The 130414-nt window shown below is 50.5% G+C and overlaps 2 protein-coding genes across 2 annotated transcripts; one reads left to right on the forward strand and one right to left on the reverse strand.

Annotated features, from left to right (window-relative positions):
* The first annotated feature begins 5207 nt into the window (after nt 1-5207).
* On the forward strand, nt 5208-11894 carry EN2 (engrailed homeobox 2). Its single transcript, XM_010368153.2, has 2 exons — nt 5208-6144; nt 9451-11894. The coding sequence occupies exons 1-2, from the start codon at nt 5457-5459 to the stop codon at nt 9765-9767; spliced, it is 1005 nt and encodes a 334-aa protein (XP_010366455.2). The 5' UTR covers nt 5208-5456; the 3' UTR covers nt 9768-11894.
* A 40007-nt stretch (nt 11895-51901) lies between these two features.
* On the reverse strand, nt 51902-120231 carry CNPY1 (canopy FGF signaling regulator 1). Its single transcript, XM_010368154.2, has 5 exons — nt 120090-120231; nt 95499-95611; nt 57999-58202; nt 56097-56193; nt 51902-52198 (listed from the first exon to the last, which is right to left on the reverse strand). The coding sequence occupies exons 1-5, from the start codon at nt 120181-120183 to the stop codon at nt 52161-52163; spliced, it is 546 nt and encodes a 181-aa protein (XP_010366456.2). The 5' UTR covers nt 120184-120231; the 3' UTR covers nt 51902-52160.
* Between the last annotated feature and the right edge of the window lie 10183 nt (nt 120232-130414).

Below are 130414 nucleotides of genomic sequence, written 5' to 3' on the forward strand. Positions count from 1 at the left end.
GAATTTCCTCCATCTGTGAATGGTTGCAAGGCTGGAGAAAGTGGCTAATGTATTTCAAGGTTCATTATCCTTTTCTGTGTTTTCCTTCCTGTTTTGGTATGCTTAGGCAGCTCAAGCCATGAGTGCCATTCTTCAAATTCCTTTGCCAAACTAATTTTACTTATTTGACTGGATTATTTGAGAGGTGCCACTTTCTTCTGGGTTGCTGCGATTTTGAGGGGGCATTTTCATAAGAATCCAGGCATTAGGTGGTGAAACAGTCTGTGCTCCCAAACCTGCCCCTGTCAGGGTTCCCGGAAGACTCCAGAGTGCAGGTCTGTTTGGGGAGTCTCTGAGGTGTGCCTTGAGTGGAAGTGGGCCCACCTTCCACAGGAGTCCAAATTTTATGGGAATAAGAACAGCAGTCAAACAGGATAAGAGAGCAGGCAGGGAGCTGCCAAGAAAGGTGATTCCTGGGAAGACAGGTCACCCAGAGTAAGGCTCCCCTGGCCCTGGAGAGCCGAAAGGGGGAGCGGGCACAGAGGACCTGGTTTAGGTGTGGGGGTTGCTAGCACAAGTAGAGCCATTCTTCAGATTCTCCTTCAGAAGTGACTCTTTTCCAGAGAAACCAGGTGAGGGACAATTTCTGCATCTTTAGACGCCAGCCCTGGAGATCTGCCCACCGGCCCCCAGCTGCCCCCCTCCCCGGGCGAGCCTGGGCTAAGTATCAAGCAGGACAGAAGGGTGGTCCCCAGTGGGCGACTGGCCCACTCTGCTTTCCCAACGCCCAGGGAGCTTTGGCTCAGCACAGGCGCTTCTCCAGCGATCCGGGCAGAACCAGGACGTGCAATGCGCCTGCCCGCCCCCTCCCCGGCTGAGCTTCTGTCGGCGCCAACCCACCCACCAGGCTCTGCCGGCGCCATGCGCGCCCCTGGCGGGCCTGGAGTGGGGAAAGGCGAAGCGCTGGGCACGCGAGGGCCCGTGCACCCCAGTTCCTACGACGCTCCCGGCCCTTTCCAGGCCCGCCGCTGCCGCATTTAACCCTCCCTTCCGGGGGTTATTCGGAAGAAGTCCCAGACCCTAGACCCAGCCTCCCAGAACCCGTCCCTGAGCTCGCCCGGTGGGCCTGTAGGCGGGTCCTCCTTTGCTCAGAGGTGAGCGCAGACACGCAACGTCTGCGCCGGTTGGCCCCGCCTGCCCCACCCCTGCTCCCCGCGTCCCTTCGTTTCGGCCTTTGTCTGCAGGCAGGCCAGGTCGGAGCGTCAGCACCAGGAGCCGAGGGTGGCTCTCTGCTCGCCCGGGGGAAGGTGCTTCTCTCCTGTCGGCCCCAATTCCCCGCCCGGCGCCTGGGGCCTGGCCCTGCGGGGCTCGCTTCCTGGCCGGGGGCGCAGAGCTGGCCCGGCCTGCTTTGGCTGGGGTGGAGATCTCGCTCTCAGGGATTGTTGGGCGTCTCTGCCCCGCGAGTAACTAGACTGCCGCGAGCGAATGGCTCTCATTGAGTCCATTTTTCCAAGTGTCACCACGTCAACCTAGAGAAACGAGGCGAGTGAGGGGATGCAGAGGGTCCGGAAAAGTCACCCTTCTCTGGCCTCGTTTTCAGATAAAAACGGGAGCCTGGCTCGGCAGCCGGGCGCCCAGTGTCTCCGGGGCGCTTCACCGAGGTTTTGTTTGCAAAACTAGCGTCCCTGTCCTGAGGCGCACGGCGTCTGGAATCTGCTTTCCTGCTCGCCCTCTCTGAGGCCCCTCTTTGTGCAGCGAGCCTGGGAAATATGGAGGACCGTCCTCCGCAAGCGGGTGTTGCGGGCGCTCTCCGATTCCAGGGTGAGGCTAGAAGGAAAACGGGGTTCCTGGGCCACAGCCTCACTTTCCATCCCGGGAGAAACAATTGTCCGGGAAGGGCTAGTCTGATCTGCACAGAAAGGCCGACCTTGAGGGCGGCGGTCGTTCGGGGGAGAAAGCGGAGGCGCTGGGCTCGCGGGCGCGCTGCAGCCAGGGCTGGCATAGCGGAGGAGAGACACGCCACTGCCCCGCATCACCAGAAAACGCGAGGCGCCGTCCCAGCTGGAGCAGGGTCTCACGTGCGCTTCTCGAAGCTTCCTGAAACACCTTGCGGAGAGTTCCGTGTGTATGGAACTTAGCACCGCCCAGCCCCTGGGCAGCTCAACTTTCTGCAGCCCCATCCCAGCTTCCCCAGCCCTTTGAACGGTGACCCCTCTCAACGCTTTCCCAGAGTTGTTTCGTGTTTGGGTCCACTTTGGGGGGCCAGGTACCCTTTAGTTATCTCTCTCTTCGTTTATTTATCTTTCTCCTTTTCCTCCCTCCACCTCTCACCCTCCTCCTTTCCAGGACAGCGAATTCCTCTTCTTCCTCCAGCCAACCCCACGGCCCAGCCCGCAGACCCTGCGCGGGCAGGTCTCCGCCCACCGGCCCGCCAGGCGCCCTGGAGGTGACGCTCTGTTCCCAGAGTCTCTGTTGCAGCCAGGAATTAGGATCTGCTTCGCAGGAAAGCACAGGGCTGAAGCCCAGCGTCTTGGGGCCATTTATACTGAGGCAGTCAGAGGCAAAGAGTCCTATGAATTCAGAAAATACTTCTCAGGAAGCCGCCTAATTGGCTTTCATGGGACAGGAGGAGCCATTAATCTGGGATGGTTTTGCAGGAAGCAAAACAGCTCAGGGCCGCTCCTCCCCCCATACCATGTTCAGGAGACCCAAAGTCACTGGACCCTCCCTTTCCTGACTGGTGATCATCAGGGTTTCCAGAGTTGCGGAAAATTCTCCCCCTAAAAAACCAAGTAAGTGTCAATAAGACTTCCCACAAACTCTCACCAGCCCTATTTTCCCGGGGGCAGGTAGACTGTGGAGTTTGATTTTTTTGAGACTCGGGGAGGACCCCTGGCAGGGTGTGTGCCTAGTCAGAACATTTGGTAAGGACTCCTCCAATGAAGAAAAAGTGGAGGAATCCAGCCCCAGCGAGAAGGGGCTTCCCCACCCTGCCCTAGACACACAGGACAGAGGGCACAGTCTGACCAGAGTCACCTCCAGTGACCAGGAGGCCAGCCCAGCACCTCCTCCTCCACCACTCCCCTCCTGGCTGGGTGTCATTTTCCTGGGAGCAGGCTGTTGGAACTGCTGTTTCTCATCTCAGCCCAGCCAGCACTCTGAAGCCTGCAGAGTAAGGACAGCACCTGGGATGGACCCCGGGAAGGGAGCTTCGCAAGGCCAGGGCACAACCTTCAGGCCTCCAGGGAGCCTGGCAGGCCACACTGCCTCGGAGATGCTTGCCCTGACTCCCCAAGTTCACTCAGGGCCTGGCAGCTCCCTGCTGGCTGCTTCTGCGGGGGTCTGGGCTGCTGAGCACCCTGCAGCTGCCCAAGGCCAATCAGCCCTAAGGTGTCCATGCCAGGCTGCGGCCTCCCCACCTCCCCTGCCCTGAGGGTACTTATGGCATGCAAATGCTCCCACACCCCCAGAGCTGCCCTATCGGATGTTTCCAGGAATTCACACATTTCCATAAAAATGCATTTTAGATGATGGACAGACGAGCCTGGGGTAACAACGGTGTTTGGTGGGTAGAGAAGAGCAAATGGGAAGGAGCCCGGGAGAGGGGGAAGAGAAGAGGAAACAGAACTTCCAGTTGGACATTCTGACAACAGCTGGAAGGAAAGTCTAGAAAAGGTGAAGAGAGAGGAGGGGAGAAACCAACTGGGGCTCCCACGCTTGCCATTGGATTCCTAATGCTCCTTTCAAATGGGCCCTGCTCTCCTGCAAAATTAGTTTAAAGGATTTTAAAACAAAGAAAGTGAGATGACCGGTCTGGGAGCTCCTCAACCAGAGTAGAGAAGTTAGAGGGGGCGGGCGACTTGGTTTTGAAGTCTTAGCTGAACCGTCACCCCTCCCCTCCTTGGTAAAAAGGATTCCCTTAGAACCTCCGAGGCTCCTGGATTTCTCCCATCGCAAACGGAGCCGCACACTGCATTCCCCGCTCTTCCGGATCGCTATGCATGTTTCATGAGGGTCGCTGTCCCCGGGTGGAATGCGGCCGTATGCACGCGCCTCCCTGCACACGCACACGCACACACACGCACACTTACAATAAGTGTCTGCAGGAGGAGTGTCCTGCGCGCCAGCTCTGCGTTTAAGACAGGAAGCTGCCGGGTTACCGAGTCAAATGGGAGTGACACTATTCCTCTCCATCAGCAAGGAAAGCGGACCACAAAAGTCCCTTTGTATCTCGGCAGCTCATTTAATATTATTTATGCATTTTGTGCAAGGAATTGTGGGATTTCACCCCACGGTAAACAATATGGAAATGTTAAAAATAGCGATCTTCCTGTGCGTGTCCACCTACACGCCCCGGGGTGACCTGGCGGGGCTGTCGCGGGGTGGCTCAGATCCCTGAACCGCGAAGCGACAGGGAAAGCGCGGGCGAGTGCAGGAGACGCGGTCGGGGTCTCTCCGGGTTCCCGGGCGCCCGCACCCGGCGCGGGGGACGCGGCCGCTTTAAGGGGGGGAGGGCGGCGGGCGGCTCCTGTCACCCAGCGGCGGCCGGAGCGTCACGTGGGCGCGCGGCGCCGCGGCCATTGGCCCGAGGCACGTGTCCAGGAGACCGGCCTGCGACGTCACTCGAGGGGGCTCTGTTAAAAATAAGAACAAAAATCCAGAGTGAAAGTGTCTCAGGTTGCGCCGAGTGGCCTGGAAATTTCCGAGCCCGCGCGGAGGCCGAGGCGGCGAGGGCGGCGGACGGCCGGGGAGCGCGGGCGGCCCAGCCCGGCCCGGCCCGGCCCTGGCCTCGCGTCTCTCACCCATGCGACTCGGGCTGCGGAGCTCCGCGGGGCTCGGCGGGGGCGCGGCCGCACGCCGGTGGGGCGCCCGGGCCAGCAGCGGGGCGGCGGCCGCGCGGAGGGGGCCTCCATGTGCGTGCGGGAGGTGCCGGGCGCGCTGACCGCGGGCGCCCCGCACCCTCGAGGGCCGGCTGGGGCGCGCGGGCGGGGACGGCCAGGCGGCGGCGGCGGCCGGAGCCGGCCCGGGCGGGCGTGAGCGCCGGAGAGTGCGCTGCCTGCATGCGCGCAGCTCTCGCCCCGGGCGGCCCAGGCGGCGGCGCCGGAGCCCGAGGCGGCTGGACTCGGAGAGGAGCGCTGAGCCCGGGAGGCAGCCCGCGTCCCCGCCGGACCACTGCGACTGTCTAGAGCCTGGCCGCGCGGCGAAGTCGAGGACTTGGCTCTGTTGAATCTCCCGGCGTCTGGGCGAGCCGGGCGGCTCGTGGTGTTTCTAACCCAGTTCGTGGATTCAAACGTGGCTCCCCGCCGAGCGCGGCCGGCGACTTGTAGGACCCCAGCCCTGGCCGCGGCCGCCGCGCAAGCCCTCGGAAGACTCGGCGGGGTGGGGGCGCGGGGGTCTGCGTGTGCGCCGCGGGAGGGCCCAAGGCTGATTTGGAAGGGCGTCCCCGGAGAACCAGTCTGGGATTTACTGTGAACAGCATGGAGGAGAAGGACCCCACGCCCGGCGAAGCGGCGGCGGCGGTGGAGGGACAGCGGCAGCCGGAATCCAGCCCCGGCGGCGGCTCGGGCGGCAGCGGCGGCGGTAGCAGCCCGGGCGAAGCGGACACCGGGCGCCGGCGGGCTCTGATGCTGCCCGCGGTCCTGCAGGCGCCCGGCAACCACCAGCACCCGCACCGCATCACCAACTTCTTCATCGACAACATCCTGCGGCCCGAATTCGGCCGGCGAAAGGACGCGGGGGCCTGCTGTGCGGGTGCGGGAGGAGGAAGGGGCGGCGGAGCCGGCGGCGAAGGCGGCGCGAGCGGTGCAGAGGGAGGCGGCGGCGCCGGCGGCTCGGAGCAGCTCTTGGGGTCCGGCTCCCAAGAGCCCCGGCAGAACCCGCCGTGTGCGCCCGGCTCGGGCGGGCCGCTCCCAGCCGCCGGCAGCGACTCTCCGGGTGACGGGGAAGGCGGCTCCAAGACGCTCTCGCTGCACGGTGGCGCCAAGAAAGGCAGCGACCCCAGCGGCCCCCTGGACGGGGCGCTCAAGGCCCGCGGCTTGGGCGGCGGCGACCTGTCGGTGAGCTCGGACTCGGACAGCTCGCAAGCCGGCGCCAACCTGGGCGCGCAGCCCATGCTCTGGCCAGCGTGGGTCTACTGTACGCGCTACTCGGACCGGCCTTCTTCAGGTGAGCCCGCGGGGACCACGCGTCCCAGCTCGCCGCGGGGAGGTCCGCGGAGCTGGGGGGCGGTGCTGGCGCGGGAACTTACCGGGAGGAAACATCTCGAACCACCCCCGCACACACGCACAAAGACTCACGCGACATTGTGTGAAGCTGACGCCTGCTGGGGCAGCGGCCAGGCGTCCAGCGGCAGGACTGATTCGCTAGGGGGTACAGACTTCTTAGCACCGTAGAAGGGACCTCCTTTCTTTCTCTGTCTCTCTCTCCCCTTACCCACTCTCTGTCTTCCGTCTCTCTCTTCCACCCCGCCTTAGAGCATCTGTTCCCAGCCCGTAATCCATGTCTCCCCCACTGTAGTTTTTTTGGTGGGAACGGGGTGGCTGGAAGATGGGCCCGGAAATGCACACTCTCAACCCCTTCCCTGCGATCTTTCAACGCAGGCCAGGCCCGGGATGCATGCCCCAGCCCACCCCAGACTCGTCCTACCGTTCGGTTATCCCGGCTGTGCTCGGGGAAGAAAAGGCAAGGCCCTTTGCTGCTCTGCCTTCTGCCCCTCGGGCCTGCGCTGACCGGTGGGACGTAGAAGGACGCACACAGGGAAGGAGGAAAATAAAGGCGCCCTTTTCCCTTGGCTCCACTTTATTTGCCAACGCCAGCCCCCAGTGATGGGGCTCAGCCCCCTTCCTGCACACAGCGAGGACAAGGGAGGCAGCCGTCCTTCCCGGCACCTGCCATCCCCAAATAGGAAGGACCTTTTCTCCAGGTTTCCTGGGGGCTGCTGATAGGAAAGAGGCAGCATTCGCAGGGGCTGTGCAGAGATGCTGGGTGTGTTTTTTCATAAATCTGGGATTTTAAAAAACTAAGTCCATGTCCTTGTAGAAATCATCAACTGCATTCCATGCGGGTCTGCGGCTGGGAACCGCCATTAGGAGTGGGCTGTTTGACCCCAAGCTGGCAGCGGATCCCCGCTGCCCCCAAACCCTCAACTATTTTGCAGGGGTCATTGGTCCAGATCACCGCAGGAGTGAGCCAGCCCTTCGACCGCCATCCCGCAGAAATATGCGTGCATATTTCTGACGAAATTCAGATTTCTCCAGCTAGATCTGAAATTTGCTCCATTGTTCTCGTCTTCCTCCTTTGTTAATATTTAATTAACATACAGGCTCACAATGCCGAGCGAGGAGCCTCGGCCGGGCTTTGTGAGGCGCCGGAGTTCACCAAGCCAGCCCCCAACGGCCCAGGAGCTGGGCAGCACCGCCTGGCCCAGCCTGGCCCAGCCCAGTCCAAGTCGCCTATCTTCATGGGCTTTAAAATATCCCTGCAAGATAATGTTTCTGTTCTTTGGCTTCTCCGAAAGAAAGGCAGAGAGAGTTTTCTTGGGGAGGTTTGATTCTGTTTCTGAGACTCCTACGTATTTGTCTTTTGAAAGAAAATCGACAACAAAAAAGGGAACTAAAAATTTTTATTTTAGGGAAATTTCTTTCTATAAAATGGTGTCCTTTTGAGGGCTGATTCATGGGTGCATTAACAAGAGCCCCAGGACCGGAAGAGTTTGGGGGTAGGGCACACACTTCTCTGGGGAAGGCAGTGGTTGGAAACCCAGACAGAGGCGGGCTCTGGGAGCAGGAGGCTAAAGCCTCTCCTGGAGCCTTGTGCCCCATCCCCCAACACCATTCCGGAGAGCCGACTCCATCCCCAGATCAGCACCTACCCCCACCAAACCCAGGCCCACTGGTGTGGAGCCCTGGGCTTACAGCAAGACTCTCACTGAGTGTGTGTGTGCATTGGGGTGGGTGCCCAAGTATAGGGTATGTGCTCTCATGGGTGGTCAGCCTGCCTGTGGGTTGCTTTAAAAGCTGCCCTTGGTGCCCTCCTGGTGGTGCCCACAGATCCTCTTTCTCCAGGCCCGGCTCCTGGAGAGAGCACAAGGCTCAGTTAGCCGTGAGGGAGTGCTTGGTGTTCACCCTGAGCCTCCAGTTGGTCTCCCACCTCTTGCTGGGCACAGCCCCAGCACCCTAGTTGACTCTCCTGACCTGGGCAGGGTGCAGTCCCAGGGCCTCCAATGAGATGCACATTTCTCTTCTCTTTAGGATGCCCGGCAGCTCTCTGGCCCTGAAGGGTAGGGGGCCCTGGCCTCCTGCAGCTGCAGGGACCTGTGATGAAGCTGGGGCCAGATGCTCCCTAAAGCCCCTTCATACACCACACAAATTGAAACCCAGAGGCGAGGTCACCACTCCCTGCCAATGGCCTTGCTCCCTTCTTCCCCCACAGGGAACACCAGGGGGTGGAGCCTCTTAACACCAAAAAGAAACTGATTACACTTCCCTCCTTCTGCTCTCCTCCGTCTGCGCTTTCCCCAGGGATAGCAGGTCCTAGGAGCCTTAGAGCGACCCTTCCCAAAACCTGGGGTAGGTCCATAGGGAGGAGGCCAGGGCAGCTTCAGAAGTCTGAATTCCAGTGGGGAGGCACAGTGGGGAGGGACAGAAGTGTGGACCTGGCCAAGGTCAGCTGGGCCACCCTGTTGTCCCCAGTGAAGAAGTCCCATGTCTGGGGAAAGGGAGGTGCAGTCAACACCCTTGCAGAGCCAGGTCTCTCCTGGACAGGAAACCTGGGAGACTTCCAGTGGGTGATGAAGGACAGTAGCTCGGTGCCCCTCCCGACCCAGGAGGGAAGTGCATGCACCCACTCTTCCTTATAAGAATGAACTTGGGCCCACAGAGCCCTTGGCTGGGAGTCATAGAGGAGCTTGGGTGGAGGCAGACACTCTGGGCCCCTCCCGTCCTCAGGGCCCACCTGCCCCTGATGCCCACAGCCCCTGGCACCCTGTGGGGTATCCCCATGAGGGTCCCCATCACAACCCTCAGGGTGCCTCCTGCTTCTGTGACCACCCTGCAGCCTTTCCCAGTCTTCTCTCCTCCCCTCTCTCCCAGCACCTACCCCCATACCTGTTCTTGAACAGAGCCTCAGAAAGGGCTAGGAAAAACCAGGCCAGAAAGTTCAGGGAGTTTTGCTTACATCCAGGAGTTTTACTTTTATCTAGAGGTCCCTTGTTTGTCATTTGTGGTCAGCCTGTCGACTAGGCCTGCCCCATAGCCCCATTTACATCACACCCAGTCCTCCCTCACCAAGTGGTGGAGGTCCACGTTGAGCCCATGCCCAGTCCGAGGTCCAGCCCCACATCTGGGCATTCAGCCTCTAGTGGCCTTGGACAAGTCACTTCCTCTCTTGGGGTCCCAGAATCCTTACCCGGTGCCTACTGGGTGACACACCTCTGGGTAACCTGACTTCTCTCTGTCCACCACATCTACCCAGGTCCCAGGTCTCGAAAACCAAAGAAGAAGAACCCGAACAAAGAGGACAAGCGGCCGCGCACGGCCTTTACCGCGGAGCAGCTGCAGAGGCTCAAGGCCGAGTTCCAGACCAACAGGTACCTGACAGAGCAGCGGCGCCAGAGCCTGGCGCAGGAGCTCAGCCTCAACGAGTCACAGATCAAGATTTGGTTCCAGAACAAGCGCGCCAAGATCAAGAAGGCCACGGGCAACAAGAACACGCTGGCCGTGCACCTCATGGCACAGGGCTTGTACAACCACTCCACCACAGCCAAGGAGGGCAAGTCGGACAGCGAGTAGGCGGGGGGCATGGAGGCCAGGTCTCAGTCCGCGCTAAACAATGCAATAATTTAAAATCATAAAGGGCCAGTGTATAAAGATTATACCAGCATTAATAGTGAAAATATCGTGTATTAGCTAAGGTTCTGCAATATTCTATGTATATATAATTTACAAGTGGTATAAAATCCAAAATATCTGACTATAAAATATTTTTGTTTTTTGTGTTTATGAGATTATGCTAATTTTATGGGTTTTTTTTTCTTTTTTTGCGAAGGGGGCTGCTTAGGGTTTCATCTTTTTTTAATCCCCTAAGCTACATTATATGACATTGGACACTTTTTTATTATTTCAAAAGAAGAAAAAATTAAAACAACTTGCTGAAGTCCAAAGATTTTTTATTGCTGCATTTCACACAACTGTGAACCGAATAAATAGCTCCTATTTGGTCTATGACTTCTGCCACTTTGTTTGTGTTGGCTTGGTGAGGACACCAGGAGGGGCCCACACCTCAAGCCTGGGCCAGACACCTCAAGACCTTGGGGAGCTTAGGGGACCTGGTGGGGGAGAGGGGACTTCCAGGGTCCTTGGACCAGTTCTGGGATTTGGCCCTGGGAAGCAGCCGAGCGTATCCCAGGCCTGCCCTGGGAAGTCAGCTCCATGCTCACCAGCAGCCACCCAGGCCCGCAGCCTCACCCAGCTCCCTCTCCTCACCCTCCTGCCGTCTAACTCCCTCTCCTCCTTCTCCTTTCTCCTCCTCCTCCTCCTTCCTCCTCCTCCCTCCTCTTTCCTCCTGCTCCTCCTTTCTTCTTTTTCTTCTTCTTCTTCTCCTCCTCCTCCCTCCTCCTCATTCCTTCCTCCTCCTCTTTTCTCCTCCTCCTCCTCACCAAGGCCCAACCATGTGCGTACATCGTCTGCGTCTGTGGTCTGCGTCGCTGTCGCCAGTCCCGCTGCATCCCTGCCGCAGGCCGAACCCTCATGCCCTGGGCACTGCCTCCATGCAGAAGCCTTCGAGGTTCTGGGGCTAAAGGCCTGGGGCATGTGGCCTAAAGCCCGAGAGCGGTGGGGCGACCCTCCTTTTGGCTTGACCCCAGGAATTTCCTGTGGCTCCATCAGCCACCCTGGGCGCCAGCCAGGGTCCCAGAAATGAGGCCATGGCTCGCTGTTTCTGGGCACGCAGAAGGCTCTGTAGAGGGAGATGGTATCATCTTCGTTTCCTTTTTCTTCCCTTTTTTTTTTTTTTTTTTCATTTTTTCCTTTATTTTTTTCTTTTCTTGGAGTGGCTGCTTCTGCTATAGAGAACATTCTTCCAAGATAAATATGTGTGTTTACACATATGTCTGTACGCATGTGAACACACACACACCAGACGTGTTTGAGTCTACAGTTCTGGAACGTGTGGCTATCTTGTCTTTCAAAAGAACTCAGAATCCTCCAGGATCTAGAGGAAGGAAGAAAATGTGTAAATAATCATTTCTTATCACTTTTTGTCTTTTCTTGTTTTCTAAAATATACATTTTATTTTTGAAGGTGTGGTACAGTGTAAATTAAATATATTCCATATATTTCCCACCAAGTACCTATATATATATAAACAAACACATTATATATAACTCCACACTGTCTTCTGTTTAGTGTATGGGGAAAGACCAGTCCGACTGTCCATCTGTGGCTGGGACAGCACAGGGGGTGTGCCCATGGCTGAGCTGGGAGTCCCAGTGGTCTCCCTGAGGACTGAGGGTGAACTTCTCTCTTTGCCTTAAACCTCTTTATTTCATCGCAGTAATAGTTTTACTTTGTACATAATAGCGTAAACCTTTTTAAAAAGGAAAGTATAAAAACAAAAGTTGTAATTTAAAAGTCTGTGAATAACCATCTGCTGCTTAGGAAACTCAATGAAATGACATGCCTTTTTAGCAGGAAGCAAAGTTGGTTTCTGTTTTTGTTTTCTTTTGTTGTTCTAGTTTATAAAACATGTGCATTTTACAGTTCCAGTATCAAATATTTATAATCTTATGAGAAATGAATGAATGTTTCTATTTACAACTGTGGTTATCAAAATTGTGAACACCCCCCCCCCTGCATTTTTGTGTGTTTAAATTCTTGAAGGTTACATTAAATAAAACAAAACCTCTTTATTATAAAATACTGAAGGTCCCAGGTGGAATGATGAGTTTTCTAAGCATGTCTGAGTCCAGAGGAACTGCCTAGGCATCCTCCCCGCTTACTCAGGCACTCATGGCCTTCGCCCCACCTCGGAGCAGGTGCCAGTTGCCTACCTTTGTAGCAAGAGGTGATTATTATTTTTTTTAAAATGAGACAGTTTGGATATGTCACATATGAGCACAGAATAACCAAAATAATTTAAGTACACATTTTGTTACCAGGAGGAAGTGTTCAAAACTACGGTGCTATTCCAGTGACTACATTTTTAACAATTTTGCAAAGTTCAACAGGTCTCCCTCTGGCTGGGTGCTCACTGGCCCTGCCACCCCCGCCGGGCTGAGGTACTTCCCCCTGGGGACAGGAACTTTTTACTCCACTGAGACAAAGAGAGTTTCCTTTTCAAAGTGTCATTTTTGTTTACCTCTTGTTGTTTCCCCCCCAAAACAAAAGACTTTGTACAACTTCCTAAGCAGGCCTGGGGGAGGGAGCAGCTTGGCCTGTGCTGACTGCGCCTGTGGAGTCCCCCTCACCAGGAAGTGTTAGGGATCTTTGAGCCAGTGATCTACCCGTTGAATTGCTGTATTTCCAAACTTTCATGGTAAAAAAAAAAAAAAAAATTTTTTTTTTCTTCTCCCTGTGAAAGAAACTCAGAGACTGTCCAGGATCTTCTGTTATGGAAGGCGACTTTTTAGGCGTTTTCTGTTTCCCCAGGCAGCTGGGCCGTTGGCGTTCCCAGGCAGAAGCGGGCCTCTGGGCTGGGCCTCTGCCCTGCCAGGAAGCAGTCTGGGGGCGGCCCCTCGGGATTTTCAGACCCCTGGAAAGAGAGAGCTGGGATCTCACCGCGGAGACTCCCGAGTTCTCGTTGCCTGGGCCCGAGCTGCGCCCCAGGGCCATCTCTGATGGGGCAAGACCACGCATTCCCCACGACCCCCGACTTCTGAACAGTTCAGAAAGTTTGTAGATTAAAAACCAAACAAAAAATACTGGCACAACTTCTATTGCCGTATTGGCCTCTCTCTTATTTTAATAAAAATACGGTAACATGAAGCGATCATTTTTTAAAAATCTGTTTTCAAATTATAACACTGAAAAGGGGCAAGGCACAGCTTTGTAAGGTAATGAGTTCCCCGTCCTCAGAGGCGTTCAAGCAGACACTAGGCTTACAGTGGCATGGAGAGTCTTTCTCTTTGGAACTGGATGAGCCCTCAGACCCTTGAAACGCCAGGTTTTGGTTTTTTTTGTTTTTGTTTTTGTTTTTTACTCCTATGTTTATTACATTTTAATCCAACAGCATATAATCTAAACTGCTCCCTCATAGAGAGCCGCTGTGCCACCTGCCTGCTTTGGCCACGGAGACCTGAGTCAGGCCTGCCGGGAAGAAGGTCCGCCTTTCCCAAGTCCTTTGCCAGCTGGTTCCTCCCGGGCCTCCCGGACTCTGTGTGCAGTGGATCTGGACCCGGACGGCAGACACCGCCCCACGACTGGGCCTCCGGGCAGACTGTTGCCGCACAGGAGGAGGGTTCCCTAAGCGTGCAGAAGAGGAAAGTTCATTTATAAAGAAAGACCTTGCTCCTTCGAACTGAACGACCCCCACGCCCGAGGCCTAGCTGTGTCCCCGCCGGGCCCAGGCGGAGCTCACTCCACACTGCCCCATAGCAGGGCAGAGACTCCGAGAGGGCCTGGGAGTCCTGGCCTCAGAGGACCCGCCGCCCCGCAGGCCTGCCCAAGCAGGCGCCCCCGCGAGAGTGCGGGACAGAGAGGGCCTGGCGGGGCTCCTTGGCGCTCAGAGCCTTCCTTCTCCGCTGCACCCAGCTCTGCCAACGGGGCTGGATGAGTGGGGGCTGGAGTCAGAATCCCAGGGTCCACACCCGCCGACGGCCGCAATGCGGACCCGCCCTGCCTTTCTCCTAAGGAGCGAGGGAAAGAGCCCTGCGGGTGACCCCAGCCTGACCACCAAGAGGGCGCCAGCGTTTCTGTTTTCCTACCGTGAAAACGTCAAATCGATGGGGGCTCCCACGCCGCTGGTCACAGGTGTGCCTGGGCGTCCAGTGCGCGCAACACACGCCCAGACACTCTATATGCAAATACGCCCGCCGCCGCGGAGCGGGCCGGGAGGCAGCGTTTGTTCGCCGGGGCTCCGCTAGAAGTCATTCTGTCTCCCGCTGGTTTAATATCCGCCCTCTGCGGTCTCTGCTCGCCTCGGCGGCTACCCAAGCGCCCCCGGGAGGGTCCCGGCTCCGCCGAAAACTGCAGCCTGCCAGGCGGAGCCGCCGCGCGCTGGGAGGTTAATAGCAACTGACGACAAAGGGCCAAGGTGCAATTCCGAAAGCGGGGATTCGCCGGGCGAGGCAGAAATCGGCCTCCAGGGAGACGGGTCCCCCCTTCCCGACGCGCCACTACAGCCCGGCGCCGGGCCTCCGGGCGGGGATCCCTCTTCCAGGCATCGCGGCCCCATTCGGCGGAGAGCTAGGCCCTCTCCAGGCCTCCAAATAGGGAGCGGACGTGGGTGGTGGGGAAGGGAAGCCGCCGGCGGGACGGAGAGTGGGGTCCCCTGGACCCCGGGGCGGGCAGGCCCAGCGCGCGGGCAGCTCCGTTGCACTGACTTGTGAGCGATGCCGATGGGCTCACTGCAGCGCGGCGCGAACCCCGAGTAGACCATTCATGTTTTTATTAATAATCTCAAACACTTCATGATATTTATGCTGCCTGCCCAGAGAAAATAAAAGGCCGTTCTTGAAACCGCCTGAAATGTAATAATATTCATTAAAGCGGCTCCTAATTATGTGATTTAATCAAGCGTGGTGCGCCCGCGCTCTCGGCTCTCGCTGGAAAGGCTGGCGATGACGGTTATCATTACTGCTGTTGTTAGTGGCCTCGTGCTAGCAGCCGGCCAGCTCTTCAATCCGGGCCCAGTTTCCTCAGAGAGACTCGGGGAGTCCCACTTGGAGGGGTGGGGTTCCCCGGAACGACTCCGAAGTCCCGGAGACCAGGCGCGGCCCAGGCCCGCTGCCCTTCTCCAGCCCCAGCCCCAGGCCTGTGCAAAGCCTGGGCAACTCTTCCCGGCCGAGGGTAGGGCTTTCTCCAGACCCCTGCGGCCCGCTGTGTCCCCAGGGGACGCCCGACCCGGCTTTCTAGGAGGGGAACTCCGGGTCCTGAGCCCGGGCCCCGCCCCGTTGACTGTTCCGCCCCTCCAGGGCTGAGCGCGGCGCAGTGCCCGAAGCGGAAACAAAGAGTCGCCGAGATCCGCCTCCTGGGCCGCCTTTCACCCGCTCAGCCTGGAAGGCGTCCCGGAGAGGCCCCACCCCCAGCCTCCGCGGAGACCCAGGAGGGAAGCAGAGCGGGGCCCGGTAGCCCTGAGGGGCTGCCCGGCCTGAGGCGCTTTCTCCGCCGCAGAGGGGTTGGGTGGGAGACGCCGGCGGGAAGGACCCTGCCCCAGCCGAGGGTCCTCTGTGGGGACGAGGAATGGTGAAGATCACTGTTGGCACCAACCGTCTGGAAGACACGGGGCGGCCGGTCGCTCGACCCCATCTGTCGAGATGTGAAACTTGGCCTCGCGGTCCCGGCGAGCGCTGCCTCCGCGGAAGGAGCTGCCTCCCTCCTTTCAGCGAGCGCATTCGGGGTTCTCCCCTCCCGCCAACTCCTTTGTCTGGAAGGGGACTGGCAGGCTCTGTCGTCGTGGTGTGCCCCCCTCCTTTCCCTAGCCTCTACCCCCTCCACTAACTTTCCTTTCTTTCCTTCTCTTTTCTTCCCTCTCTGGATGGGTAATCACAGGCTCCGCTGCCAAGCGCGCTGCGAGGAGCTGCTGCCCGTTCCCGTCGGTGCCCCTCCCCGCGGCAGCCTGGCCGCGTCCGCCCAGCCTGCCCAGGACGTCCCTGGCCCCCGCGCTCGGTTTCATCCAGTGGCCATGGGATGTTGCATCTGAGTTTTTCCTTTAGGCCAAAACTTTGTCCCGAGGTTTTTCTGAGAGAGTTTTATTCTGCTACTCCAACAGCAACAACATGTGAATTCTGAAAACTAGTATTTCTTTAGATTCAGGCAGTCAGGGAAATGGCAGAATCACCAGCCATTTGCAGAATTCTACGCTCGCCAAGGCGAGTATTATTAGCATATTTTTTCCCATTTTTTTTATTGTTGTTGTAAAATACACATTACAAAATTTGATCTTAACCATTTTAAGTGTACACTTCAGTGGCATTAAATAAACCCACAGTTTATTTAATGCAACATCGCCACCATGCTTTTCCAGAACTCGTTTTATATTGTAAAACTGAAGCTCTGTACCCATGAACACAACCTCCCCACCCCCCACCCAGCCCCTGCCACCCACCACTCCACATTCCGTCTCTATAACTGTGACTGCTCTAAGTGCCTCATACAAAGCTCTTACTATGTGGCTGCAAGTAAGGCTCCTCACTAAGTCATGTCCATTATAACACAGAGGCTGCCTGGGTTAGCCTCACCATGCCTTCCAATGCTGGTGAAAGTTGAGAAACTCCCAGTCACCCAAATGAATGGTGGAAAGACTGTAGCCTGCCTGCAAAGAAAGCTTTAGGTTGAGCTCTTCAGATGTCCAGGAGTTTGCTGTTGCACACTGGCTTAGGACACTTTGGGTTCCATGTTTTTCATGCAAATACTTCTACAGCATCACTTTGCACTGAAAGAAGTGTGGTTCCGTGAAAAGCATAGAATTTTGAAACGAGACAGCCATGTGTTCAAATCACAGCTTGACTGTTCACTAACTCCTCCAGAGTCCAGCCATTCTCCTCTTACTCAGAAAGTTCATCTACCTAATGAGTTTCTGGTGACGTTGTTTTGGGAGGTGAGGAACACACAGCACCTGGCATAGAACAGAGAGGGGATAGGGAGGTGAAACTCTCCCAGGTGAGCCTCTGCACCCCCCAGCAGTGGCACCCTCCACAGCCCAGGTACGGTTTTCAGTAGAACCCTTATACCTCCTTGCTTCTCCCAACCCATGAGGCATCCATGCAGCTACTTAGGAGCAGGGGAAAGGATGTAATGCGCACAAGAGGCAGTGTCCACACAGTGAGAAAAAAGTGGGACGGAGGCAGTAGGTGCAGGAGAGTGGGACAGGATTCTGCCCATGAGGCCCAGGATGCCGGCCAGCCCTTCCAGGAACAGAACTTTGTTGCTCGTTGGAAACTGCTGTGTGAGTGCTTGTTTGTTGCAGGGCTCAGACATGCAAAATCTTCATTTCAAGATTTTTTTTCTCCACACTTGTCTTGACCTCCAAAAAAGCAAGGTGTTCTGCCGTGGGTTTCTATAGACACCCAGTACTTTACACACCACTCTCTTTTCCATTGCAAGTGATAATGGCCACACTAAGCAGGATCCCATCACAAGGAGGATTGGGCTCAAAGCACAGACAGGAGTGTTTCCTGTCACCACGCACCAAACCAGGCAAGAGGGCAACAGGCAAAGCCAGCCTTGCCTGTGTGTCGGTCAGTGCCTGCCCCACGCACCGTGCCACCCCATCCCAGCTCTTCTTCCAAGAACGAGTGGGCGTCCTAATGGTGGGATGATGTATTTTGTCTAAAAAGCAAAGAGTCTCAGTAACCCTTTTAAATTAATTGCTGTTCCTATAGCTAAAAGCATAACAGGCTTTGATTACATGCTAAATAGAATGAAACATAATCCTGAGTTAATTACATGGAGATAATTTTATAATTATATCATTCAATTTAAGAACCAATGTATTGCTAACCTCCAACTTTAACAGAAGTGATTATTCAAAATAAAAACAGTCACAAATCTGAACCTTTTGAAGGACCCAGCAGAGCCATCTTCTCCTTTCCCTCAAGTGGCAGAGAATGCGCATCACTCAGCCATCCATGGTCCGTCCCTCTACCTACAAGTCCTCCCTCTGAAAAAGTGAAAACACTGGAAACTCCCAGAAGAAAGGGGCTGTCTGCGGAGAGCATTTCCCAGCATCAACCTGCCGTCATCCGCTGGAGCAGCCAATCTGCATTTCTGTGCTGCCTGGTTTGTATGTGGAAGTGATGTCCTAGGGTCCCTGACTCCAGGAGCCCCAGGCAGGATGCTCTGGTCTCTCATCAGGTATGAATGGAGTCTGTGGCCAGGAGCTGGGGTGAAGGTCAAAGCCCCACCACCTCTACAGGTGGCTCACTTCCTGTCCCAAATATTAGTGCCCTTGGATGGCAGTGGCCACTACAGCTAGCAGGACCAGGACTGGTCATCAATTTGTACCTATAACTCCCTGTCATAGTGTCTCCCCTGCCCCACCCACTAAGCTATAAAGGAAGAGGCTTCTGGTGGCCTTCGAGGTGAGGTAGCTTTAGCAGGTGCAACTCCAGGGCCACTCTAGGCCTATTCCCATGATGGGCGTAGCTTTAGCAGGTGCAACTCCAGGGCCACTCTAGGCCTATGCCCATGATGGGCCTGCCTTTCTGAACGAAGGTCAGAACACCAGGTCTGGATGGAGAGTTAAATGTTCTGATTCTTTTAAAGGTGATCAAAGACCAGCCGGGCCCATCGCCCCTGGGAACTCAGTGAGCCTTAGAATTTATTTTAGTGACTGCATACTGCCTCAGAGTAGGCGATTCCACCAGTGACTCATCACTGGGAGAAAAACATCTTTTTATATGTAGAGACGGGAACGCGCCCTGCGGATTCAGAGCCCCAAGGAAACAAAAACAGCACGTCAGAGGAAGAATGTCATACAAACCCGCTGGAGTCACAAGGCAAAACAGCCCCCATACCTAACGCCCAGCGTGACAATGGCCTTTGTGCCTGGCGCCATCGGAGGGGAGGAGTTGGGCGCCTCGCGGGCGGGGCAGGCGGAAGTTGGACACATTTCCACGCAGGTGAGACCATCTATGGGGCGATGAGGGTGTTGGGGCTTGCTGCTTTCGCTCCATGAAGATTTGCAGCCCCCCCCCCCCCGCCCCCCGCCAACCCACCCCGTCCCTTCCCCCTACAGGGGTATTTCATCCACGCTGTTTTTTAAATGCTTCCTAGTCAAACTTGAATATGCAATGAGACGCGGGAGCTTTGTGGCGGAAATATAATTAAACTGGGGAAAGATGTAAAAGCTGAAGAATGGGATGACATCAGGCTGATTTCACACTCGGCAGTCGGATCGCTGGGCCCAAGCCGCGCTCTTGCCACGCAAGGCAGATCAAAGTGCCCTGCCACCGCTAAAAAGGCAAAAGGGGACTTAAGTATGCTAATCCCCAGGACAAATATATTTTAATCTTGTTAGAATACAAGTTAATGCTGCAGCTCAGTGGCTGAACTTGGTCAGACTGTAGAGATCCATTTTTATTTTAGCTATGAATGAGCTAGACCTCTTGGTTTATTCATCGGTAATAAAAGTAAATTTACAAAACGAACCCCTCTTTGGGCTGTGTCACCCCCACCTTGAGTTGTCCTTGCTGGGGGTTGGGGAATTCCAGAGGCTCCCAAGATGGGAATATCCCTAACACCATCCATCCCTCTCCAACCTGTCCCCTTCTGTAGAGCATCCTGATGGCTGAGGAAGGAACTCAGCTCACGCAGCAGAGAAGAAACAGGGAAACTCAGAAATTAATTAAAAGATTCTCCAAAGCAATCTGTTTCCCTTTAGGCTTGAGGTTTGACAACCAAACCAATTCCTTTCTATCAGCCCTCTCACTTTAATTTTTGCAATGTCAATTTTCATTACTATTAATTATTTGCCGAGCTCCAACTGTACATTTGGCATTGCTCTGATGAGCAAGAAGCTCTCAGGTTCCTGCCTCTTTAAGTGTCGATTCCTGGAAGATATGAATATGCAAGTTTGTGCATGTGTATATATGTAAAATATTGGGCACACGTAGAAGAAGAAATATCAGCCTGTAGAGCTCCCCTTGAAATAAAACCACTGTGGTAAAATATTAAGTGGAACCATGGATATATCTGCACAGAGGACTGTGTGTGTGTGGGTGGGTGTGAGAGGGAGAGAGAGAGAGAGAGAGAGAGAAAGAGAGAGAGAGAGCCAGCCAGCGAGCCAGCACTTAACTGTAAGGTTACAGAAGGTTAAACTGCCCTGCAGAGCCTGCCTGCTAAATATTGCTGATGGCAGCCGTCTAAAAGGCAATTTCTGTCTTTCTGCTCTAGTGTGTGTTAGAATTCCCTCTGCCTCAGGCAGAAAACCTGACTCCCACTAAAGTGTGCTGCACAGCCCTGCATTCCAAAGCCCGCCTGTGCCCTTCCGGCTCCCTGGCCTGGGGGGGAGGGGGCAGAGGGGTTGCAGGAGGCTACACGCTCACACAGTCCCCCAGGCAGGCCAGGCAACTGGCAGCCCGAGGGGAGGGGCAGCTGGCAGCAGCATCCCTTCCCCCACAGAGAGCTTGGAAGGTTGGGAGGAATCCACCCACCACCGACTGTCCCTGGTTTCCAGGACTTGGGAATGTCCATCCCTGCCATATTTCTGTCTGTGTGAGAAGCAGAGACACTCACTACTGTAAGCACACAAGTGATAAATGGTGGGTTTTCAAATTCCCAGGAAGAAAAGCTGGACAAAGAACCTAGAAGGGAAGTGTCTCCTGTGTTCCCGTTTCTCCTAATCCCTTCAGTGCTCTGCCCTTTAGCTGTAGCCAGCTTAGTACACACTCTAGCACTTCTGTTGTAGTTCTTGTTCTGGAAGTCACGTTTCCCAGGCATTGGTGTAATGTTTCTTCCTGTCTCAAATAATAATAACACCCAATATTGATTGAGTTCCTACTAAGTCCCAGTGTAGGAATTTCTGAGGGCTGCCGTAACAGCAGCACACACTAAGGGGTTCACACGACAGCAGTCTATTCTCTGAGTCCTGGAGGCTAGAAGGCCAAAATCGAGGTGTCAGCAGGGCTCTCTCTGAAGGCTGCAGGGGAGCCCCTTCTCGCCTCTTCCTGGAGGCTGGCAAACCTTGGCTGGCAGCCCCTCACTCCAGTCTCTGTCTCTACCATCACATGGCCTTCTGCCCTGTGTCTGTACCCAAATTTCCCTTTTCTTGTAAGGACACCGGTCATATTGGATTTGGGACCCTCTTCATTCGATGTGACCTCTGATCACATCCGAATGGCCCTATTTCCAAATAAGGTCCTGTTCACATATTCCCAGGACATGAATTTGGGGATACACTGTTCAACCCAGGACAGCCAGTACTCAGTATTGTATGTGGGTTATCTTCAGTCCCTCTCTTAATGCACCCCACCAGGTGGCTAGTGGTCTTAACATCATTTTACAGGGAAGAGGACTGAGATCAGGGAAGGAAAGCTTTCTGGGCTGGCCAAGGTGTGTGGGCCTGTGTGAGCTCTTATTTGCTGTGTGGCGTTGCTCTCCGTGACCTTGGCTGGTTTACATCATCAACAACATAATCCTGACTTGGTTTATGCCTGGCCAGATTGCACGTGTGTGTCCCCAAGGAGACACTGTCCCCCGGCACCAAAGAAATGCATGTGAACTTGCCTCGTAATCTTCAAGGGTGAAGCAAACACTGATGGCACTGGTGTCATGCCTGCTGCACCTTTTCCTCTCTGGGCCTTGGTTTCCTCATCTGAAACTTGCAGATAATAGAATTAACTTGAAAGCCTGCAGTGACAATCACATGAAAGAGTGACCATGGGCACTGGGATCCCACCTGGTGTACAGTGAGCACTCAGTAAGCGTCTGCCAGGGCTGGCCGTGATTTTCTAACTGCAGACACAGCAAATAATGAACTCGTGTGTGCTATCCTTCAGTTGTTTCAGTTCCATGTAAGTCCCGGCTCCCTCTTCCTCCCTCCTAGAGATCTGAGGCTCTGCAGCAGCCTGATGCCACCTTCAGGGCTCTGGAACCAGCAGGCCAGAGGGAGACGCCATACAGCCTGCCCTTGCTCCTTAACTGCTGTGCCTTGGTTTCCTCTATGCCAGATGGGGGAATTAATCTACCTCGGAGGACTGTTGAACTTAGACACGTAACAAGCCCAGCACAGAATAAGTGCCCGGTCAAAGGCAGTGACTGTTCTTACAGAGGCAGGAGCCAGCTGGGATCCTCCCTGCCCACTGCAGGTCGTACCATCTCAGGATCCCCTCGGGTGCTCTGCATTGCACGTGCCCAGTAAGGTGCTGAGCAAATGGAGAGCACTCACCCACCTATTAACATGGAGCTGTTACTGTTGCTGCTATTATTATTGCTTGGCGGACTTCCCATGCAAGGGAATCTGGTTCCCATAGAGCAGATCCATATGGTCTAGAGCTGAACTTCTCAAAGTGGAAGCTAAAGATTGTATGAGGCTGTGAAATACAGGTACATGAAACTGAAATGACTGGACATATAATTTTGCACCAAATCAAGCACCATGTTGTTTTCGGCAGAGAGCAAAGGAAGATGTTCAATTATAATATTTGGGGGAAAAGCTAAAGATGGAGCTCTCCCTTTCCCAGCTTCTTCAGTGGCCCCCGGAGCACATCTGCAGTGTAGAAAAGCTGCAGGAGCCTCCCTTGTCTGGGGCTTTGCCTGGCCTCTGTCTTTGGCTCTTTCTGGGCTCCACCAAGCCTTGGCCTCAGGGTGTTGAGAGACCAGGGATGCGATGCGCTTGCCTCCACCAAAGGGGCACCATTAACAACAATCATGAGCATCTGCCAGGTGGTCAGGAGCAGGATGCGCTGTGCCAGGCACTTCACAGGTCACCTCACTTTCCACTCACACATCCAATGAGGTGAGCCCTGGGACTAGTACAGGACAGTCCTAGGGAGGCATTGAGAGGGTGAGCAAGCCGCCCAAAGTCACAGAGCTGAGATCTATCCCTCCCAAAGTCACTGCATTTTAGAGAGAGTCACTGAGAGGGCAAGAGCGACACTAATCCCAAGGAATAGCTAGTCCACTATGGAAACGCGGGCATCGGCACTCAAGGACAAGTATTTGGTGAAGAGGACCGTGGCATGGAGTGTGCTCCCCAGACATTCCATCTGCACCTGCCTGTTTCCCAGCCTCCTTTGTCGTTAGGTTGAAGACATCAGCTTGGTACTGACCAATGGTCTGGGAGCAAAAGTGACCCAATAAGCACCCTTTGGTCCAAGACTTTTAAGAGTGGATGTAGTTCTCCATGTCCTTTTTTTTTTTCCTGCCTTTACTACTCTGGATGCCTCAAGTTAGACGATGTGGTCAGCACACTGAAGTGCACATCCCCTTGATCCCTGCATGACTGTGTGAAGCAGAGCGCCTCCAACTCACTTTGGACACATGGAGTTAGGTCAATTAGATGTCGCAGTTAACTTAGAGCAGCAAAGGCCAGCTCACTCTGGCCATACATGATCTACCTGTAACCCTGCACAACACGACAAGGTGACAACAGCCTGGCCCTCCTGACACTAGGGCCAGCCCCTGTCCTGAGAGAAAACTCCTTGTCCTGACTCTTTATATTTATATTCTCATTCTTTCCCACTTCTTGCTCTATGTGCCTAACCTAGACCAGACTAGAGGGGAAAGATGTTTTGGACATCACGCCCAAATTGTTCCCTTTATGATAATGACTGGTTCCCATTGTTATAACTACTCAGTGTTCAATTAGGAAATGGCAAGACAGCCCATCTGAAAATTTTTCTTGAGGACTGACAATGTAAAGCTGAGAATGAGTTAAATGACGTACCGTGTCTTGCCGGTATGTGTTACATCTGCTTCTGTGGTAAAGCTGTTTGAGTGATTCCATGCACCCTTCCCTCACCCAGGGTTCTGATGCGACACTGTTTGAACATGCTGACTTTAGTACCATTCTTGCGATCTCCTTGATATCGTAAAAAGCAAACGCTAACACAGTTCAGTGCTCTTCCAATGCCTCCCTCCGCTGCCCGTGGAAGGTCGTGATTCTGGGTGACACTTGCCTAACTCAAATACACTTACATTTTCATCTCTACTCACTTAGTAGGAGAAAGTCCTATATTTGTGCGGACTAGTATGATCCCCCTCCACTCAAAAATATAAAGTGTGCACACACTACGGAATACCATAAGCAGGGAGATGTTTTTTCTTTGTTTTTCACAGTGCTGATTAACCTACATTTGGATTTTCATATTTGCTAGTATAGAGATAGAAGGTCGTGGAGAAATAGGTTGCCCTGCACAGTTGAGCAGGTTGTTCACTGCACAGAGCAGCCTGCTGAGGTGATCAAGTTAAAGCCCAGCTTAGATTCTGTTTGCTAAGCTTTGTGTCCTGGCATGGGCAGCATCTACCTTGGGAAGCACAAAGGTACCACCCACTCACCGAGGTGTGACTGCCCAAAGAGGGAGAATTCCTCTAATTTGTACAAAGACATGGGTTCCAGTAGCCTGGTAGAGAGCGGTCTAGGAAGCACAGAAAAAGGAGGTGGAGAAGAGGCAGTGACTACACTATCAAGACAGGAGTGCCAGCACCTTATTTTTATTTAAAAACAAGACGAAACTCAAAAACAAAAAAAACTCAACAGCTGCAAAAGCAAACAGCCACTGCCAAGGTCTCTTGAGAATTAGGCTTGTTTTCACGTACAGCGCACAGAGGCAGTCAGACCTCGTTTTCTTGTACCCCCCTTTATCATGCTTCACAGAGACTGCGTTTTTGCAAATTGAAGGTTTGTGGCAACCCTGTGTCAAGCAAGTCTATCAGCGTCATTTTCCCAACAGCACATGCTCACTTCTTGTCCTGTGTCACGCTTTGGTAAGTTTCACAATATTTCAAACTTTGTCATTGTTATGATATCTCTCATGGTGATCTGTGATCTTTGATGTTATTCTTGAAATTGTTGTGGGGTGCCATGAACGACACCATATAAGATGATGAACTTAATAGATAAATGTTGTGTGTGTTCTGATTGCTCCACTGATTGGCCGTTTCTGGTCTCCCTCCCTCTCCTGGGGCCTCCCCGTTCCCTGAGACACAACAACACTGTTGGGTTTCAACAAGTTTGAAACCCAACCACAGCCTGTAAGTGTTCAAGTAAAAGAAGAGTCACATATCTTTCCGTTTCAATCAAAAGCTAGAAACAATTAAGCTTAGTGAGGAAGCCATGGTGAAAGCTGAGATAGGCTGAAACCTGGGCCTCTTGTGCCAGTTAGCCAAGTTGTGAATAAAAAGAAAAAGTTTTTGAAGGAAATTAAAAGTGCTATGCCAGTGAACACACGACTGCTAAGAAAGTGACACAAGCTCCTTGCTGATGTGGAGAGAGGTTAAGTGCTTTGGATAGAAGATCAAGCCAGCCACAACATTCCCTGCAACCACAGCCTAATCCAGAGCAAGGCCCTAACTCTCTTCAATTCCGTGAAGGCTGAGGGAGGTAAGGAAGCTGCAAAAGAAGAGTTTGAAGCTGGCAGAGGTTGGTTCATAAGGATTAGGGAAGGAAGCCGTCTCCATAACATAAAAGTGCGTGGTGAAATAACAAATGCTGATGGAGAAGCTACAGCAAATTCTTCAGAAGATCTAGCAATGAAGATGGCACCACTAAACAACAGACTTTCAATGTAAACCAAGCAGCCTTTTTTTTTTTTTTTTTGAGACGGAGTCTGGCTCTGTCGCCCAGGCTGGAGTGCAGTGGCCGGATCTCAGCTCACTGCAATCTCCGCCTCCCAGGTTTACGCCATTCTCCTGCCTCAGCCTCCCGAGTAGCTGGGACTACAGGCGCCTGCCACCTCGCCCAGCTAGATTTTTTTTGTATTTTTTAGTAGAGACGGGGTTTCACCGTGTTCGCCAGGATGGTCTCGATCTCCTGACCTTGTGATCCGCCCATCTCGGCCTCCCAAAGTGCTGGGATTACAGGCTTGAGCCACCGCGCCCGGCCCCAAGCAGCCTTCTATTGGAAGAAGATGCCTTCTAGGACTTTCATAGCTGGAGAGAAGTCAGTATCTGGCTTCAAAGCTTCAAAGGTCAGGCTCACTCTCTTGTGGGGAGATAATGCAGCTGGTGACTTTAAGTTGAAGTCAATTACACCAATCCAAACATCCTATGGCTCCTAAGGATTATGTTAAACCTACTCTGCCTGTGCTCTATAAATGGACTAACAAAGCCTGGATGACAGCACGTCCATCTACAGTATGGTTTGCTGAATACTTTAAGCCCACTGTTAAGACTTACTTCTTAGGAAAATGATTCCTTCCAAAATATTACTACTTACTGACAATGCACCTGGTCATCCAAGAGCTCTACTGGAGATGTACAAGCAGATGAATGTTGTTGTTTGTTTGTTTGTTTTTGGGACGGAGTCTCATTCTGTCCCCCAGGCTGGAGTGCAGTGGCGTGGCATGATCTTGGCTCACTGCAACCTCTGCCTCCCAGCTACAAGCAATTCTCCTGCCTCAGCCTCCTGAGTAGCTTGGATCACAGGTGTATGTCACCGCACCGGGCTAGTTTTTTGTATTTTTGGTAGAGACAGGGTTTCACCATGTTGGCCAGGCTGGTCTGGAACTCCTGACCTCAAGTGATCCACCCACCTCAGCCTTCCAAAGTACTGGGATTACAGGTGTGAGCCACCATGGCTGGCCTGAATGTTGTTTTCATGCCTGATGACACAACATCCATTCTACAGCCCATGGATCATGGAGTCATTTCTACTTTCAAGTCTTATTATTTGAGAAATACATTTCATAAGGTAATAGCTGCCATAGATAGTGAGTCCTCTGATGGAGCTGGGCAAGGTAAATTGAAAGCCTTTTGGAAAGGATTTACCATTTGAGATGCCATTAAGAACATTCATAATTCATAAGAGAAGATCAATTATCAATATTCACAGGAGTTTGGAAGAAGTTGATTTTAACCCTCATGGATGACTTTCAGAAGTTCAAGACTTGCATGGAGTAAGTATCTGTAGATGTGGTGGAAACAAGAGAAATGGGATTAGAAGTTAAGCCTGAAGATGGGACTGAATTGCTGCAATCTCATAATCAGACTTGAACAGATAAGGAGTTGCTTCTCGTGGATGAACAAAGAAAGTGGTTTCTTGGCCAGGCACAGATTACAGGCTCACCCCTGTAATCCCAGCACTTTGGGAGACTGAGGTGGGCAGATAACTTGAGCCTAGGAGTTTGAGACCAGCCTGGGCAACATGGCAAGACCCCATCTCTACAAAAAATAAAAGAAATTAGTCAGGCATGGTGGTGCACACCAGTAATCCCAGCTATTCGTGAGACTGAGGCAGGAGGATCACTTGAGTCTGGGAAGTCAGGATTTCTGTAAGCCAAGATCGTGCTGCTGCACTCCAGCCTGGGCAGTATAGTGAAACTCCATCTTTAAAAACAAAAAACAAAAAAAAGGCTGGGTGTGGTGGCTCATGCCTGTAATCCTAGCACTTTGAGAAGTCGAGACAGGTGGATCACTTGAGGTTAGGAGTTCAAGAGCAGTCTGACCAATGTGGTGAAACCCCATCTCTTCTAAAAATACAAAAATTAGCCATTCGTGGTGGCACACGCCTGTAGTCCCAGCTACTTGGGAGGCTGAAGTGGAAGAATTGCTTCAACCCAGGAGGTGGAGGTTGCAGTGAGCCGAGATCGCGCCACTGCACTCCAGCCTGGGCGACAGAGTGAGACTCCATCTCAAAAAAAAAAAAAAAAAAAAAAAAAGGTGGTTTATTGAGATGGAATCTACTATTCCTGGTGAAGAGGCTGTGAACATTGTTGGAATGACAACAAAGGACTCTGAATATCACATCAACTCAGTTGATAGCAGCAGGGTTTGAGAGAATTGTCTCTAATATTGGAAGAAGTTCTACTGTGGGTAAAATGCTATCAAACAGCATCACATGCTAGAGAAGTCTTTCACGAAAGGAAGAGTTCATTGATGTGGCAAAATTCATTGTCTTATTTTAAGAAATTGCCACCACCACCCCAACCTTCAGCACCCTGATCAGTCAACAAGACCCTCGACCAGCAAAAAGATTATGATTTGTTTAAGATTCATATGATTGTTAGCATTTTCTAGCAATAACATATTTCTAATTAAGTTTTTTTAGAGTTGTTTACACTATACTGTAGTCCATTAAGTATTCAATAACATTATTGTATTTTTTTAGAATAATGTTATTGCAGGCTGAACACAGTGGCTCATGCCTGCAATCCCAGCAATTTGGGAGGCCCAGGAAGGTGGATCACTTAAGGTCAGGAGTTTGAGACCAGCCTGGCCAACATGGTGAAACCCCATCTCTACCAAAAAAATACAAGTATCAGCCAGGCATTATGGTGCATACCTGTAGTCCCAGCTACTCGGGAGGCTGAGGCATGAGAATTGCTTGAACCAAGAGGTGGAGGTTGCAGTGAGCTGAGATCATACCACCGCACTCCAGCCTGGGCAACAGGGTAAGATCTTGTCTCAAAAAAAAAAAGAATAATGTTATTGCATACCTAATAGACTACAGTATAGTGTAAACATAGTATAAGAAACTAAAAAATTCAAGTGACTCGATTTACTGCAATATTCATTTTATTGTAGTGATCTGGAACTGAACCCACAATATCTCTGAGATATACCTATATATATTTATATACAGGGTATCTATTTCTCAGCCAGTAATCACTTCTCTCCTCCCCTTGACCCCTTCTGTGTGATGAAGTATGCTTTCCCATGCTCTTTGATATTGAGCTTGGCTGTGTGACTTGCTTTGGTCAATGAAATATTTGCAGATGTCTTTGGCTTTACTTTCACTCTCTGGTGATCGGCTATGAAGGGAGCATGCTCCAGGTATCCTGGACTCCAGGATGAACACACGTAATGCAGACCTGAACCCACTCTGCACCCCTGCAGCAAAACCACCCCACTGAGCCCATGCTTAAGTCTACTGCAGTGGACCCGCAGACCCATGAGCATAGGGGGAAATGCCTGCTCTTAGCGGCCACTGAATCCTGCCCTGATTTGCTGATGCAGGATGATGATGGTGATAGCTGACTCGAATGGTCTCTATCAAAATTGACTCCTTGTCCACATATGGAAGTTGGGGACTGATTTTTGGAGGGTTTAAAATAATCATCCTGACCCAGCTTTGATTTTAAATTCCATGTAAAGTTTAAGCTTGACATTTCAAAGTTTCTGATTTCTATTTAAATTCTTGGCTCTCAGTGGTGTCTACTCACTGCTCATTGAGAGTTACCTGTAAATCTCCCCAATTCACCACTACAAAATGATTACGTGCTGATTCCCATCGTTCTCTTCCAATGGTAAAGCTAACATGCAGTCTCAGAACAGTCATTAGATGTGAAATGAAGCTGAACACAACTTGGGACCTCATGGTGCTGGGTCTAAGCCCTCCCAAGTGGATTCCCTCTGTATAAAGTTCTTTCATGTTTTGGGGTGATTTTTTGACCCATATATTTATCCCAAGCCGTGTAATAAGCTTTGCTCATGGTATTCCCTAAGACAAGATCAAATAATTTCCCAAAGTTCCTCACCTACACTAGAGGACCTGTGTTTCTCTGCTCCCCATAGCCTGGCAGCAGAGACCTGGAGTGGACTAGGGCGAGGCTGTGACTGCATCACCTGCCCAATGCCACATCCTTCTTCCTCATGCACATGGCCCATGAAAGCCAGACTATGCTCAGAACATGCTCAGAGCACACTCAGAACATGCTCAGAACACGCTCGGAACACACTCAGAACACGCTCAGAACAGGCTCAGAACACACTCAGAACACACTCAGAACATGCTCAGAACACGTGCAGAACAGGTTTGGAACACACTCAGAACATGCTTAGAACATGCTCAGAACACACTCAGAACAGGAGAACAGGCTCAGAACACACTCGGAACATGCTCGGAACACACTCGGAACACGCTTAGAAAGTGCGCAGAACACGCTCAGAACAGGCTCAGAACACACTCAGAACATGCTCAGAACACACTCGGAACACGCTTAGAACATGTCAGAACACACTTAGAACATGCTCAGAACATGCTCAAAACATGCTCAGAACACACCCAGAAGAGGCTCAGAACACATTCGGAACACACTCACAACACTCTCAGAACACCCTCAGAACACACTCAGAACATGCTCAGAACACAGAACATGCTCAGAACAGGCTCAGAACACACCCAGAACATGCTCGGAACATGCTCAGAACATGCTCAGAACACGCTCAGAATGTGCTCAGAACAGGCTCAGAACATGCTCAGAACACACTTAGAACACGTTCAGAACATGCCCAGAACAGGCTCAGAACACAGAACATGCTCAGAACATGTTCAGAACACTCAGAACACGCTCGGAACACACTCAGAACACACTCAGAACATGCTCAGAACACGTGCAGAACAGGTTTGGAACACACTCAACATGCTCAGAACATGCTCAGAACAGGCTCAGAACACACTCAGAACATGCTCAGAATACACTCGGAACACACTTAGAACATGTCAGAACACACTTAGAACATGCTTGGAACATGCTCAGAACATGCTCAAAACATGCTCAGAACACACCCAGAAGAGGCTCAGAACACATTTGGAACACACAACACTCTCAGAACACCCTCAGAACACACTCAGAACATGCTCAGAACACACCCAGAACATGCTCAGAACATGCTCAAGCATGCTCAGAACAGGCTCAGAACATGCTCAGAACACACTCAGAACAGGCTCAGAACACAGAACATGTTCAGAACATGTTCAGAACACTTAGAACATGCTCAGAAAACGCTCAGAACACACTCAGAACACGTTCAGAACCTACTCAGAACAGGCTCAGAACACAGAACATGCTCGGAACGTGTTCAGAACACTTAGAACATGCTCAGAAAACGCTCAGAACACACTCAGAACACGCTCAAAACATGCTCAGAACACAGAATAGGCTCAGAACACAGAACATGCTTGGAACATGCTCAGAACATGTTCAGAACACTCTCCGAATACGCTCAGAACACACTCAGAGCATGCTCAGAACGTGCTCAGAAAATGCTTAGAACACAGAACAGGCTCAGAACATGCTCAGAACACGCTCAGCTCTGCTCTGTGTCAGCTTCCTGAGTAGCCCCACCCGTGACGCCTTCAGAGGCAAGTGGGGGCTTTCCAAGTCCTCATTCAAGCTGCTTTCCAGTGCAAGAACACTGCCTCATGGAAACATTAAAAATACCATAGAGAAGTAGAGAAAATACCAGGATTTTCAGGAGTAGACTTCACAGACTTGCCTCATGTGTGAAATGGGTGGCTCTAGGAGAAGGTGTCCGTCACACTTCAGACAGACGGAGAAGCTCGTTCGCTCATGCCATCAACCTTCACTGGGTATCCAGCAGGGGCCGGACGCAGGTCTCAGTCCTGGGAGTGCAGGGGGCACACGGTCAGGTAAGCCCCAGCTTTCAGCGAGCTTGTGTCTCAGTGAAATGCCAGGAGAGGGCGACTTGGGGAGCACTGGTCACTTACACGGTGTGATAGTGGTGTCCCCCAAGACAGGAAAGTAGGACTTTTTCCTACACACGTGCCACTCTGAATCTAAGCATTGCCTTTGTTTCTTTGATGTCCAGACCCAAAGTGTACAGCAACTTTTCCTTCTTGCTGCTTTTCCTCTCTGTTCTTATCACAAACGAAGTCCTTCCAACCGGGGCCTCAGTCTCTCCCTCCCTCCATGGCTTCCTGCTTTCTCTTCCACGCTGTATTGATTTTCTTTTCCCCCAACGTGGGCTTCTGTGCTAATGCCTTATTCCAGTGAGGGAGGCTAATAGCGGGATTTCGGGGACTGAGGCAAGGCCATGAGGATCTCGTGGGCGGGGAGGCCTTTGTTCTGCAAATCTTAGCGTGCAGCTTGCACTCTCCATTCAATTAGGATCAGACTTGAAGAGGAGACGGGGCAAAGGTGACTCATCCTGTCTTTTTCAGTTTCAGCATTCTGTGTAACACGATGTTCCAAATCAATGTAAAAACCGCAATAACAAAATTGTTACGTGCCATAACTGAAGCCCATCCTGTGGCCCACAAAGAGAGCTGGGGAGTCTCAGGTCTGTGTGTGAGAGAGGTTCAACTGTTCCTTCCACTGCCTCCTCGTAGAGGAAGGACTGGGGACTGGCATCCAACAATATACAGTGATAGAAGGAACTCCTGTGAAGAATCAAGTCAAGAGGTGTTCGACAAGGCTGCGTTTCGGAGATTTCCTTTTGGTACACCCCGCCTCTTAAAGCCTAGCACATAAGTGGAGCCTCTTCTGGAGGGAGACAAAAAGACCAGAATGCATTGCACGCAATATGCTGCCTCATACCGGATGTACAGGAGTCTCCGCAGTGGGAATCCTGCCCTGGGCACTCGCAAACCACATCTTTGACCACACAGTGAGCTTCAAGTTTGTTAAAAAAAAAAAAAAAAAAAAAGTCTAGCCCTGTCTAAGTGGCTATGCTGGAAGCTGCAGCTGAGGCCCAGGTCACTGTGGACAGCCCAGGCAGCTCTGGGTCTCCTGCAGCTGTGCCGCATTGCCACTGCCTGGGACCTGGTCATCTGCCAGCAGGATGACCGCCGGAGTAGGAAAGACAGCTCCCTGTCACGACAGACACATGGGCGAGCGGCAGTGTGCACGCATGTGGGTGTGCGCATGTCCGTGCATGCGTGTGAGTGAGGCGTTTGTGGGGGTGGGGCTCTATCTGTTTCCCTGTTTGATGCCAAATGGTAATTGCTTTGAGGACCAGAAATCAAACCGTGATGCGGTGAAAAAGAGGACAAAACAGCTTCCCACAGGCTTTTGGGGAACTAACTGGGCAGCCACTCAGAGCCTCTGAGTTTCCATCCCCTGCTGTTTAAAGGATGTTGGGGGGTGGTGACTCCCAGTCTCTAAGACCAGGAAGGGGGCTGGTGACCTTCAAGGCCAGCAGGGCTCTTAGGGAAGTTCAGGGCTGGTACACAAGGTCCAAGGTGTAGGGAACCCCCACTGCACTTTTGCCAGGCTGGTGCCACAGCACGATCCTCAGTCCCGCCAACTGCACCCGGCCAGCCTCCAGCTTTCAGGGTGGGAGAAGAAACCAAATTTGGGAACAATTCTGAACAAACAGGAATACCTCCCACTTTTTTCTCTGCACACACTATAGTCGTCTTCCTTGGTGTGGCTGGCTCCCTGCATTGAGTACGAGGCCTTAAGCGCCCAAATGTGAGGGCCACAGCCTGATGGAAGCTGTGCTTGGCCACCTGTTCACTGAGGAAGTCCATGATGAGCACACAGAAGGATGAATTCAGTGACGCTTTTGAATACAGTGATCACACCAGCACCTAAGGCCTTTGAGGGAGAGCGTGTTGTCTAGCCTTGTAGGCATTGCTTCATGTAAAATGGACTTACAGCTGTCAGGCCAGCTTCGTCACAGTTACAGAAAAGACCAATCCAAATGGGCTCAGACAACAAAGGAGAATTCTTGATCCACCAACCCCAAAGTCCAGCAGCCAGATGGGCTTCAGGTAGGGTTTGACCAAGGCTCAACAATGTCCCCAGAGGCTGGTTTCTTTTGGTCTCTTCCCTTTGCCTTCCACAGTTTAGGCTTAATCCTGAGGCTTTCTCCTTGCATGGATACAACTTGGCCTCCAGCGAAATCAGCCCGTGAGCTTCCTGGTTTGTATCTGGAGGAGAGGAACCCCCATCAGGTTCCATCAGCTCCCAGTGAACATTTGTGGATGCCTCATTGGCTCACATGGGGTCATATGCTTTTTCTGAGCCAATGACTTGAATGATGCATGGACTGCCCATCCCCAAGGAGCTGGGGGCGGGGCCACCCTTGCAGACCTCAGCCCTGGAACCTCAGCCCAGGACCCTGCTGAGAAGGAGGGATGTAGGGACTGGGTTGGCCTGACACATGGCTGGGGCAGCCCCCCATGACTGCCAGGGCCTCCTCTATCCTTCTGTTCAGTCACTGTCCCCTCCTCTGGCCTAACCCAAAGGACACTGTCCCTTTGCTAATTCCCTGGGGCCCTGTTTCTATCCCAGGAGGGATGATTTTACCACCTGCCCAACTCCTGCCTTTGGGCTCAGATTTAATAACAATTATCCACCTGCTGACATCCATCGGATCCGCACTCCACCCCCAGTGGCCGCCCACCCTCAGCGGCTGCACCTGGGCAACTTTGGCTTCAGGAAGCCAGCAAGTCCTCCACTATCCCCCAAGGCCGGCTTTTCCTTGCCAACAGCACATCCTGGGTTCTTCCAAACTCCTGCCCTGGCTCTGTCGCTTCTCTGTAGGCTGCACCTCCCCCCGCAAAGCCCCCTCCCCATCTCACCCACCCCTCCCCAACTGCTGCTGATTTCTCTGTCCTCCCTGAGGTCACAGTTACTTAGGAAGGTTTGCATGTCCAACTCGAACCCCGGCCCCTCTATGGGTCCCCATGCTGTGTCTACAGTCAGGTCCAGTGGAACCCCAAAGAGGGGGTCAGAAAAGGGTGTTCTTCATGGGGGAGGATTCTAGGACCAGAGGCTATTCACTCGGTCCTTTGGCCCTCATTGGCTACGGGGGTCCAGGGTTCCGGGAGGTGATACAGGGATACAGCAGCACTGAGCTCCCACTGGACAGACGTGGCTCTGTTCACCACGTCCCCGTCGTGGTGGCCCGGGAAGGACAGAGAATCATTCTTACTTAGCACAAGGTGCTTGTTGACCTATACAAAATTAATTTCTTGACTGTCGCTGAGAATTCCCAGCGGAGATGTTCACATCAGAGAGAACTAAGCACACGGTTGCCTGTTATCTGACAGCCTGAACAAAGGCTGGCAGGTGCCTGGCAGGCTGGGAAGACCCGGGGTAAAGGGAGATTTTTCCTAGTTCAGTGGTGAGGCCTCAAAGAAGCAAGACACGCCTCCATTGCTGCAGCTCCATGTGTCACTCCAGCCACCACCGAGGTGTCCAGAGTGGGGCTGGGGCCAGGCTCTGAAGCTTGACTGTGCCTCTCCTAGCTGTGTGCCCCTGGGAATGGGACTCAACCTCTCTGTGCCTCAGGTTTGGCATCTGTAAAACAGGGATGGGAAACTGAGTGCTTTCTTCAGCTGGGGACTCTTGTGTGCCTTGCCCACTTCAAATCATCTCCTTCACCTATTGCTTTGTACCCAGGCCAGTGGGCAAAATCCAGCAGTGCCCATGGCAGCTCCGGGCACAGCAGGGTGCAAGAAACCAACCCGGGAGGCCTCTGTCTCCTCCACAGACCCTGCTTGTCGCTATCATCTGGTTCCATGATTCCCAGACTTTGCAGGTACAAAGATCTCTTTTTGGCTGGGCGCAGTGGCTCAAGACTAATCCCAGCACTTTTGGAGGCTGAGGTGGGCGGATCACCTGAGGTCAGGAGTTCAAGTCCAGTGTGGCCAACATGGTGAAACCCTGTCTCTACTAAAAATACAAAAATTCACCGGGTGTGGTGGTGGTGGTTGCCTGTAACCCCAGTCACTCAGGAGGCTGAAGCAGGAGAATCGCTTGAACCCAGGAGGCAGAGGTTGCAGTGAGCTGAGATCACGCCACTGCACTCCAGCCTGGGGGACAGAGTGAGACTCCATTTCAAAAAATATATATATATTTTTAATATCCACAGACTTCGAGGTCTGTAACCAGATGGTAGTTTATTTTTAGTACTTTCTGAGAAAACATACAAAGTCAAAAAGCAACTCTGAGCTCCAAGGGGCCTTTAAGAGGCTCTGCATTTTCTCAGTCACAATAGCACCCACCTGCACATTTGAGGCCTGATTTATATACACATGAATAGGCCTACAACAAACACATATGCATTCAGAAATACATACATCCATGATACATATGTATAAATACATCCATCCACAAATACATATATGTAAAGTTTGGGTGCCTTAACAGAGTGTCCCAAAATACAGTGACCTAGGGAACACAGGAGTTTACTTCTGTCATGACATCCTCCTGCTGTTAACGGGCCCCAGACCATGGGGCAGCTGTGTTCCTAGGGGTCATTTAGAAACCCAGGCTCGGCCGGGCACAGTAGCTCAAGCCTGTAATCCTAGCACTTTGGGAGGCCGAGGCTGGCAGATCACAAGGTCAGGAGATCGAGATCATCCTGGCTAACACAGTGAAACCCTGTCTGTACTAAAAATACAAAAAAGTAGCTGGGAGAGGTGGTGGGCACCTGTAGTCCCAGCTACTCAGGAGGCTGAGGCAGGAGAATGGCGCAAACCCGGTAGACGGAGCTTGCAGTGAGCTGAGATTGCGCCACTGCACTCCAGTCTGGGTGACAGAACCAGGCTCCATCTCAAAAAAAGAAAAAAAAAAGAAACCCAGGCTCCTCCTGGGTGCTGCCTGATAGACTTTCTGTGACGACAGAAGTGACCTGAGCAGGTGCTATCCCATACCGTGGCCACCAGTCCCTGTGGCCACTGGGCATTTGAATTGAGCTAGTGCAACTGAGGAAATGAATTTTAAATTTTATTTAATTTGAATTGGTTTTAATAAAGTGGCACATGGGGCTCGTGGCTACTGTGTTGGAGAGCACGGCTCTCCTCGTCCCCAGGGCCTCGCTGCCATCTGCCCTGCTGAAGTCGTGAGTGGTCTCACTGTCCAGCCTCCGCTGCTGGAGGTGTGGCGAGGTGACAAGGCCGGCGTCTGGAGGCCAGGCCTGACCTTCTTTGAGAACACGTCACCACGTGGTCACACTCAAGCACGAGGAGGCTGGGAATGTGCTCCAACCAGGCAGCAAGTTGCTGGCTCCAAGTGCGGGACTCAGGGAGGAGGGAAGGAGTCCTGGCGCTCAATGATCTGAGCCGGGCATCGAAACCCAACACCCGCTATTTCTTCCAGATCTGAAGGATGTTCATCAGGAGCTGAGCCGGGCCATCTAAACCCAACACCCACTATTTCCTCCGGATCTAAAGGATGTTCATCAGGACTGTATGCCCCCAGGGGTCTGTGGTGAGAGGGTGGAGACCACTTATCGAGCTCAGCTGCCTACTCAAGTCCCCATTCACTCAACACCACAGGCGAGTGTCAGCTATTCTTGGGGTACAGGGAGCCCAGGAGATGGCGTGGCCCCTACTGCTGGCCCTCCTCTGACCCCCTTCAGCCTCTGGCACTAAGACATCGTCTGTGGTGTGGCCCTCTTTATAAAAATCGTGTTTCTGTTATTTGGGGTATATACACTCAGCCATGGAAATGTGCACCATATAGTAATTGTAGGTTTAGTTTTTTGGGAAGCCGTCATCTAGCATTCCACGGTGGCTGAGCCATTTTTCACTCCCACTCACAGGGTACAAGGGCCCCAGCTCCTCCCCATCTTCACCAGTGCTTGTTATTTGCTGGTTTTCATAGTCGTGGTCTGGGCCTCCCAGCAGGGCATGATGTCCTCCCGGCAGCGGGAGACCCCAGGTCTTCCCCCTCTCCTTCGGCACCCGGGCACCCACCATGCTATCTCCCGCAGGCGCCCATCGGAACCCAGGGACTATGGACAGCGAGGAGCTGCAAGAGGTCCTGCCCCTCCCTCCGATCACACCGGAACAGTGGCTTCTCTGAGGAGGAAGCGGGTGTGGGGCCCTCTACCCAGAACAGGGCGTGGAGGGACACAGGCTTACAGCCAGCCCCGGCTGGGTCCAGCCGTCAGCCTCCAGACCTCAGTTTCCTCCTCTGTAAAGGAGAGATGATGGTGCCTACTTTGCCTGGCTGTTATGAAGATTAAAGGAAATCATGTTCACGAAAAGCTTAGGACAGCCCTGGCGCGTGAAGCGCTGGGGAAACATGAGCCGTCGTTATTACTGTTGCACAAGTCTGCATCTCTGCTTATACAAAGCCATTGTCTGCTATTGTCCCCACACCTCTCCAAGTCCTCCAGCCAGCGTGGGAAACCCAAGGGCATCCTGGGTGCTGCTCAGCAGCAGGGTCTCCTCCTCCTGCTCCCTGATCTGGCCTGGGGGCTGCAGGACAACCCCCATCCCTTCTCCAGCCCTGCCCTCTCCCCAGCCCACTGCGTTGCCGTCTGGACTCGCGCTGGGCTTGCCTCCTAACTCTATCACCTGGGTGGGGTGGCCCAAGCCTCTGTACTCACAAGGGCGCTGACAGTCCGATAGTGCTCAGCGCCTGGTGGCAGGAAGAACTCTGGCAGCAGCTGGCTGTGGTCACTCGCACGTTAATGGGGCACTGGGCTGTCAGACTGCACTCTGCTTAAAGCTCTGTGCCCCTGGAGGCTCCCAGCTGAGGGGGAGGGCAGGTGTGCATTTGTGTAGTGTTTGGTCTTGGGCAGGGTAAACTGGTCACCAAGCTAAAATAGTCTCCTTTTGCCGGAAAATTAACTTTTTGCCCAAGACAGATACCCTGCTGGTCCTTGTCCAGGAGTCATCCCTCCAGGTGTGCAGGAAGGCGGCAGAGATCCCCTGGCCCACCCTCGACCATCGTCCTTCTGTCCAGCACCCCGGGCCCATCCTTCAGCCCAGTGTGGGCCAGTTCCTCGCCCTCTGAGCCCAGGCCCTCCCGCCCTTGGTGCTCAGCTGCTGTTGACACCCATCCCTGCAGCCAAAGGGACAACCCACCCCAGGCCTGGACTCAGTGGGGCAAGGCCGCATCCTCCCATTTTATTCTCTAAGCACTGTGAGGATGAGCCCTTCATCTCATTCCTCCTGCAACCGTGAGAGGGACAAAAGGGCTGTCACCACCTCCCTGTGGGGGACACTGGCAGGGTGAGGTGACTGCCCAAGCCACGCCAGCCACGCCCTTTGGAAATGTCCTGCACAGCGAGCTCTTCTCTCTGCATGGGTTCTGCCTTCGCTGCCTCCACAGCCATCTTCCAACCCTGGCCCAGTCTGGGACCCTCTCACCACCCACAGATCCTTGCATGTCACATTTGTTACTTGGCCGCTCCCTGCCACTTCCCATTTAGTCTGGTAAGAAACCCGGCTGCTTAAAATTTTACTCAGTCTATAAATACTATTTGCTGAGCGTTTTCTATAACAGTAGGAGCTGGAGACCCCCAAATCTGGCTGGCTCGTCTCATGTCTGCTGCCCCGCCCACTCCCCGCAACTTCTCAAGCAGCTCCCTTTGAATGATAAGCTCCACGTGTGTCTTAGCATGGACACGGCTGCGCCCCATGTGCCAGGTGGTGTGCTGTGTGCTTGAAGTTGCAGCAACCCCTCACCACAGCTCTGCGAGGCAGCTGCGACTTCCTTCCTTCTTATAGGAGGAGACGCTGAGGCTCCAGCCTCCACGGGGACTTCAGGGCTGAGTTTCCCTCCTGACAAGCAAGGCACTGTGCTGGGTGGGGCAGGTACGACCGGCCTCCCAGAGCTCAGGAGCATAGGGGTCTGGGAGCGAGATCCCCCCGCCGTACACACACTCCTGCAGGGACGCTCTCAGGGAACCTGGGTGCCCGCCTCCTGGCTTCAGCCAGGTCTCAGCCTCCTGGAGATGCTGTTGAGGCCAACCCTCGGGATGCTGCCCTGTCCTGCCCCTCCAGGGCAGGCCTCCATGAGCAGGGGCCTGGACTCTGTGGGTAGACAAGGCTTGTGTGGATTGAGACCAGGGCTGGTAAGTCGGGGAAGGGGAGACTCTAGGCACTGCCCAGGGAGGGGAAGAATCATGCCATTGCCCGGTGATGCCAGGTACACAAAGGCAAAGCTGGAGGGACAGCATGGAGGCCCAGACTCATTCGGGTGCATCGAGAGCTAGTGGAGGCATGCAGGGCAACGTGATCATAGGACTGCTTCTAGAGACTTCTCTGGCAGCGGGTGGGAGGGAGGCCGCCACTTTGAGGCTGGGACAGAAGGGTGAGGACCTGCACTGGGCATGAAGGCAATCGCAGCCACACGCAGAGCCATGGAAGCCAGAGCTGTGGAGCAGATCTGTGCCCAGAGCCGGTGGGGCAGGTTGGCTCCTCCCGGGGCTCTGTGTCTGTCCTCTTTGGGCCCAGGCTGTATCCAGCTTGCCAGGCAGTGGGAGAGAGGCAGCATCCAGGCTCCCCTTCCCATATACCAGGGGAGCAGCAACGGCTGGGACCACCGAGCTTCCCTGGCAGGACAGAAGAGTGTGGTCACTTTCACATTGCCGAGGGGAGGCTCCCTCCGTCACAGCCTCCCATCACAGGAGGGAACCCAGGACACAGAACCGTGGGGACAGGGGCCCAGCTCCCGGCCTTGCTCCGCCCAGGGAGGATTGTCCTGAGAGCCACTGCCCAGGCCTTCATGCTTCAGAAACCACCGGAAACAGAGGCTGAACGCGGCTACCCTGGCCACTGCAGAGCCCAGGAAGGGCAGGGCGCTGAATGGCCCGCCCAGCTGCACGCATGGCTGCGTCTTCTGTGTGCCCTGGGAAGAGAAAAGGAGGGACCACTCAGGAAGTGGCGGGGCATCTGCTCCCGCAGGAGAAACTCTTTTACATTTCTAATCAGGAGCCTGAGCTAGGGAGTGTCCTGCCCCTGTACCCGCAGGGATGGGGGACAATGAGGCTCCTCAACTGTTCCAGGGTAGCCCTTGCAGGCAAATCGGAGAAGGCTATGGCTTCAGAAGGAAAAGGATCAGGGAAGAAGTCCTCACAGGAATAGACCAGGCCTTGGGCGAGGCTGAAATTCTTCCTCTACACCAGGACTGCTACAAGGGGTTGTTTGGTTTCTCTGCTGGTACTGTCTTCACACACTTACAATTAATATTATTAGCAGCAAGTGTCACTAAGGAGCAAGGAGCGATTTCTCCAGGAATCGGAAACTCCCCTCTGCCCCCCTGCAGCACCCGGTAAACTGGAGCTGCCTAAAAGCCTGCCACAAGGGGCTGGGTTTCTGGAATGTTCTTTCATCCCCTGGGAGTCCTGGGCTGCTCCGTCCGGCCCTCCCTCCGTGAGAAGGGGAAGACGAGGCTTGGATGAGCTGCCCTGGCCAGCTCCGGGCTCCACCCCCTGCACCCCGGCTGTTGCCATGGTTGGCTTCAAGCATCCGGCTCGGCCTACAGGAAACACGCTTATGGGACTTGCTAGGGCAGGAGAGAATGGGGTAACGCGGAAGGTGAATTTTTTTTTGAAATGAGCAAACAGTTTAGAGAACCCCACAGAAACAAAAGGGAAAAAGAAGGAGACGATCGAACAAAAGCCATCAGAGCGAAGAGCATCAGTGACAAGACACAGCCACCAGGGCGACCAGGTGGAGGAAGAGTTGGCAGCAGTGGGTGTAGAGACCGCAGGGGGCCGGGGGGGCAGGGGCTGTGGCAGAGGGGTTCCTGGGACCAGGGTGCGGGAACCCAACAGGCAGGGAGACACCAGGTGGGAAACAGGTGGACAGACAGACCTCCAGGGCTGAGGCTGAGAAACATGACCCAGGCTGGAGAGGGGAGGGTGAGAGACGGCTACCACCACAGCACGTGGGAGTGGGCACTGGGAGTTCACGGAATCGTGGAGCAATCAAAGGAACTCAGAAACCATCCCGTCAACCCTAGATTTTACTGGGTTTTTACAGAAACTGAAGCCAAGGGGTCCAGCACACAGTCCAGGGCCATCGCTCCGGCCTGAAGCAGTGTCCTCACCACACCAGGTCTCTGTGGCCAGCTCCTTTCCTGGCCCCACCCGGCTTGCTTTGGAAATACCCAGATGTACTTGAATACCAGGATAAAAAAACTGGAAGGAGAAAGGAAAATGCTGAGAGAGGGGGAAGGGTTCATCCAAGAGGGAAGAAACAAGCAGGGCAGGAAGCAGGAAGGAGGAGGAAGCTGGGGGCAGAGAGGAGAGGGACCTGGCGACGTGGGGGGCTGAGGGCGCGGGGACCCCCCTAGGCATTCTGGGTGCCATCTCCGTGCGTGACAAATTTCCAGACTGAAGCTCACATCGGCCTCTCTCAACTGTCTCCGCGAAGCAGGAGAAGGGGCTGTAGGGTTATCCATGGCTGAGACTCAGAGGATGGGGGGAGGCAGAAAGAAATAGAGCCGAGATGAAAGTCAGGGGACAGACAGAGGAAACCAGTCTGGAAATGGCAGAGAGGGAGAGTTCGTTTCCTCCTGGGAAGGTTCACTGTGAATGGGTTAGGACGTCTTTATTATGGAAAGATGACTCTGTGGTATCGTGCAACAACCTTGGCGGTCGTGGAAAAGAAATCGCTATGGGAACTTATACTTTTGATTTACGATAGAGTGAAAGAGTCACGTTACCCACGCTTTCATTTAGATTATTAGTTAAACGAGGAAATAGCCGCAGACCATTCCATTCTATTTGGTATACATTTCTAGAAGTCTATGAAATCAATTTGTATTTGGGAAGACCACTGCCTCCAGAGCACTTTATTTTGTGAACTATTGTGGCCCCTGAGGACCCAATGGTCATGGTCCCCTCTGCCACAATAAATGGAGCTTACAGCTAACTTCTGTAGAAACGTCCATTTCCTTTAAGTGTGGATGTTGGTCGGAAGGATTTCTTCAGTCTTGTCACTAATTTTATCACGTGACCAAAACTGAGCACTGGACATTGGATTTTCAAGATTTTCTCTGATAAAAATGAATCTTCTAATCCTCCCTAATTGAACAATTCTGTGTGTGATTTGGGTTTGAATTGTAAATTATAACCCTTTTCCTATTTTCTAAAATGCTCCTTTAAAAGTCTTATAAATTCACCAGTAGTCTTCATCATTTGAGGAGTAAATATAGTCAATTAGTCTTTTTGGAAGCATTTTAGGATGAAACTTCCAGATTAGTATTCATTTTAAGACCGAGAGTTAATGAGGAAAAAGCGGCAGACAGCACCGGCCAGGCAATGTATTCAACAGAAGCTCTAATTTGCTATGCGTCTTGGACCAAACACTCAGCCTCTCTGTGTTTCAGGCTCCTCTAAACAGGACTACTTATTTCTGTTTACTTTAAAGCAGGTGTTTTAAATCTGGATCCTGTGAACTTGCATGGGAAAAGTTCATCCTTGTTTTTACTAGTCCATCTCTAACTGGAATCCACTGATTCTTTTCATTATGAAGTAGACATCAAACCTTTGCAGGGTTTAGCAGTGCCTGTGACATTGCGGCTGATTTAAACCACATATATTTTCATATCATGTTATACCTACAGATATCTCAGAATATCATTTCTGCTCCTCACTACTTCAAAATTGGCCAATAGACCTGCTGCTACATCTTGTTATTAAAGATATTAGTAAAGAAAGATGCATCACAATGAAAATACATTTTGTAACTATTTAAATCTGACTGGTTCCCTTGAAATCCTGTGTATCTTATTGCATGCATTTAAATATATTCATCTCAGAAGGGTATGTCAGTAGGCTTCCCACGGCTGCCCAAAAGATCCATGGCATTAAGAAAGGTGAAGAAGCTCTGGTTTACAAGAATATGGAAAGGCGAAATGGATATTTGCTAAAAGGATGCCAGCTCTCTAGAGCAAAAAAAAAGGAGGAAAAGTAAGGTCAATCAATCACTGCTACAACGCTGAGGAATCCATACAATCAATAACTGTGCCAGGTAAAGGGTTTGACCCTGTGGCCACACTATAAAATTATTTGTATTCAAAGGAGTCAGTCCCCACAAGGAGGATTTCTGACACACTTGGCCCTGCGTTCCTCTCTGGGTCAGCGGTAACATGTGGGTGCTGTTTCTGTTCCCCACCACCGGGCCATGTGGGGCCTCAGGGACCCCAAACGCCTTGTGCTGCCACGGAGGCCTGGGAGTGAGCGCTGGTTCCGTGGTCTGCTCTGCTGCAGCCATGACACTGGGCCCCCAGCACACCTTTGCGGTATGTGTTCTCAGGGTGCCCTCCTGCCTCTCATTGGCATACATGTTCACACCACGATCTTTAAGAGAGATGTCACCACGGACAAGCCCACGTCCAGCCTGTCCTAATGAGCAGCCGCCGGGCTGCCCAGAAAGTCATGGTCTTCTCAAAGGAAATGCTTCAGTGCTGATGTGTGACCCCACCACATCTGAGTGCAGAGCCCTGCAGCCTGGATCTCTTGACACCCTGCTCCTGCGTCAGAGCCGAGGGCCGCAGGCACTGTCTGGTCCAACCACTGCATTTAAATGATCTGGCCCATGACAGCAGGGAGGGCAGGAAGCCCAGGTCTGGGGTCTTTCTCCACCTGAGCAGCCCCTCAAGGGAGGCACGGGCGTGCTGCAGAGCCAGGAATCTGGCCTTTGACCCTGGGCCACTTGTAAGTCTCCAGACCCTGGTTTGTTCTTTCCAAGGTGGAGATGAAAATGGCACTTCTCTACAAAATTTGTACAAGGATGAAATAAAATAGTGCCCTCGGGAGGGACGTATAAACTGTAAAGGGCAGTGCTGAGCTCGCCACCATTGCTGCGTTAGCAGGAGCTGTGGCGCACTGGACTCACCTGGCCGAGGCTCAGCAAACAGTCCTGCTGCAGAGTGTGGGCGGGCGGGGTTAGGGTCCGTCCAGGTTCCCTGTCCTGGAACTGAAGATGGGAATTTCCCATGGGCAGGACTCTTCTGCCTCCTCACCTGTCTGGTGCCAGGTCTCCCTGGAGGGCTCAGAGTCGCTGGAAATGTGGGTCCAAGTCTCCCTAGACCTTCCTAGAGCAGCAAGAAACCTGGCACCGCGGGTGGAAGCCTGGCCTGGCCTAAGCCAGCCTCTCCCACCATCACCAGCTTCCCAGCACTGACTTCCCCTGGGAGCCTTTCACCTCTGCAATTTTAGCTGATGGAAATGTTCTTGAATTTGCTAAATATTCTCTTACAAAAATTAATATCTGCATTGTTCTCAATAACAAACACTTGAAAATAATCGAAACGGTCTAATACAGGAGATCTGTTAAATAAATGTGGCTTGCAATATGTGAAATAAACAGTTTGCAGCCATTAAATTTTATGCTGTAGAAGAATTTGAGTGACATGAAGACAGATTCACAATACATCAAGTGAAAAGGCCAGGTCATAATGCGGTTGATAATATATAATCTAATTTATAGATGTGTGTATATACACACACACGTATTAACAGATTTGCATGTGTATATATATGATGTAAACAATTATTTGGATGATGAAATTTTGAGAATTTTTATTTTCATGTTTTTAAAATATGTTTTCTAAATGTTTGTATTTCTCTTATAAGAAAAAAATGTATTTTTCCAATTTTCATTTTGTTTTATCTGGTTTTAAATAAGAAACCCAAGCTAAAGAGGTTGGCAGCCCTTTTCCTCCATAGTTTTCCTGCCTGAGCAGCCTGAGGTGGTAGAGACCGCCTGCCCCATCCAGGCTGGGCCTGCTCTGGTCGAAATATCCCTCCAGAGGAGCAGAGTCTCAAGGCTCCCCAGAGCAAGGCTCGCACAGGCCCACCCTGCTCCTCTGAAGGGTTGGGGAGGGCAGCTGGGACAGTCCAGCTGCATCTGCAGCAAGGGAGGAGGCTCACATGAGCATGAGTTGGTCTCTGAAGTGGATGCAGTAGAAAGAATCAGAAACATCCCCTCAATGGGCATGGCAGGAGGCTGAGCTCGCTGTCGAAGCAGGCCTCAGTGAGGAGCTCCACGAAGTGGCAGTGATATCTTGAAAGGAGAGAATCCCCCGACCCAGGACCCTCAGGTACCAGCCTGTGTTGGAGACACACTCCCTAGGCCTGGTTTTCAAAGGGAAGCTACCAGGATGCAAACTGGCTTCAGGCCCACCACCGAGTCCATGTGTGCCGAGACAGGTGCACCGACCTCACAGTCAGAGTCTGTGTTTAGCTTGAAATTTCACAGCACCCGTCCTCCAAGGTCTCCGGGCTACCCGAGCGCACTTCCTGTGGACATCCTGTCCCAGGCACGGCCCCTGGGGTCTACGCAGTGGTGTGCGCAGGGGGCGGTGCCTGGAGATTCCCAACACTCTTAGTCCTCCTGCAAAACCAAGTCCCTGCCTGAGATCAGGAAAAGTTCTCTGTCACACAGCCTGGGAACACTTGCCCTGGTTTTTGGGCTAAGACAAAGCCTGGCTGGGTGAGGCATTCTGGGCCACCATGGGGTGGGGGGCGGGGGGAAAGTCCCCTTCTGGATCTTCCCAGCTGGGTGAGGCATTCCAGGCCACTATCAGGGGTGGGGTGGGGGGAAGTCCCCTCCTGGGTCCTTCCAGCTGGATGAGGAGTTCAGGGCCACCATCGAGGGTGTGGAGGAAGTCCCCTTCTGGGTCCTCCCAGCAGGTACTGAGTCCTCCTGATCTTACTCCTTCACTCTCAGGTGAGAGACTCCAAGGGGCTCCCTTATTCCCTGACGTCACGGGAGCTCTTGGCCTGGCCTCCTTCCCTCATGGCTACCACAGCCCACCCAATCAAATAACACGTTTTTTGACTTAAAGTTCTCCAATTTTGGTGTTTTGTGTAAGTGCTTCCAGGCAGCCAGTGGCCTAGTCTTTCGTGGTCCCTGCTCTCCTCACAGTTCAGGAAGGAGGCCCTGTCCAACTGAGCAGAGCACCACCCTCCACACTAAATGTCCTCACCAGGCCACACCACAGGTCGCCCTCCTGCTATGCTGGTCTGACCTCGGGGGCTCCTCTCCCCATGAGGACCTCTGTGCCCCCCCTGCACCACTCCTGTATCCTTCTCGGCACCCAGCATGGGGCCTCAGGTGCACTAGGGCTTCCCGAGTATTTGCTTATTTAAGCACAAACCCAAAAAGGCCAAGGGCAAGGGTGTGTTCAGAACAGTGAGCACGGCAGGTTTTAGGGGGCCGGGCGCTCAGAAGCACCCACTGGGCATCTGAGTTCTGTGCGGAAGATTAAACCAAGAGGAATCTCAGAGAGGAGCGGTGGTTACTTGCAAACCATCATCGGCTCCCAAGCTCAGCTGCAAGACCCCACCCAACTGTTCCACAGTCCTGGAGGGGCTGAGGTGCACTGCCCCCAAGCCAGGGGTGCGGGATTGGATCACCGGGAGGCTCCCCCAGCCCTTTCTCAGGATTCTGCACCACAGGTTCCATTCGGATCACGCCCAGGGGAAGCGCTCCTCCAGTGGTGACAGTGGTAACTCACAACTAACCGGACTGCCAGCCGCGAGAAGGGCCCTGAGCTGTGCTGGGGCCTTTCCCAGGTACAAATCAATGTGAGAATGAATGGGAAGGAAGCAGTAGGCTCACCCTCCTCCCGGAGATAAAGCTTTGTTTGAACCTATGCTGTGGTGTCTGTTCCTTCGGGATCTACATTGGCGGGGTGAGGATAGCCTACGCTCAAGAGCATGGACTGCCCGGAGCAGGAATGCAGGACAGTCAGGGGATCCCGAGGCACAGATGCTGCAGCAGCCAGCCTGGGCTCTCTGCCCTCACTGCCTGTGCCCAGGGGCTCCGCCTGGGCCAGCCGGCCCTGGGCTGGCCTGTGCAGGGCCCAGGTTGGGGCCTCTGCGCCTGCTGCCACCTGGGCTGAGGCATAAGGCCAATGGTACCTTACTTAACACTGTCGGTGCACTGGAGAAAACGCCCCTGGTCTGTTAATAAATCACTAGTTACTAGAAGGGAAGCACAAGAACTAGAGATGCTATCGTTTTCTTGGACTTGAGACTCAGTTATCAGGTACAAAGGAAAGCATTTCTTAACAACAACAAAAAATCCAAACGTGTTTCTTTCCGAAGCCGCAGTGCATCACACCGGTTAGTAAGGCGGAGCAGCATCTTTTACCGGGCTTTGTTTCAGAAAGGGATTTGCTGCAATCAGCCCTCTCTTCCAACCTCGACACAGCCGTCTTTCTACAGCGGGATCTTGCCATAGGGCCAGTGCATGCTCACAAAAATGGCTGGGATTTTTGCATTTTGGAAAGAGAGAGCCACACCACACCCACGGGCACACACGAGCTCCACCAGGCACAGTTGATCCAGATCCCTGGAATCGAGTGAAGATTTCCAGTGGGGCTTCCACTCTCGAAATTGGTCAAGGTGTCAGCATCCACAGCATATGCAAAACTGCGCTAACCTGCAACATTTTCTGTTTATCATTTAGGGGCACTGCTTCAAAACATGCATGCACCCATGACCCTTTAACTTAGGGGCTTTATATTTCATCATGGCTTTGATTGCATGTAAAAGCAATTCAAGGGTATATTTTTACCTGAAGGTCTAATAATTTAATAACACTTGTTGAAGCCACATTTGTATTAGATTTCACTCTGTTTTAATACCACGTTGCTTTACATAGGGTCCATTTTTAATAAGGACCAAATAGTCTATTTTTTGGTTCTCTGCTTTCTTCTGTAAACCACAGGGCATGAAGGTGCTTCATCAGCGCCCTTTGATGAAGAACAACAGAGCCATGAAGATTACTTCTATCAGACAATGAAAATCACCTGATTGAAATCTTCTCTCTCTCTGTTGACAATGGTGTCGCCTCGTGGATTACAGTCACCTTTTATCGGCCAATATCAGAGAATTTGCTGTAGAGAAATTCCCACTTATTCAGAAAGCTGCTATGAGGCAAACCCTTAATATAAAATATCAGGAGTACAGTCTAACTTTTCAGGTGCCAACCTTCTTATTCCTAAAGTTCGAGACAGCTATTCTTGTTATTCCTAAAGTTTGAGATAGCTATTCACATTCTTACTTACAGTATACCGGATCTTTCTGAGCCCTGGCCATGCTTAATCAGCTGACACTGGGCATCCGATGCTTCAGTACATAACCTGCCTTCCCTAGACACTGGTGTGTTAACAATCCCAAAAGGAGAAGAAAGTTACTGGAACCCTTATCAGCTCCACGGGAAGGCCATGTCCCTCTGGGTCACATCTTGGATTCACTAAGCTCATGATTTGCGAACTTCCCCCTGCCCTGTGGTTTTGAGGGAGCAGGACTCTCTATCAAACTGCTCACCTTACTGTATTGGGATTTTACTCTCTGCTACTATGCTTTAGAGGGAAATTATTTAATCTGTGGTTTACTGAAATCCATGTTCCATATAGTGACACACACTATAAGAGTCTATGCTAGTTCCAGTGCAGCCTCATGGCATTTTTTTTTCCAGCAACTTCATAATAGATTAAATATGTTTTATGAATATCTTACTGTGGCAGAGGGTAGAATCTTTTTTATGTCCACTGTAATTTTTTTTTCTTTCATGAAAATCTGGAGATAATTCTCCAAGATAAGGAGCACAGGAATGTTTCTTTAATTAAGGAATTTTAAAAAATAAAGACCCTATTTTTTCCCTGAGATCTCCACACTAGAAATTCGAACCTCTAGCCGATCTCCCTGTGTCCTCTCTATTATGTATGTCCGTGTCTGTGTGTTTGTATGCATGTATCTACATTTCCATGTTTCTATCTATCTGTTTATCTCTTTATCCATCCATCTATTTTTGGACTATCCTGAAGAATCCAGAAGGGCAGAGAGCTGTATGTGACATCCAAGACTCTTCTTCCACAAACTGTCCTTCTGAAGCAAAGCCCCACGTTTCTGGTGATGACCCCACAAGTGAATGAGCCAATATTATATTAAATATCATCACCACCTCCTGCCCTTGGAGCAGATCGTGAAAAGTGGACTACAAAGAGCAGAGCCTCTCTCCTCAGCAAACACACGTTTAGGGGAAGGGGCAACAAGTTAAACTTCGCATGAGAGCAATATCATTTACTGTGTCTTTCCCTAGGTCATGTAAGGGCAGTACATTTTTACGACTTCCATAATTCCATTTCATTTATTGCATTTGATCTTTTTATCCACTTGGTTTCTTGGTCTAAAAGCAACTAATCTGAGGAATTTAAGAAACGTATAAAGGGGAATTAAATTATAGCTAGGGAATCATAATAAAAACACACTTGTATCTCACAGGTACATTCATAGTGTGATGGTTTCGTATCATTGTTAATTGCGTCTTGGTATCAAACTATACAATATCCTATTGCGTGAGCTTCAGCACATTTAAGATTACCTCACAAATTCGTACCAAGTTTTAAAACAGGCCACAAAATCACATCAAAGAATGACTTTTCTCATATTCCATGACAATCTGAATTTTAAGCTTGATATATAGTTTATCATTTTTTATTTAGATAAAATGATTATGTATGTGAATAAATATCAACCTAAGCCGAGAAACAGATAAAAAAGCACAGTCAGCTATTGACTCTATTTTTTTAGGGTTGTCTTAGTAAATAAAGTATTGATCTTTCCCGTTTGGGACTTCAGCACAATCCCACTCTCCACTCCTCAGTAAAACAGATTCATTGTCCTTGGCTTGTTCTTAGCAAATAGTAATCCCACATCACAAAAAATAAACTGGGCATCTCAGCCAATTTGGTCTTTTTTTTTTTTTTATGAGAACAGGTTCACATGTCTTCATGGAGACCCAAACCAACCATCTCATAAGAGAACAATTTGAAACCATCCAGCCTCAAACGGGTCTTCTCTCCTCATTATTTTAATAAGCATTACACACCCTACCCCGTGTTTCTCCAGGGATTTTTTTGGACATAGAACTAGGCCGCTTTCATCAGTTCTGAGAAACGTTTCTCTCACACCGTAATGTTGCCTTGTTTTATTTTGTTTTTGTTTCCTCCCCATGACTTGTTTTTATTTCGGTTTTGGTCAATAAATGTGACTTACAAGGCACCGAGGTGGCTAGAAGGATGCTAAAGTGAGTAGCTACTGTATCTCACTGCTCATGAGCAAAAGCAGCACCACCTAACAGTGACCCAGAGGGGAACCTAAGACTTCCTGCAGCCATGAGAAATCCAGTGGCTTGTGCGTTATCACTCAAATACAGGTTTAATCAGTAACTTCATAGGCTACACACATTTACATGAGTTTAGCAAGTTTGATCTGGAAAAAAATTCTGGAAAGAAAAAATACACAAGTCATGAGATATTAAACATTTACAAGACACAAGACTATTTTTAATGGGAAACCCAAGAAAGACACTGAAATGCCATATTCAGCAAAACTTTAGCTATTCGCTGTAAGTCAAGGTTCCCGGCCCTCTCCATTCAAAGCAAAGCATGACTGTCAATGAAAGGCACCCCTCAGTGACAGGAGGTGCACCTCCCCACGTCCGTTTAGTCACAAACAGGAGTCCACATTTTCTTAATTTCTATAATTAGTGTTAGTATTGTCTACATTTGAGAATGTTTAATGATGATCAATGAGAGTATGAAAACAAATTTGGCAACACTTCTACAATTACAACTGTGAACATTTTTCAGTGAAGCTGACTTAGAGTCACAGTTCCCACCATGTTCCTGTGAAGGTCACCAGGTTTTCGGGAATAAATTTCCTGTTTAGTGCATTTCCCAAGAAAACCCAAGTTAGGAGAATGTTCCTGATTTACTACTTTAAATGCCAAATTAACCTTAACTAGGTACATTTAAATAAAGCTATAGGGACTATGTTTTAAATAACAATTGTCCTACCCTACTGGAAAATAGTGTTAATTATTATTCAGTTCTATTTCCATCGTGTGTCAGCTAGAGTGCTAGTTCATTGTCTTATGTAAGGAGCCATCATACTTAAGCAGCTACAGACAAGACAAAAAAAAAGCACCCAAATAATTAAGTGATATTAACTTACTAACTTTTAATCAGAGTTGAGGTGGGGAGGGGACATGGAAAGCCCTTCCCCTTAGCTTTGGTAAATTTTCCTAAATACAAGGATTGTTTCCTGCTGAAGAGTCAGGAGAATGATTTAAACACACAATGTGCTTTTTAAGCAACTGAGTAACAATATGGCAAAGAGTTTTAGGTCTTCCGGGCAGAATGTGTAGCATCCTACCCACTTGATTGTCACCAAAGACAATGAGAATCTCTTTGTAGAAACTGGTGTAGACTATACCCTGACATTTTTCATCACTAAAGTCAGATTCCATTGAATGCAAATTTAACAGAGATAAAGAAATTTCCGGGAGTGATTATCACTAGACTTTGTATATAAGTGTGGTCAAAGGATAATTTCCCACCAGGTCCCAACTCTCTTTCCATTCCTGTAGAAGAATGGAAAATTATTTAGTAGTACACTCAACACGCTAAATGTGAGCCACCAATAGCCATATCTCACCCAGAAGACCACATTTTGAATTTGTTGCCATGTATTTCCTTAAATTTATAGGCAATCAAGTATTTGAGAATTCAAATCCAGTTCTTATCAGATAGCGACTGCACTTGTATATGTGCACACACAGTGTTATAAAATAAACAGCATACATTAAGAAATCCCTATTTTGTTTATGAAATGTCTTCACTTTTCCCCCAATACAGAATTAAATTCTTTATTGTCAAGCTTGATTCATCAAAATCTGCAAAGGTTAATTTAAGTTTCATGTACTCCTCAGCTTCACCTATTAAAAAAACTCAGGGTTTGTCATGATGTCAAACAACAGATTTTCAAAATAAATCATAAACGGAGACAAACACGGTATAAACAAGAGACAAAATTTCTTATCATGAAAGATAACACGCAAACATAAAATGCAGACATTGACCTTTGGGTGTGACTTTACTCCTCTCTACAACTAGCAGCACGGCACTCCTAGAGCTCAGTATGATTTGTGGAAGTTTCACACAGATCTGGAAAAAAAAATTAGATAGCATCATTATTACTTTAGACGCCAGCCCATTAAGTAATTTACGTTATGCAAAAACGACGTTCTGGTGGAAGCATATTTTAAAATCTTTTATTATGGAAATTTTCCCAAAATGTTATTATAGAAATTACCCCAAAGCAGAAAGAAGGATGTAATCTATTCCCCTGCACCCCAAACCCAACTTCAACAAAGATCAACACTGCTGTTCTTGCCTCATATTCCAGTCTTTTTTGGCTGGAGGATTTTAAAGCAAGGCCAAGATATTGTGTCATTTCACCCATGGCTCCACTCAGAGATATTCCACAGCTTGTAAGGGGCACAGGACATCTGGCGTTTAACCCAAGGACCACAGAAGCAACTAGATACTTTAGTAATACTGCTTTTCCAATTAGAAGCAATTAATGCAAACTCTATCGAAAAAGGCTATGGATTACTTTAGCTACATAACTTTTAAAAAATATGCTTGCCTTTGAAAGTAATTATTTTACGTATTAGAATTTAACATTCCCATTAGTGTTGAGAAGTCTACATAAAAAGGAAAAAATCTTTTACTTTAAATGTAGGCTCAACATTTCTAGATACGTGATCTCATCTTCATACGCTGCATTCAAAATTGTTATGTGGCAAATTCATCAGTGATGATGCTTTTAATTGTTAAGGTTTGATATGGAAGCAGAAGTGATACATACAGAATATATTTGTGTATTTATTTATGCCATCACATATTCTATTTAACAAATACTTCCATGAGTATTAGAAGACCCATTCATTTCTAAGCTACAGTACTCTGTTCCATACCTTGAGTGGCAAAGAGCTGCACTTTTCATCACGACCCTATAGCACACTAAGATTTTAATCATTTTGACTCCAAGACATCAAAATGACATTCTGGAGAAGTCTGGGCTATATGCCCCAAGATATTCCACCAAGAACATCTAATGAACTTGCCTTTATTTCTTGCCTAGGAAAAAAAGAGATTATCTGAGGAATAACCCCCTATTACTCTGTCTCACACTCCAAAAACAGAGTACATTTGATGACTTTTATTCTATCCAGTATATAAACTGCAGTGGCAGTCACAGATTCACTTGTAATCCTATAACCTTTCATTGAGTTTTTTTCACTCATCAAAAAAATGACACATAATGTTTATGAAAATCTCAGTGATGTGTTATATTTTCATCCAAACACAATCATCTTAAATTTGACATATATATTTTCTCCATTCTTCCCCACTTATTTTTGTGTATGGGTGAATGTTAGAACTTCAATATTTTGAAGAGTCTGTGAACGTGCCCTTACTGGCCAACATGTGATTATTATAAATAAAGTGAAATAATTTACATTAAGAAGAAAAAAAGTGAAACTCTTACATAAACAAGGTGTATGTAAAGTGTAGAAAGGAACTAAACTTTCAATAAAACCTCTAATTCTACCAATGTCTATTTTCTAAATATTTATCTTCCTAAAAGCAGCGTGTGAATATTTTAACAGCATAGTGTCTTTGCACTTAGTATACACTCAGTAAATAGTTATTGCTTAATGTGCAGTTCCATACCCTCCAAAACACACACATGCACACACACACACAGAGTCACATCTTTAAGACATTGTTTAAACTCTGGAGAATCCATCACAGCAAAGCTGTAGTGCAAGATGACAGGGCAAAGTATCGCCTTCACAAAGCAGAGTGTGACTGTCATATTCTGGTTGTAAAGTGGCTGTCCTTGTGTTTTCGATTAGGTACCAGTGCATCTGGAGTTTTCTACTATACGAACATCTCATCCTTCAGTTGTCTGAAACCATCCTCATGTGTTAAGACACATGAATTCTCTGTTGCTTTAGTCGCTTATCACAGTTTTTATCATTGATGTGTTGCTTGAGCTTTTTCTATCAAAAATTGTTCAGTTTGAAGAAACTCTCTTCCTTGTTATTGTGGTATTAACTCACTTCAACAGCAGGGCTTTTTGAGTGGGTGGGAGAAGACTAGTCCCTTTCTAGGAGTAATTTATTCTCGGTTTTTAACTTATGAGTGGTTCAGAACATCCATAAATATGTTTCAGGAAGAAACGTTACCTGAAAGGACTCACCCTGTTTCACTACGTTGTGGTTCAATGATGGCTTGCACCTTTGAGTATCTTTCACACCTTTTACTTCCAACACTGCTGTTCATAGTGGTAAGGACTTAATCAGTGTTTTAAAAATCAAATGCCAATTAAAAATTATCTAATCAGGTTTCATTTTATCCTTGCAAAATTGCACCTATCTTAGGTTTATTCTTTAGGCTTGCATTTTCCCAAGGTTAGTGTTAATTTTTATTCCAATTATAAATAGGCAGAAAGAATGAAGAAAGGTAGTTAAGATTATTGAAATTAAGTCAAATTGACAAACTTGGGAGCAGTCTTTCCCCAGGATCTTATTATTCGGGGTGACCACTGCTGGGACTAGTTACTGGAACCCTCTCTAGTCCTCCTGGAGCATCTGAGAGAGGGCCCATGTAGCAGTGGATCTGCGTTTGTCATAGACCACGTCCTTTATGAGGAAAAAATTGGAAAATCAACATTTCAAATATTGTTCATCACATTTTTGCTTATATCTGAATGCCTCCATACATCTCTGAATTGTTTGAAACACTTTAAAAACATTTTCTGTGGGAAGTTGTGGCTATGGACATCACACATTTCTATAGTATGTCTCCAACATCCAAGAAAAATACGCCAAATGCCTGAATAATCCTGACTGCATCGTCTCACTGTATTCTTTTGCAAGCTTCATTAAAACTGGATTTTAAACAGGAAACAACCCAATTATCTACTCAGAGTAAAAAAAAAAAAAAAAAAAAAAAAAAAAAAACCTTACTTGTTCTGTTAATGGGGGATTTGTGTACTTCTTGTTTAATGGCTTTTGATGACATGAATATTTATCTACAAATATGCAGTAGCGGTTATTTTAAGGACTTTGGCACTACATTTGATATAATGGATGTAGGTGTATTCTATCCTTTACTGTAAACAACTGCTGAATGCTAATTGTCTCAAACTTCCATATTGTTTAAAAGTACCCCACTGGCTTTAAATCATTGTCTTCATATCTACTCACTCATTTCTTCCCAAAAATATCCAAAAAGAATGCACAACTGTGTACTCCATTCTTATAAATGTCTTAAACAAGCATCCAAGTTAGAGGACTAGAAGGTCTATGTACAGCCAACAGAGTGGAGAGTCAGTGATTACCACTTTCAACTTTGTATATTATAAATACAATTCTGCTCATTTTTTCCAGCTTCTGAGTGTGTGTATATGCTTCAGAATTAACTTGTTTTCCATCCTCTGAGCCAGAAAAAAAATTTTTTTTAAGAAGTGGATACAGGAATGGAACCTGGAAAAAAAAAAAATCCAGCATCCCCCCCGCCCCGCCCAAACAAGCAAACAAAAAAAAAACTTTAGAAAGTTCTTACAAAACAAAAATCGCACCTTCTGCTGGTGTAGCAAATACTCAAGCCACGAAGTGAGGGTCTCCTTCCCTGGTCCAGGATGGAAAAATCCTCTCTCTCAAAGTTCTTAAAAAGAAAGTACTTGGGAGTCTTCTAATGCTGAACAAGAATTTTCTCCTTAACAACTGGAAATCAAGAATGTTTGATTTCACTTAACATGTAGAGGAAAGAAAGTACAAAGAGGAAGGCCACACAGCCCTGTGGTTTCTGTTTATCTGTTTTCTCTCACATGCTGTTGTTTCTGATTCAGCGGAGACGGGGGATCCTGTGTCAGAGCTGTGGGTCGCAGAGAGGCAGCGAGGCTCGGTTTGCAAACAAGACGCTGCAAGGCTGAGTGAGAGACAGAGGGTGTGCGAGCAGCGAGTACATGTTACATCAGACACAGTACCTGATTTTTCACTGCACAGCTTGTCAGCTAGATAGTGTGCTTCCTGGGCGATAAGTGAGAATATTTCATCTTCATACTCTTCTATTATAGTTTCACACTGTAGAAACATAATAATAACATATGTGGATAGACGCACACTGGCGGGGCACTTTGTTAGGAAGGACTTTGCAACAATTTATTAGCTACACATAGGAAATCATGTAACCAAGGTGGTCCATTTTTATTAGCCCTTTTGGTTTAATACATCATTGCATTGGATTAACCCTCTTCCCAGAATGTTAATTGCATCATTTTCCTGGGGCTTAAGTACATGATGAGTTGTGTTGGAAGATGTGGGAGGCTGAGGAAGGAACATCATTCTTTGCATGTGTCACTTCCTTAAATTGGAATGGAAGTCATAGGAAGAAATGGGCCTCCCATTTAAGGAGCTGAAAAGTCTAACGGTTTTTAAATTTTAAAAAAAATGAAAAGACCACAGCTCCTCGAAATGGTTAAACCAGTTTCCTTGAGATTTAACATAATAATCCATTTTGTGGTCTGAAAGTGTGAAAACAATTAAGGCTTCTCAGCAATCAAAACAAGCCCATCTTCAGTTTCCCTGTGGAGAGCACACCTGACGCACACCTGACACACACCTGACACACACCTGACAGTTACTTTGGGAAGTGTCTTTTCATACTATTTAGAGATCCATCCAGAATTTCACTTCACTGAAAAGGGGTGGGGGGGGGGGAAACCCTGACCTTTCAGAGAAGAGGGTGCTCAAATATGTCCCCGCATTTGATCATCTTAAATTCTAACTGAAGTATGTTTCTTTGTTAAAGAACTACCAGGTTATACTTTTAGAAGCTGTGAAGTTACCCAACGGTATTCACTAGAGACTTGTAAATCATTTTCTGAGTTCATTAAGCAAGACTCTAAAAATTTTTAATGGCATTTTAAAATATTTAAATTTCACAGGTTTTGCCTACTTAAAACCTGTGAAATACAAATGCACTCATTCATTGCCATTCTTATTCTGTGGTACTTTTAACTCTGATAATTGCCTTTACTTTCTAATTAAAATAAAATCTTTAAAAATTGGCTAAAGCCCTTATTTCAAGGTTTCAGCAGGCCTGACATTCTGGCCAATGTGTGAACTTAATAATACATTTTTAAAAACAGGACTGCCCATCACTTTGTCTGATTCAACAGCATTGACTAAAGTGAAATATATTGCAATGTATTTTGCCAAGCATATTCTAGCAAGCCAGAGACTAGCATTCATGAAAAATCAACATTATACTGGAAGGAAATTTGACATCAAGCCCACTATCATACCTAAGCCTTTGTTTAACTTAGCTTGGGCTAGAATACTTGAATTAACTCAGGATCCAATTCTCCCTCCTCTGTGAAGCCTTAGAAAAAAAGAGATGGTTGCATCACTCTCCCTCTAGCATTCGGCTGTAAATATTTGAAAGCGACATTCGTTTTAATTTGGCTTTTAACCTGGAAACCACAGCCCCTGATTCCTTACGTGGAAACCTGTGAGAGAACCTTCCTCGCACCAGCACGGAGACCACTCCGGAGTCCCCACACAAATGGTTTCAGCAAAGCATTGTGCAAAACTGTGTCTTCAAGTCCCCGGGATTTGTGAACAGCACCTTCCATAAAGTATCACTGAAATGTATCCATTGATCACCACAAATTGCCACAAACCCTTAGGTGTCTCAAAAGTCAAGTTACTACATGTATAGTGAGCACTTAAGCAGCAAGACAACAAAGTCAGCAGACGACATTTTAATGTGCATTTGATGTTTCATATCTTGAAACTCAACTACAACAAGAGTAGTAAACAACAAAAAAGAGTTCCAAAAACACGTTTCTGGATACTACGATTCATCTGCAAGGAAGAGAGCTTACCGCAAATTTCAAAGGTCTGTAAGCATCAGAATAAAAATACAATTTTTTAAATTCTTGGTATATTCTGTCTCCTTTCCTAGGAGCAAATCTCTTGAAAGTTCTCTCCTTCGTCACAGGGTCTTCCTCAAGCTTGTAGTCGTTCATTCGCTCACAGACTTTCTCCAAAAGGTCCGTTAGGAACGCCTCCGACTGGGCTAGGGGGATCTAAGAAGAAAGACAGGGCGAGGAAACTTGTCTTAATGTTAATGTTACTTCAAAGACCTTCCGGCGAGTCCACATGGAAACGCCACACTCTCCATGAATGCAAACGTGTGCCACTTCCCTAGCACAGACACAGTAGACGGTACCGTAGACTGTTATTACAATGTAACAACAACCTGCTTTATATCATTACGGGGTTGGCGTAAATTCTAGTTTTTTAAAAGTGCATATATTTCAAAGTGGACAGAAAAAAATACATTCAAACTAGAAACTATACCTCTACCTAGAATCATGTTTAGAAGTCACTGAGCATGTAGCAAAAAGCATGACGCATAGAAAATGGCAGTTATTATCCATCTACTTGTCAGACAGAGAGGAGAGAGAGAGGAGGGGGAGAGACACAGAGAGAGGGAGAGAGAGAAGGAGGGAGAGACAGAGAGAGGGAGGGAGAGAGAGGGAGAGAGAGCGCGCGCTCAGCTGGCTTCAGACCCCATTAGTCGGGGAGAAGTTGAGGAGGCCCAAAGTCTGTCTGGCCCACCCCGGGGCTGCCCTTGGCTGCGCGTCCCCCGCGCTGCAGCCGCGCGATGGCCCGGGCTGGGGTGGACGCGGAGCTGGGAGAGGAAGGGGCTCCCGGACGGGCGCCCCATCTCCCAGGCGGGCTCCTGGGCTGCTTTCTTTGGGAACAGCTGGTGCACGTCCCCGCTCGCCCCTCTCCCTCCGGAATTCGGCGAGGATTCAGCTGGACCCTTTGGCCACCACCTCCGCCCCGGGCGCGGGTCAAAGAGCACCCCTCGCCCTTGGTAACGGAGACAAAACGTTCGGGGCCGTCTAGACAGGTCAAGGTGCAGGATGCGGCGTCCCAGCGGCTCCTTCCGGAAGGGGGCGTGGAGCCGCCAAGGGCGCCGGACCGCGCCGCAGCCCGCGGCCTTTGCGGGCTTTTTCCCTCTCCACCCTCTGCTGATCAAAGTAGGAAGTTTGCATGACAACCGCAGTGAAAGGGGCTGAATCACAAATGAACTCGATTTCTGCAGTGTTGATCTATCCAGCCTCCATTGTCCCCTTTCAGGCGCAGTATGAACCCTTCCGGTGCCAGCGACCGCGCTACATTCACAGGCGCGCTCGGGGCGCACAAAGGGTCTCCGCGCTTCACCGCCATCTGGCCACAAATCTCATCAGCGGCGCGGCGGCGTCCCCTTGAAAGCGCGGGCGCAGGGTGCGCCTGTGTTCTTTAGACCCAGGTTCCATTACAAACCACCCCGCATCGCCACCGGCGCCCCCCGTTTCAATAAGGAAGCCAGTTTGTCAAAACATTCTAAAGGAAACTTGGGAAGAGGACGCGCCAGAGAAATACAGCCGCGATTAACTATCAGCTGCGCCTCCCCTGTGCACAGGTAACATCCCTCCTCCTCCCCCACGACTCCACTGGAGCTTGATTTTGAGCTGCTCTCAAGGCCCAGGCACTCGAATCGGAAGTCAAATAGCTTATGGACTATTTAATAGAATATACCACCACATGTATCTAATCACTCAAATACCACGTTTTTAAAACTCATGAATGTTTTAATCTCTAAAAATGTCTGCACTCAAAAACTGCAGCCTAAGCGGCTCAAAGTGCGCATTTCAAACACAAGTTGCGTTCTACTTACGCTTTAATTATGCCGTTCATTAATTTTCATTGATTAAGTTGTAAAACATGCACACAATACGTAGATTAACAAACAAAACTGAAAATCTGTTTTATTAATTTACATAAACAAATAATTAAATACATATTAATCATTGGAAAAACTATAAAATGCAGAGGCAGATTTTAAAATGTGATTTAATCAAGACAGATCACTAGCGGAAAGATTATGGAGGTTTTCTTTTTCTGTGATGCATGTATTTTAAGTATTATTTCCTTAGCTGATACATATACAATATATTCATAGTAGCTTCTGGATGTCAACAGAGTAGCATTTTACCTGAACGTGAAGAATAGACTCTTTCATTAAAAAATATCTAACTGTAATCAAGAAATTCATTCTCTCTCTCCTTCCCTTCCTCCCTCCCCCCGTCTGGTTTCCCATCTGAAAAGTAAACATACTTGAGGCTTGGGGGGATGGGGACCGAGCCAGGAGGAACCATGGTCTGATCGCCCGGGGCTTTCAGAAACTTAGGCCTTTCTTCCATTAGAACACCAGACTCCGTCCTAATACACCACCTAATTCATGTTGAGTAGAGGCCACGCTGAAAACTAATTTTTCAATTCACAGAACATTGTGAGCTATTTGCAAAAATTGCTGAGCATCTAAGTTTTGAGCAAAATAGTGATGTTTGTGTGGAAGGCCTTCCACAACTCACTTCTGCGGGCCATTTGATTCATTTCCTAGGTTGCACCTTTTGGAAACAGTTCCCCATGTTAAAAGTTTCCACCTACCAGTGGATTGTTTTTATTTTGAAAGTGTAATTTGACATGTTTGAATATACTGCCATTTTGCCTATTTTAACACAAGTATGTTATGGCAAGGTGCAAACGTGTGAATTTCTATAATTTTGTCAGTCTATGGAGGTTGACTGGCTTTTTGATGTGATTCTCTAGCCCTTTAAAGTAAACATCCTTTAAAAGTAGAAAATGTTTGCTGGCAGCTAGCTCGGAGACACTACCTTACGATGTTCGTTAAAAAAAGGAAAGGGAAAACAGCCAGCATGACACGAGTGGAGCTCATTTTTGCAGAAGGTTAAGAAACATTTTGATCCTAAAATGCCAAAGCATCAATTTTTGTGAGAAAATATTTAAGAAAAAGATGCTATGCATTACAGCTCTTTATACATTTATTCAAATGTACATGGTTAGAGTTTAAAATGATTCTAAGCAGTTGAACTACGATGAGTACATTTAAAGACTGTTCACAGAATAACTGGGCTTTTTTCTCCCCCCCTTCAAAATGTTTTGATTATAAGAGGCCAATAAGTATTGGGACAAGTGGAATAAATCGAAGTCTTTCTATACTGTGAAGATTTTGAATAGTACTTGTCAATAAAGCACCTCCTATTGTAATCTTAGGGAGCCTTGTCTCTGCCCTCCAAGGACTGTCTCAGAGATACTAACCTCATTAAAATATGAATGAGAAGGCCTGTGTATCCAGAGAAAACCCACGCACTGGCACAGTTTTCTTATCTGCCATTGCTTTTACATATGGACTTGTTTGGTACAAGTTATAAGTAGAAAAATGATCCATGATAATTTCATTGCTATCTTAGAGTACCCCAAGCACTCCAAGTAAATCCTAACTTTTCCTAAATTTTAAACCCACCTATAGCTCTTAATCATACTTCCTAAATGTAGTGCCTATTTCTCCCCCTTTACGTTTCTTCTGACCTTGTGCTTGTTATGTGAGCAATGGGATGGGGGTGGGGGGATACCCACATCCCTACTTTAGAATGGAAAAAAGTACTTGAAAGTTCTGACTTTGACTTCTCTAGAAAACCAGAGCTAGGGAGTTTATTACAGACCGCTATGATAACGCTTTAATAACGGCCAATTACAGCATGCCTCCATGTTTGTTCATTACTGTGTCTCTGTTAATCTTGTAGTAAATTTCTTGCTTGATAGCTGTCACAATCAGCAGGAACACAATTATGTTACAGTGGAAACTGTCGTTGTGGTATATCTGTCTCTGCCATTACAGTCTGACAACCTCCAATAAATTTCACTCATCTTTATCGTTATTTTGGAGTGTCCTTCAGATATGAAACCAGTACTTAACCTGCTTAGTGACTGATAATTAATTTCACATTGTAGCAAAGATTTTCTTTCTGGAGGTTTAGTTAATGTAAAATTTTAATTGCATTGTAGCAATATTGCATCTAGTTTAATCACTAACTTTTCATCCATAAAAATTGAAATCACTGCTGATATTAGTTAAAAGTCAATATTTAGAAGTGAAACTTCAAAGCTCCTTTGCTCTAGGCTACAACAGGGGAAGCATGAATTCAGAAACTCTTGTAAGCTGATGAGATATATAATTAGCTTTTATGTTAATTGACTGCTATGAGTTTGTTGTATGACACTTCTTCATATAATATGCAAATAGCATTGACTGTTTAGTTTTATTAGACAATATAATTAGAAATCTAAAGGCACTCATTTCAATGAGGAATAATAAAGGCTGATACATTTCCAGTGTTCTGTATATCAGAAAAAAATGAATTGCATCTGGACGTAATAAGAGAGGTTTTAGCTAGACATTATTTAGGGAGCCAAAACCACATATAACAGAATTAATAGGAGTGCTTCCAGCCACCGTAAATTCCGTTATTTAAACAGGTGAATGTGTGGTGTCCATAAGACTTTGGGGGGAAAACACAAATGTTTCAGTACAATTTGCCACAAATAATAGTGTACTTAATGAAAATAATACCTAAATGTTGCCTGCAATAATTAGAGTGAAATAAGTCATTCTTACTTAAAATCATTTGCAAGTAAGTGTTCCTGTTCTTGTTACTCACAGACACTTACCAATAACATATATGCTTAGGTTTTTCAAAAAAAAAAAAGAGTAATAAAATAAGAACAATGTGATTTTGGGGGGATATTTTTCCAGAATTCATTTTTTTTTTTTTAATTTCTAGAGCTTATTTTCAACTTCACAGTGACCAAACAGAAAAAAAAAGAAAAGGCATAATGCATCAACATTCATGATCTTTCCAAATGGGAATCATCTAACAATTTGATTCTTTATGAAGTTAAAAAACACACTTTCCTTTTATTATTAAATGCAAAATTGGTACTAGCATTTGCTTTCCTATTTTAAAATGCATTCTGCCAGTTTAAAAAATAAACCCTTTAATTTTGAACATTTTAGGTAGAATGAAAAGAAATACAGTCTGTCACACGAAAAATACCATGAGCTTAACCTCTGTTAAAAATCTTCTAAGCAAGCTCTTTGGGCACCCAATTCACACTGCGCCTCTCGGCTGTGCCCTCCGGTGGGCACCGCTCAGAGGGCTCCTACTGGTTTCAAAAAACTCCTAAGAGGAGAAAGTGAGAGTACCTAAAAGGGCAGAGGTAACAATATTGCAGCATAAATGGAGCATGATGCGAATTTGTTCATTCGTTCAACAAATATTTACTGAACTCCGTCTAATGTCAGACAAATACACTTCTGTAATTCCGACGTTTAAAAAGAGGACCCTTCCGTGATTCTGCATAAAAATTAAAATAAAATTTTTGAAAAAGAACATGTGCCCAGTGGAAGTCCAATAAACATGAATTAATGATAATATAACCCTTTGTCATCAATTGAGCTAAACACTGAAATTCAGTATCTGTTTCCTTATTTTACAGTTTTCTGCCCAACAAAGAGCTGCATGTTTCACCATCTCGTTACTGAGGACATAATGGTTGATGAGTGATGATCTGTTTGGAACCACCTCTGCAAAACATTTCCCCAACCTAGAAAAGGGGAAAAGTCCTATTTTTGGAATCTGTTGGGGCATTTCCCAACTTGGCCTTCTGAATGCTTGCAGGCATATGGCAAGACTTCCTTATAAAATGTTAGACGTCTGGCCGGGCGCGGTGGCTTACACATGTAATCCCAGCACTTAGGAAGGCCGAGATGGGTGGATCACCTGAGGTTGGGAGTTCGAGACCAGCCTGACCAACATGGAGAGACACCGTCTCTATTAAAAATACAAAATTAGCAAGGTGTGGTGGCACATACCTGTAATCCCAGCTACTCGGGAAGCTAAGGCGGGAGAATCGCTTGAACTTGCGAGGTGGATGTTGTGTTGAGCTGAGATCGCGCCATTGCACTCCAGCCTGGGCAACAAGAGCAAAACTCTATCTCAAGAAATAAAATAAAATAATAAAATGCTCGATATCTAAGAGGAAAAAGGACAAATGAACTGGATGATGAGTCAGGAAATTCTGCATGCTTCATCTCACAGATGTGAAAGCGCATACATACTGCACACACACACACACCACGCCATGCATACAGGCACACAGATGTGTGCACACACTTGGATTATGCAGAAGGGGCCAGCCAGCTAGCTTCTGGCAAGCAAACCAGAAAACATTGTATGGCTTCCGGGGAGGCAGAGACCGCTGCAAGCAGAGGGGCTTCAAGGTTTCCTGACCCTCTGCTCTTCCTGACCTGCGGTCTGTGCACAGGGCCACACCTCAGGGGAGTCCCTGCTCATCTGGTCTCCACACCCTCGTCCTGGTCTCAAGCCCCACCCCCCAGGAACTCTTTCACATCCTAAGAACAGGCCTTGGTGATTCGAACAAGAGGCTGTTCCACCTCCCAGACCACCAGGCCATGTCTGAAGCCACACCTGGAGAGCTGCTGCAGGGCACTGGGCCTCCCCCATGGGAGATGCTTCACCCACTGAAACAGACATAGTCCACCTCCCCCACCCGAGGGACCTGGGGACTGCAGGGTGTCTGTGCATCCCAGATGCCCGAAGTGAGTCCCTGATGTCCAGTCACAAACTGAGAGGGTGGAGGGAGGGACCAGGCTGCCTGAGGAGTCAACTAGAGGAAACGCGGGGATTCGGGGATTTCTTGGAGGTGTGTCTCTCGGCAGGTTTGTGCTGCTGACTAGGAATGCTGGGGAAAGGGAGAAGTCGTCCAGAACTGGGATGAAGTGGGGCCTTTCTGTAGTGGGGAGGGCAGAGCCTTTTTTCAATAAGCATTCATTTTCTGGTTCCCAGGGGCTAGAAAGACAGCTCTTTCTTTAAAAACATCTGTTAATGGAAAAAAGTAATACATCAATTTGATTTCTTTAAAGCAAAAACAAAAAGAACAGAAGGGTAGAGTAAAAACTAAGGCTCATCCCTCCGCCAGACACCTCAGGCCCCCAGCTCTCCTCCCCTGAGAAACATTGCAGGTGTGTGTCCACATGTGTGAGCAAATGAACATCCACGCGGGTCTGTGTCTGTCCTCCTCTTTGGCACAGATTGAAGCGCGACATGCACCCTGTTCAGCTGCTGCTGCGTCTTTGTCCCTTGATAGACCTCAGGGCCCAGAGGACTCACTCCGTGTCCAGGATTCAAAGGGACAAATGAACTGGATGATGAGTCATTCCCTGACCACTGACCATTCCCTGACCACTGACCATTCCCTGAAACAAGCGACTCACGAGTCAAATCCACCCCCGTGGGAGACAAGAGTTAAAGAACGCCGTCCACCCAGGAGGCAGTTTCAGGTGGGGTGCTCCCAAGAGTTCTGAACGATGGCAGAATATGGCTAGAACATTTGCGAAAAATCAGTTATGTTGTTTCACTAACAGTGTTCAAGAAGTTTTTGGATAAAATTTACCTTAATCTATGCCAAAACAACAGTCTCAGTGAGAGAGGATGAGAGTTTTTAACCCCACTTCCCAAGTGCAGACCCCAGGGTTTCAGGGTTGGCCAGTGAGGAGTGGGCTGGCACAGGATGACAGCCAGAGCAGAACCGCGGGGACCTCAATAGAAACTCTCAGATGAGGAGGCTGAAGTATGATGAGGAACATGGTGTCCCCAAGGAGTCACAGGCTAAGCTGAACGGAAACCCACACAGAAGACTCCAACCCCAGCCTGGGGCACAACCAGTGCCTCTAGAATGCTTGGTCACCCAATAGGAGCAACGCTTACCTCAGCTGACTGGGAAGCTGGCCCAGCAGGAGTCTACTTCTTGGGGTCACAATGCCTCAGACCCAGTGTGCTATATCCAGGAACGTTCTGGGCCCAGGGTGACACTCAGGCCATTCCCTTGGTCCTGCCTGGCCACCTTCTGTTCCCTCCTGGTGCCTCCTCGCCCTCCTAGATCCTCAGCAGCCCTCCTGGAAGCCCTTAGGTTGGGCTGAGCTGTCACGGGCATTGCCTCTGCTGGGCCAGCAGATGGGCTGAAACTGCTGTGATTGGCATCTCCACCACCCTGGCCTTTAGCTGAAACATGGCTGCGGGTCCTTGGGGCATTCTATTTCCTAATCAACTTCTGCAGCAGCTGCTGCATGTGCCATGCCTTCCACAAACGACCAAGTAGGGCCATAGCTGTGGGCTGAATCATGTCGCCAAAATCCATATGTTGAAGCCCTAAATCCCGGGACCTCAGAATGGGACTTTATCTGGAGATGGGGCCTTTGAAGACGGGATTAAGAGCAGATGAGGTCACTGGGGTGGTCAATGAGACTGTATCTGGAGATAGGATCTTTGAAGAGGGGATTAAGATCAGATCAGGTCATTAGGGTGGTCCCTTTTCAAATCTGACCAGTGTCCTTGTAGGAAGAGGACATTAGGAAACCGACATGCACAGACGGACAGCCATGTGAGGACGCAGAGGGAAGACGCCATCTACAAGCCAAGGAGAGGCCTCAGGAGAAACCAGGCCTGAGACACCTTGATCCTCCTAGGTTTCCAGTCTCCAGAACCGTGCAAGAATGAATTTCCATTGTTAGTGGCTCCTGTCTGTGGGACTTGTTACACAGCCACGGCTGTATCCACAGTCACAGAGCGTGACACCCTCCTGCCTCATACTCTGCTAGCTGCAGCCTACGCCCATGGATCTGAGCATTCACCAAGAACAGGTGACTCCACCTCCAGGAAGCCCAGACACCATGCAGAGGCGGCCAGCAGGTCCACCCCACACGCCAAGCAACACAAAGGTCCCTGCAGGGCTGCACCTGCATGCGCAAAAAATGGTTGGTCATCTGAATTTGCCCTGCAACACGGCAAAGTGGGGGCACTGGGCTCGGTGTCCGCCCAAACACCTGAATGCTAGCCTGGCTTCACTTTTATTCACTGGCCATGAGCGGGGACATTCACACATCTTCTTGTCTTCTAGTGTCCTCATCTGTGGAACCGGGGCAATGATATCTGCCGTAATCAAGTAATTGGTTGGAAAATCCTTCAAAGCATTTGATGGGATACAGAAAGGTGCAGTGTTATTACTTTATCTCTGATAGCCATCATCGTCTTAGATCTTAAACACCTTTAAAATGACACGCATTGAACCAGCACAGTGATTTCTGTCCTCTCCCTACAGGTGGGGAGCAGGAGGAGGGACACCGTCCTGCATATGGCCCAGAAGCAAGGTCAACTGGTCCCTTCACGCCAGTGTGCATTGAAGAGCTTTCCCGTGAAGCTCTTTCTGCCGAAACACTTCTCCTCCCGTCCTCTCAGGAACTGGGAGCTGCCAGGAGGGGTGGCCAGATCCACAGTGCTCAAAGTGTGGTCCAGGGACCAGCAGCATGGCTCCCGTAGGAGCTCATCAGTCATGGAGTCCCAGGTGATTTGTGTGCACAGCCAAGTGTGAGCAGTGCTGGTTTAGAAAGATGAGGAGGAGGAAGAGGAAGACAGGTAGCTACCTGATGATTGTTTTATATTCTGCTTTTGTGCTTTATCTAGAAAGCATGCAGCAGAGATCGGAGGAAGGGCCATTTGGTCCAGAGAGACCCTGGTTCACAGGCTTGTCCTGTTCCACACAATGTTGGGATGAGCTGAAGAAAATGCCTCCATTCTCAGACCCAAAAGGTGCAAAGACGGCACCTTTGGGAAAGCCAGGCACTCCCAGTGTCTTGAGTGCTGAATTTAGTAAGACACCGTATTGTGCATTCAAAAGCAATTAGATCTCTAGAATGAACTTTTCACTGGCACTCAAAGAGAACCAAGGAAGCAGAGAAGGATGATAAATGGCATCTTAGTGGCTCCTGGCACCTGTCTTAAGAGTAAGATCTTTTACTATATTACAGGGCTGGACAGTTCTCAAAATTGTATAGATCCTTCATGTCATTATTTTCTCTTGCATTTCTGGTCATCTGCAGCACACTCCCCAGGTGGGTGAGTGGTGTCCAAGGTCTCACCCTGCAGGACTGGGTTCTACTACGCAGGAACAGGCAGCCTGTGTGGTGGAATGCTCCCTCCCTGCAGACACATACCTGCCGGACCATCCAGGAAGAAATGCCAGGAAGAAAAAGGGGTTGTGTTTTCTCTGATCCACCAAATTCAGATCATTCTAGAGCGAAATCCAATTTCAGTTTAGAAATGGGTTTCAACACTTAACATTTCAGACACTGAATCTTCTCCTGGCTCCAAAATTTTTTGTCTTTTTTGAAATACCCAGTTTTGAATAGGCTGTGACCAGACATGTCATCACTTCAGGTGGAGACAGGGCAAGTCATCAGCGAACAACTGGAGTATGAAGAGGCCACAACACCCCAGGGGCTGGGGAAGGGGTGACCTGTGTCTTTCTGCTTGCCTAGTGGTTCCTGGATCCCAGGTCCATATCATCTTTGCCAGACTAGAAAGAATGGATGCAGGCTGGGTGTGGTGGCTCGTGCCTGTAAACCCACACTAGAGAGGCCAAGACAGGAGGATCCTTTGACCTCTTGTTTGAGACTAGCCTGAGCAACATAGTGAGAGCTCATCTTTACAAAAAACAAACAAAATTAGCTGGGCATGGTGGTGAGCACCTGTGGTCCCAGCTACTTGGGAGGCTGAAGTGGGAGAATCACCTGAACCCAGGAGGTCGAGGCTGTAGTGGACCGACATCGCACCACGGCACTCCTACCTGGTGATGAAACACGACCCTGTCTCAAAAACAAACAAACAAATAAATAAATAAATAAATAAATAAATAAGAAAGAAAGAAGAAAAATGGGTGCAAAGTATAAAGAACAGGTTGAATCCAAACCTGACCTGTTATCAGTGGCAAAAAAGAGACTATTAATACGTTAATACTGTTCTGGTTAAATAAAATCTTTTGTCTTGTTTGCCTATTTACTCAAGTAATGAAATTCAAACGTGAAGGGAAGCAATGAACTCACAATCTTAGCATCCTGACAGATCGAAGTGTCTCTTTCCAGCCTTCACCCACATGTAGCTCTCATTCTCTATCCTCCATCCCACATATTCACACTGAATTCAGACACTTCCGTGGTATTACACAGCCTCCATATCCATAGTTAGTGGCAACAGAGTGCTCAATAAGAATTCATAGCTTCTTGACTTTGGGACATTTGGGGTATTGACAACATTTTAAAAATGGTCAATAACTCTGCTGTGAGGATTTCTGTATCCCTTTTTCCTGTAGAATTATTTTTGCGGAACATATTCCTAAATTTGGAGTAACTAGGTGGAAGGAGGTATACATTCCCATATGCTCACAGTTCTGGTCGAGGAATGGAAGAGCACTCAGCTAAGACAGAGACATCTATAAAATAAGCTGCAAACCAAATCACACTGTGAATTTCTGTAGTGGGCTCCCCTCTCGAAAGAGGAACAGGCAGCTCATCGTTTGGGATTCCTCTGAAACCTCTGGCTCTCGTTTATCCTGTCCACTTGGAGGCGAGAGCCCATGGTAGAAGGACAGATAGTGTGAGCTTCATTGTGCCGGCCGAGAGGACCCACATGCGGTCCCAGGGTATTTCTTAGCGCCTGCTGGGAGTGACCACTCTGCACAAGGGTCCTGCTGGACATGCAGATACAGCTGTGGACAAAGTGAAGGGCTCCCTGGCCTCCCAGCATCTGTGGTCTGGGTCTGAAATCGCCAGGTGGCAGCTTCCCTCTTATACAGAGTCCCTGGGCCGCCGCCTTGTTTATGAACGGTTGTCTCTTTTTCCTTTTTCTCTTTATTTTATTTTTATTTTTTTGAGACAGTTTCACTCTTGTCACCCAGGTTGGAGTGTAATGGTGCAATCTCGGCTCGCTGCAACCTCCGCCTCCCTAGTTCAAGTGATTCTCATGCCTCAGCCTCCCGAGTAGCTGGGATTACAGCAGTTGTCTCTTTTAAGTCCTTCATGTCATTTGTTTCCATTTTGGCCCCTGCTGATTTTTTAAAAAGTAGATAGATGTGAGATAATTTTGTTCCATTTGAACAAAGCTTTTTCACTACTTAAAAATTAATAATCTCGAGATTACATTAAATGTCTTCCCTCTTGACACTGTGTGCATTTGGCTAAAGGGTATCTTTATGTTCGTTAATACCCACCTCTTGAAAGGGGGTTATGTTTCTAAATTTGGGGTATGAAACATTCCCCTTTGGCCAGGCGAGGGGTCTCATGCCTATAATCCCAGCATTTTGGGAGGCCAAGGCAGGCGGATCACTTGAGGTCAGGAGTTCAATACAAGCCCGGCCAACATGGCAAAACCCCACATCCACTAAAAATATAAAAATTAGCCGGGTGTGGTGGCACACATCTGTAATCCCAGCTACTTGCAAGGCTGAGGCATGAGAACAAAGAAAAAAAAGGAAGGAAGGAAGAAAGAAAGGCTGGCTGGCTCCCCCTCCAAAGCTCCTGAAGAGAAGAAAGCTTAGTCCCATATTCTTCCAGGCCCAAGAATCCTTGGCTGAGGGTGGAGCAAGCCTTCCAGGAAAGTCGCAGATGGGACTGTGATTGCAGAGATCACATGCATTCCGTAAACTCCACCCAGGAGCTCTGTGCGAAGGACTGACATGAACAAAAACAAGTGGTGTTTCTAATGGGCAGGACCAGGTTTCTTTACATGCAGGCAACCCAAGAATGGCAAAGAACTCCCCAGAGTAGAAAGTCTAGTGCACGCCATGAAGCCAAACGCTGAGATCCGCTTGCTTGTTCATGGCCCCTGAGCACCAGGGTCTTGCTGGACATGCAGATACAGCAGTGGACAAAGTGAAGGGCTCCCTGTCCTCCCAGCATCTGTGGTCTGGGCCTGAAATCACCGGGTGGCAGCCTCCCTCTTATACAGAGTCCCTGGGCCGCCGCCTTGTTTATGTACAGCCCGTGAGCTGAGATTGGTTTTTACATTTAGAAAGGATTGAAAAAAGGTCAAAAGAATAATATTTAATGACACATGAAAATGATATGAAATGCAAATTGCAGTGTCCATACATACAGTTTCGTGGGACACAGCTGCGCCCACATTTACATACTGTCCCCAACTGAGCCGAGTGGTGGCAGGTGCCCAGCACTCGACACCCTGAGCTCTGGACTGTGTTTACAGAAGATGCTTGCCAGGTTCCAGCATGCCAGCCTCACGTCAGGGGCCTTGCACCTGCAGTTTGCAACCTGCGCCCTGCCCTGCGGCTGACGTCACCCTACCTCTGCAAGGGCAGGTTCCCAGCTGCTCATGCCCCTGCCAAATCGTCTTCCTTTCTTTGGAGGCCAACAGCATTTTCCTCCTACTGGGCACAACCGAGGTTCCTCTAGACATGCTGAACACGCACGTGCGCATGTGCCCACATGCATCCACACACACAGCTGCGGCACCAACTGGAGAGTCAGGCTGCGTTCACCCAGGCGCTGCATCTTCTACCTGTTGGCGTTGACTGAGGATGCCTTCTGGGCCAGGAGCCATGAACGGGGCTTTTCAGATAGAGGTGCAGTCCTCTGTGACAGCCTGGCGGGGTGGGTATCGCTACCGCATGTCGTAGGCCAGGAAACCGAGGCCCTGAGACACACTTCAAAGTGGGGGAGGCTGAGGGTGTGACTGACACACCAGGCCATGTCTCTGCCTATGCCACCATATGGTGCACACTCTGTAAGTGCCTGTTGACCTGGTTTCCTCTTGGCCTAAGGTGGGTGGGTGGTAGCCATGTTAGGGTATCCCTGCTGGGGGCTTCCATCCCTGCTCCAGTTCCTACCCTGAGGTTGGCGGCCCACCCCATTTCACAGAGGAGGAAACGCAGCCTTCAAGACGGTGAGTCTCTCGCTCAAGGTCACAAAACCAGGTTAGATGCTGAAGCCAGAAGATAAACCAGGTCTATCTGGAGCCAAAGCCTTTCTCCAAGTGTCAGGGCCAGAGGGTGTGAGCACCTCATCTTCATGGAGGTGCTGGGATACCTCCGCAGTCCTCATAAGAGATGCTGCACCTATCTACACCACCATGCACACCCCCCTGGGTTGCTCCTTACAGCACACCAGTCACAAAGAGCACCAGGCAGGTGCCCCCAAATGGGTTCTAGACCAATCAGTGTCATGGAACTCAGCCTCCCCTCTCTTTTTCCAAGACAACCAATGCATCACTTTCCTGCCCAACATTCTATGGAAAGAACCATTTGAAAACAGCCAGACTCAAAGCCAAAGCACATTAAATCCAGCCTCCCTCTATGGGAGCCGCACGGTGCCCACTGTGTCTTCTGGCTCCTTTTGTCCTGGGGGAAAAACACCGCAATCCTCTAAACACATCCCATTATCCTCCATTCTTTACCCGATTTGTGGATTCAAACAATTCTTATTCAGTGGAATAAGGAGCAATTAACAGGACTAGGGATTTATTAAGGATAAGTCATGCCAGACAGTTTTGACAGCTTGTTTTGAGTGTGACAGAATTACAAAATCCGAGGCTAGATGCATTATGTATTTAGGTTTTTGTGCAGCATCTAATACCAGGCTTGTGAAATTATTCTTGCCAAATGGTCTGAACCCGCCTGGATGAGAACAGTCTCATGTACCAGAAACTGACTCAAAGATCAGAGACAAAGGATAAATGACATTCAGCCATGCACCCAGATGGGGGTCGGCGTGGCAGGCGTAGGGAGTGGTGCTTCATGAGGGGCTGCAAAGGTCAATGTTAGGGTTTGTTTCCCGCAACGTCTTCATTATTATTTGGAGGGAAGGGCACACTGCCGGCCACCAGGACTGTGTGGGAGGGTGGGAAGCTCCAGCCTCTGAGAGCTGATGCTCACCCTGCAGCTGCTCAGCAGTGACGGAGCATGAAGAGGCCACAGAGGGACCAGAGCAACACGGGGGCTGGGCCAGTGCCCCCAACACCCCTGCTGCCCAAGAACAACCCACGGAAGGCGGGAGGGGACAAAGCCCATCAGCCTCATGGACTTGGAGAGTGGGGAGGGCCCCGGGGTCCCCCAGCCATAAAGCCTCAGTGGGTTGGACTGTGTCCCCAGAGAAACGCTCAAGTCCTAACCCCAGTACCTGTGAATGTGACCTTATTCAGAAAAAGGGTCTCTGCAGATATACTCAGTTAGGTTGAGGTCATATTAAGATAGGATGGGTTCTAATCGCATATGACTGGTTCCTTACAAGAAGAGACCCAGACCACACAGGGGAGGAAGGCCATGGGACCACAGAGGCAGCGGCTGGAGTGATAGGTCTCCAGTCCCAGGAACACCAAGGGTTGCCACCACCACCAGAAACTAGAAAGAGTCACGGACTAGATTTTCCCTCTGAGCCCCCAAGAAAAATATGAGCCTGCCAACACCACGGTCTTGGACTTCTGGCCTTTGAGCTGTGAGGGAATCGCTTCTGGCCTTTGACCTGTGAGGGAATCGCTTCTGCTTGAGACATCTGGATTGTAGTGCTTAATTATGAAAGCCTGAGGTCACTAATGGAAGTCTGATTTCAGAAGTGAAGAATCAATAATGGAGTCCAATGGTCCCCACTTCTGTCTCAAGGCTAGAGGTGGGGTGGTAAACTGAGGCACCGCACAAGCCACACCTGCCAAGGGGTAGATTCATTTTCCCTCCAAGATACACATGACAAAAGAAGAACTTTTCTCTAAGGCAGGGGTCCCCAACCCCTAGGCCTTGGACCAGTACCAGTCCATGGGCTGTTAGGAGTCAGACCACACGGCAGGGGGTGAACGGCAGGCCAGCGAGAGAAGCTTCAGTTGTATTTACGGCCGCTCCCCAACGTTCACATTACCGCCTGAGCGCCACCTGCTGTCAGATCAGCAGCGGCGTTAGATTCTCACAGGAGCATGAACCCTATTGTGAATGGCATATGCAAGGGACCTAGGTTGACGCTCCCCATGAGAATCTAATGCCAGATGATCTGTCACTGTCTCGCATCACCCCCCAGATGGGACCATCTAGTTGCAGGGAAACAAGCTCAGGGCTCCCACTGATTCTACATGATGGTGAGTTGTATAATTATTTATTTATATATTACAATGTCATAATATAAATAAAATGCACAATAAATATAAAGCACTTGAATCATCCCCAAACCGTCCCCCTACCTTTATCATTGGAAAAATTGTCATCCACGAAACCTATCCCTGGTGTCATAAAGGTTGGGGACCGCTGTTCTAAGGGGCCCAAGGGAAGATTCAGGTCTGTTAGGTGGTGGCTAGCACAACCCTCAGCACCTGGTGGCACAGCTGCACCTGTTGTTTGTATTTATGAAATGGAACACACATGCCATCAGCACCTGGTGAATTACCTCTAACTCTGTGCTATGCTACTATCATCTTTCTCTCTCTCTCAGCACTTCATACCCTCAGATGATGGTTTTTTTTGGTCTGTTCAGGAGTACTGAATCAGCTGTTTATTTCTTCCCCCTGAGGATAGTATAGCATTTCATCTTTCTTTCTTTCTTTCTTTCTTTTTTTATTTTTTGAAACATAGTTTCACTCTTTGTTGCCCAGACTGGAGTGCAATGGTGCAATCTCGGCTCACCAAAATCTCCACCTCCTGGGTTCAAGTGACTCTCCTGCCTCAGCCTCCCGAGTAGCTGGGATTCCAGGCATGCACCACCACGCCTGGCTAATTTTTGTATTTTTAGTTTCTCCATGTTGGTTATGCTGGTCTCAAACTCCCGACCTCAGGTGATCCACCCGCCTCAGCCTCCTAAAGTGCTGGGATTACAGGTGTGAGCCACTACACCCAGCTCATCTTTCTTTATTCCCAAATTCTAAATGCAATGTTTCCCCCTCTTAAACAGAGTATTTGGTATTCTCCTACAGATTTTCAAATTTGCCCCAGCCAGTACTGGTAAGACCACAGACTCCATCTCAGTCCCACACCCAACAGGTCTTACTGTACTGTAAAGCTACTGTCTGGATAAACAGGACTTCCTAGACCCCAAAGCCACACTATTTGTGTCTTTTCTATGAAACCCCAATTCTGGTCTTGTGGACTCTTTTTATATCATGCTAGTCTTGATCAGCTAAAACCTGACACCCCAGACACAACGTCATCAAATTCAATACCCAGTAGGTGAACAGGTGCCTAACATCAAATTAAATACCCAGTATGTGAACAGGTGCCTAACTCCTCTGTTTTTCTCAACATTGTATCACTCTCCTAGAGTCTTCACAAAATATCAGAAATTGTCCCCAACTCCTCATAGAATTAACATGACATAGCTATAATCAACTACTTATTCTTTCATTTTCCAGACGTCGAGAACCTATTATGAGCAAAATATTGTGCTAGGGAATGGGGGTACGAGATTAAAAACCTAATTAAGGACAGAAATGTGTTACAGTACATACATAGCAAGAATAAAATGCAGAATTTAACAAATATCCTAAAAATGCTATAAAAATACTTTTGATGTCCCGAAGTTGTGAGAGGATATCTGATATCTTAATTTTCCACAAATTCATCTTTGTGAAAAAGTGAGAAAGTATCATTCCAACTCAGTGTGGGGGAAGCAAGGCTTATTTCATAAACAGCACTGGTACATGCCGTGATGTTCACCCAGAAAACACCCTCCATATCAACTCCACATGTAGATGGAAAAGATAAAGCATGCACTAATGGGAGAAAATTCAGAAAGCGATTTGTATAACAAAAGGCTGGCAGGGGACATTCTCAAACGAGACGGGGTGCCCAGTGCCTTCGTGGACGGGGAGGTGTCCATGCGGGAGAGGAGCCACCACACACGGATCACAGTCAGGAGGAGACACGCATCAGGCAGGCCAGGGAGAGTTACTATCCCCATATTCACAATGGTGTAAAAGACAACCACCCAGCAGAATACTGGACAAAGGCTACAAATGCATACCTGGAAATAAGAAATCCAAATAGCACACTGGTGGAAAGATGCGTAACTACAGTCAATGAAAGGGGAATGAAGGCAATAGCGAAATACCATCTTTCACTGGTCAGATTACCCAAATTTTAAAAATGCTGTTATCCAGTGCTGGCAAAAGGCAAGAAAGCAGCCTCTGTCATCCACTGCTGGCAGGAATGTCCACGCTGCAGCCTTCGGAGAAGCAGTCCAGCAACATAGGTTCGGGTTAAAATCTTCCTACCTTTTGACCCCTGCCTTTTAGGAATCTGTCCTGGAGAAATCCAATCAACAATACTGAAGGAAGCATCACCATGGGGGCTTGCTGCAACGTCGCTGTGTGGTGGCAAAACACCAGAAACAACGTGTGTCCATCTGTAGAATGGTATTCTTAACTGGAAAACGTCCATATCCTAGGCAGCTACATTTTTGTTTGTTTGTTTGTTTGAGGGGGAGTCTGGCTCTGTCACCCAGGCTGGAGTGCATTGGCATGATCTCAGCTCACTGCAACCTCCACCTCACAGGTTCAAGTGATGCTTCTGCCTCAGCCTCCTGAGTAGCTGGGACTACAGGCCTGTCACCACGCCCAGCTAATTTTTGTATTTTTAGTGGGAATGGGGTTTCTCCATATTGGCCAGGCTGGTCTTGAACTCCTGACCTCAGGTGATCCACCCACCTCTGCCTCCCAAAGTGTTGGGATTACAGGCATGAGTCACTGCTCCCGGCCACAGCTATGCTTTTAAAGAAGTTAGATCTCTGTCTGTTGACCTGGACAGTGTGTGGGACACCAAGTGCCTCAGTCTGTTAAGACTGCCATCACAAAATACCATCGACTAGGTGCCTTAAACAGCAGAAACTTGGCTGGACTTGGTGGCTCATGCCTGTAGTCCCAGTGCTTTGGGAGGCTGAGGCGGGAGGCTTGCTTGAGCACAGGAGTTGAAGGTTACAGTGAGCTATGATAGCACCACTGCCCTCCAACATGGGCAACAGAGCCAGCTCCATCTCAAAAAAAGAAAGAAAAAAATACAGACAGGATCTCACTCTGTCGCCCAGGTTGGAGTACAATGGTGCAATCCTGGCTCACTGCAACCTCCACCTCCCGGGTTCATGCGATCCTACCTCAGCCTCCTGAGTGGCTGGGACTATAGGCGGCACGAGTCACCATGCCTGGCTAATTTTTGTACTTTATGTAGAGATGGGGTTTTGCCATGTTGCCCAGGCTGGTCTTGAACTCCTGAGCTCAAGGAATCCACCCACCTTGGCCTCCCAAAGTGCTGAGATTACAGGCGTGAGCCACCATGCCTGGCCCCAACACTTTTTTCTTATAAAACAGATATGTATTTTCTCACAGTTCTGGAGGCTGGAAGTCTAAGATCAAGGTGCTGGACGATTCTGTTGCTGGCGAGGGCTGTCTTCTCAGCTCACAGTGGCCTCCCGGGGAAGCATCCACAGAGGCAGGGCGTGCCCTGGCGTCTCCTCCTGTCTTGTAAGAACATCAGTCCCACTGGATCCGGGCTGCAGCCTCAGGATCTCAGGGGACCTTAATCACCTCCATAAAGGCCCTGTCTCCATCCTGTACAGTCACAGGGAAGGCAGGGCTTTATCATGACTTTGGGGGGCACCGCCAGGCCATTGTGTGCAGAAAACATTTAAACTTATTTAACATTTCCACATTCTTCAGTAGAATATACGTAGCATGATTTCACTATTATTTTAAAACATTGAAGCCAAAAACCTGCATAGCTGCTGCCTGGTGTCTGAGCGAGTGCAGTGTTGGCAAGGGCAAGGCTCTTGACTTCAATGGGAATGGAGCAGGGTTGGGAGGCAGATATGCGCCTTTTCCCTTATCTCTTGCTAAAATCATCTTGTGTTATTTTGATAATTAATTTTTTTTTTTTTTTTTTTTTTGAGGCAAGGTCTTACTGTCACCCAGGCTAGAGTGCAGTGGTGCAATCACACAGCTCATTGCAGCCTCGCCCTCTTGGGCTTAGGTGATCCTCCCTCCTCAGCCTCCTGAGTAACTGAGACCACAAGTACACGCCGCCACACCCTGCTAATTTTTTTTATTTGTATTTTTTATTTTTTTTATTTTTGTAGAGACAGGATCTCCCTGTGTTGCCCAGGCTGGTCTCAAAATCCTGAGTTCAAGCTATCCTCCCACCTTGGCCTCCCAAAGTGCTAGGATTATAGGGAGGGGTGAGCCACGGCAGCTGCCCTTAACATTTTTAACAAACGAATATTTGAAAACCCGCATAGAGTCATGAGACAGGTGAGTATTTGGCCTACCTGATTTGCACAAGGCCTGGAAAGCCACACACAGGGGTCCTGGCCACTGCTGGGCCAGTGCAGAGATCTCCAGGAGCCTCTCCTGAGGCGTGCCCTGGTGGCCCCGAAGGAGTTCAGGCTCCTTCCCCAAAGCTTCAGGCAGCTTGAGAGCTCCTTTGCTAAATAGATGAGCTTATTAGTGGACCTCAGGAACCCCCTCAAATATTAGAAACGAGCATTAATCCTGCATTTTCATAGAGAAGGGACAGCAGAGCTCTCCCGAACACGCACCCCCAGCCTCCATGTGGCTGGAGAGGGCTCCTTTCCTCTGATGTGTTCAGAAAGTTCAGGAAAAAGGACATGAGAAGGACCCAAAGAGCCTAATTAACTTTGACTTGACTTCAACAATGGGCAGGAGAATAAGACCCCTTTTAATATAAAATTAAAATCTCTCCACCGGAGCCCTATCCTCGCCAGCTCTCTCTCTCATTGCTTTAAATTGGTTTTCTTGGCCGTGTAGGACTGTGGTGGGCGGGCCCAGGAGCCCAGACTCGCCCATTCCCGGGCAAGTGTGTTCACAGCGCTCTGACAACGCTGGCTCTCGGTCATTGTCACTCTCCCTTCTCTGGCCCAGGTTAAGCTATGTCGTGGGGGGATCAGCTGCTGCCAACAGTGGAGGTCAAGCTGGGATCACTTCTTCATTCCAACTGGAGAGAAGGGAAGTTCAAGTCCAGCAGAGGGTGGGTGGGTAGACGGTGGCACTCAGAAACATCAGCCGGACCCCTGGCCCTGCACAGGCAGGACAGCAAGGTTGTGGCTCTCCAGGGCCAGCTGAAGCACAGGACACTGTCTCCACTGCTACAAAGCATCAGAGATTCCCATCTTCTTTGAAGCACGGCCATCTTGGCCTTCCTGCACTTCCCTGTTCTGTTAGAGACCTAGTCATAGACAAGGCTTCTCCACCTAAGAAAAAACAACTTTGTCCCAGCCATGAGTATTCTGGGCTTCAGAACCTGGAGGTGTTGAAGACCCCAGGAGGGGAACTGCACCGTCGGCTCCTGGTGAGTAGCCAGAGGCTGGGAGTGGCTGTTTCCCAGTCTTTCATGAGACACCAGAAGTCTGACGTTCTACACGAAATCTTGATCCACATTGGAGGCCCTGAGCCTCCAACCTTCCATGTGGCTGGGTCCTTCCGCCATCACCCTCACCCATCACAGCTTCAGACACCTCTGGCCTGTGTTTGTTTCCTAACCTGCTGTAACAAAGTGTCCCAAGCTAGGGCCTTGAAACAACAAAAATTCACTCTCTCACAGCTCTGGAGGCCAGGCAGCCAAGACTGAGGCACCAGCAGGGCCGTGACCTCCCTGCAGGCTCAGGGAAGGGTCCTTCCTTCCCTCTTCATAGTTCCGGTGGCTGCTGGCAACCCTTGACATTCCTTGGTTTGTGGATGCATCACTGCACCTCTGCCTCCCAGGGCCCTTGGCATTCTCCCCGGTGTGTGTCTTTGTGTCTCCATCTTATCTTCTTATGAGGATGCTGGTCACTGGATTAGGCCCTGCCCCACCCTACCCTGCTCCAGTATGACCTCATCTTAACTGACAACATCTACAAAGGTTCTATTTCCAAATAAGGTCACCCTTCAAGTTTCTTTTCTTGTTTTTTTATTTTTTTTATTTTTTGAGACAGAGTCTCATTCTGTCGCACAAGCTGGAGTGCAGTGGTACAATCTCGGCTCACTGCAACCTCTGCCTCCCTGGCTCAAGCGATTCTCATGCCTCAGCCTCCAGAGTAGCTGGGATTATGGGCGCCCGCCACCACGCCCAGCTAATTTATTGTATTTTTAGTAGAAACGGGTTTTACCATGTTGGCCAGGCTGGTCTCGAACTCCCAACCTCAAGTGATCCACCCGCCTCAGCCTCCCAAAATGCTGGTATTACAGGCGTGACCCACTGTGCCCGGCCCACACTTCAAGTTTCTGAGTGGATGCAAATTTGGGGGGCACTGTTCAATCCAGTGCACTGCTTCACTGGATTTAGGGCATAGTTCCACAACCACCTTAGCCTCTTCCTGTCCTGCTGATGTGTCTCTCTCTCCACACTGGCCCTAACTATAGTCAGAGGTCCACAACTGGTAGCGAAGGTTTTTAAATGGAAATAAACACACATCACCAGCAGGGTTTGTTTTGGTTTGGTTTGGTTTTGGTGGTTTTTTTTTTGGAGACAGAGTCTCACTTTGTTACCCAGGCTGGAGTACAGTGGTGCAATTATAGCTTACTATAGCCTTAAACTCCTGGGCCCAAGCAATCTTCCTCCCTCAGCGCCTCTCCCCTCCACAACCCCTGCACCTGCCCAAGTAGCTAGGACTACAGATGTGTACCACCATACCCAGCTATATTTTTTTAAGAAAGTTTTTTACAACTGGGGTCTTGCTATGTTGCCCAGGGGTCTTGAACTCCTGGCCTCAGGCGATCCTCCCACCTTAGCCTCCCAAAGTGCAGGGATTATAGGTGTGAACCACTGCCTAAGGCCAGGCAGCCTTAGATCATTCTTTATATGGTTACAACCCCACAACTTTCTTTAAACATTGGCAGCTGGATTTGAGTGAAGAAAATTCCGGACTTTTATAGAACAGGGTTTCTCCACCCTCAGCACTACTGTCGTGGGGGACCCAGTGATGCTGTGTTGTGGGGCCGCCCTGTGCACTATGGTGCTGAGCGGCATCCCTGCCCCCACCCGCTGCATACCAGGAGCCTCTCCTCCCCTCCAGTTGTGAAAACCAGGAATGTCTCCAGTCACTGCCAAATGTCCCTTGGGGAACAAAACCATCCCCAGTTGAGAACCACTGGCATAGAACCCAGCTCCAAAAGTAGAAACTTGGGCTCAGTCATTCTGCTGAGATAAAGGCTCTCTGCTCTCCAGTCTGATGGTCTCCCTGTCTTGGCCTTCCACATAGTTTTGTTCAGGTGGAACCCTTTGTGCAGTTTGACTTGATATCCTTGGCTATAAACTGAGCCCAGAACCAATCTGACTGTCCCCAGACACAACCCGCCTAGTTCCCACAGGCACGCGTGCCCTGCGTCCTCAGGCCTCGACTGAGATCCGATGCTGCAAACTGCGTGACCGTTCACCCTTTCTTCTAGGTGTTAACAGGCTTCTCATTCCAGAAAGCCTTTTTTAAAAGGAAAATGTGGGCTCATACTATGCCAAAATTCTTGGCAAATAATCGCCTTCTGTGCTAAATGTTGATGTTTTTAGAAACAGAAATTCAAGAAATGGAATCTAAATAACCTGTAGATAATTAGGCTAGCTCTGACATTGAAGTTCGAGAGGCTTCAATAACCAGCTTAGAAGTTTTGGTGTTGGACACCACCAAGCCTTCAACCAGCCGACCCTGATTTATAGTCTGCTCAAAGCGTGTCCTTCTCTTCCTCTCTCCGCAGCTTAGGATATCGGCACTTCCCTGTCAACTGGGGCTGTGCCCACGGTGACACAGCCAGCATTCAGAGAGGGGATAATTCCTTATTTGTACTTCTGTTTCCTAAGACCCCCCCTGTTGACCCTCTGGGAGCTTTCTCTGCATTCAGCTTCACACAGTCACACCAGGCAGACAGCAAACAGGGAATCCCAGCAAGAATGTCAGGCCCAGTGGGTGCCGGCCTAAGAGAGAGCCTGGACAGAGCTCCGGGGTGGTGCCTCAGAAGTGGGGAGATGGCTTGTTTTGATTCACCAGTTCCCTAGAACCACCTAAGCCCTGGGCCTCTGGCCACTGTCAGCCCGAAAGCAACAGCAAGAAGCCTTGAGCAAGATGAGTGGCCCTTGCTGTGCGCACTGTCACTCTCCCTACATGGATTGGGTTAAAGTGTGAAAACGAGACCCACCTGGATTCCACACTGACAGCTTGAGCAAATAAAGAGGATATGCGTCAACATCTGCTCAAACTGATACATAAGATTTTGCAGAGATCAATGTCTAGGAGGATACTTCATAAATTAAAATGATACTAAAATTTAGAGAGGAAAAATTGGTTCTGAAAATTCAGCGTGATTGGTTTTATAGCTGATGGATGACAAAGCTAGCTTCGTGGGTTCTGCTGCCAGAGGGGGGCTGTGTCTCTGTGTGTCCCTGCAGGCTCTGTATCTCCCTGTAGGTCACTGCCTTTCTCAACTGTTCTTGGACAGCATTCTCCAGCTCTTTACAAGGAGGACCCCAGATGACCCACTGCTGTATTTTATGGTTCCTACCACCTCCTCTGAAACTATGTTGCTGAGAAGTTTTTTTCAATCAAATCCAACTGAAAAGAACTTGAATTCTAAAATGCCATAATACCTCTACAATGTCTTCCCACATTATTACAATGGAAAAACTGCCCCGCTCATAGAGTTGGGTCTGCAACACACACGCGCTTGTGCCTCACCGTCTCCTGGCCATGCGTGTTGGGAGTCCCTGGGGAACACGACGGACAAAGTTCGTCTCATCAATCAGGAAAATGCCCTCACACGCCACCTGTCTGAGTCTACAGTCAGAAAACCAAATGTGCTCATTTCTCCTTTACCGGTATTACAACCAAAAGAATCCCAATTCGATACCCACTCAGTGTCCTTCTAACAGATACAAGCTCTGCCCATCACTCGAGAATCTTCTGCTGCAGTTAGAGTAACCAAGCATAAGCCCTAGAGTGAGAACCTCCGTGCGGCTCACACCACACAGGCAGCCGCAGAAACAGCGCCTCCCGAACGGCGCGGCCTTGCTCACCCTCCGAACCCCGGCGGCGCCCGACAGGAACGGCTGGAGGGAGGAAAGAGCCAGGCACCTCTCCTTCAGGGTCTGACACTGTCACTTGGCACATCAGTGAGTCTGCTCGGATATTCCGGCTCGGAACATGCCGGTTCGCCAGAGAGGGAGGGGAAACATAACGAGCTTGTGCCTCATTCCCGACGGCTCTCCACGCAAAGTGAACGTGTTTAAGCCCACGCCCAAGTGAGGCGTGCACACCCACGTCCCCACGCGTGCAGGGCGCCCCCCGGAATGGCAGAGAGGCGGACGCTCCGGCCAGCGCAGAGCGGGGCCCGCTCCGCCACCCCGTGCGTGGGAAGTCCCGCGGTACCAGCAGGGTCCACCGCTTCGCTCCATCCTGGTCCCGCGTGAAAGCCCCGAGGGGCAAAGTGGGTATCAAATGTGAATTCCACTCGTGCACGGCGCCGAGCGTGATGAAAATCTGAGCGCCTCTGACCGGGGAAGCAATAGCTATGGGATTAAGGCGAATTTCTTATGGAGACCAGAAAGACGTGCGGTTGGTAATTACCTGCTCCCTGTGGTACAGTCCGTCCTCCATGCCTGGCTCTAACCGGACAGACTCTCGGCGGCTTCGCTCTCCCGGCATTGTTTCAGCACCCACCAAGAGGATTAAAAATAATCTCTTTCCCTTTTAATTTTGTGTCCCCCGCATCCCCTCCTCCTCCCCACATCCCCTGGGACGGCATGAATTTTTAATCCCTGAGGTTTGAGAGGGGGAGGGGGTGTTAACCCCTTGTTGAGGCGGCGGCCCGAGGCCTGGAAGCCCGGGGGGAAAGGTCCCCCTGCTGGCCCCGCCGGGAAGAGCACTGCGACCCCCCAGGACACTGACGATGCCCGCCGTGTGTGTGCACTGCCCAGGCCAGCGGGTTAGGGGCCCCAAAACCGGGAAGCAGGAGAAGCTGCCTTTCCTTTCCCCTGACCCAGGCACAGTCTCCTGATGGCCTCAAGTGCCTCCTCTGGTGGTGCCCAGATAGGCTGCCAGCCACATAGCTGCTCCACGCCTTCCCGCGCATGCGCACACACACATGCACACACACGTGCACACACGTATGCACACACATGTGCACACACACCATGCATGCATAGACACACAGGCACGTGTACACACGTGCACAGACACAAACACACATGTGCACTTGCATGTGTGCACACAGACACACACACATGATGCAAACACTTGCTCCTGTTCCCCCAGGTTTGAATTTCCACCCTGGCCTTTCTGATGACGTCAGACCTTAGCATGCGGGGCTGATCAGGAAGGCGAATGGGCCGCAGGCAGGGGCCACTGTCTCAGCCTGCTCCACTCACAGCGTCGGGGGGTGGCCAACTGCACTGAGCCAGGCAGCCCTGGTGGCAGGTCTGGGCAATTCATAGAATTGGGTCCTGAACGCCCCCTACTGCCCCTACAGCAGCAAGGGGCTGGCGTGGAGACTGGAACGTGATGGGATGCCAGCCTCTAGTGAAGGCCACAGTCAGGCCACAACTAACATGCAGAGCACAGGGCTTTCTGGGCACTGAGGGAGTGGGCACTGGGCAGCTCCCAGGCAGGAAAGATCACGCTGGGGAGTCAGAGCTCGGCCTCGGCCCGGTGTCTATGGGCAAGGGACACTGGAGGGCATCACCTATCTTCCTGGGAGGATGTGACTGAGGAGGTCGGTGGTTCTCTGGCTCTGGTGGGCACAGGACCTCAGCTTGGGGAAAGGGAGGTTGAGACAGCCCAGTGGTGACCTGGCTGATGTGAGAGCAGTTCTGTGTTCAGCAGAAAAGGCGGCTGGATGTGCAGCACATTGCAAAGGGCAGGGAGAAGGCTCCGCTCAAAAACAAACAAGTGGCAAAACACCCCTGCATCCCCAATTCCCTAATGCCAAATCCAACATTTGTGGGGCTCCTGCCTTTGTGCCCGGTCAGCATGTAAGCACTTCTGGGATGGACCCAGCATTGGTGCCAGGGCTCCAATCATCATGGACTATTAATGCCAGCTGTTCCCATGTGCCCTGCCTCCAGGAAGGTGAGCTGTGCTGGACCAGCAGCAGAAGCTTCAGGGGAGAGCCTTCTCTCTGCTAATGTTTGATCACTTGGGAGAGGAGGAAGGGAGCATTTCAACTGCAGATGAATCATGATCCAGAGATGGGAGAAGCCAAGAGCTTACAGGTGCACACACTCAGGCACAATGGCAGCCAAACACATAAGGCATAAGGATACACTCAAGAAATGTACAGAATCCACAGGAATAAGACAGAAAAGCTTTACTGAAGGACATGCAGGAAGCCGGGAATGAGCAGAGCACATACCATGAGACAGGTCCAACCAGCTGCCTCCCCAAAACCCCTTCTCCCTTCCTTGCCTACAGACGGGGCCTGATTTAATCCTAGAGGGTTTCGAATAGGGAGGTGACATTCAGGGCCCATCCTGCCTTCCACGGGGCTGCAGAGGCTGGAAAGCAAAACCCTACACTTCCAAGACTCATTTGCAGCTGGAGGGCTCTATAGGATTGGGGCCATGTCGTTGGATGCATTCCTCTGTGATTTGGAAGGTGGTGGATGGAGAGCCCGACTTCTCACCGATTCTGCTGTTCTCTGGTAAGCACGGTCTACAGTCATCGGGATTTTCTGGAGAAGTCTACAACATCTTCTCATGGGAATCAGTATGGGGAGGGTGTTGTGATATGAAGAGGCAGGTAAATTCCTTTCCATTTAAAAGAGCTCAAGTGTTTCTGAGATTTGCAACTGGAGGCTGGCAGGTATATTATTTGGTGCAAAATTTGGCTGTAGGTAGTAAACCCTCCAGGATGAGATTCTGGGCTGGGCTGGCCTCACCTGGAAGGGTCAGAGGCAGTGGGGTCCAGGTGCCATTTGAAATGGCATCCTGTAAATCCATGGCATGCAGTGGCAAAACAGGGACTTGCAGCATTACCTGTGGTCACCTGGAGTGAAGTCCCCAGGGAAGGGGAGACTGTGGACAACTGATCACCCACTGCAGCAGACAAGTCCTGGGTGGGGCTGGTTATTTCTGCAGTACTGGGAGGTTAGCAAGCCTACGGGCTGCTCTGTGCTTGAAACCTATAGTTACAGGTTTCAGGAAACTTCTCAGGTCACCAAATGCATCCAGAGCCATACTGAGGTGCCTTTCTTTGTCCCATGCTACCAGGCTTCTCTCCAGTGACCAGTAACCTGCTGTATGGTCACCATACTCCACTTTATCCTCCTCCTGGACACAGCTCGACTGTTTCCAGCCCCTCTTCCAACTAAGTGAGGACATGTGCTGGAGTCCCAGCCATGGAATGTGGGTAGAAGCAAGGCCCCTTATTGTTAGCCCTGCCTGTAAACATTTCCCACAGAATCCTCCATGCTCTCTCTCCCCATCCACCTGCTGGATGAAGAGGACTCTGGGGCTTACAGGAGGAGAAGCCACAAGACAGAAGAACCTGGGTCCCTGAATGACCCAGTGGAGCAGAGCCCCCTGCCAACTGACACTAGACTACAACATAAGCAAGAAGTCAACTCTCAACTCTCGTGGCAATCCACACTGACACTAGGCCGTGTTATGGTTCTTAAACTATCCTGACAAACACACTCAGTAAAGAATGATGCCAGCAATTTAAACAAAAATGAGTGATGGTGTTTCTCTTTTTAAACAAGATAAAAAAGAAATAAAATAGAAGACGGTACACAATCAAAGCCACCAAACAAATTAAAAATGTATACAACCCTGAGTCCTAGGGACACAAGGACCAGAGCATCCATCTGTTCATGCTTCTTGCTCTTCTTTGAGAGGAAAGGAACATGAGGACTGTAAGTAAAGGAGCCAGGGCTATTTATTACTCAGCATGCTAACATCTGCTCATGTCCTCTACATGACTGAGAGATGAGACCCACGTGTCTCAGAAGAGCAAGTCCTTGGCCAATGAGAGTTATGGAAAGAAGAGAGAGTAGCAGCAGAGATAAAGGGGGAAGCTACCTCCCCTCCAGTCCCTCCTTCCGAGGACTCTCAAAGCATCAAAGGACACATGCAAGGAGCAAAAATAGAGGATTGCATCAGTTCCTGAGGCTGCTCCAGGGCCAGTGACACCACCAGGAATGAAGCTGGACAAATCAAGTGAGGGCCACATCACAGCTTTCTGTGGTTTTTGTTTGTTTGTTTGTTTGTTTGGGATGGAGTTTCGCTCTTGTTGCCCAGGCTGGAGAGCAGTGGCACGATCTTGGCTCACTGCAACCTCTGCCTCCCGGATTCAAGCGATTCTCCTGCCTCAGCCTCCCAAGTAGCTGGGGCTACAGGCATGTGCCATCACACCCGACTACTTTTTTGTGTGTATTTTTAGTAGAGACGGGGTTTCATCTGTTGCCCAGGCTGATCTCAAACTCCTGACCTCAGGTGATCCACCCGCCTTGGCCTCCCAAAGTGCCAGGATTACAGGTGCAAGCCACCGTGTCCAGCCTCTGTTGAATATTTTAAACGAAACAAAATCATGTGTCTGTGCATAGCTTTCCATCTTATTAAGAACAATGCTACTTTTTAGAATAGGAATTTCTACATTATCGTGGAATTCTTTTGATTTCTAAAAACAACAACAACTTCAAAACTTTATGTTTTAAAATGTCATAAGTAATATGTTTATTATAGACAAAATTTTAAAAGATACACAAAAAAAGAAAGAAAGAAGCTCAGGAGTAACACCGAGAGACAGGAACTGTGACTACTGCAGTGTATTTCCTGAGGCTCCCTCCTGCCGCGAACAGACACAGACACGTAAGAGGGCACCAGTATGTACAGGTTAATAACCTCTTTTTTGCACTTAATAACAGAAAATACCCTTCTGATTTTTTCACATGGCAATTTACAGGTTCCTGTGAACAACATTTTCTTGCACCATCATCTTTCTCAACTGTTGCTGAAGAAATTTACTTATTACAGTGGCATCCATAGGCCAACAAACCTTGCGAAACAATTTAGGGGTGGTCCCTTAAACTCCTGGTTGCTAAGTGTGGCCTCCAGCCCTGCTGCCCATCTGCACACCATCCCTTTCTCTTGTGCTTGCAAGAAAATGCAAGTAAGTACTAGGGGCTGTTGCCAACAACCTAATTTTCAAACACTGGGGACCCTGCAGGCTGGTCTCACTGTCTTCTGAGCTCTCTGCCTTCGACCACGTGTGACCCTGAACTGTGGCAGATCTGGGGACCGCCCACCAAAGAGCCCTCCCACCCCCCTTCCTGCTAATCCCAGACTCTGCCCCTGCTCACGTGCCCAGGACAGGTCACGCCCCCACAAGGCCCCAAGCTTGGGTCTGGACTGATCTGAGGGACATCTGCAGATGCCCCACTTGCCCTGCCGTTGGTCTAGCCACAGGCGTTAGAGGCCCTCCTGACCCATGAGATATGAGGGGGAGTTCTGGGGGCTGGGGGTCAGGGTTGCTGGACAAATGTCCTCCTTGTTAAAAAAGAGACCCCATGCAAAGCTGCTCACTTTTCTGCTCTGAGCACCGCTGAGGACTGACTCGCGCCCCCTCCTGTTCACTTCCTGCCCACCCCACACCACTCATTCTTCACTCTCTAAGATGTGGCGTTCACACTGGTGGCTGCTGAGGTCCCTGGGTCAGAGTGTAAGCTCCTATCGGGGAAGAATTCCTCCCCTAGTCCACACCACACATAGACCCGGAGTGCTGATCCAAAGGGGACCAGTGCCGGGGCACATCAGTAGGAATCTGAGCCCCAAGGCTGCTGCCACCAGGGTCCAGGAGCCGGCTTCGGGCACCTTTCTTTGTCCCCCTCCCCACCCTGCCCAGCTGTGGTTCCTTGGTCCATAGAAAGCGTAGGCCGCTAAACCAAAGCTGTCACTGCTGTAATATCAGGATTCAGAGATGTTCTGATTTTCTTTCTGCAGAAGGAGTCAGGAATTGTTGCAGCATTGTTTGGGTATTAATAATCTTCCCGAATGAAATACCTTTAGGCTACTGTATCATGCTGGGGACAGCCATCTGCTATAGTAGCTTTCAATTTTTTGGACATGACCCACTTCCTACACCAAAACTCATTATATAAAGTGTCACAAAACATACTTTCCTTTTATATAAGATGTACTCTGATATTTAATATATATTTCTACATTCTTGTATGCCACTACAGAGATTTCATGGCCCTCTAGTGAGTAGGAAAATTGCTGATGGACTGAATCCCCCTGCACCTCCTGACTGGCCTGTTAGAATAGCCTGCCCTCTCATTTTGTCCATGTACAGTTGTGCAGGTTGCGCACTGCACAGCTCCAGGATGTTATAGTGCCCTGTTGTTTTGTAGTACCTAACCGGATGGGGTAGCTCTGTCAATAGTGTGGGGGTAAAGGGAAAGCTTCCCTTCTGCTCCCTGTGAAGGTTTGTTGAAATGACTGAAAAACAGATTAATAGGGGAAAAAAGCAGACAAACATTAATGTGTGTTAGCATGGGAGCCATATGAAATATAAGACTCCAACAAGGGCAAGATGGTTAAGACTTAAATATCCTTTTCATGGAGGAGAAGGAAGTGGGGGGCCGTGGGCCATTTTAGAGGGATAGTCAGTGATTCTTAGGAGAAATGAATGGATCCAGGAGGCAGATATTATCTTGTCAATGATTCTCTTAGGAAACTGACTAGGACCAACAAGTTACGGGAAGGTGAGGGGTAGAACTGCACCGTGAACAAAGATTTTCTTCTTACGTGACAAAGCCTCCCGGGTCATCACTTCGAGCTGCCCTCAGAAGAACAGACGAAAAGTCTGTCTGGGGGTGGTGGCAACCTTTAGGCTTTTCTCTCCTCTGGTGGCTAGATCTTTCCTGATTATTTGATCAAATTCCTCGGGAAGAGATCTTGACAATTCTATTTCTTTTGGAAAGAAGTTTCCTAAGTCAGATAAGGATATTCCAGGGAAAGTCTGTCTGCACTTGGGGGCTGGAGGAGGAAATAAGGTTAGAAAGTTCAGGATTCTGGGAAAACTTCAAAGGGCTTCCAACATCCTTTAATTCAAGTGCTCAGCTTGCCAAAGCACCATGCGTTGGGGTCTCGTTCTCCTCATCCTAGCGCTAATACCATTTGGTATTGGAATTTGTCTAAATTAACTTATCAGCAAATTAAATTAATACTAATTTGTCAAAATTAAGTGAGTCACTAAAGCTTTCTGGGCCTCATCTGCATTTCTAAAAGGAAGTTAATTACAGCGGCCCTGTTTACTTCCCAGACTTGTTTTTTAAAACTTCAGTTAAAGAAGCATGAGGCGTTGGTGCAAACCCGATACTGGCCTTGTCCTCACTGCTGCTGTTGGTGCTTTCTGATTGAACTTTCCGAGTTTCGTAAAGAGCGAGGCCTTGCTCTCACACTCAGCAGAGGCAGAGGATGCCCCTGAGCTCTGCTTCATCGTTTACGATACCCTCGGTGAACACACATTTCCTGGGTCCCTATGGGTAACACACACCTTGTGCTGGTGATCCTGAATCCAGTGACTGGAGTTCGGAGGCTCATAATCTAAAAGCAAATGTGAGCCCCTCGACTGCAGCTCCCTGACCCTCGGTGCCCCCGACCCTGGGTGCCCCCCTGAGAGCAGCAGTGCGTGCGTACCCTCATTCAGGAGGCCAGCCTTTTGTCACTGGGAGAGGAGGCGGGTAAGCAAATGTGAAGTAACTGCCTCCAAATTGTCTTGTGCTGTGTTGCTCTGTTTTAGGAAAAAGTGCCATTAATCCAATCCGTTTAATAAATAAATAAATAAATAATAGGGAAATAACCGCAGTGCTGAGATGCTGGCTACATTTTGCTGAACAGGTGAGGCTTTGTGCCAGTGCTGAGGAGCTATCAAGTGAAGACATCCCACCCACTGTGGCAGCGGGGGTGGTCTCCCACCTGTCACCAACAGCCTGGGGCCCGAGGAGGCAGCTCTCTGAACTCTCGACTTTAGTGAGCGCTCCCCCGCAGAGCCTCGCCATTCCCGCTGTTCTGAAGACAGAGACCTCTGCGAGCGGAGCACGTGCTCCCTGGATATCCTGGACATCGAGCAAGACGGGGCACGTGAATTTTGTTCCTCAAGGAGAACAGCACTAAAATCCTTGACTAGGGAGAATGTTTCCAATGGAGCAAGGCAATCAATCCCCAGGAGCTGAGATCTATGTACATCGTGTATTACTAAACAGCTTCCGTCCTCTGTACTTTTACAGGCTGTCCCATAAAGTTGATCACATTGAAGGCTTCTGAGCTAGCTTGAGAATGATGTTGATTAGAATAACATGCATTATTTTCTAATCCGCACCATACGACCCACACCTTTCTCCCTTCTAGCCTGCTTGGAGGGTCAGCCTCAGATGATGGGAAGGGAGGCCAACCGGGCCTGGCTTTGAGGCTCCCCAGAGCACCCCCAGTCTGCTGAGTGTGGGGCGACTGTCCAGTGGGTCTTGCTCTGTCTAACTCAAGGGAAGCTGGAGCACCCTTCCTCGAGAGTCTTGCTGCCTAGCTGGCCAGGAGTAGAGTGTGGATGGAGCCACACACCCTGAGGTCCTTCCCAGGAAGGAAAGTCTTCCAGCCTCACAGAGGCCTCTGTAACCATCACTCAAAGGCAGGTAAGCAGCCCTGGTGCTCAGAAACCACAGCAGCCCTACAGAGGGAACGCTTTGCTTGACAGGACCTTTTAGTACTGTCTTTGTTGGGATTCTCCCAGGGCTGTTTATCGGGAAGGTTCTGGAAACACTGGAGTGGAGGGGAAGTTCTACTGGAAGGCAGCCAATGAATGCTGCGTTTGCAAGCCGGCTGCCGTGGCAGGGGGAGGGTGGGGGGAGAGAATTCTACCGGGAAAATCCTAGAAGCTGGTGTGGAACGTGCAGTGGGATGCTCGCTGGCGAGTATTCACAACCCCTGCCCTAGGGCCTGAGAGCTGATTCCCTCCCTGCCAGGCTGAGTGCTGTCAGGCAGGGAAGGCAGAGCTGGGTAGGGGAGTCAGGGGAGCCAGAGGGAGAGCGAGTCCTGCTTGGTCCTGCCAGCTGCTCCCTGGACCTAGGGGTCTGGGAGCCACCAGGCTTCAGGGAGTGAACCCCCAACCATGGTCAGGGCATCCCTTGCCCATGGGCGGGCATAGGGAGCCAAGTGAGGAAGGTCAGAACAGGGGTGAGGCTGGGGGCGCGATTCCTGCAGCCCTGGACGTGGGCGTGGAAATCCTCTTCGTGGAGACCTCTGCTTGCTCCTCGGGGCTCACCTGAGCTTCCTGACTGATGCTGGGGCCTCACTGCTGGGCCTCACGTGGAAAGAGCCACTGCACACCCCTGGGGCTGGGGGATTTCTGTCTGAGCTGCAATAGGGCTAGTAGCAAAGTAGGCAGAGTAGAAAAAAAGTGGGGTCCCCACATATCCCGGGGCTCCTGCGGCACAGCCAGACCCAAAGACCCGCCCACTGCTGGGAGGACACACAGACCCTCATGGGCACCTGGCCCTCATCTGTGTCTGTCCAAGCCCCACATCCACGCCGGGGACTGAACCAGTGTGGGCAGAGGCCTGCCTGCAGCCACAGCCCTCTCACTTGCCACTCTCTGGGGGCCTCCTTTGACTCTTCTTCTAAGCAAGGGATGCCTGACCTGAGAGAAGCTGGTTTGCACATCTCCTCTGTCCACACTGCCCTCCCCAGACCCACCCCAGCCCGAGGCTAGACGGAGAGAATAGGCCGGTATGGACACAGGCCACTTTGCACACATAGGGTCTGCACAGTGGCCGAGAGGCCACTCACTCACTTTGCTTCTTCCCCTGGCTCCCTTAGGAACTCGGGTTCTCAGGGAACCCGCCTCACCCCTCCCACAGAGGAACAGCCTCTCCAAGGACCCTGTGGCATCAGCACCCTCAGCTCTGAGGACACGGCCAGTGTTTCATTCCATCCTGACTGAGGTCCAGAAAGGAGGAAAATGCAGGCAGGGTGTCCTGCCACCCTGTGGCCAGCCGGACCCGGCTGGGAACACCTCTGGCTTCGAGGCTTCTCCAGGCAGGATGACGGAGGCTCGAGACCCTCTCGTTTGGCAGCTGTGTACCTTCTTTTGTGTTTCACTGAAGGCCAAGCTGAGCACGGGCTCTGTGAGGTGCTGGGTGGGAGGAAGAGAGTGGCCCCCGCAGTAACACCAGCCTGGCCCCCATCCAAGTTCAAGCGGGGCAAGGGCAGAGCTGACTTCACACTGCCAGATCCCCTGCTTTCGAGTTTGGCTAAGTAGCCTGCTGGCAGAAGAACACAATGCCACAGGAATGTGAATCACAGCAAGGAAGGGTTTTCTAACTGGGAAGGATGAGAGACCTTCTAGAAGTTTCCTGGGGAAGATAGTGCAGCTCTTTGAAGCATGGGAGTGGTGGGACCTGATGGGGTCACTCTGCTGTGAGTTAGCCAGAGGCAGGAACTGCTGAACCACACCCCCACCGCCAGGCCACGCCGTTCCCCAACACGAAGGCTTTAAAGACGAGTTCTCCAGCACGAGGAACCCACACGCATGCCTACAGGGTGCATCATGTTTGCAGAGAGAAGTCTCTGTGTAATGTTGGCCTGGGCTACTTCTGACTGAGCAGGAGCCCCAGGCAGAAAGATCACCTGAGATCAGCACCAGCTCCTTGTAGCTGCAACTGGGCACACTGGTGAATGTAGCAGTCTAACTGCTTTCAAATTGCTTTGCAGACTGAGTGTTCCTGACAAAATCAGAAAAGTTATTTCAACTTGATTGCCGTGAAGTGGAACATCCTTCAAGACAACAGAAAGCAGGGGAGGGTGTGGCCCATTTTCTCCAGGCAAATTTAATTCCATTCTGGGATTAGACACACTGGAAAGGCTCAGGACTCCCAAACGTGGACTCCTGGGTCACATCACTCAAGGATGAGGTGTGAATTCGAGGAGGGTAGAAGGTACAATTTGGTGCCATCCCAATCCCTGCATGGCCCTCCATCCACTGTGGAAGCTGTGGCCACTCAGCCTGATTCTCCCTGTTCTCATCAGTAATGCAGAGACGCTATTCTTTCTGCAGGGTCACTGTCAGGACTTGAAAATCACTTAAAGACTGTGGCCCAGCAGCTGTCAATAAAGAAGGGCTACCCGGCTCCTCCCTTCCAGCCCCTTCCTCAGGGCTCTGCAGTCATTTCCTTGGCTCTCCTTTGTCGGCCCGGTAGAGAAAGACTTCCTTTCTGCTGGCCCAGGAGCACTAATGATGGCTCTGATAGCCCAGATTGAAGTTATTGAAGTATTGAGACTCAACTGATCTTCAAAGCTATGCTAGCTGGCACACACCCCCACACCTACACATATGGACACAATGCACACACAGACAGGGACTCACATCTTCCCTGGCCCTGCTTGACAGTGGGAATCAGCTCCCAGCCGGGTGTCGGGGACCAGTACTGTTCTGGGTTTTGTGGAGGCACATGTCCTGCATTCAGGTGACCACAAAGGACCTTGAGATTCCTGGGTGCAGGCTTCAGACCTGCAGCAGAGCAGCCAGTGGGCCTGCACGGCGTCCCTCTGGTAGACTTGCCAGACATGCCTCTTGAAGGATTCATCCTTGAGTGTGCCTTTGGGGAGGCAACGAACCCAACAGGGACCGCTGAGAGCCCAGCACTCTCCTGTTGGAGGTACTGACCTGTGGATGGAAATTCCTCCCTCATTCATAACTGAGGCGCATTAGAAGCCTGAGGCACTTTCGGTAAGGGCTGCCTGTCACAGCCCCATAGTTCAACCACCGCACCCGTCGGTGACTCTCCTTTCCTGCCCTGTCCTCTTTGGATGGGCACACAGCTCCAGGAAGACATGGACCCCGCACAGACAGCCTAGCTTGCATTATTTAAGGCAAATGCAGTGCACCAGGACAAAAGAAAGCTGCAAGAAATCCAGACCCACTTCTGTTTAGCTTTGAGTGAGTTGGGATATATTGGGGAACACCTTTCTATTAATATTTCTCTTAGAATGATGCTGAAATTGGCTTATGTGTTCTGGGCACCTAGTACCTGAGGGCTCAGAGGGGAAGGTGTCCCCTAATGGGTCCCTCCTGGTGTCTTAGACTCCATCCTTCCAGCACCCAACTTACCACCTCTGATCCTCAGGGGGAGCCCCTCTCTAGGTTGTGCAAGAGCATTTCTTCTTTCCCCATAGCCAAGTGTCCGATCTGTTCCAGAAAGTGGGTCTTACAACCTGCACCCCCAACTAGAAATCTGCAGATCTTGGAAGGGGAGGGAGTGTGGTACCAGGAGGGGGCTGTTCTGCTTTGAGCATCTCTAGGCCACCCCTTTGGCCTCTTCTGGGCCCCCTGCTGGCCTCACCAAGAACCATGGATGTGCTATTTTTATTCTGATGAAGAACAGCGCCGAAACGTCTTTTGACTTGACGAGACACAAAATTTAGGTGCTGAGAGAGATACTTCAATTTCAAGCTTAAAGATTACTTTGGGTCCCCCAGGACTCAGAAGCAATTTAGAGCTGATACCCTGAACAAGAGAAAGGTTAGAAGATTAAGACCAACTGCTGTTTGGATAAATGGTTGGTAATTGCCCATATCCGCAATTATACACTGGCACATAATATCTTTTCCGCTACCTTTCTCCTCTCCTGCGTCCCATCAGGATTGATTCGGAAGGAGCCCACCTTGGCCTTCTTCTGCCGAGCCTTGGTGATGTCGTGCTCTACCTCGTCCATCAGGGCCCTGCACGCTAAACAAGACACAAAACAGCTGTGATCAGAGGAGGAAGACAGCCGAAGCCAGGCCTGTGCAGGTGGCCTCTCTGGGAGGGGCAGAGTGACTTCCTGTGTGCCATCCTCCAGCTAGAACAGAGACAGTGCCGATGTGCCCAGGACCTGGGGAGGACTCTTGTCCTCTGCAGAGTTTTCAAAGATGGCAAGACAGACTCTTTTTTATGTTCCCTTTTGTATTTTGTGTTTTCAAAACCATATACAATCTACTTTTACATTTAAAATGTGCTTTTTTTTGTTTTTGAGACAGGGTCTCACTCTGTTGCCCAGGCTGGAGTGCAGTGGCACTATCTCAGCTCACTGCAGCCTCAACCTCCCACACTCAAGCCATCCTCCCATTTCTACTTCTGAGTAGCTTGGACTACAGGTAGAGGCACACATCACCACACCAGCTCATTTTTTTTTTTTTTTTTTTTTTTTTAGAGACAGGGTCTCACTATGTTGCCTAGGTAGGTCTTGAACTCAAGACATCCTGCTACCTCAGCCTCCTAAAGTTCTGGGATTACAAGTATGAGCCACCATGTCCAGCCTTAAAATGTGCTTTCCTATTTATTTATTTATGTATTTATGTATGTATGTATGTATTTATTTATTTATTGAGACAGAGTCTCGCTCTGTCGCCCAGGCTGGAGTGCAGTGGCACAATCTTGGCTCATGCAACCTCTGCCTCTCAGGTTCAAGCAGTTCTCCTGCCTCGGCCTCCCGAGTAGCTGGGATTACAGGAGGCTTTCCTTAAATACAGCAGACGCTCATCCTCTGAGTCCATGGGACCTGGAAGCCCCTCTGGGTTGCAATAATTACACCCAAGTAGCTTCTGCACTATGGGAAAAGTTGGTCGAAACTAGGCCCGTCTCCAAAAGATACATTTTTGCTGGATTTGAAGTCAAAGGGGACTCTCTGAAATTTATTTTTATGGGAAATGTAGCTGGCTTTGTCCCCTAAAATCCCTTCTCCCCAGGCCATGGCTGCCCAGTGGAGACAGCTGAGCTGTGCCCTTGGGTCTGAACTCTCACAAATAAAAGATAAATGAAGTGATGTGTCCAACATCAGCCTCATTTGCTGAACCGAAAACGGATTCTGGCTTTCCTGTCTGTGGATGGAAGTCAGCATGTCAGAGCCAGCCCAAAGGGATGTGGGAGAAAAGAGACAGCGATGTCAGTGTCCTGAACGGCCACGAGCAGAGGCTGCCTGCCCATGTGGACCGCTCCCCTGGCTGTGAAATGAGACCCAAAGCTTCCACCTGAGTCACTCTCCCTCTGTCTGTGTTTTGGTCCCTGTTAGAACAGCATAGCCTTTCTCTGCCCAGGACATGACTTTGGCACAGTTGATACCGCGTTTAGTGCTCCCTTCTCATCCTGTGTCCGAATGCTGGCACTGAGGGCACAGGCTGTGTGGACGAGGTCAAAGGCCAATTGTGGGCGTGAAGCTGGAACACCAGCATGCTCACTGCCTTTAAGTGTTGCTAGGTATTGCATTCCACGTGTCATGCCCTGGTACACTCCAGGGCCTTGCGGTGCTGATTCCAGCACTATCACAATTTCATGGACATGACTTGGAGAGATGGAGGGACTTTCCCAGGTGTCTCCCCTACCCAATGTGCTACAGAAATCAGCAGAGCCACTGTTTGAGGACACAGATGGCACTCAGTCCTCAGAGGCCCACAGCCTGCGTTCCCTCCCGACCCTGCCCTTAGGGGTCAGTGCCCTTCGACTGATGTGCGAGATCATTGATCACTATGATTACCTGTTATTGAGCAGTACATCTAACGAGTGTCACTGGGCTCCTCTGGGGCCTGGAGGTCTCTGACAGAGTAGCCTGTCTCTCTGAGGCTTCTAGGAGGAGAAGGAAGTTTTCATGGCAGAGGCATGAAAACCTGTGTCTCAGGTGTCCCCATTAGCACTTACTGTTTGTACTTGACACAGTGCACAGGGGCGCAAAGCTACTGACCACAGCCAAGCCCCTCTTCTCTAGGAGCAGGACTTACAGCTCCAAGAACAAACACTTCCTTTCTGGCTCCCTTGCAGCTAGGCCAGGGCCTGTAACTTGGTTCTACAACCATGTATTCTGGAATCTTCCTGAAGAGCCAGTGCTCGCCCTATGCCCTCTCTGACCCACTAAAGGTTGGATCTCAGCTCAGGCCCCAGAACCAGGGTACCCCAGGAGATGTCAGGGTGAGGAACTCAAAGGCGGGTCCTGGGGTCTGCGAGGGGAGACCTCCGTGCTGACTGGGACAGCACCCTCCACCCTTACGAGAGGGAGATGAGTGTCCAGGTTGTCTAAGCCACTGCTATTTTGAGTTCACTACACTCACACAGACGAGCATCACCTTCCACCTCTGGGATGGAATAAGAAAGGACCCTCCATGGCCAGTGCTCCCCAGTGGGGGATCTTGGCCAGGCAGGGCCAAGGCTGCCAGGGGAGTGTGGGCCCAGAATCCTGGGCCTGCAGGTGGTGGACAGCCCAGTAGTCTCAAATGAGGAGTCCTCTAGGAAGAGTCGGCGGTGACCATGTTACTGCTGAGAATGGGGCCGCCTGGGACCCCTGAGGACAGCAGGAGCCCAGCTTCCAGATGAGAGTAGGAGGAGAAGGGATGGGATTGTCTGATGTCCTTTACCCTGGCTCCTGGGAGAGGGAAGATGGTGGGAAATGGTGTCTTGGAAGTAGAGGCCAAAACGGTCAGCACAAAGGAGGGGTGGCCACTGGCCTCCAGGCCAACTTCAGAGGAGCCATGCACAGCCCAAGAGGGTGGCCGCCAGCCAGGTATAAAGGTTCCCTGAGAACCAGGGTGGGCCCAGCCCAGCATTTCCAGGGGCCCAGGTGGCCTCTGCCCTGACAGCCTCCTCCAGCCCTTCCTGGTGGACCCAGGAGCTGGAGATGGTGCATCCTCACCGCCTGGCTGGCAGAGGACAATGCTGGCCAACAGAAAGAATGTGGCCTTGCCATCAAGTGCCCAGCGTCAAACCCTGCTGGGCTGTGGGTGAGCATCACCCGGCTTTACCCAGAGTCTCTCCCATCGTAGGGAGGGGTTTGCACAAGTCTGTAGGCCACTCCACGCCTGCTGTCACCTTCCTGGCCCCACACGTGGCCACACCACGCCTGCTGTCCCCTTCCTGACCCCACTGACTGCTTGGAATCCCTGACTTGGGCCCAGTGACAAGCTGGGGACCCCGTCTCTCCTCGACATCTCTCTGCTTTCTGTGCCTGCAGACCTGTGCCCAGGCTCCTGCCCAGCTGCCCCAGCCTGAGCCCGGATGCTCCCTGTGCTGTGATCACTGTGGGTGTCCTTGGCTGCCTGGAGCCCCTCAAGGCTGGACTTGCCGGCAGAAGTGGAAAGGGGCCAGCGAGTGGGCTCAGCTAGCAGGGCTCTCTGGGTCCATATTTTAATGTTCTGCTGCCTTCATTTCAGACCCACATTTCACAAGCACCAAGACAGGCCGTGTAAAGGCAGAGCCCCTTGGAGTGCACACCTGTCATGCAGCATCCCCTAATGCCCTGAGCATGGCGGTGGCAGTGGGAGGACCAGGGCACACCCCCCTACCCAGGCCACGCAGGGCTTCTTGGGGTCAGGGTGGCCCCGTCAGCAAGGGAAGGTGTCGGGCTTCCAACAGGACAGGAGGGCCCCCAGGCCTGCCATCCCTGACCTCCCCTCGGAGGGGCCGCTCCACGAGAAAAGATCATTTTAAATTTCTGCCCCAGGTCACAGAACAAGTTAACGGAGTCACATCAGCGACCTGGGCTCCAGATTTCCAGTCCGGCATTAATTTAAATGTTAATCTGAAACCTTCACTTAAATCACAGGAGTTTAGAGTTTATTAGAACAGGCGGCAGGAGTGGGGCCTCATGGGGGGATTGGCAGGTCACGTTGCCTGCCAGAGGGCAAGCCCCCTCCCGCTGGGCCCACCAGCCCCTGCCATTCTGGCTGCCTCCTTCCTTCTCCCTCCCTTTCTCTCTTGGAGGAAGATTTGGAAATGGGAAAGAGATGGAGGTAGATGTCACGACAGATTCAGATGAGCCCCCGGTGGCTCAGGAACAAGAGCCATCTCAAGGGGCTTGCAAGAGCAGGTGGTGTGCGCACTGCTTCCCAACTCCACAGTTAGTGACACCGCAGAGTTAGCCCGGATCAACAGGGGTGGGAGTATTTACACAACAGGAATAGGCAGATGCTACAAATCAGGGCCCCGCCACAACACTCCTGCCCACACTCTGCACATGCCCACAGGGGCTACATGTCCCTAGAGGTGAAGGGATCAATGAATGTCCGAGCATTTGCCATTTTCAAGGTTATGAGCAAGATGCCAGGAAGCCACCGAGGTCTGAGTCTCTGCTCGTGCCCCCTAGGGAGCTCATGTGTGATGGATGCCATGTCTCCATTCCTCCAGGGTGTCTGGGCCACTCTCCCCACCAGCAGGAGTGGCTATGGGAACCAAGCCATCAAGAGCTGTGGGCAATGTGGATTTCCTCCAGTGGCCTTTAGGCCACAAGCAGAGGTGACATCAGAACCACGCGGGGAGTTGCTAGAAGTACAGACCCAGGTTCCAGCCTTGGAGACTCTGAGTCGGGGTCTGGGTTAGGCCTTAGATCTGCAAACGTCTTTGACATGCAAGAGGTCAGTGTGCTCTGCAATGGGGGCCCTCCCTGTCCCCAGGTGCACCAGCTAGCAGCAGCTCTCCTGCACCCTGAGCCTCTCTGGAGCAGGTGCTGCTGGCCAGCAAAGAGGGGTGCAGGGGCCACTTTCTCTGGTACCTCAGAGAACATGGCTCATTTCCAGAACAAACAACTTTCTAGCAGTTTCTATGAGCAAGGCAGGAGCCCTGGTACTATGATGGTGGTGATGAAAGTGCTCACACAATTCCTTCCACCCATATTGCATCTCCTGCATGGCTGTGCCCACACTCCTTTGAGGGAAGACGAAGCCCCAACTCCCAGAGTTGCAGGAGGCCAGCAAGGCAAACGTGCTGGAGGGGTGGCTCTCCCCTAGCTCCTGCTCCCCAAAGTAGAAATGGCTGATGCCACAGTCTTTCTTCAAGCCTGGTCTCTAGACATCCAAAAACGTGGCGGGCCCCACTCTGTGCTAAGAGGAAGCCATGAGAAGAGGCTGAAACCCAATGACGAGCTGCGCCTGCGCAGAGGCCGGGGTGAGCTGGATGCAGCTGTGCACGGCCTCCTGGGTGCCTCAGGCCTGACTAACTCAGGAGCATCTCCCACCGCCCACAGGATATCAGGGCCCATGATGGACTCGCAGCATCCACCAGGCCCGCAGTGGTGCCTGTGGCTCAGGCAGGTGCAGGACGGAGCGGGGCTTTGGAATCCAGTCTCAGCTTCACTACACCCAAAAGTAGCTTCCCTCCCTCCCTCCCTTCCTTCTTTCCTTCCTTCCTTCCTTCCCTCCTTCCCTCCCTCCCTCCCTCCCTCCCTCCCTCCCTCCCTCCTTCCTTCCTTCCTTCCTTCCTTCCTTCCTTCCTTCCTTCCTTCCTTCCTTCCTCCCTCCTCTCCTTACTTGCCCTGTTGGCTGCTTCTGTCCCCACAAAAGATATGCTGACATCCCAACCCCCAGTACCTGTGAATGAGGCCTTATTTGGAAATAGGGTCTTTGCAGATGGGATTGATTCAGATGAAGTCATACTGGAGTAGGGAGGGCCTTAATCCAAGGATGGGGCCTTCTAGAAGAGGAGAGATGCGGGGAGGTGACCTCACTGGAGAAGGCCACGTGATGACAGAGGCAGGGACCGCGTTGCTGTCTACAAGCCAAGGAAGGTCCAGGACCACCAGTAATGCTAGAGCTGGAAGAGTCAGGCACAGATCCACCCCTCCAGGTTTCAGAGGGGACGCAGCCCTGCCCACGCCTTGATGATAGAATTTGGGCCCCCAGAACAGGGAGGCTCCACTTCTGCTATTGAAGCCAGTAGCAATGGGGGTTGTGTGTGGGGATTGCGCAGCAGGCTCAGGACACTCACACACACTCTGAACCTTGTGCTGCTCCGGGCCAGGTGTGGGAGGCGCAGCAGTGAGGGAGGCCGCAGCCCCATCCTCGAGGGTCCCAACCCAGCCGCAAAGACCCCATGAACAAGCTCGGCGAGCTGAGTACTGCTGCAGAGAAAGAGAAAGTTACAGGAATGCACAGTCACTCGGGTCCTGGGGAAGGCCTCCAAGGACAAGCAGGAGTTGCCAGGAAGAAAACCAGAGAGCACAGCTCCTGGGGCAAAGAGTGTGCACTCCCGGGAGGGCCCAGCCATAGCACTGGGTGTCTGACCCATGGGAATGCATTCTTTATGCTCCATCTTCCTCATTGCTTCTTATTCATTTTTCTATCATAAGGATTTTCCCAACTTGAGTGTGGTTGTTGCCATTTTATAAACTGTTACATAATATCCAATCAAGCAGATGCACCATCATTTCCTAAGCTTTTCTATTTGTGCATGTTAGGTTGCTTCAAAGGCTTACAAGATGGATAATTTAGGCTTGTCAAGGATCCTCATTTGAAACATAGCTGTCTTTTCAGGTTAACCTAGAGCATGGTTGCATTTCATTTGGTCATTTCAACAAACTTTAAGCACTTCTCTTCTGAGTACTGTGTCCCAGGGTGCTGGAGATATAACGATGAGTGGAAGGAGCCACCATCACTCATGGAGTTTGCAGATGAAAGAGTAGCATCTACAAGTTCCAGAAAGGAGAAATGCAATGTGCTAAGCAAACCTACATGGATAGGGTGGCAGGTTAGAAAAGAAGACTGAAAGAAGACTGCAGCATTTTGCCATCTTCCATGAAGAGGTGGTGTCTATTGCCCCACCCAAGTCTGGGTTGGACCTGAGACCTGCTTTGGCCAGTACCTGTGGCAGAAGTGACATGCCAGCCTCTGGAATCATCACCAGCCCATGAACCTCCCAGCCCATTCTCAGCCTGGGAGAAACAGTCAGCTGATGTTTTCAGCCTCTGGGTTAGGGTGAATTACTCAGCACAAGTGGGCTGGACCTTGTCAAAGAACACAGGGAGCTTCCCTAACAGAATGACAAGTAAGACCTGAAAGATGATCAGGCATTTACCAGGTGAAGCGTAGATGAAGCTGTGTTTGCAAAAACACCCTAGTAGAAAAGTGCAAGGTGAATGTGATGCACAAGAAAAAACAGTAGCCCACAGTGGCTCACTCCTGTAATCCCAGAACTTTGGGTGGCCGAGGCGGGTGGATCACTTGAGGTCAGGAGTTTGAGACCAGCCTGGCCAACATGGTGAAACCCTGTTTCTACTAAAAATACAAAACTTAGCCAGGCATGGTGATGGGCACCTGTAATCCCCACTACTCAGGAGGCTAAAGCAGGAGACCTGCTTGAAGCCGGGAGGTGGAAGTTGCAGTGAGTCAAGATCATGCCACTGCGCTCCAACCGGGGTAACAACAAGACTCCATCTCAAAACAAGAAACCAGTAGCTCAGATACCTGGGGAGAAAGGAGAGGGAGAAGTGTGTTCTGTGCTGAGGCTATAGAGGTTGGGGGCCAGGCCAGGCAGAGCCCTGCAGATACAGGTAGGGAATTATGTATCTATTCTCAGCCAAATGGACCTACTGCAGTATTTTGAGTAAGGTGAGATTTGATGAGATTGCATTTTTCTTTTTTTCTTTCTTTCTTTCTTTTTTTTTTTTTTTTTTTTTTGAGAGGGTCTTGCTCTGTCTCCCAGGCCAGAGTGCAGTGGTGTGATGTCAGCTTACTGCAGCCTCAACTTCCTGGGATCAAGTGATTCTCCCACCTCAGCCTCCCAAGTAGCTGGGACTCCCAGCATGCACCACCAAGCCTAGCTAATTTTTGTGTTTTTGTAGAAACAAGGTTTTGCCATATTGCCCAGGGTGGTCTCAACTCCTAGGCTCAAGCAATGTGCCCACCTTGGCCTCCCGAAGTGCTCAAATTATAGGCATAAGCTACCTCACCCGGCCCCAAGATGTGCATTTTTCAAAGATCATTTAGGCTGCAAGCCAGGACAGCAGACTAGAGAGGACAAGGGCGCATGCTGGTAAGTCAGTTATTGAGCTACTGCAATGATCCAGGTAAGCGATTACTGCATGGTGGAGGAGATGCAGAGATGTGGATGAATTCAAAGCTTTTGGGGAGGTAAAAGCAATAAGACTAGTGATGGGTTGGATGTGAAGGTTTGGGCGGACACTGCTGGTTGCTTCCTAACCAACATCCCCCTCCTACTCTCTTCTCAATTAATAAAGTACCCTCCCTATCCAGTGATTGTCATCTGTATGTGTCAAAGAAACAGGCTCATTCCAAGTTCAATTCAACCACAGCAATTCCATGCATCTTGCCAACTGCTGGTTTGGGATGGGTGTGTGTCATAATTGCAGAGACGGGATGTGAGAAGGGGTGGTTGGCAGGCATCTAGACAGGCATCATTCTTCTCTTTTACAAAGTGGAGACATGTAGAAACATCCTAAACCTCGTTCCTGCCTCTGGATGACATCATCTGCAGGTGATCGCTGGAAATATGGCAGCCATTGTTGGCTTCAGCATGGTATTGGCCTGCTCAGGTCACCATAACAAAGTACCAGAGCTGGGGGTTTAAACCACAGAGACTTACTACTCACTGTTCTGCTGCTAGAAGTCCAAGAGCAAGGTGTCAGGAGGGTTGGTTCCTTCTGAGGTCCCTCCTTGACTTGCAGACGGCCATCTTTTCCCTGTGGCCGTCCCTCTGTGTATGTCTGCGTCCTAGTCTTCTCTTCTTATAAGGACACCAGTCATACGTTTTCTATGGGCCTTGTCTAAAGGGTCCAGCCCAAGATCTCATGTTACCTTAATGGCCTCCTTAAAAGTCACTGGGCCCATCTTCACATACAGCCACATTAGAGGTTAGGGCTTTCACATGAATTTTGGGGGACACAATTAAGCCATAACCAGCAATACGGGGAAATTTCATGTCCACATGGCAAGACGTCTACAGGTTGGCCCGTCAGCGTTGGTGGCCTCAGCCCATCAGGGACCTCCTGGCTCTGGCTCCACCTTACTGCAACGTTCTTGGTTTTCCCACAGGGATGCCAGATGGTGTCCGCAGTTCTAAGCTTCAAACCCTCAGAGCCCTACATCTGGAGGTGTGGAGGATCACTCCTCACCTGTCAACTTCCATTTGTAAGGAAAACGTTGCCAGACACCCCCGCAAGCCCCTTCCCACTCCCATTGGCCAAAGCTGTCCCGCAGCCTGGCGCAGCCCCGGCCCTGGCGTGGAGACGCAATGATGGTGTTTGACTGAGGCCAATGGAGCTGCACTCTCAGGGGCTGGGAAGGGCCAACCAGTCCTCTGCAGCTCTTGGCAAAGCTGAACAAAATCAGGGTTTCTCTCAGCAAAACTACTCCTGGCCCAGAGACCCCAGGACATGCCACGATGCTCAGAGCGCCGGGCAGCGATTCAGGGCGGCAGCCGGCGGGAGGGTGCTGGGCAGGGGCGCGCGGCCAGCTGGCGCGGAGGCAGATCGAGCCCCGAGGCTCCTCAGGCCGCGCGCCCCAACACAATCTCCACGGCAACCCGTCTGCAGGAGGGACTCCCCATTGAGTTTTAACCCAAATTATATTTTCCAGGTCTAAAATCAGAGCCGCTGTGGAAGGAAGTACTCATGGTAACAGTTTCGAGATGCTCTGCGTGTGAGGACCGGCGGGGAAGCAAGAGCTGGGAAACAGGATTTTAAATGGAGCAGCAAGCCCCGGCCGCTCGGGGCCCAAACTGCAGTGCGCTGCTATGTTCCTTTCGAAAAAAGAGGCAACGTAGGAGGTTGTGGTGTTGCTGTTTGTTTTCAGGGAATATTGTAGTTTCAGTGTAATTCTATTTACCTCGGGTCTTACTCAGTTACCTTTGACGCGCAGGAGAATGGCCTTTAATCATGTGACCAGCAAACGCTGTTTCCTCTGGGGAAATGCGGACAAATCCACAGTTGAGAGATTTTTGATCCTAACAGAAAAGGGTCTTTGGTTAGCCTGCAGGTAACCAGAAATCCAATCCACGTCTTATTTATTTATTTATTTATTTAGACAGAGTCTTGCTCTGTCAACCAGAAATCCAATCCACATCTTATTGATTGATTGATTGATGATTGATTGAGACAGAGTCTTGCTCTGTCTCCCAGGCTGGAGTACAATGGTGCAATCTCAGCTCACTGCAACCTCTGCCTCCTGGGTTCAAGCAATCCTCCTGCCTCAGCCTCCCGAGTAGCTGGGACTACAGGTACATGCCACCACACCCAGCTAATTTGTGTGCGTGTGTGTATTTTTAGTAGAGATGGGGTTTCACCATGTTGGTCAGGCTGGTCTCGAACTCCTGACCTCAGGTGATCCACCTGCTTCGGCCTCCCAAAGTGCTGGGATTACAGGCATGAGTCATCGCACCTGGCCGAATCCACGTTGTTTAAATCTCACTTTTTATCTTTCTTTTATTCCAGTAAATCTTTTATTTTTTTTGAGACAGAGTCTCACTCTATTGCCCTGGCTGGGGTTCAGTGGCACAATCTCTACTCACTACAACCTTCACTTCCGGGGTTCAAATGACTCTCCTGCCTCACTCTCCCAAGTAGCTGGGACTATAGGCATGAGCCACCATGCCGGGCTAAATTTTTGTATTTTTAGTAGAGACAGGGTTTTGCCATTTTGGCCAGGCTGATCTCGAACTCCCGACCTCAACTGATACACCCGCCCCAGCCTCCCAAAGTGCTGGGATTAACAGGCCTGATTACTCTTTTAAAGTTTTTATGCCAAGTTTCTTGAGTACTAAATTTATCTTCTGTACAATATTTGATAATGTCAAGAAAAGTCTAGAAAAAAACGCAAACCATGTTGCTTATTGTTACCTATTTTCCCAAGGCACCCAGCAGAGCTATTTTTATGTTGACTCCTGTCCCCTGGGTTCTTGCCAGTGAAAGTTACCCACTATGTGATTAAAGAGGCTTGGGGACAGTCACATCTACAGTGAGCCGGGGGAGCAGGGGCCCTGAAGCAATGACCACAGCTTTCCTGGGCACAGTGCTTCCCGCACACATGCCAGACACCCGCTGAGAATGCCACGGGTGCCATCGTGAAGTCAGGGGTAGACTCTCTGGGGCAGATACTGTTCTTATCAAGCCCATTTAATGGATAGGGGAAACTGAGGCTTACAGCGGATAAGCACAGTGCTTCAGGTTGTCCCTGGCTGCAGAGCCAAGATTCAAAAGCAAGTCTGTCTCCAGAACTCAGCCACCCATCACCCAGGTGCCGTCTGTGCAATAGAGAGGCCCTGAAGCGAACGCTGATGGTGAGAGAGCTGGCGGGAGAGTGTGGTCCGAAAGCAGTGTGGAGGCGTGTTTCTAAAGCCAGAGTGCCCCATGCCAGGCTCCATGCACATCACAGGGTCCCTCATTACCAATGAGGAAAGTTTTGTTATAGAAAGAACCTTACACGTACAACTTGTGTGAGTTCTGATAAACTGATGAGGAATGATGAGGCTGACCTCATCTCTCATACAGCAAGCCCGGCCACCTCTGCCACCTCGCGGCCCCTTCAGCCCCATCTAAAGGAATCCCACCTTTCCCAGCAGACTCAGGCACTTGCTGGCCTAGGAGGAAAATAATTTCCCAAGAAAGCATCTAAAGACAGCAGAGTGAGCTCCAGCTAAGCTCACAGCTGTCCAGCCTGTCCTGTGGCTGAGGAAGCCAGGGGGCGGGTGTGTAGACAGCCAGTCCCACTTGGGATGAGGTCGCACAGTTCCTGTCGCGTTGATAGGAAACCACATTTTGAGAGTTGTGGCATCAGCTCCTCTTAGAAGGGGCGGCTTGGTATCCTCTGTGGAAAGAGCCCCAGCTGTAGAAGGATGAGGGGAGAAGCCCCCTCCCAGCCCCCGTGCTGCTCACTGCTCTGTGGCGCCACCGGCTCGAACAAGTGCTGTGCCTCTGACAACCGCCTGCTGCAGAACCCAGGCGAGGCCGGCGAGGCACATGGCGTCTGCTGCCTGTTCAGGCAAACCACTAATTTCCAGGTCAGCTCCAGGTCAAAGGCCACCATGTACTCCAAGACAGTCCAAAGCCTCCCTCATCCACTGTGGACAAATTGGTCAATCTCGGGCACTCGGAGCTGAAACAGGGATTCAGGGAGTGAAAGATGACAGGGACACACAGGCCGAAAGCCAAGTACCAACCAAGCCAGCCGCTCCCAGGACATCCCCTGACACAGGAGCCTGGGGAACAGCCGAGTCCCCCAACAACCCCCGTCTCGGAGGACAAAACACAGCTAAAGCTGAGCCGTGGCATTCTTTCTAAGCAGGGTGAATAACCATTCTCCTGTCTCCATGTTTTCAATGCCATCTCTATGCATCTGAGTATAGATTTGAATCTCAGAGAAAAAATACTTGAAAAGCAGGCATTTTGTGCATGGTTTACATTTTAAAATCAAGTGCAGAGGACTCGGGGAAAGGCCCACCCGAACCATGGTCGTCACCATCCATGGCACCGTTCGAGTGGGGACCTGCAGTGATGATTCCCAGGACACAAAGCCAGCCCTCGCCTTTACCAAAGGGTGCAGAAGGTACACGTTAAGCCAGGATCTTGTTTCACTTAGAGAGGGACTGAGCCAGGTTTCCAAGGAGAGAGGCCATCCCTGAGGAAGAGACCATGGGGAAGACACCACCCTTGCTTGCAGAGCCTGGCTTCACTGTCAGAGGCAGAGAGGGCTGAACTCTATTTATGAAGGATATTTAAAGAAAAGGGGTGAGTCATGTGGCCTATTGGGTTATTGTCCAAATGTCCCCAATTTTTTTTACTCCTCCATCTCAAGGCCTTTGCTGTGTAACTTTGCAGTTCTTCCCAACTTGCCGCTGACATTGGGCTCGGCCATGTGGCCTGCCAGGGGAGCGTGGTAGAAGGGACAGTGAGGTACATAACTTCACCTGTTGTATGAAAAAATCATGGTGAGAACCATTAACCCAAGAGGCAGAAACGAAACAAACCAGCAATCATGTGACCTGGAGTTCCCTGCGACGTGGAGCTGGCAGGAGGCCTTTGGGTTTGATTTTCAGCTTGGCCAATGGAAGGGACCCAGACATGGGAGGCAGAGAGAGCCCCCAGAACCAGGGGCTCCAGGTGTGGCTGGGCAAACGGCACATGTCAGGGTCCTGCGAAGCACCGTGTGGTTCCAGCATTAGGGAAGGAGACACTTACAAGTCCAGGCACGCAGACCGTCTGCATCCTGGGAGAGACTTGCGAGGGGCGGCTTCATGAGCAGTGACCTGTGCCCAGAGCCCGCTCACAGAAGGGTCCTGCGCCCGGGGCAGCACTCTCTGCTGTCACCACCGGGAAACTCTTACTGATGCTTCACACCATTTTCACTTTGCACTGGGCCCAAACAATTATACAGCCCCTCTGGTCACGGGGGACTAAGTAACTAAGAGCTGACCAGCGGCTCAGAACACGGCAGTGTCTGAGTCCATTCTGGCCACTACAACAAAATACCAAAGACTGGGCGGCTCAGAAATAACAGAAATGTGTTTCTCACCATTCTGGAGACTAGAAGCCCAAGATCCAGGTGCTGGCAGATTCAGTGTCTGGGGAGGAACCATTTCCCGGCTCACAGAAGTCTCACTGTGTCCTCCCGTGGTGGGAGGGGTGAGGGGCCCCTCTGGAGGCTCTAAGGGTGCTAGCCCCATTCATGAGCCTCCACCCTCCTGGTCTAATCACCTCCCAAAGGCCCCGCCTCCCAACACCATCCCCTAGGGCTTCAACATCTGAATATGAGGGGACATGAACATTCAAACCATAGCAGTTAGCCCCCTGCACCGGGCCAGGCATGCAGGGAGCCTGGGTCTGGGGAAAGGGGGTGCCAAGGCTGAGGTGCAGGTGACCTGGCTCGGTCAGAGCAGCCTGACTCCGTGAGAGCAGCAGCAGGTAACCCACAGCCCCACAGCTGGCACGTGCAGGACCTCCCACATCAGTACCTGGGTGCTGCCCCTGTGCCAGCCACAGTGCTTCATGTGTATTATCCACAGCTCCCCATGAATAAGCGGCATCACTGGTACTTTACACATGGGTCCTTGAGGCACAGACAGTGTCAGTCATTTGCCCGGGGACCCACAGTCAGGAAGCAGCTGGGGCTCAGGTGGTCACCCTCCTGTAGGGAACACCATCAGAACCGAGAGGATCTTTACCGCCTCCTAATTCCCAATGAACTTGTTAAAGTTCTATAGAATGGAGGGAAACCTAGTAGAAATGGCTGAGCTCCCAATGGACAGACATATAGAAGGACAGACGAGGAGGCTGAGACTCTGCACAGCGTGGCTACGGGCCATGTGCTGGAGGAGTGGTGAAGAGGAGGTAGGGCCCTGGAAGCAGGGTAGCCCTTTGTCACAGCAGCCACCCAGGGCCTCTGAGCCCAAAGCCCTGGCAGATGAGGCAAGGGGCTGGAGAGGAGCTTCTTCCGGGAGGCGGCTCCACAGTGTCAGGCTGTGCGGCCCGGAGTCGTGGGGCACCTCTACCCACGAAGGGCTATCTCCTGTAAGGAACACCATCAGAACCGAGAGGATCTTTACCATCACCTAATTCCCAATGAACTTGTTAACGCATTTTTAGTGTAATGAAAACATTAGATCAATCCCTAGCAGGGACCGTTGTCATTAAATCGATAGCCCGGGTGGTCCATCATGCTGACAGCTGACGTGCGCAGGAAGGTCGGCTCACAATGAGAGTCACACAGTGCCCTCCACAGCGACGGGGGGTGAGGGAGGGGGCTGGGAGAGATAAAAATCTCCATCTGAAGCACCTTGAAAAGAGAGGACAGATAGGATTGTGTCAAGGTTGCAGGGGCCCTGGAGAAGAGCAGGGTGACCATGTCAGCGGCTCACTGAGAGCGCACCTGCACGGGTGGCTGTTTCAGCAGGAACAGAGCAGGTTCTTACAGTGTCTGCAGTGCGTGCGCCACTAGGATTCCCACCACACACTCCTTCATCGTCGCTCCAAATGAGTCCCACAGACCAAAGAGAGGGCCGGGGAGAGTGGGGCAGAAGTAAATCCTATAAAAGAAGCCCAGGGTGAGCGCTGGGAGTAACCTCCATGGGAAGCCAGGAAAGCGAACATGGGGCCCCACCGCTCAGGACAGGCCTCCGTAGGCAGCGGCTGAACACGCCCCCCAGGAGGTGTGGGTTTCAAGAATGCGTACCCTGGCCTGGAAGCCTCATGGCCTCATGTTTTCGGCTTTCTAAGCAGGGATCTGTACTAAGAGAAAGGGGAACGGGGATGGGACGATGAGAACAGCTGTTCAGCACACCAATGTGTGCACCCAGAAGCATTATAACCATAACTCTCCAATATATGCATATACATGTGTGTACACACAGACACACACGCATACACACACACATGCACACACACATGCTCATGCGCACACACGCCATGTGGGCAGCATGGGGGATGGACTTGAGTTCACCACCAGACCTAAGACAGAACCACAGAGGACAAGGGGAGGAGCTCAGCAGTGTGGTGTCTGTGGGTGAGCCTGGGGGGCCCAGCAGCTGTGGGGCCTGCAGAAACCGGCAGATGAGGGGTTGAAAGTCTGGGGTCCCCGTCAGCACGGGAAAAGATCTGGCTGGGGAAGCAGAACACACTAGAGAGGGAAAGTCACTGGCAAGGTTGAGCCCAGTGTGGGTTTCTGCAGACAGTCCTGGAGAATGTAGACAGTCCACGGAAGACAGCAGAGCACTTCGAGAAGTCCGCCAAGTGCTGATGAAGTGGACAGACAACAGCCAGTTAGAAAACAAAAGAAGAGGCCGGGTGTGGTGGCTCAGGCCTGTAATCCTAGCACTTTGGGAGGCAGAGGCAGGCGGATCACCTAGGGTGAGGAGTTTAAACCAACCTGGCCAACATGGCAAAAACCCATCTCTACTAGGAAAAAAAAACAAAAATTAGCTGGGCATGGTGGTGGGTGCCTGTGATCTCAGCTACTTGGGAGGCTGAGGCAGGAGAATTGCTTGAACCTGGGAGGCGGAGGTTGCAGCGAGCCAAGATCGCGCCAAAAAAAAAGAAAAGAGAAAAGAAAGAAAATGAAAGAAGAAAACATTATGTTAACACCACAAGACAGGGTAGCCAGAAATAAATGAAGCGCTGGTGCCTTGGGGTATGGAAATGACTCTGTCCACCTCTACAGTGAGGAGAGCAGTTAGTTAGATAACCCGCAGAATGCACAGCGCCGGGAGCCGGGCACCCGTGTGGAGCTGGACTTCAGGGGAGGAGACGACATTCACGTGGGGCCAGCGATCCTGACCACTGCGCCACTCTGGTGGGGAACGCTGATAGGGGAGGGTAGGGGGAACAAGGGGCCCACGGAAAATCTCTGCACTTTCCACTCAGTTATACTGTGTAGCTAAAACCACATAACAAAATAAAGTCTATTTAAAGGAGGAAATTTACAGGATGCATTTGAAGAAAACCTTGAACTCTACTGGGAAATAGTAAAAAGATTCAAGCAAAGGAGATTGTTCTTAGATAGGAAGGCTAAGCATGGTAAAGATATAAATATGCATCTATATACGTCTAATGAGATAAAGATCAAATAATAACCTTTTTGACCTTTATAAAATAACCTGAAAGTTAATAGAAAATATGAGTAATATGTGATATTAAAATATAAAGGTATAATAGGAAATATCTATAATTGTGGTGCAGAAATAGTTAAAAACAGCCAAGAGTCTAGAAACTTCCATGGAGTCCAGACTCTAACGCACACGGGAATTGATTACAAGATATTATTTAAAATAATAACAGTAAGGTACTAAGCAAAGTCTTAATGAGTGTATATTGTATGCCAAAGGTCCACTCATTAGCCTCCATTTCTATCACAACCCTTTACACCAAAATTAATTCCAGGTGGATTCAATATGATTCTTTGAGGTAATCTTCAAGTGTGCTTAGTTTTGTCAGGTGGGATCGTGCATGCCTGTGGTCATAGCTACTTGGGAAGTTGAGGTGGGAGGATGGCTTGAGCCCAGGAGTTCAGCTACACTCCAGCCTGGGGGACAGAGCAAAACCCCCACCTCTTAAAAATAAAGAAACAGGCCAGGCGTGGCGGCTCACACCTGTAATCTCAGCACTTTGGGAGGTCGAGGCGGGCGGATTGCCTGAAGTCAGGAGTTCAAGACCAGCCTGACCAATATGGAGAAACCCCGACTCTACTAAAAATACAAAAATTAGCTGGGCGTGGTGGTGCATGCCTGTAATTCCAACTACTCAGGAGGGTGAAGCAGAAGAATCACTTGAACCCAGGAGATGGAGGTTGCAGTGAGCAAAGATCATGCCATTGCACTCCAGCCTGGGCAACAAGAGCGAAACTCTGACTCAAAAAGAAAACAAACAAAGTAACAAACAAAAATGTGTGCCTTGTTTTTGTAAACTATGAGGTGAAACCAAGAAGTCATCAGGAAAAATATTAATAAATTATATTACATCAAAAATTGTAGAGCAAAAGCACCATGAGCAAATTCAAAAGATAAATGAAAACCCAGAAGCATGCAATACCTATGAGAAGAACTATTTTAATTTTGCTTAAAAGGCTCTTATAAATTATTAAGGAAAAAATAACAGCCTAATTTTTTTAAATGAGCAAAACAGGCTTAGAATAAGAAATAATTCTAAGCCTGCCTCTTCTCTTTGCTCATTTTATGCTATTTATACTATGCTCATTAAATACTATTTATTTTTTATTCTAAGAAGAATGGTCAGGTGAAAACATATCAATCTCACACATAATTTAAGAAATGCTAGGGCCAGGTACGGTGGCTCACTCCTGTAATCCCAGCACTTTGGGAGGCCAAGGAGGGCAGATCACTGGAGGTCAGGAGTTTGAGGCCAGCCTGGCCAACACAGTGAAACTCTGTCTCTACTGAAAACACAAAAATTAGCTGGGTATGACTGTGGGTGCCTGTAATCCCAGTGACTCGGGAGGCTGAGGCAGGAGAATCCTGCCTTGAACCCGGGAGGCAGAGGTTGCAGTGAGCCAAGATTGTGCCATTGCACTCCAGCCTGGGCAACAAGAGCAAAATTCTGTCTCAAAAAAAAAAAAAGAAAGAAAGAAAGAAAAGAAAAGAAAAAAAGAAACGCTAATAAAATTAAGTGATGACTTTCTTTTATCAGATTGGCAAAAATTGAAAATATGCAGAGTTGATTGAAGCAGAGTTGATTGAAGAATGTGCACAAACCATCACATACTAAGTGTTAGGTAGTGAACTGGCAGAAACAATAGGAAGTCCACAAAAACTGTCAAGAAAAGAGCTCCAAACTCTGTTAGTAAAAAATACAGTTAAATAATTCTGTGTATAGCATGTCATTCGTGTTTAAAAAACAAAAACCCAGCACCTCAAACCTTACTAGTAAGAGGATAGCTACTATCAAAATATCTGAAAACCACATGTTGGCGAGGAAGTGGAGAACCTGGACTCCTGGACGCTGCTGCTGGGGGTGTAAAACGGGGCAGCTGCAGTGAAAAACAGTAAGACCATTTCCCAGCAAGTTAAAATAAGAACTCCCATAGCACCCAGCAACTTTCCCTCTGCATATAGAGAGAGAATTGAAAGAAGAATCTCAAGGAAATATTTGCACTCCCGTGTTCATAGCAGCAGGATTCGCAGCAGCTAAAACATGGGTGCAAACCAAACACCCATCCACAGATGAATGGACAGACAATGCGGTCTGTACGTGTGATGGGATATTACTCAGCCTTAAAAAGGAAGGGAATCCCGACGTGTGCCACAACCTGATGGACCTCAATTTTGCTGAGTGAAATAAGCCAGTTGCCAAAGCACAAATGTGGCAGATTCTGCTTACCTAAGATCCCTCAAGTGGTCAAACCCACAGAGACAGAAAGTAGAACCGTGGGTGACAGAGCGGGGAGTTCATGCTTCATGGGGACAGAACTCCAGTTTGGGAAGATGGAAAGTTCTGGAGATGATGGAGGCAAGTGATGGATGCTCAGGAATGTGGTTGCCCGTAACGCCATGGAACTAACTGTACGTTTAGATGGTTAAGATGGAAAATTGTAGGTTACGTGCATGTCACTGCAATTAGAAATGAGACCCGAGCCTCATGGATCAGGTAGCATTCACACAGTTGCACCAGAGACACTGTCAAGGGATGCCTACCCTGGGATGGGCAAATGTAACTGGCTGCAGCTTTGGTTCAAGCCCAGGAGTGGGCAAGTAGCGGTGGAGAGGAGTGGCACCTACATTTTCCACAGCAAGCATGTACAGATTTTGTCATTATTATTATTATTATTATTACTATTGAGATGGAGTCTTGCTCTGTTGCCCAGGCTAGAGTGCAGTGGCATAATCTCGGCTCACTGCCACCTCCATCTCCCAGGTTCAAGCGATTCTCCTGCCTCAGCCTCCCAAGTAGCTGGGATTACAGGCGTCCACCACCACGCCTGACTAATTTTTGTAGTTTTAGTAGAGATGAGGTTTTGCCATGTTGGCCAGGCTGGTCTCAAACTCCTGACTTCAGGTGGTCTGCCCACCTTGGCCTCCCAAAGTGCTGGGATTACAAGTGTGAGCAGCCACACCCAGCCCACTCTTCGTAATTTAAACGGAGGAAGAAAATGATCTGACATTTGTGAGAGGAACGGCAGCCAGAAAAAGCCCACAGCCGAGGCATGACACTCAGCAGAGACCCCACCACTGGGCAGGGCCCTCTTGGGGCAGGCTCCAGCAGCCCCCTGTCTACACCTGCTCCCTGCAGCCTCCCTGGGGAGCCGGAGCCTGCATTTCCTGAGCTTGAGGCCAGGAGTAGCACCCACATGCTCTTCCCAGCATTGTCATGCTTATTCCATCACTAGGGTATGGGCCTCCGAGGCATGCCAGTGCTGGGCCAGGCACAGAGGTAACACCGTGAGACACAGCGGGGAGATGGCACCACCTCAGCAGTCCCATATGGATCCTTTAGGGGGACGGGTGGCCTAGAGACAAGCCCGGCCCACGGGGCGGAGGCCGGTCAATGAGCATCGTGACAAGGTCATGAAGGAGGCCGCTTGTTCCTGAAGGCCGTCGTGCCACTTCCTTGCCCATTCCTGCCACACCCTGCCAAACAGGGAACTGACAACAGCCTCAGGTCCAGCCCGTTTCAGAGGCCACCAGCAGATCACTGGAGGTCAGTGAGGGCCCCTGGAGGTGCCGGCCCCAGGGTTGACAGGCAGAATCCCACAGCATGGGGAACACTTCCCAGTCAGAGCCCACCTTGACCCTCCAGACTGTGTGATGGCAGTAAAACCACAATAGCTGGTGTCGGGAAAGCAAAGGAACAAGGTCCGAAGGGTCTTCTCCTTCCAGGGTCAGGTACCATGACGGGGGGTCAAAGCAGGGGCCTTGTACTGAGACCCTGGTCACCCTCAGGGGTGCCCTGGTGGAGGATGGGCAGGGGCTGATGGTGCCCAACATGCAGGGGCGGGCAGAGGTGGAGCAGCCAGCAGGGGAGGCTGGAAAGGAGGACCCGAGGATTGGCCATGAAAGCAAGAGGCGCCTGGAGGGGCGAGGGCCATGAGGCTGGGCCCCCCATCTCTCACCACATACAAAGGTCAACTCAAAAGCGATTAAAGACTTAAATGTGAGACTGGAAACTATAAAACTACAAGGAGAAAACATAGGAGAAACACTTTATGACATTGGTCTGGGCAAGAATTTGGGGGGTAAAACCTCAAAAGCACAGGTAATAAAAGCAAACATAGACAAATGGGATTCCACCAAACTAAAACAACTTCTGTACAGCAAAGGAAGCAATCAACAGAGCGAAGGGAAAGCCTATGGAATGCGAGAAAGTATTTGCAAGCCATACATCTGATAAGGGACTAAAAACCAAAATGAATAAGGAACTCAACTCAACAGCAAAAATCAAATGATCCTATTTTAAAATGGCCACCAGGTATATGAAAAAATGCTCAACATCACTAATCACCAGGGAAGTGCAAATCAAAGCCAGAGTGAGACAGCACTGCACACCTGTTAGAATGACTCGAACCCAGCAAAACCAAAGATGGCAAGTGTTGGCGAGGATGAGGAGGAAAGCAGACCCCGTACACCATTGGTGGGGATGCTAATTGGTACAGCCATTATGGAAAACAGTAGGGAAGTTCCTCAAAAAATTAAGAATAGAACTTCCCTATGATCTAGCAACCCCACTACCGAGTACAGACCCAAAGGGAATGAAGTCCCTATGTCAAAGAGATACACTGAAAAGTCACAGTGCACCTCATAGATAGGTACAATGATTAGGTGTCAATTAACACAAAATTTTAAAAGAAGAAGTGTTGGCTCTGCCAGCCCCAGCTAAATCGGATGGCCCATTGGCCTGTGTTGGTCCATTCTCACTTTGCTATAAAGAGCTACCTGAGGCTGGGTAATTTATAAAGAAAAGAGGTGTCATTGGCTCATGGTTCTGCAGGCTATACAGGAAGCATGGCTGGGGAGGCCTCAGGAAACTTTCAATCATGGTGGAGGGTGAACACAGACGTGCCGAGTTGTTTACTGATTTTCTGTGACTGTTTTTGTGCTCCAGCGACAAAGTTCAATAGTTACAACAGAGACGGCATGGCCTGCGGAGACGGAAGTACTTACCAGCTGACCCTTCACAAAAACAGGTGGCCACAGAGCCACGTTCAGAGTCATACCACGCGTGGCGGGGAGAGAGCCAGGGCTTTAGCGACCCACTTGGCCGTTGACCCATGGTTGTTGAGGGCTGTTCCTGGGGGTGCTAACTCCCTGGCATTTCCAGCCTTCTTTGCACTCAGCAGAGGAGGTCAGTAATCTGCTGGAGGCCAGAGGAAGCTCTTAGGTGCCCACATCAGGCAGCAAGTGGGTGCTAGGAGGTGTCAGCAGGGCACCAACAGGCTGGTGACCCCTTTACCTCGGAGGGAGGCAATCCACACAAAACCCTTAGCCACTGCTCGGAGATGGCAGGTGCCAACGTTAGGCATAATTTCAGTTCTCAGTAGCATTAGCCTCTTCCCACAGGACTTATGAAGAACAGCCCAACACCATAGAACCCCACGGAAGGGGCTCAGCTGCAATGTCACCACCCAAATCCTCCAGGAAGGGAAACCAAGTCCAGGGCTGTGTGCTTTGCCAAGAGCCTCTCACTGACAACATAGCAATGATTAGCAATAAGGTGGCAAAGAATGCTGGTTTCATGCATTTTATTACTAATATGACTCCTGGAAGGAGAGCAGGCAAGACACTTGCTTCCCCCTGGGTAGGTTAGGTTTTCTGTATTCTGTTTTGCGAGGCAGGATTAGGAGAATCGCTTCAGGACATGGAGCAGCAGCGCTGCCACCTCTGCGTTCACCGTGAGTACTCAGGGCCGTTCATGCCAGAGAGACAGAATTCAACCAAATTGAAGGAGACGAGATGTCTCTTCCCAGGTTTCCCTAAATGGGTTGGCTTCAAATGGAAGAAAATACTGAAAGAGATTTTAAAAGAGCAATGCAGAATGAGACAGAAAAAGAGAAGAAGAAGAAACCCCTAAGACAGGAGATCTCATCATGGAGTTGGAGCTGGACCAGGTGAAACAGTGAGATCCAAGAGGGGCCCGTGCCACCGCACCCTCTTTCCCGGGGGTCTCCATTTCTCTGTTCAGCTCGTCCTCTCTACCTCCCATGCCCTGGCCCTGGGGCTTGCCGGCTTCCTGACTCCTCACCCCACTTCTCCAAGCTCCGCCTTTGCACCCACCTGGCGTGCTCCAGCCCTGCACCTGGTCTGTTCAAAACTCATCAGCAAGTCAAAATGTCCGAATGCCCGAATACATGTCTATTTGCAATTATATGCACAAGCTGCAAAACCCTATTAGGGACTATGTCCAGTTTTGAGATAAACATGACCAGGAGTTCTAACATTTCCTCCTCAGCCCTCAGGGGCTCAGGGCCTCCTCCTGGCCTGCACCCCGCAATGCGCATACCACACTCTTTAAACCCGAGGCCAGCAAGCGGCCCTGCCTGCGTCTGCTCTTCACACCATTCTCATGTATGGGGAGGGATCCATTGCCAAAATGATTGTGAAAACCTTTTAGGCCTTTCCAGAGCATCCTCCCCAAAGCTCATCCCCCCAGAGCACACAGCACGCTCGCCCTGGTCTGTCCCGGAGCACTGACAAGCTCATCTTGGTCTCTTCCAGAGGCACTGCTAGGGCCCCCAGCCTGGGTTACGCATTTGCATTTGAGCAGCAGCTTCCTGGAAACAATTCTTTAGAGTGAAAGGCAGGCCCTGGGTCTGGACAAAGAGAATGTATTTTGGGTGATGGGTGTCTTTGACTTCATCTCCAATCACCCAAACCCCAGGGGGTGCCTGCTGATAGTGTGTGGAGTGGATGTGGGGACTGACTCTGGGAAGGTTCTTGGAAAAGGTTCAACTGACACCCACCAGTGACACGACAGCCCCTGTGGAGACCCTGACTCACACCTCCTCCATCATCAGCCCCTCCACTCTCACACCTCAGCCCCAGCCCACTCCCCCTCTAGCAGCTCCCATGGGATGGGCCCTTGTTTCAGAGAGTCTCTGTGGGTTCCCAGCCCTGCCTTCCCCTCCACACCCTGTCCCCAGGCCCTGGTGCCCAAACAGGACACCTGAAGCCACCGCCCCTGTCTTGTCCCCCTCTTGGTCCCAAAACCAGGCTGGAGAAGCCAGCGCCAGTAAGAGAGCCAGCCTCGAACTGCCCAGGCAGAGCTTGTTCAGTCCTGCCTGCAACCATGGAGCCAACAGCCATCCAGGAGAAGTACAGGCAGAGGCAAAGAGCAGAGGCCCCCAACCCAGACCCAGCCGAGGTCAGTCAGTAGAGGCATCAGGGGCTCTGTCCCAGCCTTCAGAGCCTCTTCTTCCCATGTGCTCAGTCCCCGCCACAGCGGGCCCTGTCCTTCTCGCTGGGGCCACCGATTCTCTCAAGGCTCTTACACCACCCATTGTAACCCACGTGATGGAGGCCGCCTGCTCTTCCTCTGTTCTCTGATCAGCTAAAAGCCACCCATAATTCCTGCATCAAGAGAGCAAGCTTTAGCCAGGAGACCTGAGAGTGTGTTTTTAAATCAATTGTAACTAACTGATGTCTCGTAACCAGCGGGCGTGTGAGAGATGTCGTCCAAGGCTCAGGGACAGGTGCGTGCCTTCCCCGGCCGCCAGGCTGAGCCATGACCCCAGCCCACCCCAAGTGAGCTCAGAGAGGTGAAATGCCTGTCCAAGTTCATGGAGCCAGAGCACAGCGGGGCCAAGGCTGGAACCCAGGGGACCCCAAAGCAGCTGCCCTCGAGACTGGACGCAGGGCCTGGCCTGGAGGTGCTGAGAAGGACCCCCAAAGGGCTTCTCTTTGAGTACCCAGGAGCTGGGTAACAGGGAAAGGCGGTGGCCCAGCAGCCTGGCCCCCTTGGGGAAGGGTTTACTGGGCTCTCTGGAAGCCCCTGGACCCCTGTGGCACCCCCTTCATACACACTCACCTCCACAGAACACCTCCGGATCCCGGGCACCCCGGGCCAGCGCAGGCCCCAGCAGCAGGGCCAGCAGAGCCAGGGGCAGCAGCATGGGCCCCATGCCAGCTGACCGACTGCGCCGCCTCACACTTGCCTCCTCCCAGGCCCCTCCCGGGTCCTTCCACCAGTGCTGGGCATGCAGCAGAGAAATGGCATACAAAGGTCTCCGGGCCGCACCGCCCTAGATACCCGCCCCACCCTGCAGGTGCTGCACCTGGGCCCCTTCCCAGTGAGCCAGCTGCACCTGCACCGCACAGCTTGTCCTCTCCTGGTCCCCGCCCCACCCCACCCCCACCCCAAACCTGCCCTGTCTGCCCTTCCCTCAGTACTCAGTCACCCCCACCCACATCCCCACACCTGTCTCAGGTTCCCACACCTGTCTCAGGTTCCCACACCCTCACCCCCAACCCACCACCCCCGCCTCCCTCCCTGCCCCCACCTCACCCTGTAGCGGCTCGTGCTGCACCTGGGCCCACTTCAGGTGCTCAGCAGCCTCGGCCCAGTTGGTCAGCACCCTGTACCTACCCTCACCCCTAGTCCCCCATCCCGGCCCTCCTCCTTCACCCCTTCACATCCCCACCCCATCCCTAGTCCCCACTCCAAGGCCAAGTCCCCACGCTTTGGTCGGTCCCCAGCCCTGTCTCATGATCTCCACAACCAGCTGAGGTCCCCACACCCATGTCCCTGCCTCCAACCCCCCCTGTCCTGTCCCCGCCCCCTGCAGCCCCCATCTGCCAGGGCCATTTTACCATCCTCTGTGGACCACAGGTATGAGCCCTGGAGCTCAGGCCCTGCCACTCAAAGCCCTGAGGGCAAACCCTCCCCCTGCAGGTAAAGGTGTGAGGTCCCTGGGCCCTTCTGGGTGGGGGGACATCCTCCAGGGTTCTGAGAAGCTCCTCCTGTCGGGCACCCCGCTTTTATCTTCCTGGGGACCTTCCCACCCCCATGCCACTCTCCTTCTCCTTTGTACCCTCCCATGGCTCCCCTTTCCCCACTTTATCCCCGCACACCCCATAAGCCTCTGAGTGGGAGGAGCTGATGCGTGTGCACTCTGACAGGACCCTGCCCTGAAAGCAGCGGCCTCTTCTCAGAGGAGCAGGGCATAAAAAGCAGGGCGCCACCCTGGCCACCTCCCCTGGAGGTGGAGACTCCACGGGGGTTGACTCAGAGCCTGCACTGGTGACCTCCCTAGAATACCCTGCTGTGGACCCAGCGGGCCCTGTGGGCACAGGCGGTGGAGAGGGAAGGCTAAGTGTTTAGTGCAGGGAGGAAAATGCTGTTCTGAGTGAGTGTCTCCACATTCATCTCATCTGCATTTTCCATGGTGCTCTGTTTGCTCCTGAGCACTTGGTCCCTAAAATAATGCTGGCCCCATTGAAGATGACAACAGGGAGTGACATTTAGAAGAAAATGGAGGTGAGGAAGAACAGGGGTGTGGGGAGAAAGGAAGGAAGGAGGAAAGATAGAAGGGAGAAAAGAGGGAGAAAGAGAGGAAGGAGGAGGGAGGAAGGAGGGCAGGAGGAAGGAAGGAGGCAGGAAGGGAGGAAGGAGGGAGGAAGGAAGGAGGGGGAAGGGAGGAGGGAGGGAGGGAGGAAGGAAGGAGGGAGGGGGGAAGGGAGGAAGGAGGTAGAGAGGAAGGAGGGCGGGAAGGAGGAAAGAAGGAGGGTGGAAGGGAGGAAGGAGGGAGGGGGGAAGGGAGGAAGGAGGAAGGAGGGAGGAGGGAAGGGAGGAAGGCGGGAGGAAGAGAGGATGAAAGAAGGAAGGAGGGAGGAAGGGAGGGAAGGCAAGGGAGGGATCTCCTGGTAGCCACTGTCCCATACGGACTCTGCATCCCTCTGAGGACCCTGGCACCTTTTAGTGCAGAACAGCATCTGGAAACCAAGCTCGGGGTGCTCACTGTATTCATTGCTGCAGGGGTGTCATGGCTCCCAAGCTCTCAGGGAACAGAAGGAGGAAATACCTGTATATATCCATATAGACAGACATGCTCACCCCAACACACATGTGTATGTCTCGCTGACTGTTGCTGGGTCTATGTGTACATTTTACTGAACCTGTCAGTTGACACTGAGACCCCAGTCCCAGTCTGGCCACCTCCGGTTCTTTCTCATTTTCTCCCGTTCCAACATTAGTAGGCCCTTCTCCGACAGCAAGAAACAGGGCTCCTGTCTTCCTGGAAAGGTGTATTTGCTCCATTCTCTGCGTATCTCCCCAGCCCCCACCACTTCTTCATGTCACTTGCTCCCCTCCCCAAGCTATGTCATTTACCAGGCCCCAAAGAACGGGCTTGTGGGATCTTTATGGACAGTTTGCTACATGCTAGGATCTCTGCTTTATGCAGGGATTCATCTTTAATTCACTCAATATCCCCAACCTGTAGATAGGAAACCGAGCCTAAGGAAGATGTAGTCATTTGCTCAAGTACACTTGCTCGTATGGTTAGTGACATCATTTTATTTTTAGCCAGGGCAGCAGTGTGCTCAGTTCCTGGTCACCTTGCTCCTAGGTATGTCTAGGAGACAAAGCTCTGGCCGGTGAGATATAAGTAGAGGCTGTTGGTGGGGCCTCTGAAAAGTTTGTTAAAAGTGGGAAGACTGGCCGGGCGTGGTGGTTCATGCCTGAAATCCCAACACTTTGAGATGCCGAGGCAGGCGGATCACCTGAGGTCAGGAGTTCAAGACCAGCCTGGCTAACATGGTGAAACCCTGTCTCTAATAAAAATACAAAAATTAGCCGGGTGTTTTGGCGGGTGCCTGTAATCCTAGCTACTCAGGAGGCTGAGGCAGGAGAAGCACTTGAACCCAGGAGGTGGAGGTTGCAGTGAGCCAAGATTGAGCCATTGTACTCCAGCCTGCGCAACAAGAGTGAAACTCCATCTCAAAAAAAAAAAAAGAAAACTGAGTAAGTATGTGAGCAAAAAGAATAACAAAATTAAGAATTTGATAACACAAGGAGTTGGTAGTGGTCTGATGAAACATCAGTCTCATATCACTTGTGGAAGTGTGATTGGGTACCACCTCCAGTGAGGGTAACCTGGTAATAGTCAAACAATCATTTAAATTATAAGCAGGCATCCTGGGTGACCCAGTGATTCCTCCTGCAGGAATTCACTCCACACGTACAGTCGCACAGGTGCACAGTGGTTCCTGTCTGAAGTTACTCATTGCAGCATTGTTTGAAACAGCCAGAGATAAAAAAACAATCTGCTTTTGGTAGGAAACGTGTTTAAAGTATGGTGCAATGAACTACCGTGTTAGGGAAAAGAAAGGGAAATTTCTTTATGGAATGCTATGGTATAATCTCCAAAACTTATTTTTAAGTTAAAAAAAAAAAAAAGATTCCAAACAGTGTGTATATAGCAGGTCCTTGACTTGTGATGGTTTGACTTGTAATTTTTTGACTTTATAAGGATGTGAAAGTGACATGCAGTCTATAGAAACCATACTTCAAATTTTGAGATTTGATCTTTCCCAGGCTAGGATATGCATTACGAACTCTCTCAAACCTGGGCAGGGGCAGCCACAGCCCCCAGTCAGCCCTGAGACCATGAGGGTGAGCAACCTGCCCTCTGCAGTGGGCTGTGCTGCCCAGTGATGCTGCCAGCTGTGGGCTGATGTGAGTGTTCTGAGCATAGTTAAGGTAGGCGAGGCTACGCTGCAATGTTCCCTTGGTTGGGTGTATTAAATGCATTTTGACTTAAAATACTTCCGACTTATGATGGGTTTACTGGGATGTGATGTCATCCTAAGATGAGGAGCATCTGTAATGTAATATGCTACTCTTTGAGTAAAATAAAATATTTCTGGAAGGATACCAAGATCAGTCTCCTCTGGGTAGAAAACCTAGTGGCTGAGGGCCCTTGGATAATAAAAAACCTGGCCTTTTTCCCTGGTTCCTGGGTGGGAGACTCTAAGTCCTGGGAACTTCCCCAGTGGTTAAACTGTCTTCATTATTCACATGACTCATGGTGGGCCCTGGTAACTTGTACTGATGAGGTGAGCCAGCATGGCCCCTGGATACCTGCAGGATGGGAGGTGGCCACTAGCAAACCCAATCATGTGATTAGAGGGCTAGGACTTTGGGTGCAGGCCTGTCAGCCCAACCTGCTGACCTCTGGGAGGCAGTGGAGGAGCTGGAGACTGAGTTTTCCCCAGCTTGGCCGATCACTCAACCAATAGTGTTTATGGAATGAGATGCCAATAAAAGCTCTGATAGTGGGGCTCCGTGGAAGGCCCCGATGTGCCTGGAAGATGGCATGTGCTGATCCACAAGGCAGGACATGGAAGCTCTGCATTCGGGACCCAACCAGCCCTCGCCCCACGTGTCTCTTCATTTGGCTGGTCTGATGTGTGTTCTTTATTATGAAAATGGGATTGTGGCCGGGTGAGGTGGCTCAAGCCTGTAATCCCAGCACTTTGGGAGGCCGAGACGGGTGGATCATGAGGTCAGGAGATCGAGACCATCCTGGTTAACATGGTGAAACCCCGTCTCTACTAAAAAATACAAAAAACTAGCCAGGTGAGGTGGCGGGCGCCTGTATTCCCAGCTACTTGGGAGGCTGAGGCAGGAGAATGGCATAAACTCAGGAGGTGGAGCTTGCAGTGAGCGGAGATCCGGCCACTGCACTCCATGCTGGGTGACAGAGTGAAACTCCGTCTCAAAAAAAAAAAAAAAGAAAATGGGATTGTGGCCAGGCACAGTGGCGTGGTGTATGCCTGTAATCCCAGCACTTTGGGAGGCCGAGGCAGGTGGATCACCTGAGGTCAGGAATTCAAGACCAACCTGGCCAACACAGTGAAACCCCGTCTCTACAAAAATACAAAAATTAGTTGGGCATGATGGCTGGTGTCATCATGCTGGGATTCCAGCTCCTCAGGAGGCTGAGGCGGGAGAATTGCTTGAACCCAGCCGGCAAAGGTTGTAGTGAGCCGAGATCGTGCCACTGCACTCGAGCCTGGGTGACAAAGCACCCAGTCAGGTTCAGTCTAAAAAAAAAAAAAGGATTGTAAGTGCAACACTTTCTTAGGCTCTGGGAGTGTTCCAGTAAATTATAAAACCTGAGGTCATCAGGGGAACCCCCAGATTTGTAGCAAGTTGGTCAGAGGTGCAGGTGGCCTGGGGACCCCACTTGGAGGTGGCATCTGAAGCAGGGGCCGTCTTGTTGGGACCCTACCCTTAACCCATTTATGCCAGAGGTCGCAAGTTTTTTTGTGTGTGAAAAATCAGACCTTGACAATGACCTTGAGCAGTAGGCTATAAGTAAGTCCCACAAGCTTAGCATTCCAATAATGGAACACTAGGCATAAATAGGTTAAACCCGTGCTGATGCTCACTGGGTGGCAGTTTCAGAGTGGAAACAAAAAAGGGAAATGAATTTTTGCTATAGACATTTTGTACCTTTTTTGAATATATTTCCTATATACAAACAAATGAAAAGAAAGGTATTTTTAATTGTAGGAAAAACAAACAGTTTTATACGAAAGCCGTAGTGCAAATATGAAGCCGACTAAAACATGGCCTAATTTTGAGCTACTGACAGAGCTTAAAAAAAGACTTTCCTCCCGCGGACAGGGAGCCCTCTCCTTCCAGAGGGGAGTCTAAAGCTTTCCGCCTGCTTCATGTGTTTCAGAAGCTCTAGCTTTCATTCTCCGTTCGATTTTACCAACCAGCCCTGAGCAAACAGACCTCCGACCCTTGAAGTCAGGAACACTTGGAGTTTCTCCGGGCAAGGCACAGGTGGCCGGTGCCAAGCTGCCCAGGTGAGGAGAGTCTGGAGGACTCACGCCTTAGGTGTGTTTGATTTCACCACGGCAGGAAAAGCCTCCTCACGTGCACCGCACGGGCTTGCAGAAAACAGCCCCAGCCTGGAGTAAGGCGTTCGGAAAAGCGCGCTCTTCTCCGTCCCAGACACTCCCTCTCCCTGGTACCCTTGCAGCTCTCTGGTTGGGGGGTTTTTGGTTTTGTTTTCTTTCTCTTTGCATCCTCATTTCTCCTCTGGGCTTTTCTGTTGCACTAAACAGAAAAAAAGAGAAGAAAAACATTTTGACAGATTGTTTTACTCTGTGGCCACAGGAAATCAGAGAGGACTAAATGTGGAAGGAGCTGAGCGACTCCAGCCCTCTCATTCAGTGCACAGAGCAGCTTAGCAAGAAGGCGTGAACTGCTGGGCTGGGCTTGCATTCTACAAAACTCTGCAATTCACCAGGGTCAGCCTGGGCGGGCACTCCAAGTCCATGGCCTGTGTCAAGTGAGTCGCACAGCTGACGCTACCTGGAGGCACTGGTGTCACCGACTCTTCCCCATCTGCTGGCCCAGACTTTTAGGCCTGCGCTGTCCCCTGATTGTCTGTGGTCCTCCCCAGAGGCAGGCTCAGTCCTGCCCAGCACTGTGGAGCACCTACCCTGGAGGCCGTTCCAAGCTTCAGTCCCCAGGCAAATCCAGGCTGAGACACCACAGGAAGGCCGGGGGAACCCCTATACTGCCCAGACAGACCCCATCCCAGCATCCACTGCGGCCGCTGAACACCCCCTTAGGGGCCCTGGCTGCTGCTTCCTCTGCTTGGGGCAGCATGATGAGGCTCTGCAGGGCTGAGGAGGGGCAGGGTCCTCAGAATGACAGGTGCGTCCAAGCCACACCATGTGGCACTGTGGGTGGCCTGTCCCCCTTCTTAGCCAACCCTTTACCTGAGCATCAGTGCAGCATCGTTTGGGCCGGGATGAGCATAGAGTTTAAATAGCCATGGTCCCTTCTGTCTGCCAATAGTGACTCCAGGGCCTGGTGGGGCTGGGCAGGGCACCCAGCTCTGAGCAAAATGCTGCACTGTCCCCTTCACATCCCTCCTCTCAAGCCCACTTGCCAGCAAGACAAGCTATGAGCCCCAGTCCCCAACGAGGTTGGTCCAACGCCTCTGACCTACTCCCTGCAATGAGGATGGAGGGAGCAGCAGCACCTGCCCCAGCCGCCTGGCCGCTCCTGATAGAGACCAGCTGGGTCCGCGACTTAGGCCTTTTGAAACTCAGTTTCCCCGATCTGTAAAACAAGATGTGAAGGTGAACTTCAGGTGATTACTTGACTGGGGAAGGCAGGCCTGGGTAGCTGGTGAGGCCTCAGGTCTGGGTGTGTCTGGAGGGCGTTTCTAGGAGAGACTGGCGTTGGAATCAGTGACTGAGGAAGGACGCTCAGTCCCCAGCCTGGGCCGGTGCCACCCAACAGCTGCGGGCCCACAGCACACAAGGCCGAGCACAGGCATATCGCTCCTGCTCCCTCCTGGGCTGGGGCCCCTTCTCCTGCCTCTGGACATCACACTCCAGGCTCTCTGGCTCTTGGGCTCTGGGATCCCCACCCTGAGCTTGCCTGGGGATGGCGGGGCCTCTGCTGAATGGCAAAAGTGGGTGGAGGAAAGAGTGGTGGCCTCTGAAAGGTGATTTGAAGAGGAGAGAGACCGAGGAGGCCAAGGCAGAACAGGGCCAGGAAGTAAGGTGGCGGCCAAGAGGCGCCCATGAGTCCCGTGACAAGGCCTGGTTTGGGGGCTCCGTGGAGAGCCCCCAGCCACTGCCACTCTCAACTACACTTGTGGAGCTGGGTGGTGCGCGATGACTTTGCCAAGCTCCATGATGTGGAGCTGCAGCCTCTGCAGCAGAGCAGGTGGTGGAGGGCGAAGGGACCCTGTGCTCTCTGCATTTTCCCTTTCCCAAGTTCCAAGTAGAGAGCCAGGCCCGGTGCGCCTTCCTCCCAGGGATGCTTGGGATGCAGCCCAAGGGGACACCTGTGTCCCAGGCATGTTTAGGAGCAGCCTGGGAGAACAAAATCAGGTTATGTGGCAGGCTGGGAACTCTGAGGAAGCCCTGAGCCTCTGCGGCACAGAGAGGAAGAGACTGTAAGGCTGATTCCCAGGATGGTGGGGGGCCTGCAGTCTGCACTCCCATCCCAGCAAAGCCTCAGACACCCAAACTCCCATGGAGATGACTCCTCCAGGCGGAACTGGGGCTCCTGCACCTGCTTGGTAAAAGCCGCTGGGACCAGCTGCCTTTCAGGATCGAGAACAGGAACGCATGTATGGAGAAAGTTTCATAAACGTCTCAAACAAGTGCACTGCTCCTGTACTCAAGTTTCTGAATATAAAACCATAGTCTCTACCCCTTCCAAAGAGGCCCAGGCACATTGCGATGACATTTACAGTCATCATCATGGTTATTCTATGCATGTGGTTTCAGAGGGGAGGAATATCTGGCATTAGAAGACCAAGATTCAAGCCTCAGTTCCACCCGCGTGTAGGCTGTGCGGCCAAGGATAAGTCACTAAGTCTCTACAGTCCTCCATTTGCTCACCTGTAAGTGGATTAACAATGCTTTCCATCTGCAGGGTGGTGCAAGGGGTACTTAGGATCCTGTACCAAAACTACTGCATAACACAGAGATCAATACACAAACACAAGCCAGGGTCCTCTATCCACCAGACCAGAGCCCGGACCACACCTGCCATCTGCGGTCATTTTCCTGGGGTAGTACTTGCTCACATTCTGCTGTGCATGTAGTCACGGGGAACAGGCTAAATGAAGGTCTCTTTCGTTCAGCCTGAGTTGTCCACCCAAGGAAAGACTCCAGCAAGCTTGCCTGGAGGCATATTAGAGCCCATGACCCCAAACAGTTGACCTGAATACTGTGCAAGATGAAAATTCCTGGCGTCCTTCTGGCCAGATGTCCAGGAGCTGGTGAGGATCAAACTGCTAAGTTGGGGAGAGAGATGGGTCCCTCCTGGGAAACCGCAGAACTGCCTTCTGCTAACTGCACTACCCGGGCACCTGCCTATTGTTCTGGGAGGGGGCACAGGAAGGAAAGTCTGCTTTTCTGTACTGGGGGAAAGTCTGCTTTTCTGTACTGGGTAAGTAACTTTCAAGGTAAGGATAACCTGACTGCACTCACCGAGCCTTTAGAACAATGACCACTGTATGGCGCATCCCAGGATGGGGCTGTTTATCCTGAGGCTTGTTCCATTTCCAACAGATATTGATCACATCCCTTCTCCATGCTGGGCGCTGGGGATGTGGGGATGAAAAAGCACAGCTCACTCCTCCAACCACCCGCCAACCCAAGCATGTGTTCCAGTGTGCTGGCACCTGCAGAGCTCGACATGCTGATGCGACCTGTGGGTGGGAGGAGGCAACACAGAGGGAGGGTCTGAAATTCCAAAGCAAAGAATCTGATGCCTCAGCTTCCCAGGGCAGGAGTCACAACTGCCTGGAAGCAACACGCAGCAAGGGCGGCGGTGGGTACTGGACACGCTAGCGGCACCGGGCCAGAGTCCACAACCACCTGCAGCCTCAGAGCTGGCCCCTGAAATCCACCAAGACAGGGTGGCCAGAGCCTCAGATTCTCAGGCCAAACCAGTCTCAATGCTGGGCAGCCTTTTCCACGTGACGTTGCTAGATCCCATCTTAAATGGATACCATAAATTTGTATTAACGTGGCATCTCACATTTAAGGAGTTTTTGAGGAAAGGTACTGTTGAAAGTTTACCCTCCGGGCAAAAAAGAATGAATAAGAAGAGAAAAAGCCAATAACCTCACCCCTCTGAGGTTTAAACCACCGACTCATTTACCGGGATATATATTTTTCTTTCATTGAATTGTTTTGTCTCTTTTACTTAGATTGAAAACCTCGTGGGCAGGATCACGTGGCCCTTTTGCCCCTGAGCATAACCAACAATAATCACTCGCTTTAAATAAATGAGTGTAAGAGTGAAGGCCTGTGTGTCTAGTAGCTACGCCAACATCTGTGCAAGTGCGGAGAAACGCTGCGGCCTCCCTTCTGTTCTGTGTTGCCTTCCCTGTGCAGACAAGAAGTGAGCCCCTTTTCCTGAGGGGGTCCTCAGGCAAATTGGGTGCCTGGGCTAGCCAAGAAGAGTGCAGGGAGGTCTCAGCATGCCCCATTTGCACAGGTGACTGCCAGGCTTGAAGGGGGCCCATGGAATAGCAAAGCCCTGGAGAATGAATTCAACTGAGAAGGCGAAGGAGCAATCTTCCCCTTTTGGCATAAGGACGGACAGGCCAGGAAAGGGGCACTTGCAGAGGACAGGTGTAGAAAAGGCTGCACTTCAGGGAAGGTGACTTTGAGGGTCTGAATATTTGTATCCCCCCAAAATCCACATGGTGAAACTTAAGCCCAAATGTGATGGTATTAAGAAGTGGAGCCTTTGGGAAGTGATTATTCATGAGGGCAAAGCACTGGTGGAATTAGTGCCCTTATGAAAGAGGCCCAAGAGAACGTATTCACCCCTTCCACCACGGGAGAGCA

The sequence above is a fragment of the Rhinopithecus roxellana genome, chromosome 6 (genome assembly GCF_007565055.1).
Source record: "Rhinopithecus roxellana isolate Shanxi Qingling chromosome 6, ASM756505v1, whole genome shotgun sequence".
NCBI classification, from domain to species: domain Eukaryota; kingdom Metazoa; phylum Chordata; class Mammalia; order Primates; family Cercopithecidae; genus Rhinopithecus; species Rhinopithecus roxellana.

Excerpts from the sequence above, each read along its gene's own strand:
- EN2 (XM_010368153.2), top strand. The coding sequence starts at position 5,457 with ATGGAGGAGAAGGACCCCACGCCCGGCGAAGCGGCGGCGGCGGTGGAG. Across the intron at positions 6,145-9,450 it reads CTCGGACCGGCCTTCTTCAG|GTCCCAGGTCTCGAAAACCA; the intron begins GTGAGCCCGCGG and ends ACATCTACCCAG.
- CNPY1 (XM_010368154.2), bottom strand. The coding sequence starts at position 120,183 with ATGGGGCCCATGCTGCTGCCCCTGGCTCTGCTGGCCCTGCTGCTGGGG. Across the intron at positions 58,203-95,498 it reads GGACGCAGGAGAGGAGAAAG|ATCCCCCTAGCCCAGTCGGA; the intron begins GTAGCGGAAAAG and ends CTTTCTTCTTAG. Across the intron at positions 52,199-56,096 it reads GCTGTGCAGTGAAAAATCAG|ATCTGTGTGAAACTTCCACA; the intron begins GTACTGTGTCTG and ends TTTTTTTTCCAG.